At 51.7% G+C, this 135001-nt stretch overlaps 11 protein-coding genes across 15 annotated transcripts in view; 6 read left to right on the top strand and 5 right to left on the bottom strand.

The window, feature by feature from the left end:
- The window catches only part of ACO2 (aconitase 2), a 20191-nt gene extending 9944 nt beyond the window's left edge, over window positions 1–10247 (top strand). The window contains exons 5-18 of the mRNA XM_084298389.1: window positions 648–806; window positions 1199–1349; window positions 2395–2499; window positions 2736–2827; window positions 3090–3195; window positions 4413–4570; window positions 5489–5562; window positions 6230–6341; window positions 6480–6602; window positions 6774–6929; window positions 7827–8018; window positions 8777–8909; window positions 9220–9341; window positions 9747–10247. Of these exons, the coding sequence (XP_084154515.1) occupies window positions 648–806; window positions 1199–1349; window positions 2395–2499; window positions 2736–2827; window positions 3090–3195; window positions 4413–4570; window positions 5489–5562; window positions 6230–6341; window positions 6480–6602; window positions 6774–6929; window positions 7827–8018; window positions 8777–8909; window positions 9220–9341; window positions 9747–9890 (1827 nt within the window). The 3' untranslated portion in view covers window positions 9891–10247. The remainder of the gene's footprint in view (window positions 1–647; window positions 807–1198; window positions 1350–2394; window positions 2500–2735; window positions 2828–3089; window positions 3196–4412; window positions 4571–5488; window positions 5563–6229; window positions 6342–6479; window positions 6603–6773; window positions 6930–7826; window positions 8019–8776; window positions 8910–9219; window positions 9342–9746) is intronic.
- An 827-nt stretch (window positions 10248–11074) lies between these two features.
- POLR3H (RNA polymerase III subunit H) lies at window positions 11075–17565 on the bottom strand. The gene is made up of 6 exons (XM_084305705.1): window positions 17313–17565; window positions 16013–16109; window positions 14364–14450; window positions 13321–13384; window positions 12529–12736; window positions 11075–11894 (listed from the first exon to the last, which is right to left on the bottom strand). The coding sequence occupies exons 1-6, from the start codon at window positions 17421–17423 to the stop codon at window positions 11841–11843; spliced, it is 621 nt and encodes a 206-aa protein (XP_084161831.1). The 5' UTR covers window positions 17424–17565; the 3' UTR covers window positions 11075–11840.
- A 3934-nt stretch (window positions 17566–21499) lies between these two features.
- CSDC2 (cold shock domain containing C2) lies at window positions 21500–26472 on the top strand. Of its 3 annotated transcripts, none has more exons than XM_084288887.1 (4): window positions 21500–21692; window positions 24403–24645; window positions 24753–24875; window positions 25034–26472. In XM_084288887.1, the coding sequence occupies exons 2-4, from the start codon at window positions 24470–24472 to the stop codon at window positions 25194–25196; spliced, it is 462 nt and encodes a 153-aa protein (XP_084145013.1). In that variant the 5' UTR covers window positions 21500–21692; window positions 24403–24469; the 3' UTR covers window positions 25197–26472. The 3 variants fall into 3 exon arrangements, with proteins under 3 accessions (XP_084145013.1, XP_084145011.1, XP_084145012.1); XM_084288885.1 differs by lacking the exon at window positions 21500–21692 and adding an exon at window positions 22970–23159; XM_084288886.1 differs by lacking the exon at window positions 21500–21692 and adding an exon at window positions 23332–23403.
- A 192-nt stretch (window positions 26473–26664) lies between these two features.
- PMM1 (phosphomannomutase 1) lies at window positions 26665–35416 on the bottom strand. Its single transcript, XM_084288873.1, has 8 exons — window positions 35230–35416; window positions 35011–35128; window positions 34116–34192; window positions 33528–33619; window positions 31063–31162; window positions 30483–30558; window positions 28559–28674; window positions 26665–28307 (listed from the first exon to the last, which is right to left on the bottom strand). Exons 1-8 carry the CDS (start codon window positions 35371–35373, stop codon window positions 28185–28187), a joined length of 846 nt encoding a protein of 281 aa, XP_084144999.1. The 5' UTR covers window positions 35374–35416; the 3' UTR covers window positions 26665–28184.
- Window positions 35417–39198: 3782 nt separating this feature from the next.
- DESI1 (desumoylating isopeptidase 1) lies at window positions 39199–50158 on the bottom strand. Its single transcript, XM_084306576.1, has 6 exons — window positions 49980–50158; window positions 44765–44786; window positions 43826–43895; window positions 43254–43363; window positions 42296–42418; window positions 39199–41137 (listed from the first exon to the last, which is right to left on the bottom strand). Exons 1-6 carry the CDS (start codon window positions 50068–50070, stop codon window positions 41044–41046), a joined length of 510 nt encoding a protein of 169 aa, XP_084162702.1. The 5' UTR covers window positions 50071–50158; the 3' UTR covers window positions 39199–41043.
- Window positions 50159–50276: 118 nt separating this feature from the next.
- On the top strand, window positions 50277–63485 carry XRCC6 (X-ray repair cross complementing 6). The gene is made up of 12 exons (XM_084287275.1): window positions 50277–50422; window positions 50515–50630; window positions 50947–51085; window positions 52981–53235; window positions 54085–54268; window positions 55634–55820; window positions 57054–57222; window positions 58336–58497; window positions 59370–59499; window positions 60586–60686; window positions 61569–61682; window positions 62315–63485. The coding sequence occupies exons 1-12, from the start codon at window positions 50323–50325 to the stop codon at window positions 62509–62511; spliced, it is 1854 nt and encodes a 617-aa protein (XP_084143401.1). The 5' UTR covers window positions 50277–50322; the 3' UTR covers window positions 62512–63485.
- A 695-nt stretch (window positions 63486–64180) lies between these two features.
- SNU13 (small nuclear ribonucleoprotein 13) lies at window positions 64181–67348 on the bottom strand. The gene is made up of 3 exons (XM_084306413.1): window positions 67234–67348; window positions 66822–66942; window positions 64181–66201 (listed from the first exon to the last, which is right to left on the bottom strand). Exons 1-3 carry the CDS (start codon window positions 67234–67236, stop codon window positions 65939–65941), a joined length of 387 nt encoding a protein of 128 aa, XP_084162539.1. The 5' UTR covers window positions 67237–67348; the 3' UTR covers window positions 64181–65938.
- A 125-nt stretch (window positions 67349–67473) lies between these two features.
- On the top strand, window positions 67474–103537 carry MEI1 (meiotic double-stranded break formation protein 1; the record flags this gene model as incomplete). Its single annotated transcript, XM_084305997.1, is given in 35 exon segments — window positions 67474–67605; window positions 67900–68023; window positions 69992–70042; window positions 71672–71745; window positions 72434–72539; window positions 73220–73423; window positions 74162–74292; window positions 74878–74992; window positions 75771–75887; window positions 76436–76535; window positions 77539–77598; window positions 77600–77671; window positions 78983–79117; window positions 79637–79751; window positions 81310–81410; window positions 82379–82520; window positions 83560–83671; window positions 84032–84092; window positions 85333–85430; window positions 86240–86414; window positions 86525–86672; window positions 87239–87511; window positions 90564–90729; window positions 91948–92052; window positions 93744–93854; window positions 94435–94616; window positions 96539–96620; window positions 96822–97027; window positions 97763–97844; window positions 99849–99955; window positions 100794–100925; window positions 101259–101405; window positions 102037–102146; window positions 102996–103238; window positions 103471–103537. Coding segments are annotated over 35 exon segments (4386 nt in total).
- On the top strand, window positions 103105–106759 carry CCDC134 (coiled-coil domain containing 134). Its single transcript, XM_084292482.1, has 7 exons — window positions 103105–103238; window positions 104116–104233; window positions 104510–104631; window positions 104837–104921; window positions 105334–105515; window positions 105734–105805; window positions 106125–106759. Exons 2-7 carry the CDS (start codon window positions 104131–104133, stop codon window positions 106248–106250), a joined length of 690 nt encoding a protein of 229 aa, XP_084148608.1. The 5' UTR covers window positions 103105–103238; window positions 104116–104130; the 3' UTR covers window positions 106251–106759.
- Window positions 106760–107183: 424 nt separating this feature from the next.
- SREBF2 (sterol regulatory element binding transcription factor 2) lies at window positions 107184–124206 on the top strand. 3 transcript variants are annotated; one of them, XM_084289594.1, is made up of 19 exons: window positions 107184–107285; window positions 108131–108523; window positions 109095–109276; window positions 109943–110083; window positions 111773–111994; window positions 113305–113419; window positions 113670–113803; window positions 114582–114774; window positions 115400–115581; window positions 116109–116382; window positions 117249–117418; window positions 117576–117744; window positions 118024–118144; window positions 119800–119909; window positions 120348–120480; window positions 121177–121345; window positions 122105–122290; window positions 122368–122479; window positions 122569–124206. In XM_084289594.1, the coding sequence occupies exons 1-19, from the start codon at window positions 107201–107203 to the stop codon at window positions 122787–122789; spliced, it is 3312 nt and encodes a 1103-aa protein (XP_084145720.1). In that variant the 5' UTR covers window positions 107184–107200; the 3' UTR covers window positions 122790–124206. The 3 variants fall into 3 exon arrangements, with proteins under 3 accessions (XP_084145720.1, XP_084145719.1, XP_084145721.1); XM_084289593.1 differs by having other exon boundaries at window positions 113622–113803; XM_084289595.1 differs by lacking the exons at window positions 122105–122290; window positions 122368–122479; window positions 122569–124206 and adding an exon at window positions 121776–121884 and having other exon boundaries at window positions 113622–113803.
- Window positions 124207–124437: 231 nt separating this feature from the next.
- Window positions 124438–130277, bottom strand: SHISA8 (shisa family member 8; the record flags this gene model as incomplete). The annotated part of the gene is given in 7 exon segments (XM_084306107.1): window positions 124438–124706; window positions 124842–124970; window positions 125122–125197; window positions 125200–125254; window positions 129387–129546; window positions 129549–129861; window positions 129863–130277. Coding segments are annotated over 7 exon segments (1074 nt in total). The 5' UTR covers window positions 129935–130277.
- Window positions 130278–135001: the final 4724 nt, after the last annotated feature.

The following is a 135001-nucleotide window of genomic DNA, read 5'->3' as shown; positions in this document are numbered from 1 at the left end:
AGGAATTGACTTTTCTTGCATACATATGTAAAGGTGGAAGTACTGCAGGCAAAAATTAAGATTTTTCCATAAAGGGCTGCTGTAATTCTGCCCAGGCTGTTCTGTACGATGTGCTGTGAGTTCTGTGCTTCCCAGAAGGGCTGTACATGATGTTGGTATGGCATATACCAACAGTAAGAATTTCATTAGCTTGAATTCTTAACTGGCTTACCACTATAGGAAAGTCATCATTTTTCAGTAAAAGACTCTGGTTTTGCTAATAATGAAAGTCTGCAAAAGGCCTTGTTAGCGCTGGACAGGTGAACTTGCTGGCTCAGCAGCTGATCAAGGGTTTGGAGACTAAGGAACAGCTTCCTGAGCCCTAACAAAGGTTCCTGAAAGGAAGAGGTGTTCCAGTGAAAAAGGGAAGATTGTTGTTTAAGTTTTCGTACTGTCCTGGGATGAGCCAAGACTTGGTACCTCGTTCAGTCATTGCATCCCCCAAAAGGGGGTTGAAATACAGCTGAACTTACAGTCCAAAAGAAATTAAATTTCTTGCTACTGAAACCTGCACATAAAAACTAGTCTATATTCTTGTTGGCTTTCTTACTGTCTTCCCCCTCCTTTCCAAGCAAACGAGCAAGCAAACAATCAATTTTTCTTTTCAGATCATTCTGGAGAACTACTCCTATCCCGGGGTTATGCTGATCGGCACAGATTCACACACCCCCAACGGAGGTGGCTTGGGAGGAATCTGCATCGGCGTGGGTGGAGCTGATGCCGTGGATGTCATGGCAGGAATCCCTTGGGAGCTTAAGTGCCCAAAGGTAGGAGCAAAAGGAACACTAATCCTCTATGTGGGGCGTGAGATGTAAAATGGGGAAGAAACATATGTAAGGCACTATCTGCCATTAACAGTCTGGTTTGTAATCACGCTGGCTCAAACAGCTCGTCTGTGGTTTGTTGGCATCTTGGAAATTTGTTTCCAGCCTTTTTAATTTGGGGATTGAGAGAGGTAGGCAAATGGTGATCTGTCTTCAGTTGGCCTTGACCGGAGGTTTAGCCCCTGTGCGCGTGCTGTGGTATTTCAGGATTTCCTCCTTTGTGTTTTGGTGACCACCCAGATTCTGAGAAAGAAGCCTGAGGAATTGTCTTGATTGCTGGAGGGAAATAGTACCAGTACACATTTTTTATTGTTGTTTTAATTCATTTTGTTAAGGTTATTGGTGTAAAACTGACTGGCAAGCTTTCTGGCTGGAGTTCTCCTAAAGATGTGATCCTGAAGGTGGCTGGCATCCTCACGGTCAAGGGTGGAACGGGCGCCATCATTGAATACCACGGGCCTGGTGTGGATTCAATCTCCTGCACTGGTAAGGCACCAGGAATCTTATCTGGAGTGGGTTGTTGTTGGAGGTAGGTGTGAGGGGAAGGGAATCGGGCAAGAAGTGTTAAATGTTCCCTCAGCCTGGCTGGGTGACCAGTACACAGCGAACTGGGAGCCTGTTTCTCTGCAAGCTGGTGGGGTGAGAGCGGCGTAACAGGTGAAAAGCCTCTCTGGACTGCTGTTAAATCTTCTTGTGACTGTGAGAACGCTGAGTGGTTAATTGTGAGGAATCCTGGAAGAGGGTGCTGTCAGGATGAGAGTAGGGATGGAGGTATTTCGCCATATGCTTAGAGGATGGAGATGTTAGGGGGGTAGTAAAGGATGACATTTTCATTTCAGCCTAAAATAGGGTGTGAGTAGAGGAGAGAAATAGGTTGGGGCAGGGGAGAAATGTGTGACAGCTGCTAAAGAAAAAGCTTCAGAAAAGCAGAGCAGAGGGGGACTAGAAAGCAGCAGTTTAACTTGGAGACTTGTGGTAAGAAATTGTGGGTCTCAGGTGCTGAATTTGAACCAGCAGATATTGCAGTTGTCTCTAACGATACAAGTCAGGACCAAACTGAGAGAGGTGTCCCTTCCTTTGGCTTGAAAAGTAGCTTTAAACTGGGCTTCTCTCCATTCATAATGCTTGGCTACTTGGAATACTTGGCTTTTACCATCTGAGAGCAATTTAGGATTTGTATTCTCTTGAATCAGAGAGCATTGACCTATGATACCTGCTTCTAACTCCTTAAACATAAAACAGCAACTCATACAGCTTCATTGCTGTGTCCTTGAAAGGCGTGGGTGATCCCAGTGCCACAAGTGATTTTTTTTAATCTTTTTTTTTTTTTTTTTTTTTTTTTTTTTTTTTTTTTACTGTTTTCTATCATTGGAATCTTTGTCTGGAATCCTGTCTGCCATGGAGTTAGGCTTGTGCCTAATGCACTTGATCTCTCTTGGCTTCGCCGTCTTTTCCATAAGCTGACTTCTGAGGAATTGGGTGGCCTCGGACTTTGTTGACCCTGTGGTCTTTCCTCCCACTCCTTCACTAGGGATGGCAACGATCTGTAACATGGGGGCTGAAATTGGAGCTACCACATCCATCTTCCCTTACAACGAACGGATGAAGAAATACCTGGGCAAGACTGGGCGAGCTGGTAAGAGGGTTTTTGGGTTGAAGCGGGTAGAAGGGTGGGTTTGAATGAAGGTGTTCTCTGGGAGCAGCATCCTCCTGCAGCAGTGTCTGATGTGGCTTCTGTCCTTGCGTGTACAAGCAGGGAGTCTGTAGCTGAAGTGCCTGGGGAAGTAGCTGAGGGACCCTGTGTTCAGTTGTTCTGGACTTTTCCATCATATTGGCTGCAGTTTTTCAGGTCTCCCTTCTTTCTTATTCCAGACATAGCTGCGCTGGCGGATGAATTCAAGCAACACCTGGTGCCGGATTCTGGTTGTCAATACGACCAGGTGATAGAAATCAACCTCAGTGAGGTAAGGCTTCCCTGCTGCTTGCCATCTCGGCTGTCGTGATGAGACTGCCTCGTGTGAATGAGGACTGAGCTGGGAGTTGGATGCAGCTCCCCTGGTTGTGCTAAAACGTGTAACAAACACTGAGATCTGTTCCACTAACAGCTTCTGCTCAGGCAGCCGAGTCCTATTTAAACAGCTTCCAGATAGCAAATCAATTCCTTTCATAACTGTTTTTTTTTTTCCTGGCTACTGTAATTTCTGACTCTGTCGTTGTTTCTTAAAGCTGAAACCACATATCAATGGACCTTTCACTCCAGACCTGGCACACCCTGTGTCAGATATTGGTGCTGTGGCAGAAAAGGAGGGCTGGCCTGTTGATATCAGAGTTGGTGGGTAGCATTTGCTCTTTCCTCTGCCTTCATCTTTGTGCCGTAAATGTTGCTGTCTTGGGATAAGCAGCTGGTCATACAGCTTGGGATCTAAGCCTTTAATTACTGCTCTGTGCCCTTTGACTTTGTTGTGGTGTTGTTTCTACACAGGCATATGAATTTGCTGGGAAGAGTACTCTCTTTGTTTTTTTCTCAGGTGTGAGTAGCCTCTCACATGTGGCCTAGATCTGGGATAGCTGGAGGGATTTTGATCTCAGGAGCTAGGCAAATTGTTCCCGTTGTGGGAAATTTTTAAAAGATTGGGTTGCCAGGAATGTTACCTGTTACACATTTGGTCAAATCCACAAACAGGCTTTCAGCAGAGATCTGTGAGGTGCTCAGCTGTGTATTCCCCAAGCAGGCTGTTGAGCTCTCAGGCTGTAGTAAAGTTGATGCTGGCTGTCCTAAAGGGAAGGTGTGGATGCTGCTACACTCCCTGGCTTCTCTGGAATTGCTCGGGGTGGGAATGAAAAGAATGGAAGTGCATTGTAAAGGCCACTATAGAAACAAGTTATTCAGTAGTGTTACCAATAGGATCAAGAGCAGCAGTAGCTGAAAGCTGAGTTTTATTCTTTGCTGGTTAGCATCAGAGTGCTGTCTGCATCGCTATGTCCTTGTGTCATCTTCGTGCTGTAACAAAGGATGTTTTACCCAAGGACTACAGAATGCCTACACCAAAACTAAACGGTGCATTGGGTCTAGCCCAAGATAAGTGAGGTGAAGAAAGACCAGTGGGCTCTGAGGTGGAAGTTGAAAGGGCTGGGAAATTTAAAATTCAATATGCGTGGCGAGGCACCCACCTCTTCTTTTAATCATTTCCTCAATTTCTTCTCATCTTGATTTGTAGCCTTTTCTCTCTCCCTAAAAGAATATCTCTTTGTGGTAATTTGCCTAACCAAAGTGCACGTAGGTGGCACTCTGACCTTGTGAAACAATAACCAGCTTAGTGAGCAGGTAACGTGTTCTGGCTTACAGCCTCCAGAGCCTGAGGGACTGCCTGCCTGTGACCTCAGCATCTTGCTGGGAGGCTTGGCAGTGCTTGCACCTGAAACTGTTTCAGGCTCCGTGTCAGTGGAAAAGGAGCTTATCTCTTGTTTTTGCTGCTGAGAGATGGTCTCCGCAGGGAGAGGCAAGCAGGGCTGCACTAACCACCTCCCTGTCTCTGTCAAACACCACAGGCCTGATTGGCAGCTGCACCAACTCCAGCTACGAGGACATGGGGCGCTCTGCAGCAGTGGCAAAGCAGGCGCTAGCGCATGGGCTGAAGTGCAAATCCAAGTTCACAATCACTCCAGGCTCGGAGCAGATCCGAGCCACCATTGAAAGAGACGGTTACGTGAGTATGGCTGCTCTTCACAGGTCCTAACAGTAAAGGTTAAACTTTTCCAGAGGGTGCTCGGGAGTCTGGGAGTGACTAATGGAAACCTCTTAAATTTGTCCTCACGTATTGCTCGAGGTGCAGTGACTGATATAGCAACCAGCCTTGTGTTACTGTGCCCCTGGCTCCTGCAGCTACCCAGGCAATGTTCTGACCTGTGATGTTTATCCACTCGTCTCCTTATAGAACAGTTTGGGATGTGAGCAAACCTGTGTATGTGGGAAGTAGGTCCCAGTTTAGACTAAATATAAGGTAAAACTTCAGTGTTTCCCTAGAGGAACCACCATGCTTCTCCCCTTTTCTGTGGGGAGCAGCATATAACGATGTGTTAATTGGTTCTACTATTTATTAAGTGTTGGATGCTGTCACAGCTTGGGGATCAACTACATGAGCCTTTATGTGCAGGTGTGTCCACAAGTCAGCTTTTTATTTCTGTCTGCAGTTGTACTTTTCACCAGCAGTTGCCCTCTTGATTGGATCCTTTGCTGAATGGGCTGAGCAGGCGCATGTTTGCCTGCACTTTTACCAAATCATTCCTTACACTGCCAGGAAATGTGTTGAAAATTAATTAGACCAGCTTCAGTGAAATGTCTCTGAGGAGCTGTTTTTTTGCTCAATTCAAAGTAGGCAGAGAACAGGAACTTTATGGTAAATCTTCCTGTGCTGTTCCCCAGCGTTAACTTACAGCTCTCCTGGCATCAACCCCCTGTATTTATGAAAATTACTCAAAACGTGCGAGTGAAACAAGAAGAGGAATTTTCTCAGGCTTGGTGCTTTCTGTTAGAAGATGAGCGTCCTCTTTCTCTGAAAGAACAACATCAGAGATGTATTCCAGGCTTCCCTTCTACTAGTAATGAAATTGTTGTCTGTTCCCAGGCACAAATCCTGCGAGATGTTGGAGGGCTGGTTCTTGCCAACGCCTGTGGGCCCTGCATTGGCCAGTGGGACAGGTAAAGTGAAAGACAGACCTGTGGCTAGCTTTGTGTCTCAGCTCCTAAAGCGCTCTGCGAAGCCAAATCTGGTAGTAAATACCACACACGGGGAATTAAACATGCCAGCCATTGGTTGTAGCTGCCTGATACGCACTGGAAGAGGAGAAATACACTGCAAATTTATGCTGAGCCTTTGGATGAGTGAAGTTGAAGAATGGCCACATCGATAGGTTTTTGATGGGGAAAAATTGGGAAAGAGATCGGCTTTCTCTGAGAGGATGGGCTGGAGTTTGTGTGGGCCTTCTAAAATAGGAAGAGTGATGGGTCTGCCTTCAGTCACTGGAGTGGCTGTGAGGAAAATCCTGATAAAAGAGATGGGAGAGACATGCTCGTTTGGCTCTGTCGTTACTGATGGTGGCGTGTTCAAGGGCAGGTACTTGATTGTTGTTCAGACAGTTCGGCAGTGCACAGCATGGGCTACGAACTACTCCAGGAATCAGAGTCTGACTTGGCATTGCACTGTCCTTGGTTTTGAGGCTGTGCTTAGGGGAGGAAAACATGTGTGCGCTGATTCATGTTTCCAAAGATAGTGCTTGCTGCCACAACCAAGCCTGGAGATTTTGGCAGCCAGTTATCTAGAAGCAATATTCCCTCTGGATTTGACGAGCGTTTCCTTCTTTCACAGGAAGGACATAAAGAAAGGAGAGAAGAACACAATAGTTACGTCGTACAACCGGAATTTCACAGGTCGCAATGATGCCAACCCAGAGACTCATGCGTTTGTGACCTCCCCAGAGGTAAGAGACAGCCAGAGGGGGCGTGGGGAGAAGTTCAGGTGTGTAACTTCGAGAGCCTTCTGGCTGCTTTGTTAGGCACAGGACTTTCAAATGAAGAGATGGGAGGAAGACTAAGCCTTTAAATTGTTTTTCTTTCAGATTGTCACAGCCCTGTCCATTGCTGGCACTCTGAAATTTAACCCCGAGACAGATTACCTGACAGGAACAGATGGGAAGAAGTTTAAACTTGAAGCACCTGATGCAGATGAGCTGCCCAAGCTGGTAACTGCTCGCCCTGGAGATGGAGGGAGGGGAGGCCTGTCGCTGTCAGTGTTTCACATGTTGCAGGGGAACTCCCATGCACTGCCTTTAATGTTAAAATTGGCTTGTTCTCTTCACGTGCTGTTGGGGATGGCTGAGACTGATGATTTTCCTTTCCTTATCCTTTTGAAGGAATTTGACCCAGGCCAGGACACCTATCAGTACCCTCCCAAGGATGGCAGCGGGCAGCACGTGGATGTGAGCCCCACCAGCCAGCGCCTCCAGCTCCTCGAGCCCTTCGATAAGTGGGATGGCAAGGATCTCGAAGACATGCTGATCCTCATCAAGGTCAGCAGCAAGGCGGGGGAGCACCAACCGTGACAGGGCTGGGCAAACAGGGATTTGCACGTGGACTGAAGCTTTGATAGAAGCTTTGGGTGTGCCTTGAGCTGACAGATTCCTTCCCCTACAGCTGCCTTGCTGTGGGAAGTGAAGCAAGGGTCTTGCTTCCCTTGTGGTGGTGTTTCCTTCTGATACTTTACATATTATGACTAAGAGACTTTTGTATTTGGGGCTAGTTGTTAGCTAATACCATGGAAAACTAACAGAGTGATAGGTGCTGAGATGCAGTCCCTTAGGAATTATCCTTCAGGAGAACTGTTGATTCTCAGCAGCAGAGAGCCGCAGGTATTCCCAAGGGCTGCGCTTCCATACTGAGCTGTGCTTGTTTGACACGCACAACTCCTTTGGAAACACTGTGGGAGCCAGCTGGAAGGCTGCTTGTTCTCTCTGGCTGGGAATTCTGCTCCTACAGGTTGAGGGGGCTTCCGTGCAGACTGGGAACTCTGAGGGAACACTTTTGGTGTCTTGCTGAGCTCCTCCAGCAGAGAGCTTGAGCTGTACCAGGAAGAACTTAATGGCTGTTGGTACCTGCAAAACCTGCTGCTGAGGGCAGTGCGGACATGGCAGGAGGTGTCATAGCTTGCCTTGCTTCTGTACCTCTGCCCTTTGGAACAGGGATCTTCTTTCTGCCCAGAGCATGCAGAAAGACCATTCTTTTTGCCTTTACTTTCTGCCTTAGACCATTGTGTTCTGCCTTAGTGTCTTGATTCTATGACAGACGCAGCTGTCCTGGGTTTGTGCTTTTAAAAAAGAGATGTGAAGGTCCTTCAGAATAAAAAGTGCTGAGGAATGGTCAAATCATTGATTCATCCTAAGAGACTGATCTCTTCTACTACCCCTTAGGTAAAAGGGAAGTGCACCACTGACCATATTTCTGCTGCTGGGCCGTGGCTGAAATTCCGTGGCCACCTGGACAACATCTCCAACAACCTGCTCATTGGCGCCATCAACGTTGAAAATGGCAAAGCCAACTCCGTGCGGAACGCCTTAACCCAGGAGTTTGGGCCGGTCCCGGACACAGCCCGTTACTACAAGGTGAGGCTGTCTCCTGGAGCATCTATTTTGGGAGGGTGTTTGCACTTGGTGCTCTGTGCCAAGACCGAGGATCTCACCCTCCTGCTCAAGTAACAGCAGCTGTGAATTCATTCAGCACTGAGCCTTTTCCTTGGGATGTACTTTGTGGCAGTTTATAGGGGATTCTGTCCCTGCCTGCTGCGGGGCAGAGGATCTTGTGACCAAAGGGGACCAGAAACCCTAGGTGAAGGGAGCAGAACACCTCTAGACACTGCACAACTTGCAAGGCACTGGTGTCACCAGGCTGTGTCTAAATCTCACTTCCTTTTCTGAGCAGATGGACCTCAGTTACTGTGTGAAGCTAAAGAATTCACCTACGGCTAGTCTAGATTCTATTCTTGTCCCCTTTGTTCTTTAAAGCTTGGGCTGGAACACCAAGAAATGTCCTTTCACTCTCAGAACAGCTTGGCAGCGGTCTCAGATTGGTTCTTCTGGTAGACAGAAGTTAAAGCTTCCTCTCTGACTTCCAGAAGTAGAGCAGGGATCGTGGCGGTGTGAATGCTGACCCGGCACAAGACCACAGAAGGAAAGGTGGCAACAAGGATTTGCTCTGGAGCCCAAGAGCGATCCTCTTCAGCCCGTGTTAGCCAGAACAGCACTACCAAGCTGCTCTGAAGCACTTAGTTCCTCCAGTTCTGTCCTTCGATGTGTCGGGGTTGTGTTTATTAATTCCTCACCTGAGTGGCTGCAGAAGTCTCAATCTTCTTCTTTTGTCACAGAAAATGGGTGTCAAATGGGCGGTTATTGGAGATGAAAACTATGGTGAGGGATCAAGCCGGGAGCACGCAGCGTTGGAGCCTCGTCACTTGGGGGGCAGGGTCATCATCACCAAGAGCTTTGCCAGGATCCACGGTGAGCTGCGCTTCCCCCGCGGTGTGCATAAACAGGACGTGTTTGGCGGGGCGGCAGGGATGTTCACCTTGCCCCGGGGCTCAACGCCTACGGGAAGGAACTACCTGCTGACAGATCGCGTGGTCGCTCTTGTCAGGAATCCTGTTAGATACCCACTTAGATATGCCACAAACAGCGGAAACGCTGCTTTTGTTACAAAGGTTGTAATTACTGTTGGAATACTGCTCGGAGGAGCACTGAGCAGCTGGGAGGTAATCCTCATCCCTGCAGTGAGCTGTTACGAGTACACCTGATGGTTTGTTCTCTGCAGAAACCAACCTGAAGAAGCAAGGCCTGCTGCCTCTCACTTTTGCGGATCCGGCAGACTACAACAAGATTCATCCTGTGGACAAGCTGAGCATCGTGGGGCTGGCAGACTTTGCTCCTGGAAAGGTCAGTGCCTGCACCTCTTGTCACGGCTCTCGGGGTCGGGGATGTGCCCGTGGCTGGGAGCAGCGTGGTTGTGTGCGAGGGCCTGGAGCAGCACCAGCACTGATGGGTCGCATGGCCTGGAAGCCAGAGGAGATGCTCCATACAGTGGCCTGGGGTCAGAACCAGATCATGTCGTTCTGTTTGGGGAAGTCCTCGTACAATATTCTGAATCCTTGGGCTTGCTACCTAAGGCAGGAGCGCTCCCTAGAAGGAACTGCAAGCACACTTCTCTCTTAAGACCACCCCTGAGCTACCAGTTTGTTTTCAGCCCTTTAAAAACATGCGGGGATTTTCCTGTGAGAAGTTTCGGTTAACTTGCTCCCTTGAAAAAGAAGGGGGAAAATAAAAGCTGTCTTCTTCCCTTAGCCTCTGAAATGCATCATCAAGCACCCCAACGGGAGCCAAGAAACAATCATGTTGAACCACACCTTCAACGAGTCACAGATCGAGTGGTTTCAAGCTGGCAGTGCCCTGAACAGAATGAAGGAGCTGCAGCAGAAATCAAGCTAAGTGCGCACAATGCCCCCAGTGCACTGGACTCGATTCAGCTTTGGCATTTTTCATGAAAGTGCAATTCCATGCCTACTGTTGGAATAAATGTCTGATCAAATGTAACCATAGCTTCCTTTTTGTTATGGTACTTCCTCTTCACTGACACTATGAAAAGGGAGGGCAACCAGGCTTACTTTTGTCTTTTAAATTCCCCAGCTCCCTTTTTCTATTTTGGCTCAATTTCAGTTGTCCCACAGTTATTTATACTTGGAAATAACCAGCTAAAGTGGGCTTGTCTGCTCGGTTGGTTGTTTTCTGCCCATTCACTTTACTGATGGCTAAAGATTTAAAATGGAAATAAAGACTGTGACCATCTCTTCTGCCTCGTGTGATTGTCTTCATAATCCGGTTCTTCAGCTCCTGCTTTCCCCCTCGCTGTGGCTGAGAGGGTGGGAAAGAACTTGAAGGTTCAACGCTACCTGCCCACTTTGTATTGTTATGCAAAGACCGCATGGTTAAAGGGAAAAAAAACATCTGCATGGGAGCCTCTGGCTGTTGAGGTGCTAACCTGCTTCACCCAAATTTCTGCCTACAAATAGGTGGGGATTTTTTGCCAAGTTTGTTTCTAGCATGTCTAGCTGACTGCGTGTCTGAGCACTGCTGCGCAGCCAGCACTCAGTAAGCTCATTGTCCCCGCAGCTGGACCTCAGTTACTATGTGAACCTAAAGAATCCTAGGCTCCCTTTTAATTAGAGCAGTGCACCAGGAATAACAGTTCCGAATTAAGGGGTTATAACTGCGCTGCTGGGAGGGCGCTGGTGACTCAGGCTTTGTTTTCGCAGTTGGAGGTTAGCATAGCCGCTATCCCAGGGAATTACAGCCCCTTCCTGCCAAACGTGGCTGGCTTTGTAATTATGTGCACCATCACCCGCTTGGCACCGGGCCCTGCATAGATTTTACTCCCTGTTTTGTTCCCCTCTTTCCTTTCATTGCTGTCAGAGAGGCTGATGGCAATTGTTTGTTACTGGCTGTTAGAGCGGAGCAAAGCATTAGTCCTGACACTCAACGCGGTCTGCCTTGAAATCCAAGTAGCTGGACTGCAGGAGGCAGCTTCTTTCCCTTCCTGCTAGGCAGGAAGCGAACAGTTTCTCCAGGAATTGTAGAGGAAGGCAGGCTGTGTGGTTTTTACTATTTATTCCATTTCTGGTATTAACCCACTCCCACAAACACATTTAACTTGCTTCAAGTAACACTGGTCCATTTCAGTTCATAATTACGCATTTTCAAACTCCAGCACGGTTGAGCCCCTCCTACACAAGTACAGCCCGCCTGGTACAGTATTTCCCTTCACCACAAGCAGCCTGCAGCTTTCCGCAGTGGTCCTCTTCATAAAGCCCGAGTTGCTTTGGGGTAAACTGATGTCGTTCCGGTTCTCTTTGGCGGACTTCACCCATGCATTGAGTTCCCACTCAGCAGAACTTTACCGCAGCTTCCCCTCTAACCCAGCAGCAGCACTTTCCAGCCTCCACAGCAGCACACCTCTCAGCGCCAGTCTTTTGGGGTTTCTCCTCCAGCTCCTGTGAAAAGGGCAGGATTCTGCCCCTCTGGGATCAAGCTGTCAGCCCGAGGAAGCGATGCTTCTAGACAAGCATTCTCTCCCGCTTTCACTCACTGACGTCCCACTCCCTTCGTAGCTCAGGCGAGTAAAGACCTCTCCAGTTTTCCCTCCAGGGCAGGAGACCAAAGCCCCAGCTGGGCTCAGGCCTTTTTGTCCCTGCAAATTCACTTCTCCCCATCAGTGAAGGCGTTTCTTGAAAGCGACTGTCTTGTTCTGGCAGGCTGGAAGCTGACGGGGAAGCAGAGGATGGCAGCTCTGGTTTCTCGTTCAGCTTCCCAGGCGCAGCAGCAGGATCCCGTAACCCCCAAATCCCCAGCGGGAAGCCTCGCTGCGGAGCAGGCTGGCTGCAGCTAGCTGTTCGTCCACCACGACAGGAGGCCCAGGCCTGGCTCGCTGATGGACCCCTGGTCACACAGAGCAGAAGAGAGTGAGCGATTGTAAACAGCACGGAAAATACAGGAGAAATGCATAAAAATACAAAATGTCTCCCCTGTGAGCTACAGAACAGGTATTCCCCTTCTCGCTGTCAGAGCCCAGCCCTGCAAATGCCCAAATTTCTTTAATCCTCATCAATGCTACACCAAACCTGCAGCACCTGCAGAATCAAGCACTTCCCGACATACCCCAACCGTGAGCAAACACAGCTCGCACTGGTCCCCACCCACCTCTCCACTGACACCAGAGCACGGCCTGGGAAAGGCCGCTCAGCTGCGGTGCAAACCTTGGTGTGGTTTTCCCAGCCCTGGGTCCCTGCGTGCTCAGCCCTACCTGCAGGGCTGGCACCTACGCTCCGTCCTAACTCAGCCTCCCCGACGGGAGCTCCACCACCAAGCACAGTGGATCAGTGAAAGCTCGCTGCAAGCACGGAGCGACCGCAAGAACGATCTCCTTCCTCCCCTTTCCCACTCCTTTGATTTTGTGACTTTCTTGGCTTCGTGGTCAGCTTAACACCATCAGTTCCTTGGGAAAGGGATGCTATTTTAGCCCCAGAACAAACCACACTGTTTCCACGGCTCTACGAATTATGCACATGGTTACCACAAGAGTGTAGGGTGCCTCCTTCTTCTGCACTTCTTCTGTGGCGCTTGAGGTGGAAGCCTCTGCAGAGCTCGGGCCCGTGGGAGATGTATCGACGAACGTCTCATCCACAACTCGGAAGCGGATCTCCTCCCCGATGTCCATGTAAAGGTCGTGGGCCCCTTCTTCTGTCTCATATTCCCACACCCACACCTGCTCTGCCTCGTCGCTGGCCACGCCAAGGGCTAAGGATGGGAACGATTTCCCCTGGCAGAACACCTCCTTACAGTTCTGAGAATCCCCTCGATTCAAAGCCTTTCCACAATCCCTTCTCGAGCTGCAGCGCGCTGTCCTAGGTCACCCCCTGCACATTTTAGGGCCTCACCTCCGATTTTCCTGCACACAGCTGGGGTTTTTCTCCCCGCCCCCAAAACAAACAAACAAACCCCAGGAAGACACTGCCTACCACGGGCAAGGCCATCAGACACGCCACGTAGCTAGACACTGCACCACGTGGGAAAACCTGCGCCCTGTCTTCAGCAGCAGCCAAGAGCCGAGGCAGGGATTACAGCGCGGCTGTTTGTGGGACGCTGCTGTTCGTTCCTATCAGCTGGCAGAGTGATCCCACAGACCCTAATAGGCGTGAGTGGGGCCTGTCTGGCTGTGATAACAGCCTGCGGGACTTGCCCGACACAGCAGCCCAGCCTCTGCCACCGAGCACCTGCATTGTTGCGGCAGTGAATGGCTGCTGGGCCAGCGCTGCACAATCTTTGCAGACGAAGCAGTGAAGTTAGCCGGGTGATCAAAGGATACAACTTAGCTGGCTGCTGCAGGGATTCCGGGGGGATGACAATATCATCAAAGAACCCAATAGAAACTGTGGGGAAAAGAATCTGATTAAGACTGAAATGACTCTTCGCAACGATGCAGTACCGCAGCAATTCCTACAATGCATTTCTAGACTTATTCTCTCCTGGGAAGGACAGCTGAGATTATGCAGGAATTACTCTTCGAGTCACAACGCTCCATTTCAGTTGGCAGCGAAGCACCCGCCCAGCTGAAGCACATGCAGCAACAGAGGGCACGGTCTTCTGCCCGCTGGGAAAGAAAAAGGCTGCCTGGAGCAGGGCTGGAAGTGTCAGGGTTCCAAGAAATGAGTCAGATGCTACAGAGGTCCCTGAAAGAAAAGAGCTCAAAAATCAGAGAAGTAACACGTCAGATGAAGACCAAAGGAAAGTCAGATCAATTCCACCTCCCCTGTTAGATTCATGATATTGAGGCTTATTAGAGACCGGATCTGCCTAAATTCAGCAATAAACATACCCACGATAATCTCTTTGTCCTGACTTAACAAATGAGCACAGAGAGGAGCTTGCATGGAAAACTCCTACAATAACAGAAGGCAACTCATCAACTGAGCACTTCATACAGTACCCAGCTGATCATCTGTCTTAGAAAGATGTTTCCCTGCTGTGTTTCCAGATACAGGAAATACTCATCAGTTTTCACGGAACTATATGGAAGGCATTTCAGACCAACACGATCTGATACTACCACCTTAAAAAAAAAAGTTGTGTTAATTGAAGCGAGAAAATAAATCCAGTCTAGCTCCAGATGGGCCTGCCTATTCTTGGGCACGCACACGAGTGACAAAAGGGAAGGGGAGCTGCAGGCAGAACCATCAGGCGCAGGGGAAGCTGCCAGGCTCAGCCTACCAAGCACCCTCCGACGGGAGCAGCACCAGAGGCTGCTCATGTCTCCAGCCAGCCTCCACAGAGCGCTACGCTGCCTGACATCGTCGCAGCTCCAGGTGCTCTGCAGCCCTTCCGTCCCTAACGTTCTGAGTTGCAGCTCACCGTGAACGCCATCCTGACTGCAGCTTTTAATCTCCCCGATCAGGATCTCATCCAGGAAGGGATGGAAGACCACGTAGCGGAAATGCACTTGAAAGAAAACAGATCGGTAACGTTACGACCACGCGAGCGAACCGTTCTCCTTCCACAGGGTGGCAGCCATTAGAGCAAAATCCCACATCCTACGTGCCCTCTAAAACGCTGCATCGAGCGTCTTTTACACCTTCCTTACAGGTACTGGTTTGTTCAGGAAAACAGGAATCAGAGCTCTGATTTGTACAAATTATGACAGCAGCTGATCATCAGTATCCTGTTCTCCGCTTTTCAAGCTTGCAAGAATTCAATTTCACAGAATAAAACCAAAAAATTATGGATGTGGAGCAGGCCTCTGCTTTAGTTATGATGTTAGCGTTCTTTGGAGGCCAAGAATATCAGCTGAAATGATACTTCTTGTACTACATCTGCTCCATTTATCTTTGTCAGCAAAGATACATCTTCTTCCAATTAAATTATGTGGTACACAATATTATCAAAGCCAATCAGATCCTCTAACAATCTTATTTAACCTCAGTGAAAAATCCAGTTATGGTTCTAACCAAGTATTTATAATTATAAGGAAGCTATACTAAGACAAAGAAGAAAACTTAAGAGCTATTTAACATCATTTTAGCTGTCCATGCTCAGTGCTGCTCTTCTACATAAAAGTAGAAAAAGGGTAATAAATCCTGCTGCCTGGGAATAATAAATGCTATCTCAGCTTCTGAAAGCAGGAGACTTCTTTGCAAACTTGCAGGGAACATATTATCCTGTTTCAGTTCAAGGAGTATTTCAAAGTTAAGAAAGTGAATGGAGATTAAAGCAAGCAGGAGAGTCTGCCATCCTCCTCAGTGTTCGAGAAGCTTTTATTTGCAGGGAGTGAGTTCTGCTGGCATTAAATTTACATGAGGGGAGCCACACACAATCAGTCCGGTTCCCTTCTAAAAGGAAACACTTCATTTACTCAAGCAATACTTCCACACCGAAAATTAGATCTAGAAAGATGCATCTTTCTATTTTATTTAAAGAAACAAACTTTAAAAACTTTAATATTTTTTTTTATGCATTTGCTTCCATTTTCCATTCAGATTTGCCAAAAGACAAAAGTAAAAAGATGAATCATTTATTATTGCCAAAAAAAAAGTCACCTAAAATGTATGCTGAACCAGATCTGTCTAAGTCTCAAACAAAAAAGCAGCAAAACTTCCAGCTAGAAAAACAGCATCAACTGTTGTGTGAATGCTAAAATTAGAAACACGTTTCAAAATTCCGGACTGGCAAAATAAGCTTCAAAAAGACAAAATATTTGACAAAAGTAGAGCAGTTAATATAAATTATTTTCTATTTGGAGATCTCCAATCATTTAAAATTAAATTAACCCCTTCCTTATCCAACACCTATGGCTCTAATTGCAGAGCTGACATGGACTGCAGGAGAAGGCAGGCAGGACTGGCTCTTGAAATTTGTATTTGTAACCAAAGAAAGGCAAAGAGACTTCTGCCATATTCCTCTTGCCCTCCTAGTAGGAACAGAGTTAAGACTGAACTTCAGCAAGCTCCTTTAAACTAAATTTATCTAACAAGGGAATTTAGTTTACACTTGGGACAAGAGCATACCTTTGGTGTGTGATGCCCCATCTCCAGGGAATATGTATGAATCTTCCAGTTTTGTAATATCGTACAAACAGATGCAAAGACCAACATTGTATACAACCTGTTCAAAGAAAAAAAATATATTAAAAAAGCAATAAATCAGTTACCAGGTTAACTCCCTTCAAGCTTATACACTGCATTCATCTCTTCAAAAGAAGGCAGCAAAGGGTGGCAAGGTGGGAGGGAGGCTGGTTTAGTACAATCCTTCAAAAGCCCCAGCCCAAACCACACTGCATTTCGGAGGATCCCCTATCTCCTTTGAGTGTTATAAGAGCGTGTGTTTTTATTGGCACTGGAAAAAGCACTGCTACAAACAGAAATCCTTGGCATTTTTCAGTGTTTTTTTTCAGTGGTTAAAAAATTTGACCTGCCATGAGAGTAAACAATTGCCCACAGGAAAGAAAAGACATCATTCAGCAGCCCCAGTGCTTATCCAAAGGCCAAACATGCTTCTCTCTAGGGTTGTGTTCTCAAAGGCCTCTAGACTTCCCTTTGTCTTAAATTATAATGGCTCTGGGGAGAAATGAGAGCTCCTGGTTTCTCTGCCACTTCTAACACGGCTTCATAGCCTACAACATCTGGGGCACCTACTAGTCATCAGCAGATGAAAGAGTTATTTCATAACCTGTCCCTCTGATCTGCCACCCTCAACCTTAGAGCGCTTGGGGCTGCTCTTTGGCGCTCCCTGCACACTGACGAACTGCATTTTGACATCTGCACCTGCCTCGTGCTGAAAGCTGCACGCTAACCACAGTCCCACAGGCCGCACGGGGAAAGGGCGAGCTCCTGGCCCATGACACAACGCTTCTTACAGCCTGTGCCAAAGGCCAAGATCCTGCCTCCACTCCGTGCTCAGCACCAAGCAAGTCACATACCAGCACTATCACTTCTCTTCCAGTATTAATGTTCTGCATTTATTTACACTGGCTTTCTTAATTGCCCCAAGATGGGTTTGTGTTTGTTTTTCAGGCTGTGTTTCATATTGTTACCCTACACACGACAGCGGTGACTTCTCTGTGATGCTCTGGCCCATCTGCTACCTCGGTATCTTCCCCTTCCAGCACGAGGCCTTAGAGCAGCAGCCCCCTTTGAGGTGATACCTGGCTGTCTCTGGTCCCAGTCTCTTTTATTTCAGTCTGTGGGGATGGCCTTCATCCCGAAGCTTTTATGATAGTGCATATGTAGAAATAAAAATGCAGAAAAAAAGAAAAAAAGCTCAGTTGTTAGAGGGCTGCCACGAAGCCTACACCAGGCTGCAGATTACCTTGTTGGCCAATTTCTTGTTTAGCTCTTCAGCAATGGACTCGTTCAGCTGCCTTTCAAACTGCCAGGGGGGGATCCTCACCGTGTCAGTCATCTCCACCAGCACAAACATGGTGGCCGGCCACCATGCAGCGCCCCTGAGGGGACACGGGGCGAGAGCCCGGCCTCGCCGGGACCACGCGGGGAACAGGGGCGGCACCTCAGGAGCTCGGGGGGGGAGAAGGAAGGGAAGGAGGGGACGAAGGAGGGGACGGAGGCGGCCACACAGCGACCACGGGGAGCAGCCCCGCTCCGCCTCACAGCCGCCCGGCGCAGCGCCTCTGAGGCGATTCCCCTGCCGGAGCCAATCAACGCTCACCGAGCTCTGATTGACGCGGGGAAGAGCCAATCGCGCGGCGAGGAGCGGGGAGCCCCGCCCCCGGCCCGCCTGGAGCGGCGGCCATTTTGTGCCCCCCTGAGGGCGGCCGTTAGCGGCCGTTGGGCGCCGTTAACGGGCGTCGCGGCGGTGGCCCCCGGCGGGCACCACACGGAGCCCTCCGCCTCTGGGCAACCGCACGCCCTGCAGCCGGGGGGGGGGGGGGGGGGGGGCGGCTGTGGAACATGAGGGGCAGTGCCCGCGTCTGAGACGTGAAAGGAGGCTGCTCGAAGCTTTATTTATTTATTTATGTATTTATTTGCGCTTGACAAGGGAAAAGTGCCCTGTCAGCACAGCGGCTTTGATGGCGCCACGACGCGTGTCAGCCCCCGCGCCCCCCAGCAGCGCGGAGCGGGGCAGTAATGAGCGCTGGGGAGAAGATCCTCGTGAAATAATACGAGCGAGAAGGGGAAAATGAGGGTGCGATGTTGCATATAGGCCTTATTAATGAGACGCCTGTCTCGGCTGAGGAGTTTCTGATCTCTCTGCAGTTATTCCTGCCTCACAAGGACGTTAAAGGTTTTATTGTTAAATGGCCGGTCTGCGTACAGGGTGTCAGCACACCTCAAGCCAGATCTGTGGCACCTCGCTTTGCTCGGCCTCCTTCAGGAGCTGCACAAAGGCTCCTTTCTCCTGTGCTGTGGTGGCAGCTGAGCACGGCACAGTTTCTCTGGCACACGTGCCGCATCCCTTGCTGTTCCGTGCTGGCCCCACGCAGGGCAGTCGGTGCTAGGTTTGACCTTTGGCCAAAGTGCAGTTTTTGCAAGTGTCTGCAGCTACTTTTTCAGAACAGAGATCAGGTCCTGAGCGTGCCCCTCAACTGACAGCAGGGTAAGAAATAGCCTTGGGATCACAGCGGGAGGCAGAAGTTAGATAATGTGTTGGTATTGGCAAGGTGATCCCTCTGGATGATTTTCTATGTAAGAGCTATAAGGTTAAATAGGGGCAAGGCTTCAGGGGAATAGCAGGGTAAATTCCTGGGAGAACATGGGAGACTGAATGGGGTGGATTAGGACAAAGCCATATCCTACCTGCATTTCTAACCCACCCTTCAGCTAACGTTTTTCATGTCTCCATCAGCCATGCCCTGTCAGGGTCTGATGAGTGCCCGATACGAAGCAAATGCATTTCCCTTCTGCCTGATCCACAGCCCCAAATCCAAGCTGTGAGAGCTGTAGGTCCGTGAGGCCTCCCTTCCTGCTGGTGCGTGTCTCGTGCTTAGCTCCTTGGCGTCTCCTCAAGTGAGACACCCCTTCTAGGGCCGGGATGAGCACAATCCCTCCTGTATCAGCTCTCTGATTGCAAACAAGGGCTGGGCTCTGCAGGCTGTTCCTCCGCAAGGACAACAGGATCCCTCTCTACACCATTACGTATTTTGGTGATTAGGTGTTATTTTCGATACTGCAGGTATTATTTTTGATAATGCCCTGGGGAAACAAACGTGTGGAGAGAAAGCTGGCGGAGGCAGTCAGAGGAGCTGCATTGCCTTAGGACACCAGGCTACAACACCACCAGAGCTGAGCCTTTTTGGCGATTTCTCGGCCTCCACCAGCAAAGTCAAACACCGCAGGAAATGCCTTCGGGTCCGCAGGTAACCTCTCTGACCCCACGCCGGTGCACGCCCGGGGCTTCGCTGACGTGACAGATGCTAGGCTGCTAGCAGCTAGGTTTTCTCCTCAGAGGAATTCTGTATTTCCAGCAGCCCTTGTCATAAGCCCTGTCTCTGATGCCAAAATACGAACCAAGGCCAAATTTTCCCCATAAAACATCGGTGTTGTCTCAACTCCGTGCAGGTAGCGCTCAGCAGCACGCTGTGTCTCACGCTGCAGCTGAGGTGCCCTGGTGTTGGAGGTGGTGTGAACAGCCCCGTCCTGCTGAGGGGTTTCTTTCTGTCCGAGTAGCACTGACACGAGAAATGGCCACGACCCCACAGGGCCCGCTCACACGTTTCTGTACAGAGCTGTGAAGTCTCCAGAGGCTTCTCAGCAGGGCCGAGCCCCTGTGCTGGGGCTTTTCCAACATCTGGGAGCATGGATCCCAGTGGCTGTTTCTTGAAGCCTCAGCTGCTTGAATCGAGAGATCACAGAAGGATCTTTCTGCTGCTTAGGGAAAACCCTAGGCATTTCTTATCCTCACCACTGTAGAGGAAGACTTGAAAACACAATCTGAAGTTACCTGAAGGCTCAGAAACCGGGAGGAAAGCGCAAGGAACCCCCAGATTATTTTGCTTACGCTCTCCTCTGCCTCCACATTCCCAGGGTTTTGGGGGAAAACTGGCTCGGGGACGCTGGAGGGGGTGAGCAGCAATTTGCATCGAGGCTGTTTCGGCCCGGCTTTGATTGACTCCAAAGGAATTACGCATCCTCTCACGTACAAAGACCTCAGCACTCCTGCCTTTGCTTCTGTCTCCGCAGGCGTCTCCAGCACCCCCACTCCGTGATCAAAGCTTCCCCTCGTCTCCTTTTATCACTGTGACATGCTCGAGACTTCCTGCCTCCGCCGCCGCGGCGCATGCCCAGAGCCACCTGCCAGCCCAGCGCACCTCCAGCTCCTGCAGGAGCCCCTGGGGACTCCCCGGGGGGGGCAGGCTGACGCACGCAGCTGGGCACACAGCTAGCCCTGGTGTACAAAGAGGGCGGGGAAGACGAGGCATTTATGATACTCGCTGTGCAAATACGAAAGAAACACCAGGGGAAGAAGAGGGCAAGCCCATGTGCACATCCCCAGCAGTCCTCCAGCTGCTTCCAGCTCCACGCCCTGTGGGGCTGGTTGCGTCTGGGAGGTAGAGCTGCCCCAGGAGAGGAGCTCAGGAGGAACCCAGAGCGGAGGCTGAAGCAGGTGGCTGTGTTTCTCCTCCGCTTCTTTTGCAGGGTTTTGAGGGCAGGCGAGCCTTGTGGCATCCGCAGGTGGTGAATGGGACTCATGTTTTGTCATGGAAAGCTGCCTGAAAAGCCCCAGCCAGAGTGTGATGGGCAGTGGTGGAACCCACAGACGCCACCTTCCTGCTTCAAAACGAGGCCGATAGCACCCCAAATCCCCGACGGACGCCTGCCCAACCTGGTTTGAAAAATCTCTAGCGATGGAGACTCCAGTGCTTCCCCAGGCAATCTATCTGAGTAATTAACTGTCTGCTCCGTTAGCAAGCGTTTCCTAATGCCTAGCATCAATCTTGCTCCTTGCGATTTAAGCCCCGTTACCCCCTGCCCTATCCCCAGCGGACACGGCGAACAATTGATTCCCGTCCCCGCTGCAGCCAGCGGCCTCACCGCGCCGTGCCCCCAGGGGAGAAAGTCTCGGGCCGATTCGTTTCGCTTCCTCTGCCTGCAGAGAGAACCCTCTGAGGCACAGCCCTGTGGGTACAGGGCAGAAGGGAAGGAAAGGATCTTTCGGGCCGGGGGGCTCACTGTCTGGTGGCACTAGGGATGCGATGCTTTAAAGGCAGAAACGCCCGCAGCACGACTCGGGGAGATGTGGGGTGAGGCTCGACCCCTCTCTGGGGCCTCCTGTCCCCCATCGCCTTGTCCCTGCAGCCTGTGGGGCTGCCCCGTGGCCGTGTGGGGCCGTGCCACCGCCGTGGGCACGTGTCGGGTGGCACGGGTGGCGTGCTGCTGGCCCTCCACGCTGACCCCCGGCCCCTCCGGCCCCCCTGCGGCCTCTCCGCCGAGCCTGGCGCGGGGCTGCCCGGCCTGATCCCTCCCACCTGCCCGCTCCCCCTGGCCTGGCCCTGACGTCAGGGAAGGCGTGCGGATGCGTGTGTGCGGGCTGCACATCATCCGCACATCAGGCACCGCGGAGACGTCGGGAGGCGGCCGGCAGGCAGCCAGCCGGCGAGAGAAAAGCCCCCGGAGCCGGGCTACATGCGAGAGCGCTGCTCATCGCCGGGCAGCCGAGGAGCGCTCGCTCGTCCCCGCCGAGCGCTGATGCGCTGCACGCCCCGGCTGCAGGGAGCCCCGCATTGCTGAGGAGGTAAGGGCAGGCACGACGGCCGCCCGGCTCGCCCAGGCTGTTGGAGCCGGAGGTTGAACTTCCCGCACGGCGTTTGCTTTGCGGGCTGCTTTGTTTCGTTTCGTGTCGCTCTCTGCTTTCTCTCCTTAGGTGGCGGATAAAGGTGCGAGGGTGAAGTGCCGCTTCCCTCCCTGCTCCGCGTTGTTTATTCCCCACCAGCCTCCGAGACAATAACTCCGCCGGGGGTGGCAGCGCTGCGTGGCCGCTGCTGCCGGGGGCAGAGAGCCGGGGCTTTGCCACGCAGGGCTGGGGGCAGCTGGGGGCAGCTCTCCCTTTGGGAGAGTGCGGGGGGAAGCGGCGGGCGAAAAGCTGTCTTATTAAAGCGGGCTGCTGCCGGTGGGGGCTTGAATGGGTGCTTCTGTGGGGCTGGCTGCACTATTCATTCCTGCAGACAGCAAGTTAGAGCCACAAAGGAGGGAGGAAGGACGCGGATGAGGACATTTGCATGAGGTCTTTGAACAGACCCTGCTCTCATCTGAAAATCGGCCAAGCCCCAAACGTCCAAATCCCCCAAACGTGGTCTTTGGGAGCGATGATTATGCATGTATGCCTCAAAGGTAACTCAAGCCTCCATGATGGCTTCTCCTCTGGCTTCCCCTTGGCTTCCAGCAGCCGCCTTGCTCTCCCCGTGGCCTCCCCAAGAACCCGGCTGCAGAGCACTGACTGAGGGAGCTTTTTATAAGCAATCCGGAAAGGTGACATTCATATTTTAGCGCTAACCAGGCTGTATCGTAGGCGAGACTTATCTCAGCAAAGATCCCGGGAGTTGGGAGTGTGATTGGCTTAGATGGGGAGGGGAAGCTTTCCATGTGTATCCCCAGAAAATGCCTGGGCTCTTTTTCCTGTAGCAAACCATCTCGGCGGAGGGGATTTCAGCGTGCAGGGGACGTGGAGGAGATGGCTTGCCTTGTAATGTCGCTCCTAATGGCACGATCCGGTAACCAAAAAAGAAGGGAGGGGGCAGCGAGGCTTTCATTAGCATCGGGCAGAGACGGCGTTTATAAAAACCTGCGAGACGCCGGGGCTGCCATCCTGCTCTGAGGACGGGAGGATGGCTAACCGGAGCGCTCACCTCTGTCCGTAGGCAGCCTGCTGGCTCCCGCCCCTCACTGCAGCCCCCGGGAGAAGCCCTTGCCGGGTCCTTGATGTTCTCCAGCGCGTGAATTAAGCCCCAAAGCGAAAACCTGGCATTTTGTGTTGGGGGAGCACCTGGGAGGCAGCTCCCCCGGGGTGGTGGCGGGCCGGAAAATCGCGTCGGCCACCGGGTGCCCTGGCAGGAGCGGGGAGGTGGCTGCCAGCGGCCAGCTGCGGGGCCGGGCTTTCTTTCAGAAATGCGGGTTTTTTGCTCTTGACGGGGGAGATGGACCTACAAACTCAGCGGGTGCTGAACCAGAGGCATCAGCAGTCCCCGGGGATGGGGAAAATGTGGTAGGGAGAGGCAGGGAAGAGCCCGCGTGAGGTGTCGCTGGGGCATACGGGGGAGAAAATGACCCACATGGGCGGGGAGTGGGGATGGCAGGGGGACAGGGGCCAGGCGATGGCAGAGGGACACGCAGCGGCCCAGCTGGGGGGCAGAGGCATCACGGCCCGGAGCCCGTCCGTCTGTCCCGCGGGTCCCGGTGAGGAGAAGGAGCACAAAGAGGAGCCGTGTGGGAGGGCCGACGGGCTGAGGGTGATTAAAGCAATTAAATCTGTATCGGGGGTGAGGCGGGGAGGGGGGTTCTTCGCTGCTGCTAATGAACGGGGAGTGGCGAGGCCGGGGCCTCTTCAAAGGGCTCCTGCCTGGCTGCGGGGAGGGTGCGGAGTTAAACGGGGTCACGGGAGGGAGGGAGACGGTGAGAAGGGGGCCCTTGGGTCTGCAGATAAAAGCCGGTGCATCTCCTGCCTGGCTGCCCTAAGTGGCCTGGGGTCTGGCCTCCTCGGATGCCCCCATTTCCTCCCTGTGTGGGGCAGGCGTGGGGAGGCCGTGCCCGTGTCCCCACTGCGCTTTTTGCCGTGCATTTGGTTTCCTCCATCCCTTTGTTTGCTGCAGGGATTCGGATGGGGTGGGAGGCAGCCCCCGCGCGTGCTGCCAGCTGGCTCAGGGCACGGGGTGCGGGTTAAGGACCCGCCATTGTCCCTCAGCTGCCGGGGAAGCCGCGAGGCCCCGCCAGCGATAACGCACAGCAGGAGGCGGCCCCGCTGCCACGGGGGCTCCTGCCTCCGAGTGGGACCATGGCGTGAAGGCCGCCCCACAGTGGGGCTCTGCAGGGCTCCCAGGGCCAGCAGAGCCGAGGCCGGCCAGGGAAAGCAAACAGGGTGAGGGGAACGGGGGCCGCCCGCTCCCTCCCCAGCACGGCAGCTGCTCCACAAACCTTCTCCCGTGTCCTTGCCACCTGCTTATTTTGGAGCGGAGGTGACCCCCTTCCGCACGGCCCCCCGAGGCTGCTGCGTCTCAGAAAGCAGAGCGAAACCTCACCGGCTTCCCCGGCGCGTGAAGTGCCCGCAGGCGTAGTCCCAAATACACCCCGGTGGGGCTGGAGGGGTGGCGGGGACGGGGGTCACCCGTGGGTGCCGGGGTGCCCGGCTCGGGGCGAGGGACACGGGTGAGCCCCAGGGCAGAGGCACCCGGCTTTGGGTCCCCTTCTCCCTTTCAGCAGCCGCCTGTAACCGCTCCCCCCTCGCCCCCCAGGCCGCAGGCAGCAGCCCCGTCCCCGCCGCCGCCCGCCCCCAGGACGGAGGAGCCCCCCGCTCCCACCATGTCCTCGGAGCCCGGCGCCCCGCCGGCGGTGCCGCCCCTGCACTCGCCCAAGTCCCCGGTGTGGCCCACCTTCCCCTTCCAGCGCGAGGGCAGCCGCGTCTGGGAGCGGGGCAACCTCCTGCTGCGGGACCTGCCCAGCCCGCTGCCCACCAAGAGGACCAGGACCTACTCCGCGTAAGTACCGGGCGCGCGGCCGCCTGCTCCCCCCGGGGAAGCCGTTCCCGCGCCGACCCACGGCCGGGAGCCAGCACCGAGGCGCCTCCGTCCCTTCCCTCCCGCAGCACGGCGCGAGCCTCCGCTGGGCCCGTCTTCAAGGGCGTCTGCAAGCAGTTCTCGCGCTCCCAGGGCCACGGGTTCATCACGCCGGAGAACGGCACAGAGGACATCTTCGTCCACGTGTCTGAGTGAGTCCGCGCGGTGCCGGGTCACCCTGGGGGTGCCTGGGGGTTTTTCCCCCACGGTGCAGCTCGCGGGTTGGGTGCCCTCCTCGGTGCTGTGGGGTCCGGGGACGGGGTCTGGCTCGCAGCCCCCGTCCCACCGCCTCCCCTCTCCTCTCCCGCAGCATCGAGGGGGAGTACGTCCCGGTGGAGGGCGACGAGGTGACGTACAAGGTGTGCCCCATCCCTCCCAAGAACCAGAAGTTCCAGGCGGTGGAGGTGGTGCTCACCAACCTGGCGCCCCACACGAAGCACGAGACGTGGTCCGGCCAGATCATCGGCTCCTAGGCGCCCGGGGGGCCCCACGGCCGCTTGCAGGGGGCGCAGGGGGAGCCGAGCTGGCGGCGGGGCCGGGGCCGCCCCCCAGCACGCAGGCGTCTGCGTTCGGTGTCTTTTCTAAGGTTAGGGTTTCCTTTCTCTTTGTGTGTTTGTAGCTGTCTTTCGAGGGGGACGGGGAAAGCGGAGCCCTCCCTGCAGCCCCCCCCAGCTCCGGGGGCAGCCCCGAGCCCCACGTCCCCGTCCTTACAGCGTGTCACTGTGCCGGGAAGGGGCGGCCGAGCCCCTTCTTGACCCCGTTCCCCTCACCGGGCTTCAGCCATGCGGCTCCTTCGGGAGAAGGGCCACCCGATCCCACCTCAGTTTTCCGGTGTGTGTTTCTGTCACTGCCAGCTCGGGCCGTGGAGAAGGGGGCGTCGGGAGAAGCGGGCTCTGCCCCAACACGGGGCCTGGGGGCGAGCACTGGTTTGGTTTCCTTTCCTTTCCCCTCCCTGGTACCTCGGGGTTTGGGGGCCGGGTGTGCAGGGCCAGCGGGATGCAGCCAAGGAGAGCATCACAGGGCAGCACCGTGCTGCCCCGAAACGGTGGGTCCCGGCTGAGCCCCCCCTCCCCAGAGTTAAACCTTTGTTCAGTCAAGCCACGTCAATACTATAGTTTAAAAGAAAAAAGGGTGGCTTAAAGGAAGAAAAAAGGAGTTTTAAGGGACAAACCCCCGCTGGCAGGGCCCTGTGGTGCTCAGCGCTGTCTTTTCTGTGTGCCACGGAGGGGCCGGCGACGCACTGCCCTCGGGCCGGAGCTGGCTCTGGGGAGACGGCTTCCTCCTCCTCCCCGTCCCCGTGTCACCCCAGCCCCGCGGGGACCCCCGTTGTGTGCCTGTGTGTGTGTGCGTGCGCGTCGGTAGCTTGCCGTGGGGCTGAAGGGTTTTTAGGTGGCCACGGGGCGAACACGGGCGCGCCTTCCTCCGGGCACGCCCTGCGCCAGCGCCTCGGTGTAGACAGGGTCTGGTACATAAAGCACAAACCCCTTGCGGTCCCTGGCCAGGTGGGCTGCTGCGGCCCGGGGGGAACAGGCACCGGGGGCTGCAGGACCCGGCTGCGCTGGCCACGACAAACTCTTTGATTATTTTTATTATTATTCTTTCTTTTTTTTTTTTTTTTTTCCCTCCAAAATAAACGACAACCCTAGACTCGTTGGTGTTTTTACAACTCTGGTGTGGTTCCCGCCTGTCTGACCTTGTGTCAACCTTTGTAACATTGGCAATAAACCATTAAAAGTGACTTTCCCTTGAGCCCTGCTGGTCCTGCCTCTTGGTGTGTGTGTGTGCGGGGCGGGGCGGGGGACCTGGGGCGCTCGGGGCTTTCCCCAGCAGGCTCACCGCACCCCCACCCCGCGTCTCACCCCAAATCCCCTTCCTGCACCTCACCTGCACCCGCACACAGTGCCTGAGGGCACAGCAGAGTCCATGCAAAGCACACGCTCCGACAGCTGCACGTTGTGGCTTTAATAGGATTGATTTATATATATATATCTCTATGTATTTAATTAAATTACTCCTCATTTAACAGTTGGTACCAGTCAGACAGGAGCCACCCTCCTCACGCAGACACAGAACCGTACGGCAGCACAGCCCCCGCCACAGGACCCACCACATCCACTCGCTCACACACAGGTGGGAGAAACCCCACGGGGTCACGCTATGGGACAGGCGTGTGGCGTATTGCAAGTCAGCAGAGACCTGCTGCCTTGGAATAGATTTACAAGGAAAACAAACCAAACCCAAACAACCAAAACCAAACACCCAAACATAACCTGGTCCTCAGCGAAAGCGAAAGTGGAACCACAGAAGATGATTCCTCCACGAAGGTTGCAGGGGAAGGGCCAAGAGAGCGGCCTGTGAAGAGGGTCCCCTACATTCAGGCTTCTCCAACAAGGTCCCCTTCTCCCACACAGATTTCGTCTGTGCAGAGAGAGGAATTTGTGCATTTGTTGGGGATTTCTGGACGCCAGACAGACCGCTGCACTCCTGCAAATCTGGTGCACCACAGACCCGACGTGCTGAATGTAAGAGGGCACCCCGGCTGTGCAGGGCTCACGGCGCCCTGCTCGTACCACTACAGCACCAAATCCACTCGGGGCTGTGCCCGGGGCGACGTGGGAGCACCAGGTGCCTCTCCTGAGCAGCTTGGTCCCGTGGTTGGGTGGCAGCAGCTGGGAAACTTCCCTCTGCGCTCCAGACCCCGGGGTGGGAGGCAAAGAGCAACGGGGCTGCGTGGATGGGTGCGGGGTGCAAGGAAAGGGGGTGAAAAAACGAGAAAACAGGAGCATGGGGCAGCCACAGGCTGGCGTCAGTGGCCGTGACACACCGGCAGGGAGTGGCGAGGGGCTCCTAAGGGCCGGGAACAAAGGCTGAGGTTTGGGTTTGCGTTGGTGTCGATCTCCATTCGATTTGGTGTGTCCCAGTCCACACGGACACGCGGATGGGAAGGCAGCACCACGGGTGGCCCAGAGAGGTTGCGGAGCATCCTCGCCGGAGGCCTTCAAAAGGGGGAGCTCCCCGCCCCTCGCCAGGCTGCGCAAGGGGGGAGGCACGGGAGATTCACCTTCCCTCGTGCAGGAGCGTGGAGAGAAACAGCGAAAAAGAGAAGGACGGAAGGGGACGGACGGACGGACGGACAGACACACACACGGCTATGAATGGCCCCTTGCCACGCGCCCCGGTCCCGCAGGCAGGTGCTGCTGCCCCCCGGGGCCCAAGCTGGCCGGAGAGCAGCGTTGCTGGCGGACGGACTGCCCGGTCCCACAAACCTCAGCCAGGAGCGGGGCGCGCCGCAGGGCTGACCAGCAGTGGCCCCCTTCCGCGCGCCCACCCGCTGGCCAACTCCCGACCAGCTCTGTGAAGTGTTTTTCAGTCCAACCCTGAGCAGATTCCTCAAATGAAGGTGCTTTTCCTCGGGGGGGAAGGGGGAGGAAGAGGGGGATTGGGCGGCCGTGCCCTGGCAGTCAGTACTCGTTAGCTCGCTCTGGGAAGAAGATCTCGCGGCACCGCTGCACCGTGTCCTGGGGGGACTGGACGCTGTGCCCCACCGTCCGGGGGTCGTCGTAGATCTCGTAATCGTTCCCTCCCTGCAGGGGGACAGAGAGCAGGGGCAGCGTTAGCACCTCTTCCGTGCCACGGGAGGAGCGAGCAGGGAAAGGATGGGGAAGGTGCTGGACCCGCTCGCGGCGCAGTGCAGCAGAGATGGATTTCTGCACGACCCACGTGAGAGCATCTCCCCCTCCTGCACCGCTAGAGGTCTGTGTCGGCCTCCGTGCTGTGGGCAGCCAGGCCCGGGGAGGGGAAGCAGCCGTCCATGGGGTGTGTGGGGTGCACTCACCGGGGTGGTCTCGTTCCCGAAGAAGTGGATGGTGTCGAACCTCTCGTCGTCCAGCACGTTGAGGCAGTAGCGCTTGTCCCAGCCTTCCGGGAAGACGTCAAAGCTGATCATGCCGCCTGCCAGAGGGAGGGGGGGCGTCGGTGACGTGGTGGGGACATGGTGGGGGGTCCCCCGCCCCGGGACAGGTCTGGGTGCGAGCGGGGAGCCCTCCCTACCAGCCCTCCCCACCAGCTGTGCCCTGGGCTCTGGCACGGAGCTGGGAGGGTGGCGGGTGCTGTTCCCCTGACAGCAGCCCGAGGGACACCAGCACGGTGACACGCAGGCACCGGGGGGCTGCAGGGGCTGTAAGAGAGGCACCGGCTGGAGGAGATTTGGGGTTGCACCCCACAGAGAGCATCGGCGTGTCCTGCGTCCCCACGGGGGGCAAAGCACCTTATCGGAAACTCTCCCACTCTCTTTCTTCACCAATAATAATCCTGCCTCAAATGGGAGGGGGGTGAGCTGGCAGCTACCCACGGGGGAAGATCCCTGCTGGAGGAGAGGTGCCGATCCCCCAGGCTGCTCAGGAGCACACGTACGATGCCGTGCTCCTCTCCTCCCCGGCAGGCTGAGATGTCCCTGCTGCTTTGGGGCCCTTCCCCGATGCTGGCCCCGCAGGCAGAAGGAGCCTCTGCAGGACAGGGTGCCCCGGACAAGGCTCTGCAGTACTCAAGGGAGCAAGAGCCCTGTGAGACCAAGTGCCCTCCTACAAAAGAGCAGGAACTGAACTTGGATGCCCATTTCCCAGAGCAGAACAGTGTCCTCATTAAAAGTCTTCCCTTTTTTGTTTTTTTTTGTATCCAAAGCCATTTACCTACGAAGAATGCTGCATTTCGTTGTGTGCTCTCCTTTCTAAAGGAGCTGGGCAGCACGGAGGGCTCCTGATGCCAGCTGGAATGGGTAAGGAAATTGGAGAGGGGAGAGAGGGCTGGTGTGGGGACACCAAGCACCTCGTCTAGGCAGAGCATGGGCCTGGGGAGCTGCAGCAGGATCTGCCGTCACCTTGGGCTGTGGCAATGCTGCAGGCAGCACAGGGTGCAGGAGCGGAGTGCCACATGCCATGTCCCGGCCCTGTCACCCCCCTGCCCTCTGGCTGGATTTCCACGTGGCACCTCCTTACATTACACCCACCTACCTGTTCTGTGGAGGGTCTCCTTCTGGCCTCAGCCCCACCCCTCAGCTACCCTCATTTCATTTTCCAACCCCTCCTGAGCAGATTCCCAGGGCTGCTCAAGCCCCAAGCTCCTTCAGCTCCTTGCCTTTGGTAAGCTGGCTGTAAAAGCGCGCCTCCAACCCGAGGCACGGCCCTGCAAAAGGCACAGGGTGGCAAACTCCCTGCCTTTTGGCAGCTCTTCTGCCAAGGAGAAAGACGTTTCCCTAGTAGCCAGCCTCCCAAACAAAACCCCAGCGCTGAGAAACACGAGATCCCTTCCTCTCTTACACCCCTGCATTCCTCGAGGAGCCTGTGCGGAGGACTGAATGTGCCTGGAGCTCTGCTGGCAGCCCGGCTGCTGCTGCTTGAGCCAGAACAGACCTCCTGCCTGCGCAGGGCTGGGCTCAGCACGGCTAACTGCAGTCAGGCACAGATAGCGTCACGGGACAGAACCCAGTTGGTCTGGATGGTTCCCGGAGAGGAAAATCTACAGCACGGTTTATCCTCTGCCATCGACCTGCTGCAAATGCGAATGTGACGCCCTCGCAGCGCCTCTCCAGGAATAGAAGCTTGCTGAGCTCTCACCGGGGGCTCCCTGGGGAGCACGGCTCCAGCCCTCACCCAGCCGGGCCCCTGAAGGGAACAGCCTGGATTCCTGCTCCCCTTTCCATGATTTTAAGGGAAGCACGATAAAGAGGCCAAAGCACAGCCAGGGAAGCCGCCCCTACTCACCTCGGGAGAAACGCAGGCCCTTGCCAGCAAACTCCCTCTGCAAGGCTGCCACAAACTTCTCCCGGATCCGCTCCTTCTGCACAGGAGAAGAAGAAGGAGAAGGTTTGAGTAATCAGATGCTGACACTACCGAAATACACCGTAAGCTGTCTCCCGGGCAACTCTGCTTCATCGCTCTGCTCTGCTCACTCTCCCAGCTTTTCCGAGCCCCTGGAACAAGGGAACTCCCCGTGCTCTTCGGGGTCCTGAATGGGCGCTGTGATCTGACTGCCATCAGTTCCCTCCTGCCTGACCCTCTCCTCCTGGCCGCTTCAACACCCTTTAACCAGCTTTCACCAGTCCTGCGTGATGCCTGCCTACAGACACCAGCTCAGGGCAGCTCCAGCAGGCTACGGGGAGCAGCAGATCTGCCCAGCATATTTGCCATGGCTCTGCCGGTCTAAAAAGCCCCTTAGTTCCAGCTCTCCTATGCAGGGGAGAGAGGGAAAAAGACGACAGCCGCTGGGCCACCCAGGAGACCTGAGATCTGTGAACAGCACAAAACCACCAAAAGGGAGGGTGAGCCCGAACGCAGCCCGTACCTTGTCCAGCTCGGAGAACTCGATTCGCTCCTCCGGCGTGCAGCTCCGTCCGATGGGGGAGATGTTCAGCATCCCGTTGCGAAACTCAATGAAGGTTCCTCTGTGTGTGGGCAAGAGCATGAGGTTACTGGTGGGATTTACAGGGGCTGGGAGAGAAATAAAAAGGTTTTTCCAGGGAAACGGCTGCTCAGTGAGGCATGCAGTGTCCGCAGGGACATGCAGGAGGAGAGGAGCCATGCCCACTCATGGGTGCTCGCGCTTCAGCTGTGCACGAGCTTCTAAGGTTGCCCAAGAGCCCCGTTTCAGCAGGCAGAGACCAGGCTTCAACAGCTACTGAAGGTCTCCAAGGGATAGTTTAATAAAAAGACTGCAAGAGAAGGGGAACAAACAGTTATTGTGCTCTGGAAACGGGCTGGAAGCAATGGGCTTAGGTGAGATAACAGGAGACATTTTGTGATGTTGCAATAGCTGCAAGGACAGCTGCCGCCTGGGCTGGATCAACCGCCTGGCCAGACTGTGGCATCTCCACCCCTGGAGGCCTTTCAGAGAAGTTCCCTGCGTTGGTCTGTGTGAAGCTGGCAGGAGCCTGGGGCCATGGGAAGGAGCAGGTCAGTGTAACGTGTTGCTGATGCTGGGCAGCAGGATCAGGCAGGGCCCTGCAGGGCCTTCACATCCCCCCTCTGCCACCCGCACCTTGGGCTGTGATCGCTATCACAGCTTGCACAAACAGGGCCCAGCTCCCCGCCTGACACCCTCGCCTCGCACTGACACTACTGCTCTGCCAGTTCCTTGGTGGGCTGGTCCAAAGCACTAAGCTGGCAAAAAATCATCGATTCCCATTCTCTTCTCCTTTTTTGCTGGCTTATCACCTCAGAAGAGCGCACCGAGGGTTCAGACAAGTACCAGCACCGGTGCACGGGAGGGGCAGGAACAACGCAGAGCAAAACAGAAGCCAATCGGCAGCACTGCTGATTTGAAAATAGATCAAAACTCTTGAGGGAACCTACCCGGAGCAGGAAGATCCCCTTCCTTGTCCGGCCGAGGAGCCCTGAGCTCCCTAAGCCTCTAACGTCCCTCCCAGCCGTCTGCTGTTCCTCTGTGATAAAGCGCTTACCCCGGGGAGAAACTCTCCCCCTCCTGTCTCGTAGCACAGAGCAGAAGTGCCTGTGGAAAGGGCACGTAGGCAGCCGTGCCTGAAGCCTGCGGACAGCATCCCTGCAGCACCGAGGGTTTATGGCTCCATGCCCAGGGCCAGGACTCGGGAGACGTGGGTTAAAGTCCTTGCTTTGTTAGAAATCCCACAAGCCTAAATCCACAGAGTCACTTGGGAGCTGAAACCTCACTGGGTTGAGCAACCAGGCAGCCGTGAAGCAACCAAACAGCCCTGAGGGATCTGGGTCCCAGCCCACGGTTTCGGGGGCATGTTTAGCCAGCGCTCCTGTCGCAAGGAGCCACGCTGGCCCCTCTCACCAGGGCTCACGCTGCCACGCGGTGACTCACATCAGGAAACCCATCTGGATCACAGTTTAGCAACTTGTCTTTCAGCAACTTAATTTCAAGCAGATCGCTCGCCTCGGGTTCACCACACAAACACTGGTGCTGACACGAGGGGGAGAGCAGGAACAAAACAGCCAGAGGCGAGGGGAGAGCAGAGCTGCTGGGCAGTGCTGGCTTCAAGTGTTTGTGAAACTGTGCTCTGAGGGGTGGTTTGACATTACACCCAGACTGGTTCAGCTGCAGGCTGTCTCTGAAAGACGTCCTTCTGCTCTCCCCTTCCATGTCATTTTTTTTTCTCTCTTTTTTTTATTCTGCTGGATCCAGCAATGACATGATAACGAGCTGATCCAATGGAAAACTACCCTTTTCTTTCCTCGCAGTAGACTGGTTTTCCTACAGACCAGATGTACCAACCCAACTCACCCTGTAACAGTGGGATCTCATGATGAGGAAGCAAGCAGAAACACGTGGTTGACTGCAGAGCATGGCCAGCCCTGTTACTAGAGGCTTCCAGTGACTTTAGGTTAGACAGAGCACGAGACTGTGTGCTTAGACTCTGCACCTCCCATCTTAAGACCCGTTGTTTGTCTGCTTGGAACCTCATAGGACCAGTGATAATGCCTGATGCCCTGACCAGCATCTAGCTGTTACCACTGCCTTAAATCAGGTGCATGCAGTAGCTGTACCCTGCTTCTGAGGGAAGAGAACCTGTGAGGGAAAGCACAGGCATTAAGCTAAAAACCAGTTCAGACTCTCCAGAAGAAAGGCCCTCCTAGATTATTTGCCTACAGTGCCCAGCTCAAGGGGGCAGCGATCCTATACAGGGTCCCTAAATACTACAGTAAAACCTGTTAGACCTGGAGCAAAGACAAGCTCAGTAGCTCAGCTGTTCTTACAACAGCTTTGGGGTCCACAGCTCCCTAGAAATCAGTGATACAACAGACATGTGCACAGGGCCAGTCCTTTACCGTTTCTTGGGCAGTTTCAGCAGCGCCATGTAGTTGAGACAGAAGTTGATGAGATCCTGCAGCAGCTCCTCTCCCAGGTGGTCCTGGATGGCCTGTGGGAGGAGAAGGGGAGTGAGGGAGAAGCAAGAGCACACACAGAGCTGAGGTTCCTGCTATTCTGTCAGGAAGAAAGGACCACAGGAAAATGGCAAGGCTTTTTTAGACTAGGCCTTTCTACCAAACGTGGATGGCATGCAGTGAGGGGACCCTCAGACAGCAGGAGTGGGTCAGTTTTTCCTGTGTGTCGCTTGGCTCTTCTGCCCCACAGGAGCACAAACCACTGAACCTCTCCTGGCGCTAAGCAGCTGCCATGGCTGCGGTGGCCCTTGGACAACCATTAACCCAGCGGCCACGTGACAGCTGGGGGAGCGCAGGCTCTGGCCCTTGTTCCAACCCAAAAACATGAACAGGAGGAGTGGGACATCCAAATCTGGCTGCTGGGGAGAGAAGACGGGGCTGCCCACCCGCATGCAGACACCCTGCTCTCCGTGGCGCTCAGCAACGCGGGCTGAGGAGGCAGAGCTGTGTTTGCACGAGGAGCCGGCCTACCTGCTTGGAGACCAGCTGCCCGTTCTTGTACTGCACGGTGCCATTCTCTGCGAAGACGTAGTCAAACTTACTGATGACTGAAAGGGAGGAGAAGAAAGAGAAAAAACGGATGCTGCTTCAGCCCTCAGCTAGGAAAAGGGGCCAGACAGAGAGAGAAGTGCTGGCTGGATCCAGGACTCAGCATGTTTTCTGCCAGGAGCCTTCACAGCACACGTCTCCCAGCACATAGGCAGCGACCCTCAGAGCTCCCAGGATGCAGGAGCAGCCGCTATCTGCAGCGGGCAGGGGGGCAGCTGACGCAGGCGGGGGGAAGCGACCTGACTGGGGTCACAGACTGAATCAGTGGCAGACGGAAGATAAGAGCTCCGAGATGTCAGGCTTCCAGCCACGTGCGCTGCCGGGGCGCTCCGGTGATGCAGTTGTTGGTTATCTAACGCCGGGCCCTCCTGGCAGCAGTAAACAGATTGCTGCTGACTCAGCCACCGGCGCCACGCTCCCCCGAGCCACGCAGCCCATCGCTGCTAATGAGGCAGAAGAGAGACCTTAGGACCGGGCTGCGTGCTCGCCATCGAGCTCGGCGATGGCAAACAAGGCGGAGGGCGGACAAACAAGGCTGCCTGCCCTGCCTGCCCTGCCTGCTGCTCCATCCTCTGCCTCGCGCCCTGCCCGGGCTGGCGATGCTGCGGGTGCGCTGCCAAGCGGCTCAGGCAGCCTCTGCTCCCATCCCATGGCACTGGGAGCCAGCCTTCGAGCGGCGGCTCCTAGGGCACGTCCAGCGACCCTAAGGGCAGGTGCGGGGTCCCACTGCTCATTTGGGGCACGCGTGAGCCCCCGAACCCGAGCGGCACCCCCGGCTTCAGGGCCAGCGGAGCGGGTGGGCTCGCGGGCTTCTCACCTTCGTCGCCCTCGCCCAGCTGCTCGGCGATCTTGGAGTAGTCGGAGCCGCCCACCACGCCGATCTGCACCCTGCCGCGCAGCTCCTGCAGGAACCGGTCCACCTCGGGCTCGATCTTCTGCGGGAGCAGGATGCCCGGGGTCAGCCCGCGGGGCCGAAATGGCGGCGGGGCAGCGCCCGCCCCCCCCCCTCACCTCCCTCCCGGCGGCTCCCCCTCACCTGCCGGGCCGGTGTCAGGGTCCCGTCCACGTCGAAGAGGCAGAGCACCCGGCCCCGAGCCGCCGCCATCCCCGCTGCCGCCCGCTGCCAGCCCGCCCGGCGGCCCGGGGGCGGCCCGGGGGCGGGACCGCGCCGCGGCGCCATCTTGTGGCGGCTGAGGGGGGCTGAGGAGGGCTGGCAGGCCGCGGGCAGCTGGTCCAAGGGGGTTTTGGGGTTGGTTTTAGGATTATGGTCCTTTGTAGGGCTTGTCTACGTGCAATCACACATATCTCTCTCTTCTGTGCGGCGCAGCCATGCACTGTCTGCCTCAAGAGACAGCCGTGCAGTCAGACGCACAGCGAACTCCTGGTGCCCATAAACACAAGCCATTTCTTGTTTGTAAGGCACAGCACGGTACAAAGACAATACGTCCCCTGTCTGACTGGAGGAGACATGGTGCTGGGAACAACTGCCAGCTCGCTCCCCTCACGGCCCCAGAGATGTGGCAGCACTTTAGTTCTCTCCATAGCCCACACTACCCCTCTGGTCTGTCCTCCCAGCTGCTCCCTTAGGGCATCCCAAACGTTGTGCCCAGCCTCGCAGTTATTTCAGGCCAACCTGCCTCCCGTGAGGACTCCAGGACACCACCATCGTGATTAAGGAGGTATTGGGGAGGCATTGGGGAGGCAAGGACAATCCCCAGACATGGACTGTATATCTCGAAACAAGACACTGAAACTCATGATAAGGAAGCGGCAGACGGACAGAGAAACAAACGTAAGGACTATAAATCTCAAAACTGGACATTGGAATTCATTATAAAGATACAACAAACGGAAGAATTGGCAACAACCAGCTCTCGCAATTAAGAAACATGCCAATTCAGCAGATTCCTGACCAAAGGTGAAAAGTACACTGTGAGGAAGACTCGGGGTCTTCCTCCCAAAGACCCCTGCCCACAGTTCTTGGAAGGCTCTACGCAGGCGCAAGGTGCCAAAAGGCTAATTAGCATGAGAAGCGAGGGAAGGCGGGGATAGGTAATGCATATGTATAGGTGCTTGTAGAATATTGATAGATTGATTGTATAAATTCAAGACTGCTTTTTGCTTTGGGTATGCACGATAGGTGGAGAGATCCCCCGTGCATCCAGCGCTGCAATAAAGAATATACCACTTAAAGGAATTTTGGCTTCGATCTTTGAATCAATCGCTCTGCAGTCTCTTGGCTGACCTTGTGCTTGCAAAAGCTGGGTGTTCAGCCCTTCACCCAGTTGGACTAAAACCATAACCCTGCACATCCACATCTACACTTCATAGCACAGCAGGAGGAAGAGGGCAGGCTCTCGACCACATCTGGGTCTGGATTTAATAAAAAGGACGTGGTCTCCACTGGGATCTTTGTGTTACTCAGTGCCTGAGGCCAGCGCAGGCTTCTGCTGCAGAGGCCGCATGTATGGGCAGCTTTCCCCTCGGGCACCCAGCTGGGGCTCATCTTTCCACACGGGGCAGGAGACAGCCACCAAAAAGGCCCCTCCGTGGGACCTGACCCCCTTAACTCCCGGGGAGCAGGAGCAGCTCCGTGCTGCACAACGCCCCAGCACTGCCACCCGGTGGCACTTGCCGGCATCAGGAGGGCCACCAAGGCACTGCTCCGCTTCGTTTTCTGCACGCCTACAGAAAACGCTGGCTTTAAGCCAGCGGTAGAGCTTTCCAAAATCTGACCTACCTGCTGTGCTTTCTCCAGCTTATTATTTCCGTCGTGCTGCTTTACGAAGTCTTTTCAAGTCTACAGCACGCCAAACCACCTCCCTCAGCACCTTTATGGCCATTCACCATCAGCTGGGGAGGGCCAGTGCCACTGTGATTTCCCTGAGAGCACAAAAACCACCTGGGTTAGCTCTGAGAACAAGCCACTGCGGCTGTTCCAGTTATTTGGTACTTCAGAGAGCTGCTTAGCTTCTCCCTTGATGCATTCCCTTACTTGCGACTTGGACAGCAGCAGTTGTGGATGAAAGCAGGTATTTTGGTCCAAGTTTTGACGGTGTCTGTGAGCACTGTACATTACGACTAGGGCTGCTATTATGGTCAACATCTCCCCATTGTACTCACTCCCAGGTATTTTACCTGGGGCTAATACTTGAAAGTAAACCAGCACCCCATCTGAAGAACAGACCAAAATAACCACAACCATGAACCTTAGTTAAAGCCCCTTACCCTACTATATCCATACAGATTGCTGTACAAACAGCAAGCTGTGTGGCCCAGCACATGGATGCCATCAGCAAGTGTCCAGAAGCCCATACTGAAATAATTTATCACCCAAAGCCGCATCTTTCCTCTAATTTTTAGCAGCCTACCAGCAGAGGTACGATGGACGCTGCTACATAACCCTCACCCGTATGCCCTCTGCAGCTCCAGAGGAACCCAGGGATGAAGCCCACTTCTTACAGCTTCTTCCTTCCTTTTTAAAGTAGTAGCACTGAGACAAGCGGGAGAGAAAAAAAAATAGAGCCTTTTGTTATGTTTAAGCTCTTTTGGGCCTCTTCTTCAAGAGCACACATCGGGTATTTCATTCTTGAACACTTAAATGAGCAATGGCTGTACACGATCTGTGCTGACAAACCGCCTACTGTCTGACCTTTATTCAGCTCATCCAAGCTGTGCCAGCCCTCAGAAGAGGGATTTTAACATACCACAGTGATTGCAGAAGTAAAATGTCCCCAAATTTAAATAAAAATATTGCCCATGACCAGTTCTAGCAAAGAGCAGTAGCCACTGTCACTTCTACCAGCGGTACACAGCACAAACTGCTGGGATGGTTGGGATGGTTTCTTAACCTGCAATTTCCAGCTGGGAACAGCACGAAGCAGATTTCTGGTGAGCTACCTTTGCTGGGTAGCTGCGTGGACACATACAACCAAACAGGAAATTGCTGTACTTTTTTATTGTAATAGAAAAAAAAAAATCAAAACATCACTTTCTGTCTAAAGATGTTATTAACATTTTAAAAATGGCATGGTGGAACCCCAGCAACACTTGACAGAACAGTAAGTGTGGGAAAAAGGGTCCTGCTCCCCTCCAGGAGTTCAGCTTCCCTGCTCCCCTTTGTCAATCAGCTGGCTGAAGTTTGCCACCTCTGTACACTTACATACACTGCTCATTCTAGTTTGTGCACCTATGAGTAGGTATGGCTGGGAGGAATGTTGGCTGCACAGACCTGCAATTTACACGCAACCATCTTTGGAGAAAATGGGTTTCCTAAGAGGCCTACGGGGTGCAAGGGTCTCATTACCCAGTAAGATCAAACAAACAGGATCTCCTCCTGTAGTTCCTTCGCCACAATACACAGAGTAGGTCCAGAGACATGGAGACCCTCTGGAGCTCCTTTTGAGAGTACCAAAATTACCACAACCAGAATTTGTCTGAGTGAAATTTTACCCACCAATACTCAAGTAGCAGCATTCTCTCCGCAACAGGGCTGCTCAGGAGGGGAAAAGGCTGATTGCAAAATGCCTGGGGTGAACCTCTTACATCCTGCCAGGAGGCAGGAAAGGAAAAGGCCCTGAAGCAGAAACCAGGCTCAGGACCTCTGAAGTGGACACATTTGTCATGCAATGAAGCATGGGGCAGAGACCGTGGTACTAGAGACTGTGGTGCCTGTGCTTGCCTTGCAGAACAGCTGTACCAGCAGATGGCTGTACCTGAAGTGATAGTTTGCCGAAAGAAACAACCACAGCTGTGCTCCTTGTGGGTACCAAACTAGCATACCCAGATGTTGTGCTGCGTTGTATCAGCTTCTGTATACCTGTTCGACGGAGGAAGCGCCAAGATCTCTAACGTGCTGTTGTGTTTTGTGGTATAGTCATGTCTGTACTCAGATGAGAGACCGTTATTCTTCACAAAATAGGCATGGAAAGAGTCTGGAGGGGATTACACAGACAACAGGAAAACTACGCTGTGGCTTACCAGAAAACAAACACTTACCAATTCCTTCTCCAGAAGCACCAAGAGGTGCTGTATGGTAAATAATTTACTACAGAATGCTTTCTGCAAACAGTACGTTTTGATGGTGAAAGACTGAAAACTTTTGCATTAAGCTTTTGCATCTGTACTAACTGCTGGAGTTGCCTCCTAGTCCAGTCTGTCAAATGAACACTTAAAATGTTGATGGCACGAGCAGAGAATGACAGAAGGAAAAATTCACCACTGACAACAAAAAAACATTCTGGGCTACAAGGGCCACCTGCACTCAGAGCAGCTACACACAACTGCAAAGGGACTGACAGTCCCCGACTTCCACTCGTGTAGTGACTCCACAAGGCGCAGGGCAACAGAGTAACTGACAGAGTGACTGAACTGTGGGTTTCTTCCACTTCATCCCCACAAAAATAACAGCGTGAGAAACATATTAATCTGTATTACTCTGGGAGAAAGATAGCCCAGCAGAGGAAAGACATCTCCTTTAGGTATACGGAGAGATGCAGGACTGAGCTTGCAGCAATTGTTTGCACAACAAAGCACTGGAACCAAGGGCTATACTTTGCATAGATGCTTTCTTCAGCGGCATCTGGGATATGCAATCCCCATTTATGAAACACCAGCAATGTTTTGGGGGTTTGCCCGATATCTTTCTCGTGTTCCTTCTGAAGTGTACTTGCTACAGAATTGTTCAGCAAATCAGTGTATATACATGCATGAAAAGAAATCAGTGTGCCTCATCTTTCCTTCCCCTGATTTTTTTTCCCCACTGCAAATAATTGCAAAGCTGTAAGAACCTTAAATTAGAAGATGTAGTATTGATACAATCTAACATCCATCTAAGGATAGGACTGCTTCTCCATGCATCCCAATCAACTCAACCGTTCCACAGAAAAGCTTAACTTCACTATTCCTTATTTTCTGTAAATTTGGGGAGACCTAGCACTTATTTCTCTCACTTAAGCAGAGCGCTCTCATTATTGTGCAGCTGCCATGTTTTTCCTGCCTCACTGTACTGTAACTCTGGCTTAGTGAGAAAAAATAGCTCCTGAGCAAAGGTAAAAGTTAACAGGATTCTACCCATCTGCTGACAAACCTGCTTGGAGAAAAGGAAGCTTACTTTCACCTAACATTTGCTCATGAGGTTCTGTTCTTTCAGCTGGTTCTCTCCCTTAACACTTGGATCTCGCCTTACAAGGCTCCTGGTAATTTTCAGTTGCAGCCTCCCACCCACACACAGCTGATCCCACTGAAAGTTTCAGCTTTGAAAGTGATGCTGACTAGCTCAGCGAGGCCACCCTTTCCACTCAGCTGTGACATTGCAAATACTCGGATCAGATGAGTTGAGCTTGTCCCCTGAGCAAATAACACAACGTTAATGAAATATGTGTAAGACTAGTACAGGGACACCTTCACTTCCTAGGCTACAAACACTTCCTCTGTCTTCTTGCTACAGACGTCAGTAAATACCCCCAGAATACACGCAGTGACAAGAGAAAGATGTGAGCCTGCCAGGGATGGCTAGGACATCCCCTTTACACCAAAATGTGTAACGGGTGCTTGAATGTTCACGGAATGAATTCCCACTTACCAGCACGGGAGTTACTTAGAAAGTGTCAGCCTAACTCAGGCAGGACAGCCTTTATAAATTAGTACAATACTATTAGAAATTATGGCAATCTTTTTGGTAGCATTGTCTTACATGCACCCTGATAACCCTCTCCCTAGGAAATTTTAAAACTGGTCCTGTAATTTCCATAGAGTTAATTCTGATGGGAAATTATAAAATAGAAATCTGGTAGATTCGTGTTTAAAAAGGAAGAGGCATGGTGAGGCCGGGCACAATGGGTCACTCCTGTTAGCTCTGTCCATTATGTCTGCTGAAGGCATTTCCTCCAGGTGTCTGGATCTGGATGGTGTCCAGGAGGGGCCTTAAAGCTTGTCCAAAAGGTCTGAGAAGGCAAAGAAATAAACATATCAAATAACTTACTTGAACAATTTTTCCCATTTACTACAGAAATGGGCTCACTTCCTAGACTGGAATCAAATCACCATAACAGAAGTAAAGTTGATGAAGAGACTTTCACTTTTCACTACAAGCAAACTAGATTTAACTTATCATGCAGAATTTACTGTTCAATAGCTAAGGATCTTAAAGCAGATTTTATATAAAGTTAATTCCAAGTCCTAACACACCCACGCCGCTAATGTGGTATTAGTGTGCCTGAAACTGTCTTTCAGTAATTCATTCTACTTAAGCATGCGAATGAAATCCCTGTTATGCAACTGCAGTTCTTCATTAAGCACCGCATCAATATTAAAGACTAGAATAGCCCCTAGTCCCCTTATAAGACAATGATTCAACACAGAGAATCACGTCTGTTGCAATCTGTAGCACCAAGTTTGTCTTTTGGTGTGACTCACTCTGTTACAGCCTGGCTGAGGGATCTGAGGAAATAAGAGCCCAAGGCAGAAGATGTGTCTCTCAGATGACGTGGTACACCACTGCTATGAGAAATAAGACCTAAACAATGGAGCTAAATCACCCTGCTGGGATCCTCACCAGTTCAGAGTACAACAGAAGAGGTCAAGCTGACCTGCCTTCATTTCCTCTTTCATATTCTTTTTCCACTCAGTTCTAGCTTTAAAGCTGCAGCAGTAATTTTAAAATTACATCTCCCCTGCCTCTTCACAAGCAAAACTGACTTCTTCACTGGTGCTTTGAGTATGAGACGTGACCTTTGAGATATACTGGTTTCCCAAGACAAAAAAAAGACAAAACCAAACAGCTACCAAAGAAAAGACACACTTGCATCACTTCCAGAAAGTCCCTTTATGTGTCTGGTCACAAAAGAGAGGCCCTCACAAAATAGCTAATTTAAGTTAAAGACAGAAGAACGACCTTCTTTCACACCTTCTCAGTAATGCCAGTGCCAGTTAGCACCTGTCGGACAGTGTTGTAAGCATTAAGGAGAGGATGCTATTTGCTTTCCTTTAATCTCATGTTGGTTCTCACAGAGCCAGCAGAAACTGGTACTGCTGCCTCTGTCAAATGTTTAAGCATTAGCATGAAGCAATAGACTACAGGGAGAAGCAGAATGCATACTCACGTGGCAAGAACTTCAGATGGAAGGTCAGTGATGTAGGAAGGGATTTTTCTTCCTGTCAGGAACTGTGCCACTTCATTACTGAAGGTGTTGCAGTTATGTTCAAAGATGTTATAAGACTCACTTCTGCGCCACAGGAAAGGAATTGAAACATGAAAAGCGAGACCCAGCAATAAATCTAACAAGAAAAACTTAGACCACTAATGAGGAACATCTCCTTACATCAGCACTTTTCTCCCCTTCCCAACAAAGGGTGCTAAGTCAAGTACGTAAAATACAGACATCAATTCACCTTCAAATTCAATTGAATCAGGGTGGAAAACGACATCTCTCTGCATCACTGACTCTATACAATGTTTTTTGAAGGATAAGTGAGGTCAGGTTTCTTTGAGTAAAACCACAGAAGGAGTAAGGAAAAAAAAAATCACAGGAATTATTGACATTGAAATTTAGCCAGAACACTAATGCCACCATTTCCTATCCTCTTGAGAAGCTGACAAGATTCTTCAGCAACCAAGACCTTGCTTTTACTTACCTGAAAGTTGGCAGCTTTACTACAAAGCTTCACCCATAACTCATGGGGCAAAGCACTATTTACTGAAATATTTCATACAGTGCCTTCGTTTTCCCTGGTGATCCTCTCAAAAGTGTTTTAGGTGTGATTTTAGGTTTCAAAATTTCCATTTTGAAAACAACAACAACAACAAAATCCAACAACAAAACAAACATGTGAAAGATTTCCTGGTAGAATGTCTTCCCAGCCTAGCTCAGGGCTGGCACACAAGAGGGTTGCCTAGTTGTACATATCAGTTCCAGTCTCTTATCTGGAGAGTACTAACTAATACACTAGGCAAAGTTCTGTGAATGGGATGGGTTTCGTAAGACCTTTCTCCCTCTTTCCCTAAAAGCCTTTTTTTTTTTTTTTTGGCGCACAGATTTTATAGCAAAAGCTGCTACTTACCGGAACATAGATTCCCCCAAAGACGACAAATATTCCAGAAAAAGTTCTTCTGTGACTTCAGTGTTTCCCAGGTCAACAACCAAGTCTGGGGGGCCAAGCAGCGTTCCTCCCTGTAACAATTAACATCCAGAAATATTAAAATCAACAGACTGAATTATTTTGGGGTTCACTGAATTGAGCTGTGGTTTCTCCAGACACAGGAGGAGGAACTTTTAGTTTATCAAGCAAGGAGCCCTACTGGCCTTCCCCATTCTCCACCCAGAGAATGAGAGGTTATGTGCCAAAAATATCTAAAATACAGAAAAATTCTGCTTTAGAAGAATTGCCCATCAGTTTCACCACTCCAGTGGTAGAAAGGTCTGTCAAAGCATCGTGTTTTTTTTTTTTTTTTTTTTTTTTTTAAACTTCCCTCCATGTTCTTTTCCTCGGATGCCCAGAGCAACCATGGCAAGCAGCCACATCTGGCTGAATTCAGAGTTCTCTTCACTTGCTGCTTTTCTAAAGGACACAAGCAAATCTGATCTGTAAGCCTATGACAAAATTATCTCCTCAGAAAACTAAGGTTAACTTACAGGTGCACAGCTGGAGATTCCCCCACTGTCAAAGAAGAACTCATCCTTATGGACTATTATGGAGGTGTGCCTGCCAGAGAATAAAAACAGGTGAAACAAAGGAAATATTTAACCTAGCACATTAATCACCAGTAAAGATATGTGGTCAAGGTCATCACCAAGTTAACAGCTGAAGGAAAAAGTCAATGCGTTTCTGTGACTAGGAACAGTATCTGCTGGGACAAAAAAACAAATGGAAATGGTTATCAACCCTACTGTAACACTGTGGGAGGTTGGGAAGAAGGGCTCAGCTAGGTGCCTAAGCATGAACGAAGGAAGATTGGGACTTCCACAGCAGCACGAGAACTCCAGCAGCCTCCTTCCGCTAACGGGTTGAGGGTGAAGTTGCAGAGATAGTCGCAGAGCTAGCTCTGTCTCTCTCTGCTGGCAGAAGGGTCTGACTGATAGCAACCCACTGAGGATACGGTTGGGCAATCGCTAGAGAGGGCTTGAGAGAGACGCAGAAGGTGGGTTATTTATTTAGTTATTTATTTTTAAACTTTCTGAGCATGACCTACAGCAAACTAGGAAATGATTTGTAACTGAACGTAGCCATGGTTCTTACATACCAGGAGGCTAGATTCTCTAATACCCCACCTACTCTTTTACTCTCATGTTTAGTCCTGCAATTAGATGACACTGTCTGGGACAGGGACAACATCCTGAACCCTGGAAAATGGGTACAAGAGAGCACTAAACCAAAACAATGACTAAAACCATAAGATCCTAGCACCTGACTGTATGTGATTTTACTGTCAGTCTGTATTCAGGAACAGAAAGTGCCTTGGTCTCTTCTCCGTGCTAAAGTGTTCTTAAGACCTGCAGCAGATATGATCTATGGATAATACTTCCTACGCCACAGGAGTTAACACATTATGCAAGTTAAATGCAGTCACTTACCAGATGCCTTCCAGCTGTTTCCCTGTATGCAGAAAAAAGAAGATCATTATTAGCAATGTATTCTCCAGATTTCAGCCTACCTTCTGTCAATCACACAGGAACCTTGCCTGTTATTTCACCACGACAGCATCCCCAAAGACGCAGCTTTCATCCCAGAGGCAGTTCTAAAGAAGCAGCATGCCTTTTTTCCCCACCTGAACTACTCTGTCCACACCAGTGCCTCCCATTTTTCCTCCTGCATGCAGAGCTGGCAATGCCACCCTACCCTGCCAGTGCTTACCTTCCTTGGGCTTTTGCCTACAGACAAAGGAAAGAAACCCTATCCTACAGTTACAGAGTCCTCAGTCACGACCAGAACAGTTGAGTTTTGCACTGCTTTCACAATCCCAAGCGGTCTGCCAGCACGGAGCACTCACTTTCCTTTTTCAGCGACTGATCTGACTTGAGCCAACTATCTGTGGTGATGGTCTCTACAATCAGCTGTCCCCTGGCTTCCCCGCCTCTTACAAACTAAGAGCCTAAATGAATGTGTGGGAATTAGTGTTGTAATTTATACAAGTCATAAAATCAAACATTGTGTTTTGTAGAACGCAGCAGCAGCAACGATATGCTTCAGGCGCAGCTAAACTGATAGCATGATTGTGTCTTAGAGAGAGCCCCTTTTGAAATTCTTTTCCAGTTCCCAGGTGCATCTTTTTCAAGTGTCCTCAGCACACCACATCGCACACCCCTGTCCTCTACATCCAGGCAGCACCTCTCCCGAGAACTTCTGTTGTCACAGCCTCGCTTTTAGGTGCCAGAATGTGATTTGAGCACCTGCAGGTTTCCTAGAACTAGACCAAGAGCACCGTAGACAGATGACAAAAAAAAGCCAGCTGAACACGAGAGGCATTGTGCCAGGAAGAATTTGTTAAGGAAGTGCTGCTGGGCTACCTTCGGGCCAACAGCCTTTGCTCTGGTTTGGACACCATCTGTTTGCGTCAGATGGGCATCAGGCCTCCCAAAGCCTGCTGCAGACCTTAATTCCTGAATTCTAGGCCATCGCGTCCAGATATTGTTCTCTTCCTTTCCATTTTTCTCCTCTCAGTGAAGCTTCAGAGCTCTGCTCTTTTTAAAATAAAGAAATAATAATTAAAAACAGCTCTATTCAAATGCTTGCGACAATAAAAACTTTTCTTGGCTATCTTAAGAGCCACTGCCTTGCCAATCCTCCGAGGAGGATAATCCCTCAGGCCTTCCCAGAAAGGGATGCCTACGTGCCCAGGTAAGGAACGCACAGCCACCACTGCAATTTCCTCACTTCAGTTTGACGCAAAATAGGCACAGAAATGGGAACCTGCTTCAGATGAGGGTCCCACACGTGTGGAGGCAAGGAGAAGTCTGTCTGATGCCTGCAGTGTCCCGACCAAGTGAGCATACACAGTTTTATTGTAGGTGGACTCATCTGTCACTGCCGTGGCCCGCAGCCAGGCAGCAAACATATTCTCTGCCATCCTGTTGCACAGAAACGTGGGCACGGAGCAGGAGGGAGGCCAAAAGATAGCAGCAGCGATGAGGGGAGTGGAGCAGCGTGTCGCAACATCTCAGCAGGATCTGCTGCCTCTTGAGCACGTCCCACCCCACCGAGCTGGATCCTCTGTCCCTTGTCCCACACCTTGCCCGTCGGAGCTCTCGCCCCGCATCCCGGAGCTGCCAAAAAGCAGTGATAGCACAGCCCATCAGCACCAGCAGCTGGGGAGGGCACAGGGCACGGCCTGCAGCAGCTGGCCTACCTCCTTGGCGTTGCGCAGTTCACGTTCTCTTTATCTTCATAAATTAACGCACGTTTCTATTCACAATAAATCACCGTTTTCCAGGAGGAAACTGTTGCAAAAGCAGCACAAGGAATCTGTTCTCACCGGATCTACCTTGAACAGGACCTCCAGGGATCCCTTTCCACCAGTGTGGTTCCCTGATCGCACGAAGGCAAAACAGCAAAGAGAATTCAGGAAAGGAACTTCACGTTACCCTGTACTCCTGCCGGGGGGGCTCCTCCCTGGCTGCTACGCCCCAAGCCCACAGGCAACAACAGCAGGGCAGCTCCGGGCTAGCACAGCCCCACAAGGCAGGGCTGTCTGAGGCCAGCTGCTGCCAGGCGCTGCTCTGAACGGAGCCGCTGTTTCTTTTTAACCCCTCAAGGACAGTGTCCAGCAGCAGGCACAAAACACACTGCTCACAGCCTCTGAAGATGCAACACACACGCCAGCCCTGCCCGTACGGCCAAGCAAGGGTCTGCACTGCTGTTCCCACAGCCCAAGGCAAGTTGCATCCAGGCCTGGCAGCGACACTTCCAATAAAGCTGCTGCTGGCAGCACTGCCCAGCTTCGTAAGTAAAAGGTCAGGCTTGTTGGGGAGCTGCCCCAAATAATCCTAGAACAGGAACATCCACATGGGATGGTATTTGTTGGGCATCCGCTGCTCATCCAGGTAAATAAGGTAACAACAAGGTACACAGGGAGTTTAAATATTCCAGTGGGGCTTCCTGTTGAGGAGGAAAAGGTATTGCAAATTTAGCTGAAGGCACTTAATCAAACAACAATTAGTGCAGATAGCCAAGTTACCAGGCATCAGCTATCCCGCTGTAATTACCTGTGAGGAAGCTCAGCCTGCAGTAAACGTGGGGTAACTCAGTTTAATTTCAGCTGCTGCCATTGCGAGCTGATGCAAGGCAGATTGCTGTTTGTCACGGATGAAGAACGTGGGCATGGAAGTCACCCTGTCAGAGCCGTGAGATTCTAGGATGGCAGCTCCTTAAGCTTTGGAAACCCGATCAATGCCCAACCTCTTAAGCCTTCTTTTCTACTTGCTGAGGTGCTCATATGGATATTTCCTGAAGATACTCAGAAGAACTCAGGAAGGGATGTCAATTATGCATAGATCCGTGCACTTCAGCCTCTCAGAGATTTAAATTGCTGAATGAGGCCAAGTTTCATCTGCTTTTTGTGGCTGTTGGCTATTATCTTTGTTTATAACGTTCATAGCGCAAATAGCTTTCTTGCTCAAGTACGTACCAGAAAAATATGAGAAAAACACAACAGTCAAACGTGTTAAAAAATCGCAGGAGCCTCAGCTTAGCTACAGGAACAGGGAGAACAGAATGGATTTGTTTGTTGTGCTGATTCAGGAGACTGCCATCACGAGCATGAGGGCATTTTGAAAGAAAACAAACCTGAATAATTTGAGAATAACAATCAAATCAGATTACTTCCATGCTGAGGTTTATCTGGAAGGCCAAGCCAAAGGCAGATTAGATGCTCGCCAGTCTATCTTACGGGCAGAGTCGATTTGTTAATCTCATGGCGCACGTGATGTCGTTTATTCCTGTGCGTTTTAAGTACCAAGTGAAAATAGAGTTTGCACATTAATCCAAACTATTAGGCTGAAGGGCAGAAGAGCTGAGACTTGAAGGAATTGTGTAAGGAGACAGATGTTTAGCCCATTTAGAGCTTGTTGTTCATCAAGAGCTCAAGAGCAACTTTTAAAAATGGAAAATTATCCTAATTAGTCAAACACTTTCTCCTACGTGATATCCAGGGTATTCAACTGAAGGAAAAGACTAAGAGAGGGATGAGGGTGCTTCATTTCCCTTCTTGTGGTGCCTGGAGAGACCAAGCAGGGAAGACTGGGGGAGGGAATTGTACTTGATTTTTACGAAATCCCTAGCGTTTTGGAGCAAAGCTGCTGGGATCTTACAGCAGAGCAGTTTAATGTTTTTTGGAAAGCGTGGAGGTGAGGCAGCGTAGTGTGCTGGGGCTAGGAACAAGGAACAAAGCAGAAGGTACTTTCTTTGGACAGTTAGCTTTTGCTCCAACTCTTTCTGGGCTGCTAGGTGCTTACAGCTGAACGCCCTGCTCAAGCGTTCCACCTGACACACGCTGCCGGCCGACTCGACCGCAGTGAGCCAAGGCTGCTGCAGCAAACCGAGGTCCTGCCCATTCTGCGAGTCACGTGGGCAACAACCTCACTTACAGGACAGGGGAACTTAAAGAGCTGCAAGACGTTTTTCTTCAAGCCCACGATGCAATGGGATTTTAATCTTCCTTAAAGATTTCTCTCAGTATCATCTTCCAAATCAGAATAATTCAGCTCGTAATGCTGTTATCCTCCCTGTTACCCTCCCTACACAGAATCAGGTGCAAACTGAGATCTCATTTCCTTCTGGTTAGCATTTATTATTATTAGATCACGTAGCTGGACAGACAAACGTAGTCTGAACAGACTGAATGAGGGAGAGCAGACAGTACCTGCAGAGAAGGTAGAGCAACAGCACACAGATGTTAAACACGCCACACCTGATATCAAAGCCAACTGAACTTCACTGTCTGGTCGCTTATACTTTAGAACAGAAATATTCACTGAAAAGTTACAGGAAACTCACAGAAAGTAACAAGAACAAAAACACCTGGGGAAAAATGAAGAGACTTGCCAAGAGAGGTGAAGATGTGCCCAAGGGGCATGACTAAGTCACCCCAACACCTGGAAGGAAGGAACAACGCTGCGTGGCTCTGCTGTTCAGGTTCATCACTCAGCCACAACGGAGAGCCCTGATCTCGAACCAGGCAGGCTAAACTGATCCTTGAACGCTGCACGGACATAATACATAATGCCTCTGGATCCTCTTAGCACGGCTAAAGGCATGGTGCGGTGATGCTCTCACAGCAGCCAGCCCCGTGAGGAGGAGCTCACCCCTGTGTGACAGAGGGCTGGGTTATCAGAGGGTCATAAACTGGTTTGGGCTGGGAGGGACCTCACAGATCACTGGTGCCATGTGCAGGGACAGCTCCCCCCAGCCCAGGCTGCCCAAAGCCCCATCCAGCCTGGCCTCGAGCACCCCCAGGGATGGGGCACCCCCAGCCTCTCCGGGCAGCCCGTGCCAGCGCCTCCCCGCCCTTATAACGAAGGATTTCCTCCTCACCCCTACCCCAAACCCACTCTCCTCCAGTTTAACCCCATTCCCCGTGCCCTGCCCCTGCTCCCCCTGCCAGTCCCTCCCCAGCTGTCCCGCTGTGCGGTCTCCCCGCTCCCCACATCGCAGCGGTTTCTCCCCACCAGGCCCCGTTACCGTTACCGTTACCGTTACCGTCACCGTTACCGTTACCGTTACGCGCTGCCCCGTCACGCTGACCGGGCCGGCCTCACCCCCCCCCCCCTCCTCCCCGCGGTCCCGGAGCCTCACCGAGCATGACGGGGCTGAGGCGGCGGGCCATGCCCTTGGACAGGTCGTAGACGTAGAGCTGCACCGGGTGCAGCGCCGCCGGCTCCGCCATGGGGCCGGGACCGGGGCCGGGACCGGGGCCGGGACCGGGGGGAGGCCGGGCGCGAACCGGCGGCGGCGGCGGCGGCGGGGTCTCGTCAGGCGGCGGGGAGCTGCGCGGTGCGCATGCGCGGCCGGCGGGCGGGTGGGCGGGGCGTAGAGGGGCATCCTCTCTCCTCATTGGGCGGAGGCGCGGTGAGTGGCAGCTGGGGCCGGCGGAGCGGGCGCCGCCTCCATCTTGCCCCCTCCTCAGGGCGCGGCCGCCATGTCGCAGTGGGGGGCCTACTACCGCGCACAGCCGCACGGCGACGACGACGAGGAGCGGGAGGAAGGCGACGGCCATGAGGAGGGCCCGGAGCCGCCCGGTGAGGCTCCCCGCCGGCCGGGGTCTCGCTCTGCCCCCGGGGGGGCGGCGGGGAGCCCTTCTGCCACGCGTTTCCCTCCCCTTTTCCCGCAGGGGGCTCCGGGTTCTCGGGCCGGGACAGCCTCATCTTCCTGGTCGATGCCTCCCGGGCCATGTTCCAGCCCTGCCACGACCAGGAGGCCGCGACGCCCTTCGACATGACCATGCAGGTGAGGCCGGGCAGCTGCCCCGCGCTTGGAGGGCTCCGAGTGATATTGGCATAAAAAAAGATGTATTTCCTTCATATCCCTGTTAAAAGAGAACGGTAATGAAAAATAATAACGCTTTCCCCCCCAGAAAAACACAAAACATCCCGAAAAGCAACGCCTTGAACGCGTTTCTCCTGGCAAAACGTAGCTTAAAGCATTCATTGTGGTTCTTCTGTCCTCCACAACTCATAGGAACTGCTAACCACCAAAGACAAAAAGCATTTCCACCAACACTGCGACAAATGTTCACGTTTTGACCCCTGTGCATTCTTTCCAGTGCATCCGGAACGTGTACACCAGCAAAATTATTAGCAGCGACAGGGACCTGCTGAGCGTCGTGTTCTACGGCACCCAGACGAACAAGAACTCCGCCGACTTCAAGCACGTCTACGTGCTCCAGGATCTGGACAATCCAGGTAAAGGCAACAGAGAGATAGGAACGTTCATGTAGAGGGCAGAGATTAAAAAAAATAAATTTGTGTAGTACTGTCAGTAACTGGCCTCTCTGAACACAGAGCTGACGGGTGAACAGAAAGGTTCTTGGTAGTGAGATGCGTTTTGGGAGGGTGGATTTAGAAATTTAGTGGAAGCTTAGAAACTTAACGGGAGCTTAGCCTTTTCTGTTATAGTTTGTTCAGATCTCCTTCCTGTGTCTTTTTTTTTCTGTTTTACTGTGGTCATTCATTTGCATCTGTTAAAGCTAAGAGGATCTCAAAAGAACTCCTGAGAGCCTGTCATGTGCTGGCCACACTTCAGAATAATATGTGGACATTATAAGGAGCTGCAAGTTACAGCTGGTGGAGAATATCACAGAATGGCTGAGGTTGGAAGGGACTTCTGGAGGTAATCTTGCCCAGCCTGCCTGCTCAGATAGGGTCAGCTAGAACAGGTTGTCCGATTTGTTACCTGCTTAGGGTGCGTTGTCTCTAATTTTCATAGGAAGTTTTGCAGTTCTCGATTTTAGCGCTTCCGTTTTGTTCGGATTACCTTGCATGCACTTGTTAACAAGAGTGCCAGTTGTTGAATTGGAAAACCTAGAAGCAGTGCGATGAATGCATGCTTGGGGCTACAGGTTATCAGACAGCTGAGAGTGTTGTAGGGGAACTCTGTCTACTAGCTTTTAATAACCGTCATTATCTCCGGGGAGGTTTTTCATTTTCTTAACTGGGAGGTGCAGTTTAGTGCTTTTGCTGTCGTGCTTTAATAACGCATGGGTTTTCCTGTAAGAACTGTGCCTTGTCCTACTTTCAGAATTAATTGCAAGTGGGACCTGACAGGACTGCCCAAGGTTCTTCTCCTTTCTTTGGAAGAAAGTGCCTTACAATTCAAGCTCATCATTTTTCCTTCTCCTTCCCTGCTTGCCCTTTTTGCCTTCGTTAGGGGCAGTATCTTCATCATGCCGATAAAGAGTGCGGATGAAAGGTGGATGTTGCTAAAAAAGGGAGAAAACCGTACATTTACTGCCACTGGAGAGCCACATGGAAAAGACATGCTATTATTAGTTATTATGTAGTTGTTATGAAAACTTATGGTATCAATTAAATGAAAGCTGAGGATGAAAATGGGGGAAAAAAAAGGATGTTTTCAGATGAGATTTCAAGAGTGCTATGGAATTTGAGTGAAGGACAAAGGAAGAAGCTCTGCAGAATGCAGTAGGTAGAAAATGGAAGCTTGTCTCCCTTTGTAGAGTTGTGGGAGAAGACAGAGGAACTTCTTTTAGATGACTGGAGAAAGGAGTCGTACTTGGGCCGGAGTAATCCCCAGGTCTTTAAAAAGCCCATCGGTACCTGACTGGAATGGTGCTCTGCTCCATGTGGTGATCTGCGGGCTGAATCTCACCTCTAGGCTGATGCTATCGGGCATGTGGGGCAAAGGAGCAGGAGGCGTTCTTATCCTTCCCAAAGTGCTGTGGGGACAGGATGCATTTCAGTCTCTTCTCCGTTCGCTGGTGGCATTGAAGTCTGCCGTTCCTCTGAAGTGGGTACAATTGGTGCATTTTCTGCTGAGAACTTGTCCTTTCAGTTCAGGGTGTGTGATGCTTTGATTGCTGCATGTTTCTCCCAACAGAAGGTGCCCCACGTTGGTGCCAGGGCACTTTGCCTCCTCTTGCGGGTTCTTTCAGCTGATAACCAGCTTACATTATTGAAGAAGTTGAGCTATCTCAAACAGTTTTCTCGGGTAGGGGTTGGAAGGGCATCACTACAGAGCTGTTGGGGGCGTTACTCACGTGTCAGCTGCAGGGAACCGTCAGCACTTATTTGGAAGAGTTTGTGGTACTTGTTTCAGTATTTCTAATACTCATTTCCCTTAGGGGCGAAGCGTGTCCTAGAGCTGGACCAGTACAGGGGAGAAGAAGGACAGGCGCTTTTCCGCAAGACCTTTGGCCACAACGCTGACTACTCACTGGGCGAAGCGCTCTGGGCCTGCTCCAATCTGTTCAGCGATGTCCGAGTCCGGCTGAGCCACAAACGGATCATGCTTTTCACCAATGAGGATAACCCTCATGCCAACGACAGTGCCAAAGCCAAGCTGGCCAGGACCAGAGCTGGTGATCTGAGAGACACGGGTCAGTGTGCTCCCCTTCGGCGTAGGCCTGGAATTTGAGGCGATAAAAGTGACGTGATGGCTCCTTGCAGCAGATGTTAAATGCATTGCAGGTTCCTGATGGAAAAAGGAATCTTTCTGGTGCTTTCTAAATTAGAAAGTTTGATTTCCAATCTAAATTAGAAAATCCATTATCCAACCTGGTATCCAACAACAAACACTTTTTCCTAGGGTCTCTATCTACCCTCATACCATAAATCAGAATTAGAAAGGGCCGTGGAAATCAAACTGTTTTACTTCATTGTTCTGCCTCTTTTTCCAGGAAGGGAACAGTAACACTAGCAAGGGAGAAATAGCACTAAGCCAACACAAAAGGAAGATTAATGATTGCATTCTTAATTAGCAGAAGATCAGCAACCTGGGCCCAGAGACTGGAGAGCAGGTGCTTCGTTAGTTCAACTATGCAGCTCAGATAAGCATTGTTTTTGGAGTTCAGCATACGTGCTAGATCTAGAAGCTCTGAGGCAACCTTAATCCATCAGCTCTTATAACTGGGAAGGGGGAATTTCTGAGCTGATTGCTTCCCTCTATGCCTGAAGGAAGATTAGGTTTTAAAGGAGCTTAGCAGAGCTGTTCCATGCACCATGTTGATGCAATTCTCAATTAAGGAAGGAACCTTTTGCGTGCGACATTGCTTTGACTGAAGATGAAGAAGGTGTTTTGCCTTTTTCTCTAGCAACTTGCACATCTGGTGCAGATGGGGCAATTCGGATCTTTCTCTGTCAATGACAGAAATCTGAGAGTTGTGGAACAGGCCAGTGTAAGAGCAAAGCAGTTTCAGTGATCCTCCTGTCTTTTACTTTCCTTCTAGGTATTATCCTGGACTTGCTGCACTTGAAGAAGCCAGGAGGGTTCGATATCTCTTTGTTCTACAGGGACATTATAAACGTAGCAGACGATGAGGACCTTGGGATCCAGCCTGACGAGTCAGGGAAATTGGAAGATCTCATGAAGAAAGTACGAGCAAAGGAGACAAGGAAAAGGGCTTTAGTCAGGTGTGTGTCTTGTTAGGGTGTGTCATTCAGTGGAAGCAACTGGATTTTATTTTCAGACTGCATCTCACCTACCTCTTCTGGAAAGATTGGTCTCTAAAAGCATCGCTACTTTGATTCCTCAATCTTAATTCCTAAGCCTGAGATTGGTGTTTCTTCCTTGGCTTCCAAGGGTATTTGTCCTTGGTGGATAAGAGTGAAGAGTGAATCTAGGCCTCCTCTTTTCCACCAAGTGATGTCTCCTGTGTTCAGGTTGGCCAGAAAGTATCATGCTGAAAAAATGACATCATTGCCTAAGTAAAATATCTACCCAAAAATCGTCAACTTGTGGTCTAAAATGTTCAGTTTATAGTGCAATCTGATAGAAATGAGGCTTTGCTTATCCGTGTTAACTTAGAAAAAATTAATCTCAATGTGACTGATAGGTATTTTGGTCAGTAATTAAATAGTTACGTGTGGCCAGTGTGTCTAGGCACTTGGTATGGATTCACACAGCCTTGATATTCCTGATCTACTGAAAGGTTAGAGATGCTTACAGAGAGACTAAAGGGAACTTGACAAAGCAGATGGAAAGTATTTTTGGAACCACCTCCTTCATAACAGTTGATTTTATTGAGTAAATTGATGGCAGAATGATGTGGGGTGGGTGCACAGTAAGTGAATGAACTCTACAGCCTCATGTTTTTTTTAAATATATTAAAAAAAGTCCCCACTTGAGCTGTTGTTACCAGCATTCTTGCTCCTGCATGCAACTTTGTTTTTCTCTTCTGGGAATGTGACTCAAGTTTTCTAATACCCAAAAAGGAAGAATCCTGTACCAATGATATTTTTGAGAGGAGAGCAAGTAATGTTCACAGTAATTCACTGTCCTGCGCTCAGAACTTTAAGATTACCTTCAATTTTAAACTTTTCCTTCTGAGTTTTTCTCTTAGCTTTATATATATTTTAAATCATGGTATTGGTTGTCTTGATGGATTTCTTTGGGGGAGTTTTGCTTTCTGCTTGAACGGTTGTGTGAATTCAGAGGTCATATTGCATTAAGCGCAAGTGAATTTGCCCAACCATGAACTTGTCCTGTGCTCTACCTGAGGGTAGCTGCCCTTCCGAGTGATAAAAGGTGGAAGAAATTTGGTAGTTGAACTGTGTTTAAATAATTTTTATGACCAGAAGTGACAGCGTTGCAAGAATGTTTTTACACAAGTGAAATTAGGGAGAAAGTGATAATATGCTTCCAGTTACACGTGTGATTTAGGGTGGGGAGAGGAGGCCGGGGAAAATTATCTGGGAAATTACTGGTGTTTGTTTATTTGTTTGTTTTAAAAATTGATGGTTCAGAAGTCTCAAGCCTGTATCTGCTTTTTTACACAGGTTAAATCTCTATTTGAACAAAGATCTGTCTCTTTCTGTTGGTGTTTACAATCTTATTCAAAAAGCTTACAAGCCATACCCAGTGAAGCTGTATCGGGAAACTAACGAACCCGTTAAAACAAAAACGAGGGTGTTTAATGGAAAAACAGGCAGCTTGCTTCTGCCTAGTGATACAAAAAGGGCTCAGGTAATGTATTATGTGTCTGCTTCTTCCTGTCACTGTGATTGCTGGATGGAGAGGTGGGGGAAAATGTTAAGCCTTTGCTGCTTTTGTTTTGTATTTCACTTTCAAGATGAGATGCAGAAATATTTACATCTGTATGCCCCTGGGGATGGTGCGGTCACTTTGTAAGTTATGCAGAGAGAGAGTGGGCTGTTTCTCTGGCACGACTCTCGAGGGAGAGCATAGCTGCTGCTAGCAGTGCGCCCGGGAACACAGCTCATTTCCTTCTGTAAGGCAGAGCTGGGTTGGCAGCATCTGACCTTGCATGGCCTTGTGCTGTCACTGCTGGTGATAGCGTTTGATTCATTAGGAACTTATTTTGACTACTTCATTAAACATATGAGTGTGGATCACAGAGGGTTTTTAGAACTCTCCTCCAAAGAGAAAAAAAAAAAAAGCATATTAGCTTAGTTTATCTATCTATTTATTAATTTGTTCTTTGCTTTGTCTTCCTGCTTGATAGCTTGGCTGATGTGGACTGAATGATTGTCACGTTCTGCTCAGGCACAGCCTTACTTCAAAGTGGGGTAGCCAGTTGCTAGGGGAATTGTCACAAGTGCACTTTGTGTTTCCTTCCATTCCAAAAGCTCATGAAGTTGTTTAATTATTAGTTTTATTTATATTGGACACAAATGTCTTGATGCTTGGCTTTTTGCTTATCTTCTGTATTTTATTTCAAGCCTTTACATGTCTACCTTCTGCAGGTGCACTACAATGCATTTTAATTTTCGTGGAATACGAATGATGCTTCAAAAACGTTGGTTCTGCCAGGGGTAGCTGACATGCATCTGCTGAAGCAAGTTTAGAGCCAGGGATCTGAGAGGACCTCTGGAAGTGTCTGGTCCATCCCAGAACAAAACTTGGGAAACTGCATCAGGTCATTCTGGGCTTGTTTGGGCCTGCTCTGAGTAACTGCAGGGCTGAGATGTGACAGCCTTTCTGTTCCAGGTTTTAGCCAGTGGCTTGGGAAAGTGCGTTTTGCTAATGACCAGTCTGAATTTCCATTGGGACAATGGTTGTGGACTGTGACATGCCATTTCAGTGTGCACTAATCAGGAGAATTTGCTCTGTATTGTCTAAAACCCCCTTTTCAGTAGTGGAAGACAGCAATTGCATCTTCTTCTTCACCTCTCTCCTTCAAGTTTTCTTCTGCTGTCATCATTTCTACATGTTCCTCTCTGTCTCTCTCTAATTTAGGTGTATGGAAACCGCCAGATTGTGCTGGAGAAAGAGGAAACAGAAGAACTAAAACGATTCGGTTCTCCAGGCTTGTTTCTCATTGGCTTCAAACCACTTTCAATGCTAAAACAGCACCACCATATCAAGCCTGCCCAGTTCATCTATCCTGAGGAGTCCCTAATAAGTGGTAAGCAAGGAAGGCAAGAGAAGATCCATCACCTTGCATTAGGGTAATCAGCTGATTCATAGCCTGTTTGGGTGGTGATCACTGAGTGTGAAATCTTCATCGAACTTAAATTGTTAATGTTGAACCATATAGAAATAACTGTTACTGCCTCTCTCAGTTGCAGTTAATTTTCTTCTTCAATAGCAGAAGAGCTGATTGGGCTTTGTGTTTCATTCATGCAAAGCAGCTGATCATACTAAGCACATGTAGCCCCAAAATACTTGGTTTTATCATTCATGGAAGTGAAGGATTCTAGGACATGACAAGAAGGCAAATGTGGTAAAAAAGCAAAACAAGAAAAGTGAGGATAACTGCAGTTTTCAAGTCCATATCAGCTACAAGTGTAAACACAAGACTTGGGAAGTGTGGTTGAATTAACACATTATTGGCTTGGGAAGAGAGAAGGAGAGGATGCTTAAGATTGTGTTTTCTCCTTTTTTATCTATCTTTGGAAGTTAATTCATGTAGAAATACAAAATTAATCCATCCCAAGCTGCATTTGTGAAGGAAAAGGTCCAGCTCCTCCATGTGCCAGTGGGTAATGAGGGCTGAGTTACCACCTTGCATTGTCTGACTGAGGAAGAACCTTTATGGTAGCTTCTCCAGCTTAGCAGTTTCCCGAATGAAACACGTTACTTGTATGCCAGTTTTTTTGTAACCACTCTTATCTGGTGAAATACAAAGCGAACATATGTGGTTAGGTCTCAAGGGGGAATATTGCAGTGTGAATTCTTAATTCGTTACTTCTGAAAACGTCCTGTGATGTGCTGCTGTTCCTGTATCCCACCCGACCAGAGGTAGGCTTTGTAGACATCTTCCAGTTTTCAACCTTACTTCATTTCTTGGGTGTTAGTGTTTTCAGTTCTTTGCTCAGAACTCTCTCAGCTCTGCTCATGAGGGACAATATGAAGGTCATTTTAGAGGTTTCTCCTTTCCAAAAGTTGCTTTTTACCTCTGGAAATACTGCAGGCGTTTTAAAGAAGTCACAGATGATCAATCTGTAATATCTAGGGTTACGTTCCTGAACAAAGGAGCAAATCTGTCAATCTGACCTATGCAGTCTTTGCTTTCCAGGGAGTACAACTCTGTTTAATGCCTTATTGATAAAGTGCTTGGAGAGAGAGGTGATGGCGCTGTGCAGGTACACCATCCGCCAGAACACTCCCCCTCGCTTTGTGGCCCTGCTTCCCCAGGAGGAAGAGCTGGATGAACAGAAAGTGCAGATATCTCCTCCAGGTACGGGAAGAGATGCTTTCTTTCCCTACTCTGTGGGATGGGCTCAGTACAATAGCTTCCTGCGTTGTGTGAAAATATTCTGACATCATTTTTCTTCAGTTTTGTCATTGTAAGCAAGCATCTGATGGTGCATCTGATATTAAAGCTTAAGTCGCACCTCTGCTTGCTCGGGTGTAACATGGCTACAGTATTTTCCCTGCCTCCTACCCCTTTTTAGCAGATTTAAGTAACTGAGCTAAAAGATAAAAGCCCTTTTGTCTGTTTGTTAGCTAGATGAACATGTCTTTCCCTGAATTTTATTGCATCCTTGGTTATGTTGTAAAATGTTAATATATTTCACATATAGAACCTTGCACCTTATCAGCTGAGTGGGGAATGATTAGGGACCGCAGGCAGATTCTTGCTCTTTTGCATTTTCTCCCTTCTTTAACTGGAAAATCCTCTACTGGCAGAATGTAAAGTAGGGGAATAACATTGCTTTTGTACAATGTAAAGCGTTTCAGAAATAACATCTAGTCATTAACCAAATTTGCAAGCAAGCCTTTTTCAAGCTCATATTTAGTGAAAGATGGGGAAGGTGAACAAGTTACTGTGATCTTCCACTTAAACAGGTCACGAGTTTTTCAGCTTTTAGCTATCCGTTTAGTGACATTCTTTCTCAAAAAGCCAATAGTGGTGATAGGTATTTACATTGAGATTGGGATTGATTGTCATATTAGGTATGAAGAATTGCTGCTACTTAAAACAAAATAGCTAGCAAGTCTGGGGAGTCATCAGACCTACCTATTTACTACCTTGGTCTTTCCCATAAAGCATGTTTTTGAGGACGTTGTTCTGCGTAATTGTTCTCTCACTGTCCTTGTTCTGTGTAGGTTTCCACGTCATTTTCCTACCGTATGCAGATGATAAGAGGAATGTTGATTATACAGAAAAGGTGCCAGCCAGTCAAGAACAGGTGAACAAAATGAAAGAAATCATTCAAAAACTCCGGTTCAAATACAGGTACGTGCAGATAAATAGTGTGTGGGGTACACATAGGGAAGAACGCACAACACTATTGCTTGCTCTGTTGTACGTATTTTTCAGCTGCGGTTTCCACACAATGAGATTTTGGTGCATGTGTTCACTAAATAGATATAATTGGGATGTTTCTTCATACCTACTAATTTAATCATAGAATTGCCAAGGTTAAAAGGGACCTCTGAAGATCATCGACTCCAACCCCCCCCTGCTTAGCAGGATCACCTAGAGCACATTGCGCAGGATGGCATCCAGGCGGGTTTTGAGTATCTCCAGAGAAGGAGACTCCACAACCTCTCTGGGCAGCCTGTTCCAGCGCTTTCTGGCATTCTTTAACAGGTCTACAGTAAATGTTTTAGAAAGACGTAGTTACAAATAGTTTAGAAAAGTTTAGAAAGACGTAGTTACAAATACATTGGCTGTAAAACATTCCACACTCTGTACCTTGGGGTTGGGGAGCACCTTGCTTCCCAAATGTAAAATGTTTGCTTGTGTACATCAAAAAAAAGTGAGATGATGACTTGCCTAAACAAATTGCTTCCCTTTGCAAAAGCCTTGTACAAACTTTATTCTTAATCGTTCTGAAATGCCCAGGCATTATGTGCTGCATGTAGCATGTTTGGGAATTCTTTATAGTATTGCTCTGGTTCTCTGGGCTGTTGTAATTGGTTGCAGAGGTTCCACATTTTGTTCTGGTTGTGCCAATCTATCACAAATCAGATCTGGATGAGCTTATGTCAGAGAATAGGCCGTTTTCATCATAGCTAGGACAAAATTCATGAAGTGCTCTTAGGGGACAATTTTTTATTTGTAGAAAGTAGCATAGGTGGAGTCAATGCAAGATGCTTCTGCCTGTTCCTCTCACACAGCTTTTAACATTGTGGATACGTGACAGGGATGGTCACTCAGCAGATAAATTGAAGAGGAAGAACAGTTTTTCCAGTGAGATGGATTGATGTGCAGGAAGGAGGGAGGTTTTACTTTGAAATAATAGGTTGGTTGGAGATCTTACATATCTTATCTGGCTTCTCAGCAGCATGAACTGAAATTTTGGGGGATTCTTGACAGGACCGACAGCTTTGAGAACCCGGTTTTGCAGCAGCACTTCAGGAATCTGGAGGCTTTGGCGTTGGATATGGTGGAACCAGAACAAGCTGAGGATTTGACAAGTGAGAATTACTGATGGATGTGATGGGCAGTCGGATAAAGGGCTCTTGATGTCGTCTCTTTGAAGTCAGAGATCTGGTGCTACAAAACCAAAAAAAAAGTCTGGTGCTACAAAAAACAAAAAAAAAAGTCTTCTAGAAGAATGTTTTAGACATGTGCTGTTCCAAGATGTAGAGTTTTGGACGTGTCTTCAAGAATTCTTCTTTAAAAATTCTTTCTGTCTTCAAGAATCTAATTAATATCTTGGCCTGATAAATTGGCAGCATTTCTTACCAAATTATTCTGCTAGGAGGCAGTGATGCCACCTTGTGGCTGTGACGATTTATATATAAGAATATCTCGAAGGGTAGAAACCTACTTTTGAAGGGGATGTTTTTTTGTTTGTTTCTTTTGTTGTTTTAAATCTTGTTGTATACTAGGAATAGTGTTAGAGCAGCTATTTGTTTCTTCTGAAGTGGTACCTAGCAAATAATCTAGGTCCCTGTGCTAGGTACTGTACAAATATATGACAGAAACAACCTGTTCTGCAACCAACTGCTTGTAACCTTAGGTAGTAAACTGCAGTTATTGTCCAAGGTTAGACCTAGGTAAAGGTGGCACCAGCTAGGAGATCTGTATCACTTCTACCATGTAAACTTTGTTCTGTGTCTATATTTACTGTTCAGGGATATGTCTGACACTACTGCACATGTATAATACAAATCTTTGATATTAGCAAGAGCTGTGAATTTCCCACTTGTGATTTTCATAACATAGCTCTTTGCATGCTTGCAAGATGTTTCCATGCTAGTTTTTACAGAAGCAAGATGGTGTCTTGTGTTGTGCTTGTTTAGACTCCTGTATTTGCTCTGTTTTTAAAAGGGCAAATCTTTTTCTTTTCCTAGTGCCAAAGTCTGAAGAGATGAGCCGCAGGCTGGGCAACCTGGTGGAGGAATTCAAGCAGCTGGTTTATCCTCCTGACTACAACCCTGATGGGAAGGCTGCAAAGCGGAAACAAGGCAAGTAATGACAGTGCAGACACACAGCATGGTGTCTGTTTTCTTTTCTTTAGTTGAGGCTTCTGTGTTTTCAGTGATTCTTAGCACAGGATACTTTGGTATCCAGCTAGATAGCTGCTGTAATGAGAAACTGCATAGTGAAAACCAAGTGGTGTAAGAAGGAATGTGGGTAAATTGTTATAATATATCCATATTTTTTTATAACTTTGGGTTTTACAACAGAGAAGTAAAATTGTTAATGCTTTTAGTCTGTGTTTTGGGTGAGGAAACAGACTTTTACTCATGGAAGAGTTTTGCAAGCCCAAGATGGGCGTCTTTAGGACTTCGTGTCTAAGTAATGCCCAAGTACATACATAGTATGGGAACCTGTGAAACTGCATAAAGAAGGAGTGCCAGCTGAATTCCCTGTGTGAACACAAAGTTTTGTTCTTGCGTTTGAGCTCCTATCAATGAAATGCTGCATCGTTTATGTAGTGAGTGGCACCTTTTAGAAAGAAATGTAGAATGAGTGTGTAGATAGCCATTAAAGTGTCATGCTAATGGCCGCTAACTGTGGTGTGTCTAAAAAATGCTGATGTCTTTCTATTTAATATTCTTTTTTAATCTTGGTGGTATAAAATTTGTCTTTCTAGCCTATGATGATCAAGCTGACAAGAAGCCCAAGATAGAAGTCTCGGAAGATTCGCTGAGGAGTTATGTGCAGGCTGGCACTCTAGGCAAGCTCACTGTACCTGCTCTGAAGGACGCCTGCAGGTTTTATGGGCTGAGGAGTGGGGGGAAGAAGCAGGAGCTCATAGATGCGTTAACTGAATATTTTAACAAGCACTAAGCAGGAACAGAAAGCCCTGGTTGACTTCCATCTGCTTAAAGATGTGACTGTCTTAAGTGTATGCTGAGTCTATTTAGTCCTGCTCTGGAAGAGAAGGCAACTGTTGCTGAATCCAGCAGTGGAGAAACTTCTAGTCGTTACAAAAAATCTCTGCAAACTCAGATTCTGTTCACAGTAGCCAAAGGAAGAATTAAATTTCCTGCTAATTCAGGTTGTCCACTGAAAGCAAACACAGTTGTGCCTTCCTGGTTTCTTAATAAAAGTTATTTTGGACTTCTTTGTAACACCAGCTATACCATCTTTTCATCAAAAAGACAGCAAAACTCACTTCAGCGTGAGTAAGAAAGCAGAATGATCCATGTTAGTGGCACCACATGCATTCATCTGCCTGTGTGCTAACACAGGATGTAAATGTAGTGGGTTACTCTGCTACTCTCCAAAACTGCCAGTGTTAGTACCAGTAATCAAAATTGGGTTCTTTTCTACCATCGGCATTATAGAGATTACCAGCAGATCACAAAGGAGAAAATCATTGCTGGTGATCAGTGCCCAGTCGTTGGGGCAAAATGCCAACGTTTGGTAAAGCTGCTCAGCCAGGTTTTCCATTTTTAAATGGCAATTGCAAAAACAGGTTTAAAAAAAGGAAAGAAAAAGTCGTGTTCCCTGGAGGGCTGCAAGCATTGATGACAATTAAATTACTAAGATGGCACAGAGCTTTTCCACCTCTGTAGTGAGTATGAGTCAGAGTATTGAACAGGCTTCGGTGCTAAAATCCGTGCTTTAAAAATAGCTCGCTGTGGCGGGTAGCCCTTGTTTGTTACTTCCACTATTTTTTTAATTATACTCCTGGAGGCTGCATCTGGGGATGTGTAAATTTTGGTTTTCAGACTCACCCCAGGATGTCCCACCTGTCTTGCAGTGCAAGGTGAGTTAAATTTTCATTGCTGTAGGGAACAACGCTAATTGTTCCTAAACTGTAACTTGATGCAAACATGGAATACGTGAGATGCTCATTTTGGTCTGTGTTGGTTTTTTTTTTTTTTTTTTTTTTTTTTTTTTTTTTTTGCGTTCAGCCAAGATTCTTGTGTGGCACGCTCAGTTAGGCAACATGCTGAAGAATTAAGTCATACATTAAAGTCATACCCATACTGCAGCGACTGTGGCACACTTATTAGGAGCCAGCTGCAAACACTGGTGATGCTGCGAGCACCCTAGCTGTACCAGCACGCTGCCCACTTGCACAGTGCTGCTCAAAAGAGGAGCTAACATGTATCGAGCTCTGCCATATTAGAACTAGATGGTCTCTCAATCAGCCTGCATTACAGTAGATATTTTAAATAAGGATTTGTCTAAGCAATAAATTCCTTTTGCGCTTAGGTGAAGAAGTTACTGTAAATACTTGTCTTAGCAAGACTTGAATTGAGTGCAGTGGAATAGTGAGACTGCCCTGTCCTTAATTCTGTGAATTTTCCTTTCCTGGCTGCCCTTATTAACTTTGTCTTGGCTTGCTAACCCCCAAGCGCAATATGTTCCAGGCCTTAGATGATTATGGCACATTTTGTCTAGGTTATTACATTTTTTTCCTTAAAGCAGGCTATTACATTAGGCAGAAGTTTAACAAGGATGGTGGTAGAAGGCTTCAGAGCAGAAAATTAGACAGTTTGGCTTGCTCAAGAATCCTTTATTTATGCTCCTTATGTGCTTTGTTTTACATCAGCTGTTTTGGCATGGTACAGAGAGGGCAAGTCCTTTGCAGAGTTGTGCTTTTAAACACAACTAGCTCAACAATCAGCATCAGGGAACAGCAGCCTTTCTGAAATTCATACAAATGGTAGGACTCCAAAATCTTTGTATTGACTCAACAGTAATGTCCTTGCTGAGATGAATTTACCAGCCATTTATAAAAATACACAAACGCGATTTAAGTCTTTTTGTGAGATAGTTTCATGTATGGGGGATGTACCAGATAGAGGTATGCAGTTGGTGCCTCTGTGGAAACGTTACAGAACTTATTTTCCCTTCTGTTGTACCTCTCAGTCTTTCCACTCTAGCTTTCCTTTCCACTTTGGAAAGGTGAGAAGCACAACTGAGCTGGGTAGCCACATGAGGAGCCAAAAGCCTGGGGATAAACTTCCCACTGTTAGAAGTCCAGGCATGCTGCAAACATGTTTGGTACGATCTGCCCTGACACGGAGGTTTATTCTTCTGCTCAGACCACAAATTGGTTTTATTACACAACATGTATTTAACTACAGCTAACTCTCTAAAACCACTGCTAATCCAAAACTCTGATGGTGCTTCACACTTTTCCAGATCATGAGGTTACCCATCATTCTCTTCTTGAGCCACAAGTTGTTTGATCTGAAAAACTACTTGCTCTCTTGTTCTGGCCATGACTTCAAAGCATTGATCTTTAGCTACATGACCATAATGTAGTAGCATCCCTCAAAGCACGGGATCCTCTTTATAATTTGCTAGAGGTACGGTATTTGTCAGTCACAGCAAGTTGCTGTCTACTACATTTTGTACTTAAAAGTCCTAGGAAGCCCAAGCTTTGCAGGTCATTGATACAATCCATGCAAAGAAAACTGAAGGAGGATGAACTACCACACTGCAGTAGCCTTTAGGCAGTCTCTGAGCAATTTAGCTTTACAAGTAGGAACACTTCAGTTGGTGGCAAACGCTTCCCCAAGGGAACGACAATTATGGACATTCCTGTGTTTAGCTTTGTCAGCAATTTTATTTTCTTAGAAAGACAGTATTTAAAAATAAGTGAAATTAAGAAATTTCCCCTTGTGCACTGCTGGAAGATTTCCGCTCCCCATACAGCTTTTCCAGGAGCCTTTTGTCTGGTCTCGAGAAGAGGGTTGTGCTATGTGTCCTGACCTGGGCTCCGCCTGCTGCTACACAGTAGCCACCACCTTACACAGGGTCTGTGCTGCTTCACTTCCAACAGCTCCAGCAGCCTCAACACCTGCATTGTACTGGGGAACCAGTCCTTGTCCTCTGTAGCCTAAACCCTTCTGAAGCACAAAGATACTCACACCTGTTAGAGGCTGAAGCTTAGCAGAAATACTCAAACACAAAGGAAACTAACAGGTAGGTTAAAAAAGCCCTGAGCAGGCAGACATGGAGATACAGGGAGGGTTTTTTTCTTCTCTTTTGAACATCCAACAGTAAATACAATTGTACAACCACTTTTCAGTAAGTATTACAACGAGAAGGACCATGTTGGAGTGGAATAAGAGAAAAGAGGGGGAAGAGGAGGCAGAGACACTTTAAGAATTAAGCCGCTATTAAACAAAAATGTGGTGTTTTGAAATGGAACACTGGTATAAAAACTCTATCATCACCAACTAAAGCTAGACATTAATTCCCCCTGACTTCATCTTTTACCCATTCCACACACACTTGAAATCATAGGCATTTAGACCAACAGTCTCTCTATAGCTTGCTGGACAGACTGGATCTGAGGCTTCAGCTGTGATCCCTCCTTGATGGTGATTGAACAGGCGATGACGGGCCGGGAAACACCGCAAGCTCTGCCCAGGGCCTGCTTGGAGCGCACAAACACATAAGGCACGTTCTTGTCCTCGCAGAGAAGAGGGAGGTGCAGGATGATCTCCAAGGGCTCAGCATCGGCAGCCATCACAATGAACTCCGCTATTCCTCGGTTCAGTGTTTTCGTGGCTATAAAAGAAACTGAAGAGTAAGCCTAGGTCCTTCCGTAATGCACATCTAATGAAAAATAACATTAGGAGGTGGAATTAGCGTGAGCAAGAAGGAAATCTAGCAAGAGGACAGGCCAAAGAAAGCCAGCAGCTACAGGACCATGTAATAGAACCAAGGCAGCTTTGAGTGCAGGTTGAAGAGAAGTGTGCTCAGCAGTGCACTCATGCAAGGACGAAGGCTGGCCTTTGGAGTGCAAATAGCAGATCCTAGGGAAGGGATTATTCACAGGGTCACACCTGGGGTACTGTGCCCAGCTCTGCCCTCAAGCATAGGAGAGATTCACAACCCAGTGAGGCCAGCACGGGGCTGCTCATGTATGATCACAGTACAGGCACCAGTGCTACAGTCTGAGCTTCTACCAGAACTGTGTGTAAGTACTGGAAAGCTTTGTTCTGAGCCTGAATATTGCTTGAGCAGGCTCTAAGGAGGAGAGAGGAGAAAGATACTCCTAATAACCAGATCTATATAACATTATTCGCTCACAACTGGCAAGCAAGCAGTCCCTATCCATAGCTTCTCAGCAAACCTTCGCTATAAACACAGCATTGCTAGCACGCTGTGCACCAGGGCGGTCTCACCTTCGTTGGCTCCCTTGCGTAGCTGCTTGTAGTTGCAGGACTGCTGCACGAGGTCCAGCAGCGTTTTGGTGAGCTGGGCATCGGCCAGCGGGTAGGCTTTGGGATTCACCTCTGCCTCGCTCTGGGGAGAGGAGAAAGAGCAGCGCGTTACGCCAGGAGCCGGTGCGGGGTCCGCCACATCCACCGGCTGCCGGGCTCACCTCACATTCCTGCACTGAATTTATAATTAAATACATAGATATTTATTTTTTTTCCCCCTCCAGAGCCCCCCGGGCCCGGCCCGCCCCGCAGCCCGGCCTCCACGTGCTCCCCGCCCGCCGCCTCCCGGCCGGGCCCGGGGCAGGGAAGCGGGGCCAGGTCCCCCCCAGCCCCCGGCCTCAGCCCCGCATGGCGCCCACCCCGTCCCGCTCACCATGGCGGCGGCGGCCCCGGTGCGTGAGGGAGCGAGGAGGAGGAGGAGGAGGAGGAGGAGGAGGCGCAGAGCCCCGGCGCAGCGGCCCGGCCCGCCTCGCCTCGCCGGAACTGAGGGGGCGGCAGCGGGAAGGGGCGGGCAGCGCGGGGCCGCCTCTCGCTGCTGCTTCCTCGCCCTCAGCGCCGCCTCAGCCTCGGCTGCCCCGGTGGTGGCTGCTCCGCCGAGCCCGTCCCGGCCGCCATGGCGGCGCCGCCATCTCGTGTGCTGGCGGCGGGGCCGTGCGGCCGCCACGCTGCGGGCTGGGCGCTGCCTCTCCGCCCGCCGGTCTGCATCGCCTGCGCCCTGGGCACCCTGCGCGATGGGGGCGCCTCGGTGGGCAGCGCACACCCCACTGCCTCCCCATGTGTCCCCCTTATTCCCCCTCATTTCCCCCTCACAGCCTGGGCTTTGAGGTCCTGGGCTGAGGGGGCTCGGGGCAGGCAGCCCCGGCGTGGTGAAGAGCATTAGCCCAGGGCAAAGCATCAACGGGTTGCCCTCACACTAAAGGGTTTGTCCTCACACTAACGGGTTGCCCTCACGCTAACGGGTTGCCCTCACACTAACGGGTTGTCCTCACACTAAAGGGTTTGTCCTCACACTAAAGGGTTTGTCTTCTCCCACCTGCAGCTGGTGCGGAAGAAGCATGCGCTGTCCCGGCTGCGCGATGCCCTGGCCTGGCAGGCGCAGCCCGTCATCCAGCTGTTGGCCCTGGACGAGAGGGTCTGTGCCTCTTTGGTGGGAACCCTCTTCGGTAAGAGCGCCCTTGTGCCACGCCAGGGAGGAGGCAGGTGCCTTTTGGGGGGGTAGGTGCGAAAATGCGAGGTTTCTTCTCATTTCAAACACCTTCAAAAAAAGTGAGACGAGACTTGAGTTACCCCACTCCATGCCTCCACCACCACCACTGTTAGGTGTAGCTGCTCCCCATGGACAACTGCTTGGAAGAGGTTAATTAATTTCCCCGCTCCCCAAGGAGCTGAACCGGCACATTACTAAAGCTCCCGCAATTTTCCTGACATTTCTTTGAAGTCTTCCTGGAGAACAGAGAGTGCTCTGGCTTATGGCTCTTCTCAGGCTGCCCTCATCCTGCTTTCATGCCTCACTGCTTCCTCGTCTTGCTGAACTTGGCAATATGCGAAGGTTCACACAGAAATGAAAGCGTGAGCTTAAAAGGGTGCTGCAGGATCTAGTATCAAATATGCAAAGTAGTAATCTATATAGTGCTTTTTTTTTTTTTTTTTTTTTTTTTTTTTTTTTTTTCCACACCATCCCATTAGATTGGTAGAAATTCTAGTAGCTGTAGGTCTGATACCTGCTGCTTTCTGAGGGGTTGGCCTCGCAGCAGAATGCAGATGTCAGAAAGGGCCTTTCCAATAGCAGCCTCGCAGATCTTGAACGTCTCTGACAGGTTTCTCTTTGCATAGCAGTGCTGTTGGTCTTTGAAATGTGTTAAATCTTGACAGAGAAAAAATAATGGTGTAAATGAGGGAACAGGAAGAGAAAGGTGGAAGGTATGAATGCAAGTAGCTTTAAAGAGCAAACATAGTGGATTTCTTTAAGTCCACAATCTCAGTTGCACATCACAGCTACTTCTTGTTTTGCCCTTTCCCTCCCATGACACACTGAATAATTCAAGCAGTGTTTTCCCAGTTGGTTTCCCAGCACAAGCTCTGCTGTGCGCATGTTGGAAACAGCTTCATTACAAACAGAACTTTGTGCAGGTTTAGTTTTCCGAGTTGCACACATTTTTATTGTCTGCACACACAGCCCTGTGCAGATGTGGAGGGAGCAGTGCTTATGCCAATTCAGTCCTACACTGCACAATCCTAACACTAAATACACCAGGAGACAGGGAGCTGTACTTGAATTTCAGTGTTCTCTGATTTTAAATAATCAGTCTCTCTGATAATACAATTAAATTTCGGGGGGGGGGACAGCTGTGGGATTTTGCTGTACTTGGTGTATCTCCTGGAACAGTTGGAATCCCAGTCTAGGCTTGGGGTACAAAGAATAATATGTACATGTACATTATGGATTGAACTTAAATGAACCAAGGATACATTTGGTGCAGGAGTATAAGAGGGACCCCAAAGGTTTAAGCAATGCTGTGGAGGAAGCAGGAGAGAGAATACTCATTTGTTGCCTAATTGTGCAAATAACTTGGAAAACAGTGTCTAGTAACAGCTTCAATTTAGTGTTGGAATCGTTTTCACATGCCTTAAACTTAGTGTTTAAATGTAGTCTCAGCATTTTCAGTACCGTGGAGCGAGAATACTGCTCTCAGTGATGGGTGTGAATGGAAGAAGGAAGGGACATCTCACAGCTGGGCTCTAACTTGTGTCGTTCCAAAGTGTTGTAATTCAGATGTGTACTGCCGGATACGTGCAGGGAGATGTGGTAATGTTTGCAGTTTCATATTTACCTACATAGGTGGAGCCACTGACTTCAACTATAAAGTGCAAGAGCAAAAACAATCTTGTAAAAAATTACAGGAGAACTGAGTGCCTCACAGTCCCTTTGTCCTGGTTAAGGGAGCCCTTTTACAAAGAATTCCTTGAGAGTATCCACCCTCCTCTGACAAAGTCAGCTTGGTCTCATGTGAAACAGGGGGAAAACAAAACAGTACTGAAAGAATTTACAGCTCTTTTTACAAAAAGCATTTACAGCATTGTTTATCACAAGCAGGAACGAGTTCCACGGTTGATTGTGGTTTATCTTTTAGGGATGTGCCATTCTGTGGAAGACAACGATGCCCAGGACCAATTCATAGAAGGTGAGAGGCAGGTGTCATGTCTCAGCCACTGGCAGTTTGTGAAGAAGGATCTGTCTTGTCTGACAGTGTGAGTGAGATGTTCAGCCTCTGCACAGCTGGAATTGGGAAGAGCATCTGTTTTCTTTCAGCTGCAAGAGGGACAAGCAGGCTGTGCCAATATTTGGGGGGGGGGGCGGAGGGGGAGGGTAGGGAAGAGGTGTGTGCAGATTTAAATATTAGCATTTCTCTGACAGGCTCTGTATGCACCTTGAATTTAGCATCAGTTTGGTAACAGTGGTAAACAAAGCTCCATCTCTGGGCCTGACTGAAGTCTCATTAAAGCAAATGGAAATCTTCCCGTTGGCTTCAGTGAGCTTTTGGATCTACTGCTTTTTCCTCAGGACAAAGAGTATTTGGGATTTAGCTGTGTAGGCTCCAGATTCCTCTTTGTGAGGAGTCCTTCATTTCTGATCCAAAGGGAGAGCCTGCAGGTCTGAGAAGGGATCTCTGCAGCCCAGTTAACCTTGGGTATCTCTGCTGAGTCTGGTGATATTTGCAGAGCAACACTTTCCTACTGTCCAGCCACGAGAGATGAAAGGAGATGTGACCAGCTTCCTTCAGAGGGGTATAACTTTTCAGGCATGTGGTTGAAAGGGTGTTACGAAGGTGAGAGGTCACTCTGCCATGATATGGTTTTGCTGAAAGATAGATGCCCTCAAACAGAGGAATTTTAACTTAATGACACCTAATTCTTGAAAATTCTTAGAAATTATGAGAGTTCTGGGCAAGAAAGGACCATTAAACCATCTATATATCACCTGCCTCAAGATATGCCTCTGCTGAGAGGCGTAGCTCTTAAGCTAAAGTAGGTCTCCTAGATAACCCTGCAGTGTTGCCCTGGATATACCCAGAGACAGTGAACCTAGAAGTCTCTGGTATTTTTTGTACGATGCTTTCTTAGAATACAAATGAAAAGAATGTGTTACTGTAGAGTGTGCTCTGCTTCAAATGAGTCATGCCATGACAAGAAGATACGTACAAACCAGCTTGATCAAGTCATATGGAGAGACGTTGGGCACAGTGTCTCAGTTAAGGGGAACAAAGATGAGCCGGGCCTTGCTTTCTGGAGAGGTGCATGGGATACCTGCAGTCGGTACAAATGGCTGGTAGGCCTCAGGGGCAGGAGAAGCTGGAGGAGGAGCTCTCAGACTGCTTCCAAGGACACTCACAGCTCCGATGCCTTCTCTGGAAGGATGTTTTCAAAGGCCGGTTTTCATACAGCAGGAAGCCTGTTCTATTCAATTACCTTTTTTTTTTTTTTAATAGTTTCTGACTAGGGCTTTGTTTCCTTCCCTTCCTGGTTCCTTATGTTTACTTGGTGTCCTGATGCTCTGTTTGTCGCTTGCAGCTCATTTCCACGCATGGTTTGTGGTGCTGCTAGAGCAGGATTGCTGTAATATTGCTGCGGAGAGCCCCGGCTGGGCTATCAGGAGTAATAGCGCTGGGACTGCTGGTGTTCCCCTGCTCTCTCAGCACCCCCGCGCCCATTTAATGTCTAAGCTCTTTGCTCACTGGCCTGCTAAAGCCCTGTGGAAGATGGATTGTGAGCGCTCTTCCATGTGAGTTACTGATCCTGTTTCTTCTGCCTAGTTCTGGTGCAGCTGGTAGCGGAGCTGAAGTCCGAGCAGTACTTGCACTGCATTTTGGATGAAAGCCAAAAAGAGGTCAGTGAAGGTGAATTCCCTGCCCTTCCCTTCAGTCTTTCAGGGGTTGAAGAGATGGGGGAATGAGAGGCCCCCCAGGACTCAGGTACTGCACTCAGACACAGCTTCTGCTGTAGCATGACATCCTACTGCCAGCTCCCCTGCTGTGATTTTGGCATTGTTGGTGTCTACTCTGGAGTTTTCTATTGTCCCCATGGCACACTGCAGCTGTACGGCTTCATGCTGTTCTCATGAAGCTGTGTGCCTTCCTCTGATTCTTCTTTTTCCGCCCTTACCATGACAGTGGTATGAAGAGCTTTCCTAGCCTGTGCTTTTGCTGTCTTTATTCCTAAATTTGTGGTAGCTCTGTGGGATACAAAAAATTGGGAAATAGCAAAAGTGGGGAGAAGTTCAGCTGGTTCGTCTGCTCGTAAAGAAGCTGGAGAGGAAAGGGAGGAAAAGGGACAATAAGCAAGAGATTTCTTGGGTTAATTAAAAGACCACTGCTGCATTTTGAAGACTTAATAGGTGTGTTCAGAGTTTTCCTCTGATCTATCCTAAATGGTGAAGAGGACCCACTTTAGGAATGATCCTGTTCTGGAGCACGATACATCAAAGAAAGCTCACTGTTCTGTGTGCATTTCTACCTTTGGGCTGTGTTCTTAGCCATGAAACATTTTCTTTTTCCTTCTTTCTGTCTCCTCTACAGCTGAGCAAAGCAACTACCATGAGAGGCAGCCTACCCATATTCACTCTCTTGGGCAAGCTGGCAGATACCATCCCAGTCTTTGCTGATATACTGGTGGTAAAGCACAGTGAGTAACCTGTCATGCTCCACTGAAGGGTTGTAGTCACAGCCCTAATACACATAAATGTGCATGCACTGCCCCATCCCCGATGTGTGAGTTTATGAAGGCTGCACAAGAATCTTGTCCCAGAAGTTAGGGTGGCATTCAGACCTCTTGGGTTGCTGGTCAATACCTTAATAGCAGGCTTGATGTCGTGCTCTTAGCCAGCCTGGCAAAACCAGCCTCTCTGAACTGGGCTTTGTATGTATGCCCTGCAGGAATATGCATTTAGTTTTTCTTTCCTACGTCCAGCCCTTGGGGGTCTGGTAAGCATACTTAGCTGTGTGTGGAAGTAGCTGGGGGTGGTGGGCCTTCCTGTGTTGAACAGTGAGCTCCTCTGGCTATTTTTAATTGTATCTCTGCTCAGAGACTCTTAGAAGCATTCCCTGATTTCCTAAATGTTTGACTGGGTCAGAGGGAGGGATAGTGGTGAGGCAGTGCATCATCTAATCGTGGCGTTCAGTAATCTGCACACACCAGTCTGTCTGGTGGGCTTCTGCAAGTCGTTTTGACTGGGAGGGGACAGTGAGCAGCTGTGCGGTGCTTGGCTGCCTGCTGGGTTTAAACCACAACACCAGGTTTCAAGGGTGCTGTAACAAAGTCAGTTCATTAGTGTGAATGCTTGCAATTTCTGTTCCTCACACTAGGTAATTTAGTGGATCATCTGCCGTTGGGCTTGATGTACCCAAACGAAGGTGTAAAGGCTGCTGTCTGCTACTTGTATGGCAAGCTGTACTCCTCTCCTGTTGGCACAGAAAGGCTCTCAGCACACTTCGAAGAAAAGCTGTGTGGTCTCTTCTTGAATACTTTGGGCCATGCTCAGACAAAGGAGCTTCAGGTTAATTGTTTGGGTAAGGCATTGCTGAGAGAAACTGCAAGGTGCAAGGGAAGGCTTACAACTAAGGAGAAATCCCTTGGTTGGTTTAGATGCCCTGGTGTGGGTTGGTCCTTAGAAGAGCTGTTTTTCTGTTTGTTTGAAGCAGTTGATCCTTGCTATTAGCACACAGCAATCAAATGACCCAGACCTGCTGCTGAGAAGTGCATATGTGCACTGTGTATAAGTGAATGCCCAGAAGTGTCTGAATGCAAATGCTATGCACGGACAGGTGGGTTTTGTAGAGCAGTGGGATGGAGTCTGACAAATATCATCTTCAGGTATGGAGCATCATGTTCTTCAGGTTAAAAAGGTAACTTGGAGGTGGTGTTTTCATGCATTTATGCTTCCAACTGCATTTACGTGCTGGAGAGCACAATTTCAGCCTTCCTGGCACTTCTTGTTTGCAAACCATCCAGGGAATTCCTTTTTCTTGTAGGAGGTGAGTAAGAATTGAATTGCTCCTTAGATCATCTGCTCAGCCACTAGAAAAGGATGATGATTCTTTTGAAAGCTGAGTTCAGGCATTACCCTTGTGAATTTGTACTGATGTGTACTGATGATTTGCATCAATACCTGTAACAGTGCTCCATAATTTTATACTGGGGGTGCTTTTTTTATATGTGTGCGGATGTTCTTTAACTAAATGCAGATATTTCTGTAAGAGCCTGTCCCATGTGCAGTATGATGCTCACTCTTGCTCCCACTTTTTCAGGTTTGCTAAAGGAGCTGCTGAAGTCTGACCATTTTGTATCCATTCTTATGAATAATTCAAGGACAGAGGAGGAATCTGAAAACTCTGACTTCTTAGAAGGGGAAAATCCACTTCCACTTGTTCTCAAAAAGGTGATTGCTGAAGTAGTCTTACAGCATGCAGCCTATGACTTTCTAACAGATTATCCCTTGTTCTGAGATGAATTGTTGGTTGAAGTAAAAATATATTAGCTTTTTTCGAATCTTTAGTTGATTAACTTGAATGGCATTGCCAACGCTGACTAGCAGTAGAGACCACAGTGGAAAATGGGGACACCCCCATGGATCTCCTCATTGTTCATTCGTGAATCATGCAGGGGAGAAGTTTTCCTTGTGGCCTCAGCTGGCTTTACTCACCATCACTTGAAACTCTTGTAGTGCCAGTAAGACTAAGCACCAGGGCAGAACTATTCTTACTTCTCTAAGTGTATATATATATATATATAAAAATATATATATATATTCTTGTATTCTCTATTGTGGTTCTTGTGTTGCATTTTTTAGTGCATTTAGCCTAGTATTTTGTCTTACCATACCAAGTTTAATCAGCAGAATACATGCCAAAAGAGAGAGATTTTATTTAGTTATTTTAAATTTTAAAATTTAGAGGGAACTGTTCACTACTCATATCTGCGCAGTTGACTTCCTATTTTCTTTCTGGCTTTTGCTTCCCATCAGCTCTTGTTGACCAGAGATGAGATGTTACAGGCAGCGAGTTCTCACTGTGTGGCTGCAGTGCTGGTTCACTCTCCCAGCAGATATGCTTCTGCCTTTATCCATGCAGATGTCCCAGGTAAAGAAGTGCGATAACATTGCATTGTTTGTCTCTCTGTCTGTTTGTTTTAGGAATCAGCCTGCCTCCATGATGGCATAATCTATGCAGTGACCTTTTTGTATCAGAAAAAATGTCTAACGTGATTTTAGAAACAGAAGTGAAGAAGGAGTTTTCAGTTGAAAGTATAGCAGCAGCTGTCAACAGGCAGAATGGAGTTTCCCCTGCAAGAATTTGGACATTCCTTGAGGTCAAGGTCCATCATGCAGTATAGATACAAAGCCTAAATAGGCTGGGTTCCCATCTTATCCCACTAAGTATTGTTAGTGTGCACAGAATTTGGTCCAGGAGGTCTAGCTTTAGAATCCAGCTGTGGGGGAGATGGTTCATTGGTTCACTCTACTCCCAAAACACAGAAATACTCTGTTTTTGCAAATTCTTTGTGAAATACAAAAGTTCTGAGGAAAAAAGATCACTTCATCTGTTATAGCTTGCTTTGTGGCTCTTCATTTGTGCCAAGGGTTAGAGCCACAATTCAGCTCCTGCTGGATAAGTTTGTGCTGGGAAGAAGCCTGCCAGTGTGTCTCTGCTCTCTATTGAAGACTAGCAAGAATTATAAGAATACCTCCAAGAATTCACTCCATCCTCCGTTCCTGCCATTTCATTATACAACAGTTCTCCCTGTGGCTGTTGCTATGCCTCCTGCTTTCCTCCTCCTTCCTCTGCTCCATTCTAGGAGCAGCTGTGCACACTGTGAACAGACTGCCTTTTACCAGGGTGCCCTTATTTGTGCTCACAGAATTCCTGTTCGAGTGTCTCTTGTGCAACAGCGAGATTCTCATCTGGTCAGTGTACTGCTGTCTGCTTCTGCTAACTGAAGAGCGCCTTTTCTTCTCCAAGTGTCACACAGTCTATGGTGAGTCATCAGCCTTTCTGACAGAGCGACCGCGAGTGATGCTGCCAGCATTGCTTGTGCCTCGAGCTGCATTTCAGCACTTCACACACAATCACAGCTTCCAGTCAGGATTTATAAAGCACTGAAAATGAGTACTCACCAGATATATTTGTGATGTCTGCCGCAGCTTCAATTTACAGTGCCACTGTCCTAACGAGTTTCTGATGAGCATGCATACGTTATAATAACCAGTTATGATGACTGTTAGTATAACCTGACTGTTACTAGTAACCAGTTATCCGGAGCTACTACTAGGTGTTGCTGTGGAGATGCCAAGGGTGGATTTAGGAAGGCCAAATTCCTCCCATTCTTCTGAACTTTCCTCCAGCAGTGGAGATTAAGGCCTGTTATCAGTGAGCTGAATGAATACAGCGTTTTAGACAGTTGTTTCTGCCAGGGCTCAGAAAAATGATTGTTTAAATCTCCCTTTCTTTCAAAAGTTCATTTTGCTTCCATCCTGGAATTCGGGGTATTAAAAACCCTCCTCTGCCTTCTCTTGAACATTGCAGGTATTGAATCTCTGGTGAGGAGTCTCCAAGATGTCCTGCAGCTGAACAACGTGGAGTTACAAAAGCAAGGACTGCTGCTCCTCACTGAAATACTGAAACGGTGAGGAAGTGCCCTCTACCTGGCTTGCACAGACAGCATTTGGTGCTCCAAAATGGAAGCTGTTGTGCTTTTGCTTTTTAAGGTTTTTGTCCAAGGACAGATACCTACACTGCTAGAGCTTTTGTGTTTGAAGCATGTTGTCCTCTTTGTGCATACACCAGTGTATCTGCATCTCCCTGCTTCCTTGGCAACCTGGGAGGTGAATTCTCCTTTCAGCTGTAGGCAGAACAGGAGGGGAAGACTAGGAAGGTCCAGGTGTATTTGAGCAGGCTGGCTCCTGCTAAGAGTGACAAAACAGAGCATGTAAATTCCATGGCTTCTAGTCCTCTGTCATCAGCTGAGCTAAATTCAAATAGCAAAAACAAATTCCAGGCTGAAATATTAATGTGTTCTGTCAGTTTTTCCCTTGTTTTCTGCTAAGGAATAACGTACCCTGGCTTGTTTATCTTCTGTGTTTCCTGTTCCTGCCTGTGTGATCTTGTTCCTGTTCTGTCATGGTAGTGACAGAGTCTTGTTTTTGCCACTTAGTTCCCCCAGGAGAGCCCTGGAGCTGAATTTTGGAAATGTCAGTCAATTTTATAGCAAGTGGTAGGTTAAAAAGGAGAAGAAAAAGCAGCTGCACTAGAACAGCGTGAGGATGCCAGTGTGGGATCTGTCAGAAAGAGAAACCAGAATGTGGGAAACACTAATTACAGCATTTATGCTTGTAAAACAAAGGGAACGCTCTGTGCAATTACTCCAATTTTCTAGCGCACACATTCTGTTTCTCTGAGGTTTACATTTGAAATGTCACTTTATTTAAAACTGTATCGTACGGAGAGAAGGGTCTCATCCTGGAACCTCTCTTCTTGTTTTGCCTTGCAGCTGGATTCTCTTGCTCTGTAAGTGACCACCACTCTCTGGTGTTGCCCAGACAGGATGTGCTGCCTCTGTTGGCGCTGTTAGAAGTGTCAGGAATGGGGTGCAGCTCTCCCTGGAGTGCTCCTTGCCTCTCCCAGCACAGAGTGACAGGCACTGTTAGGGGCCTGGAGACAAGAGGCTGCAGGATGGTGCAGGAGTGCTGTCCTTAATGCATTTTTCCCAGGCCCTGCAGACATCCTAGTGCACCATATTGCAAGTGGGTTTGTGCCTCTTGAGTGAGTCAGCAGCACTCCTCCATCCCTTCCTCCCTGCCTGAGTCAGCGAGGACTTTTTTCCCGATGTGTTTTACTTCAGAGGGTCAGTGATCAAAGGAAGGAAATAGAAGGGATTAATAGAATTACAGTGTAAGTAGAAACAACTTCAAGTTCAGCACATTACTAATGGCTCGGGCCAGAGGCTGATCCTGGCGCCTGAGCTCCCCAGCCTTTTCCCTGCCTTGCCCACCTCAGCCTTTTCTCACAGCAGAACGTGAGGTGACTGTCAAACTGGATTTGATCCCGTTGAGTAACTAAAGAGTGGTTCTGCCTCTGCTCACTTTTTGCCCTGAAGCTGAGCTGCAAATTTAATTTCTACTGAAGTTTACTTTTCTCGTACATTTCTGCATGGGAGCTTGTGCTCCTGGCTTGCCTTAGTCTCGCATGTCTGTGAAAACTGAGTATCAGGGAATACTCTGGCTTCCAAGGCTGGATGCTGTCATGCTGTCCTTCTTTTCTTGCCTTGCTTTGGAGAGGCCCCCTGGCAGGCCATTAGTGCCTCTCTTCCACATGTAGCTGTCTTCTCCCTTCTTTCATGATTGTACCTGACTTGCCAGGAGCCACATGAGCACAGTCTGCCCTTTGCACATCTCTGCCCAGTAATGGGATTAATGACTTGCCATCCCTCCCTGCTCTTGTGTTGAATGCTCAAAGGTGTTGGGCCACAAGGTGATCAGATGACCAAAATGATCACTATCAAGAAAAAAAACCAAAACTGTTGGATTATGTTTTTCTTTTATCCTGTTTACTTTTTATGTTCTTGAAAGTTCCAGCCCTGCTGGCAGCATCTGCCATTAGAATTGCTGTAGGACTGTTAGGGAAGCTATTCTCATGGCCTTGTCCTTGTTCTAGGACCATAGGACGGTAGTGTTTACTTGTTTACTCAGAAATATGCATTGCCAGATTAACCTGCAAATGCCAGAGCAGATGGTCTCAGAATTAAGTCCTAGGTAGAGAGATCTCTGTGTTTTGCAGAGCCTGTTTTTCATGTGCTTTTCATGTCACTATTTGCTGCCACACTCACAGAGTTATCCAGGCTGCAGGTTTTTTTCATCATAGTAGGGCTCCAGACCTGCTGAAGTTCACTCTTTGTAGCAAACCCTCCACCTGCTCAGATTTGAGGCTACATCCGTGGGAGCAGCTGGGTCTGAATACTGAAAAGCATGGTTGGAACCACACGGCTCAGCTGTCCATTTGGTCAAATAAGGAGAGGGTGATACTGTTGCTTACTCCGACAATATTCTTCTTGCTTACTCTGTTTCCTCTTCGCAGGCAACCAGTGGAAATCACGTTATTCACAAACCGAGGTGTATGTCTAGATGCCATTGATGTTTTGATGAAGACAGTGGACTGCCCAGTGCTGGAGGTGGTAGTGGAGGCTGTGAAAGCTGTGGCAGCTTTTCTGAGGTAGGCAGGAAAGCGTTTACAGGCTTTTCTTCAGATAGCTCTGAAGAAGTGTTGGTCTCTGTGGCTCCCTTGTGTCTGTGTGGGTGAGCGTGTGCTGCAGGGGGAATTCTGGCTGAGGCAGGATGGGTGTAGCAGAGCTAGCTTCCCACCCACCTGCTGGGGCACTGGAGCTGTGGTAGGCAGCAGGATGCTGCAGCAAGGACCTGGCATCCCAGGCAGGCCTGTAACTGCAGCTGCTGTGGCTTTGTCATGCTCTGGCCTATCCAAACAGATCAGACCGCGTACAGGTATGCTTCCTGGTTGTAGTGGGAGCAGACACTAAATGCAGTGAGGGTGTGTTTGGGCTCACATCTTCACGAAGGCACTATTCAGACCTTGTGACCTTAATATGCTGGGCTGGAGAGAAATGGCAGCAGCACACTGTTGTCTGGAGGGGTGTTATTTCTGTTGGTGTCACCTTCCCACGTGGAGTGTCCCCAGCAGGGAACGTGCATCCTGTCTGTCTTTCTTCTTGTTCAGGAAGGACCACCTGAGCTCTCCTCCAGTCCCGTATGAAAAGCTGCAGCAACTGCTGGAGGTGGTGCTGAAGAGATGTGCTGAGCTTTCTCCACCACAGAGCAGCAAGAAGCATGCAGTAAGTCAAGAGTTGTGCTTGTTGCTAGGACCAGGCAGGGTAGGGATGATCATCCTAGCGCAGCATGGGGATGTTGTTTATATATTCCATACCCTTACCTGTGGTTTTTGGGGTCTCTGGTGTTTTTTTGATCCTCATGCCTTGACAAGCTAACAATCTTTGTCTCCGAAGGAGCTGAAGATGAATGCTGGTGAATGCTCTTTTTAAACCACTGAAAATTGGTGGGGCACCAAGTGAGCGTGCTGCTCTCGTTATATATTCAGTGCTGCTAGGTTCATTTGAACCTCCCCTTCTTTGGGCCCCCGCCTGTAGGCTGCATCACGCAATCTATTTTTTTGGCAATGAATGTCTCTCGCTGTGCCTTCAGACCAAGAGAGTCACGTTGTATGCACAGTGATCCCTTAGCAAGGGAGCTGTTAGCCGCTGTTTGAACTGCCAATCCCTTCCTGTTCCTGGAATATGTTCCTGGAATATGTTCCTGGAATATGCAGTTAATGTGGTGTGCTGCTGGGACCTGTGCACCTGTGAGGGGAGCTCCCATCACTGATGACTAGTGACAAGGCAAGGGATGAGCCTTCTTGCTCTAGGCTCAGGGTCATGTAGGTTTAGATTGCATTTTTGTGGCAAGAGCATCTTGTGGGGGTGCCAGAACCCCAAATGGCTGCTGAGCTATCTTTAGGCCCAAGTTGTTTGGTACCAAATGTCTGCCTTATCTGCCTGGAGAAAACAGAAAAGCTTTCTGCCCCATAGGTAGGTGTTGGTTGGTCTGTTTGCACACACAGCTTTGTGTCAGGATAAAAAGCTTTACAGGAAGGAAATCAGGCAGATAGTAAAGACATCCAGGCTGTCTTTAATGGGGGAAAAGGAGAAATGATTGTAGCTGTAATAAGGTGTTGCAGTATCAACTGAGGAAAGATAAGGAGTTCTGAACTGCCAGGCCCAATGCGTTGCCAAGTCATCCTCTGGCAGTATTCAGAGCAGACCACCGCAACAGGTTATGGTGTAAAGGTAAATTTTGAGCTCCAAATGGTTCCCAGTTTGGGCAGATGATAAACTTTGACCCTGCAGGTGGCTTCTGGCTAAACTCAGTCGGATGCTGTGTGGAAATAAGGGCCAATACATGCATAGTTGCTTACAAATCTGAGCCAGAGTGGAGAACTTACAAGACTTCTGAAGAGGGAGAGAAACTGCTCAGCACTGAGTCAATAGTAATTGGAAGAAATGCAATAAAAAAAACAACCACCCAAGTATTCCCAGAAGAATTTGAAGCTGAGCTGTTTAAAACTCAGATTAAACCAAACCATGGCAATACAGGCTATACTGCCCAAGGGACGAGGTAGTGCAGAATTAGTAGCCCTGTAATTCTGCCTTCCCTTGGAAGAGCACAGTAAATCTCTTAACTCTGCCCTCCCTAGGGAAATCACAATAGTAAAGAAACATCTATGTAAAAGAAGTGATTGAAATGAAAAATGTTCTTCTCCTCCTGCTGGTACCAGGGAAGAAAGCCATTTTGTCTGACAGTGAACACAAGATTTTGAAGAATTCTGTCCTTTAACAGGGTGATCTCCTGTTCCCAGTGTCTCAGAGCCTTAGCAGAGTTTCTCAGAGACAGGGCCAGCTCTTGCTCAACACCCTGGAAAGTTTCAGAAGTGCTTGCAGGTGAGGACAAGGGAGGAATGCGGGTGGGTAGTATGTGTGTCTGTCCATCTGTCCGTGTGACCGAGTTCTTTTACCAAACCTACCACTGAAATACCACAGGTGGGTTCAATTCATGGCACTTGTCAGTGAAACAACAGAAGGAGGGATATGTAGTAACAGTGAACATTTTGTGACACCTGTATGTGTCTGCTAAGAAATTTCACTCAGACCTAGCAGCTTCATATTTTGGCCAGCGAAGAACTGCTTGGAAATTAGCCCAAACTGGTGGTGATGTAAGAACTGTGGGAAGGTATGTGTGCAGCTTAATCCTGTGCCATCATCTGCCCCAGATGATGACCTTGTTATTTGCTCACGTCTGTAACCTGTTCCTGCAAGTGGGTTTACAGTCACCGACTTTTCCCGTTTTGCTGTGTGAGAGCTCTCTCTCAACCCCTACCTGCACAGGAAAAGGTGATAGATGAGTTTGGGTATGAAACCAGATCTGCTGTTAGGCGAGTCTGGTCACCATGGTTATTTTGCCTTGCATCACTAATGTTTGGCTTGGCTGAGAGAATTCAGTCAGAAGATGTCCCTGTCTGTGCTGACCCAGTCTCTTGGGATGGTGCTGAAGGTTGTCATGGTTTTTGGATGAGCTGAGTTGCCCTCAGTCTGATTTTCACAAGGTTTGCTGCATTGTGCTCTAGGCACTGTGGCCTGGCTGCATAACTTCACTGTTGTGGTAATAGTGCCTCCCACGGCAGATATTTTATTCAGAGAAACTAAGTCTTCCTTTCCCAAAGTGTGGTCATCTTGTGCAACACTGCTGACTTTTAATAGCTTCACTCAAGAGGTAGCTCTGTGTTATTGCCCATCAAGTGTCTGTGGGGTCCTTCGTGGTGAAAGTTTTGGTGGAAATGCAGTGTCTCCTGGCTTCCTTTACAGAGTGAGGAGGATTTCTCTCTCCTCTGGTACCCGCTGTGTGTTTGTAGGTTAGCAGTGGAATTCCAGACTGACCCCATGGCCCAGGAGAACGCTTTCACTGCCCCTGGCTCGGAGAGCAAAGAGACGCTGAGCAACTTCTCTGAGTTCCTGCTGAGGATCTGTGACAGTCTCTGCATCCCAATGGTCATGGTAAGGCCTCTTTTGGACTTGATCTATTCCTTTAAACTTGGTCTATTCCTTATGAAAGGTGCCCTCAAGCACCACCAGTAGGTGGTACAGGTCTTACGGGGAAGAGATCATGTAGAGTAAACCCAGAATAGCTGTGACGTTTGCCACCTCTCCAGAGCAAAATGTGGTATTACATAGTTCGTGCCAAATGGGAGTATTTAGTCTCAGGGGGTGGAGAAATTCTTAAAGTTTCCATGTAGATGGCAGTGTCTTTCCTCAGACCGTGCAATCCCCATAGCATGCCTGCCATGTTATCTAATCCATGGCAGCCCTGTTGCAAACATGGAGTAAATTTTACTAGTGCTTTGCCACAGGTTCAGGTATGGATCCTTGCAGTTGCTGTGGGGGCTTGGAGATGTTTTGGTTTTATAACCAGTCTGCTGGTAGGCAGCTGCAGGGGCACTGCTGTTGTCAGCCCTAAAGGGAAGGTGCAGTGCGTGTCCAGTTTGGCAAAGCTGGAGACAGAGTGCTGCTTCTTGCTCATTGGATTCGGGTAAAAATTAATGAACTGTGGTAAAATTGTCCAGTGACCTTCTGCAGGAGTGAGCTGAGTCGTTCTATTCCAAATGTTTTAGTGCTGGACTCTGTGGAGAACTCAAATGCCTGTTCGCCACTGCTCAATAAAACTCTACATTAAGTGTTGCTGAAGTCAGCTGCACTTAAGTATATGTCCCGTGGTGTATGCCGTGCTGCAGAACTGGCCATCGGACCTGCAAGAGCAGGGTAATGTGGGCAGTAATGGGGCCTGACTGGTTGCCAGCTGGAACCAGGAAAACGTTTCATGTTTGCTGTAATGCCTTGCAGTGTTAGCAGCGTAGCTCATAACATCAGCTGAGGGGAATGTTAGTTGCTTTCAAAGTGCTACCAGGCGTTTTGGTAGAAATATTAAGCTATCTGTTTGGATTTAGGAAACTTCCTGAGAGGGCAGGAGGCAGGAAGAAAGCTGCTGCTTTCAGTGTGTATTGGATATCGTGCCTCTGAACCTTTATTTCTTCCACAGAACTACCTGGAAAGGGCTGTCAGCTCGTCAGTGATGGAGGTTTTCATCTCAGCACTGAATACCCTCTTTACCGTGGTGCCAAACATGCGGATTAAGTTCTCCAAAAAGCTGGGTATGGTGGTAGCGTGGGATCACGTTCTCTGTGCTGATTCTACCTCCTATGTACTCTGTATTCCTTGCTCTTTGCACACCAGTGACACACAGAATTCAGTTCCTCTCTTCTAAACACGTAGAGCTGTCAAATCTTCCCTTTTCCTTCTGAGCAGACAAAAAAACCCCTTAGATACTTTCCTACAAACCAAACTTGGAATAGTTTATTGTGGGGGAGACAGCCTAACACGTGTATTCTTACTGGTATGGCCTGCCTTGTTCACCAGGCTTGCATGGAGATAATTATGGCACCAGGCTACTATTTTTTTTTATCGTACATATTCTGTGCTCCTTTGACATTTCTGCCTTGCTTTCTGTCTAGCATCCTCCTCCTTCATCCGCCTGACGCTGGAGCTGAAGGCCAGATTTTGCTCTGTGCAAAGGTATTGTGCTATGTGAATTGTGAGTGAGGCAAAAATTTCCAGAGGGCAAAGCAGATCAGGCCTTATCTAATGCACCCGATTTAAGCAAGAAGGGAGGTTAAGAGACTCAGGAGTGGTTGTATCCTACAGCAAATTGTAAACACTGCCTTTGGAAAAGCTGGGTCTGTGAGAAGGGAGAAGCAGTTAGCTAGGGGGAGGGTGAATTTTCACAGCTCTGCGAGAAGTCTGTGCTCCACTGTGAGCTGTGCAGAGATGAAGCAGTCTGAGTTTTGAAGAGTGGAGTTGGTGGGTGCTTTGTAAAGGAGTAACAGTAGCATCAGCTCCATCTGAGCTCTGGCTTCCAAGGCACATATCACCACTACCTTTGTTCCCTGGGGTGTGAATGCGTAAGATGTGGGAGGGAGGAGGAAGACTTCAACAGGAGGCCTTGCAAAGGGTCTTCTGTAGCAGAGATTACAATTTCTAGGTTGAGTAACACTGGGGGAGTCTCCCTTCTGCTCTGCAGAGATGTTTTACCTCCTCTTCCCTGTGACTGTATCTCATTAAAAGAGTAAACAAAATACACTGCACCCTCATCCAGCTTAACACCATGGAAATTAAAGTGGGGATGTCTGTGCCTGTGGGTGGTGTGTGGGGAGTGACCTAGGTCTCTAAATACAGTAGTGTGAGGCATCAAGGATGCTATGGTACAGCGCGAAGATGTTTATGTCCTATTCTGCAACAAAATAATTGGAGAGAGTAGTTAGAAATAGAGCTGTTCTCACCCTTTTAGGCGATATTCTATTGACATTCTTCATGGTTCATCCCTGGAAACACCATGGTGCCAAAATCTTTCACACCGGCAAACTCCTTACCAGTGTTTGTCAGTGAAATTAGATATTGGGAGCCACCCTCATACAGCATTTTCTGCAAAGTTAAGGGTCCTGCCCTTGCAGGACTTCATGCGAATACATGATATGATGACTGTGAGAGTACCCCACTGTATTCATATCATCCCAAGGCGTCTGGAATTGCTCACTGTTGTCACCACTGCTGCATCTGCCACATCTGTGAGCTGACTGTTCTTTGGGAGCTCTTGATTCTCTTGGAAGCCTGGGTTGGTTCCTGGAGTCCTGCTATGACGGCAGGTGCTTGAATATGACCAGCCAGTAAACTGAAGTTTTGGCAGGCAGTGTGTGATAGTGGAAGTGTGAAGAGGATGTTTCTAGCCTTCTTTGCTGTATCTTTCTGCTCTTCACAGTAATCCTGCCTTGAATCAGGCCTGTTCCAGATTCCTCTGCAACTTGTGCCTGAGCCTTTACTCTGCCACAGAGAAGGAGAGAATTTCTGCTCAGGAAGGCAAGTGCAGGGAAGGAGACACGTTGCTTCATTTAGGTTGAGGCCCTGCCAGCCTCTATTTAGGCAAAGGGGAAAAAAAAGGGGGGGCAAAGAAAGGAGGAGGAAAGGGGGAGGCCACATGTAAGCTCTATTTAAAGATATTTTTCTAGCTTTTTTTAAAGCTGATCTACTGAGGAGATAACTGGCAAGAGAATGCCTTTTGAAGAGTTTGACTCTAGTTGAATGAGCGTTTCATGTGCCTTTGGTTTACATGGTGACATTTATTAGCACAACTATGCATGGCTTAATTACAATGATATTAGTTGCCAGGGTCACCCTTATCTGGTGATAAGGGTCCTTTTTTTTCCTCTGTTGTACTCTATTTTCCTGCCTATACTGCAACTCTCCATGTTAGGTAAGTCACAAATAAATAAGATGAAAGTTTCCACATCACAAAAGCCACTTTTTCCCCTAGCAGTGGTTGGTCACTGTAGTGGCAGCATCAGCAAAGAGCTGGGAACCTCAAACAGAAGTCTCTTTTTATCCTCAAAGCCAGCTCTGTTAGATCAGGTCTCACACCTCCATTCATTCCAAATCATGGACGTGCTCTTGCTGCTTCATGCACTGTATGCAGACTGGGGTAGTAAGCTGCCTTTGATATTTCTTACATCAGGAGCTTCACCAGTTTAATATGATTGAGTTAAAGGCAGACAGGTGCTTCGATTGTCCCTCCTTTCCCCCCCCCTCCCGCCCCATTCCTCTCTGCTTATGCCTCTCTGCTATTACATTCCCCATCATTGCCTGCCTGCTCATATTAGTTTTATGTTTAGAGCAAGAGATGTCTGAGCTCCTGCAGAAGGCTTTGCCTCAATTAAACTACACAGTTGCTGAAAGCCTTCTCCTCCTGGCTGAAAACCCAGAGGCTTTCTCCTTGGATCAGTCCCTTTGCAGCCACCAACACTGCTTCATACTCCTCTCGTACTTTGCCTACACCCTCGGGGACAGGTGAGCCACGAGCATGCAAGGCAAGTAGTTATGTGGCCATTACAGACCATGTATCAGTAGGTAAAACATGTCTGATTTAATTGTTTCCACTCCAATCTCCTTGCCTGCAGGTTTGTCCCAGAAGCAGAACTGTTTCTAGCCATAAGAAATTTCCTCCTGTCAGCACAGGACCGTGGAGACTGTCCCCCTCCATACATACTCAGAGCTGTGCTTTACCTCCTTGCCGTTTGTCAGGACAAAGGCAAAGGCCTGGACTCGGTAAAAGATTTCATTCCTACCTGTTGGACCCATTTTACTGAAACTGAGGTTCCCCCCTGCTCCTGTCAGTCCTCCTGCAGAAAGTATTTTGGTATGTGTGGTGAGTAATGAATGAGTGGAGAGTGTGCAACGCATATACACTCTGGAAAGTTAACTGTGAAAAGCCACTAGGGGATAGGGATTTGATTGAATAAACTCGTGGCTGTGTGGGAAGTGTAAATGTGTTGGATAGGCTGTAAATTCACATACAGAATATTACAAATTTCATAGCTCGGCTCTCCTGAACACATCCACAGCCTCTGCAGCAGCCTTTCTAGTGTTCCCATATGGCTCTTTGCTGCTGCGCAGCTTTGAGCACTGTATAAAGCCTACAAGTTTCTTAGCCTTTGTGATGCAAATGGGCTTCACAAAATGATGTTTAACTGATATATTTGATTGTCTACTAAAAGGGCTGTGTGACTGCTTTGAACAATAAACTCTCGTCGCTTCAGCTTTTGGATATTCACTACCCAGTGGTTATTTTGTTCTCTCTCCCCCTCTCCCTTTCCCTCCCACATGCTTAACAGAGGTCCTTGTGTACCATAAGGAGGATCCTGGATAATCTCCCAGATCTGGGCTTGGTCTACGTTCACTGTCCTCTCCTGCTTGAATTCTTCCTGCGCTACCCTGAACTTATGGGGAGATTTGGACACCAGGTTCTACAGCTCTGGTTTTTCTGGGAAGACTGCAATCAAACCAAGACTGAAGGAGCTGGTTTTGGCACGTCTGATCAGCTGAACAGTGCTAACCCTTTACTTCCCATTCTGAAGAGCAATTCCAGCATTTTGCTCATTTTACTGGTATGCGACTTTCACAAGGACAGGCTGTCATCCTGGCTTTAATTCTGGGGGAGAATGTAGGACTTTTTGGTTAATAAAGCACTTAGTGCTGCTCTGAGGCCAATGTCTGCATACACAGGCCTCCAACTCACAGACAAGCCTGATATGGAAAATGGGATCGTGAACATGTGTTAGCTCTTTTGGTTATCCATCTACTGTGAAGGAAAGGGAACTTTTGGGAGCTGGCTAGGAAGGAGCCTGAAGGGTGCTGCTGACGTATTCCATGAAATAAAATCATGGGCTTTTTCCTTTCTCTATCCCGATACACAGATGGAGAGTCTAGAGCCTTCTGTGGTAGCCTTTCAAGAAACTGCTTTGCTAATTTGGGAGCAACGGTGTACTACTAGTAGATGAGAAGGATATGAGGAACAGAGAGCTTTCAAAAAGAAGCAGGAAGAGAGCAGGTCTCAAGGGCATGGGTTTCTGTTTGCTTTTTTTATTTTGTTTTTAACTGGAGAGTCTTGCCAGATTGTTTTGCAGTACTCTGAGTTTTTAGGACTGCAAATAGCACATTGTATTGCTCTTAAAAGATAAAATACAAAACCTAGAATGTGGAGAATTAATGAGTATAGGGGAGAAAGAGGCCTTGCAGTGGTAGAACAGGTGTTTTGCCATTAGCTGGTGTAATGAGCTCTGTCGATCTATACAGTCATGAGAGAATTTGGGTGCCGATGGCTGCTCAAGGTCTTCTCTCACTTCCCCCTCTCCCACCTGCCCTGTCACCCTTCCCCATCGGTGGCCACTTGTCCCACGATTTTTTAGCCAGTCTGATAAGCAAATACTTGTTACTATTTCCACACAAGAACATTATATTTACCTTTAAGGGAAAAGCTAACAGCTGTGATGTTTCTTCTGCAGCCTGTTACAGTAGGACCTTGGTAGTTTCTGTACACGTTTCTGCATATCATGGAGAACAGAAACCTGTATCAGCAAACAGTGAAGAAGCCAGGTTTGATGCTGAGTGGGCACCTGTGAGGCATTTCAGACTGGCAGGTGTTTGTTCTGATCTAAGACGCTCTGAAGTACATTTTCATATCCTGGGTTATGGAACTGATTGCCAGGAGGGCCGTTGTGTAGGACAGTTCTTGAACAGTCAGGGCGATATTGCAGAGCAGCTGCCAGTATCCAAGTGTTTGATGCCATTGCCAGAGCAGTAGTAAAGGTGATCGATGCGTTGACAGAGTGCAAACGAATTCAGAAGTGCCCCAGGAAATGCCTCTGCCCTATTACCTTTGGCAATAGTTCTGGAGCTATCACTCCACAACCTAAAGCAAGTGTACAGGTCGCAGGTCTGTCACTGCACAAAAGGGAAACGGTGACTCCTCCTCTCAATGGTACAGCATTCCTACTGTCCCCTTTTCTGTCCTGCCACCTACTCTTGCAGAAATAAATTAATTTAGCTCTGTCCTACTCTTTAAAGTGAGTCGTAATAAATCACAGGCTTTGACAGTTTACCTCTCAGCTGGGGAAGGGCATAATCAATCTGAATTTAGATGGCCTAATAAACCAGTGCAATATCCTGAAATAAATATACTGTCAGATATAAACAAAACTTACGAGGTGAACAACCTCAGCCTGAGAATCCACTAGTAAAATGGAAAAGCCTCTGCATGGTGGAGTGAAACAAAAATGAATGTCCTTCCAAGGATGATATATTTGCTTATCTGCTTTTAATAAATGCCTGGATTAGATGGAACAGATGGTTGGTGGCTTCATCTCAGACCTTGAGCTCCTGAGTAGGAAGGAAAATGTCAGCACAGTGATGCGTATAGCAGGACTGGGAAGGCTGTGGGCCTTGGTTAGCACTGTTTGGTGCTGTGTATGTTTACCTGGGAATGAATGTGGTAGTGATCACACATTGGCCCACTTGTCTTCATGCTCCATATCTGAGCTGATCTCTCGGGGAATGGAGGCAGGCTGAATGACATGAGATTACGCGTGAATTAGGCAGGAATTAAGTTCAGAGCTGGAGAGGTGTAGGTTTTTTGTTTGCTTTTCTTTTTTTCTGGCACAGAGCCTGTTCTTACCTTAACTGCTTTCCTTAGGCAGAGGGTCCCAAAGCCCTTTCCTCTCCATCATCCTGGCCTGGATGCATGACTACCGTGTGACAGGGGAAGGGAGCTGGAAGAGGCTCCGGGCAGGCTGTGGGCTTGGTAGCATTGCTCAGATCAGTTTTCTTTCCTGTTTACCTCTTTCTGCTGTGCTGTTTGCAATGCAGTAGTCAGGACTACGGGGAGAAGAGAGGAATGGTAGTGCTGATGTAATTTATGTTGAGGCTATCACAGTATGTCAGCACTGCAGGCCGTTTCATGCTTTGCCTTTATGGAGCTGCATCTATACATGCTGTGCAGGTGAATTTAATGTTAAACACCTTAGCAACAAAGTATGCCCAAATTTAGGCTACTGGCTGTGGGATTTAGCTCAGAGACTCCAGACAGAGCTCTGTATTCCAGAGGAAGGCTTGTGGGCTGGATGCTCTTCCATTTTCAGGGACTGAGTGATTGCTTGTCTGGTTTATGTACGTTTCATACAGTTTAGCTGTTATGTTGCTACTGCAGATAGTAGGCTGCCAGCCTGAGACTCCTGAAAATGAGTAATTATGGACTGACTCAAAGCTTGATTTTAAGTAAGCATGTTAATATGCAGCCTGATTTTTCAAAACAACAAGGACAGTGGCAGTGCCAGAGGCTCCACATTCTTGGAAACAGGGCCCTGGCTTTATGCACTCGTTTTTGTAAAGCCTTGACCTTAAACATACCTTTCCCCCATCCCTGTGTGCTGGATGGGGGTTACAGAGCCAACTGCATTCTTTAACAGGGTATTATTCAGAGATGCCTATCAGAAGAGTGTCTGTCTGCTTTATCAGTGCTCCATTTAATCAGGACGTACTTAGTCTGCACAACGCTTTATTCGGATGTTTCCCATGACTCCAGATGAGCATAGTGGTATTAAATAGCAGTGACTTCTGCCTAATCAGGGCAGAATGGTAACCTGTGTGTTGCTTCCCTCCCAGGACCTGGTCTGCTCAAGCCCCGTGGAGGTGGCTCAGAAGGTGTTGGTGACTCTGAGGACCTTCCTGGAAAGAAGTGAGGACGCCCTTGTCTGTGACCTCCTCCGGAGCCGGTTCCTGCAGATTCTGCAGCAGCTACTGGTAGAGAGTAGCTCAGCTTCCTTACAAGGTGGCTCCCCTCTTGGATTTGGCTCTTTTTGTACAATCAACTAGCAGGGTAGATGGCTGAAGCTATGTAGTCTGGGATGAAGTATCCCTTTTGCCTCTCTCTGTGCTGGACAGCTGGGTGAGCCTGAGTGCAGATGGTTCCCAGGGCACAGAGGCTGGGAGCAGACATCATCTGAATCATTCATGACATAGATCCTCACACGGGATCTCTGATATTACCAGATTTCATAATTCTGTTAAATCACAAACATATAGCAGGGTTGTGACTGGGGGAAATCTCTCTTTTCCTTCCTGACCCTGGCTGTAGAGTGGGGACTGTTACCCAGTCGCAAAAGGTGCTGTGCAAAGCAGCCCGTGAGGCTGAACTGAAAGGGGGAAGCAGTGCTAGGATGTCCTTGGCTCCCTTGGGATAGGGGTCCGCCACAGCTTTTGCTAGCTCTTGAGGGGGACGCTGACGCTTCTTGCTCTGCCTTGCTCTGTTTGGAAGTTTGTCTGGCCAGCAGCTGGGATGGAAGCATGAGAGGGACAGTGGTTTTGCCTTCTCTCCAGCAAAGTCATGTAGGCTGGAGAAGAGGGGGTGTTGAAGGCAGGAGTGTGATACAGCATGAGATAGACAAGATTATGGATAAAGAAAGCAATGTTGGCTTGTGCTAGATCTGTCGTGTTGGGAATTGTGCACATCTGGAGTTGTGGTGTCCCTTTGTTGCTAATCTAGGAGTGCCAGGTCTGAGGGAAGGCAGGTTATCCATTTCCTGCTGCAGGAATCAGACCTTTTCCTCCAAACCACTTGTGATGGAGACAGGACACTGGGCTAGAGGGTTTTTTTTTTTGCAAGATTAGAGCCCTTCTGCTGCATCTGATATTCACAGCTCCACTTGATACTGCATCTTGAACTCATTAGTGAGGGTATTGGCAGCGTCCTCCAGAGAGCCAAACACCAGATGCACCCTGGCAACAAGACTTATTCCTAGCACACGGGCAGTTCTCTGCGAGGTCTGGGGCAAAGAACTCCAGGAGGTTTCTTGCATACAGACCTGCCTGGTCCAAAGGGGCTGTAGAGATGGGAATGAGGTCAGGAGGGTATAGGTGTGTGTCTGTGGAAAGGGGGAATGCTTCCTCTCCTAACTCACCCTCATTCCTAAGCTGCAATTGTTGGCACACTGTAAGGTAGAACAGTTTAGAGTTCACTGACAAGCTAACCTGCCAGTACCCTTCTTAGCTAACAGGAACCTGCCCATTTTGCTGAGCCTGCTATTCCTGGTGCAGCTGCGGAGCAAGGGCATGAGGGAGCTGGACAGCACAGACTTCAAGCTGCTTCACCAAGGTGAGTCTGTGCATCCCTCTTCTTCCAGGAGGATTTGACCTTGGTTGGTTGTTCTGTAAGATGATTAGGGGCTGGCTTTTCATCTTTTGAAAGAAGCTGTGCCTTGCATCACACTTACCATTGTTTTAAGATACGTTCATAGCCAGAGCGTTGCAAAGAGCCCTGGCTACCAGTTTAGGCAATAAAGCACTTTTTCTGCCTCTTGCTTTTGCAGCATATTTGTTGTTTGAAAACCCCACAAGGTGGCCAAAGCGTTCTCATGGCCATGACATGATGTCAGAGTCTGTGAGTGGTTCTGGCTCGGCATACGATGGCATTGCTGATGTGCTTCCTGAATCACCCTTCCCTGCCCTCACCTGCTAACGCAGGACTGAGGGGTTCAGCCCCCAGAGGTGTCCTGTGAACCAGCCAGCAGGGACCGGCAGCCCAGGGAACCCAGACTTTCCCTGCAGCATGAATCCAGACTGTATTGGTCCCAACCAGCTGCAGGACTTGCCCACTCCACCCCAGAGACAGAGGAGAGGGGTATGTTTGTTTACTGCACATGCTCTGGCCTGCTCATCTGCTGATCCTTAGCTGATGACTTCTCCCTTCTTACTTGGCGACTGGAGATTAAGGCAGGCCATGAATGAAGAATAGATACTAGAGGGGTACTCAGCTGATCCGTCCTCTCATCTCTTTCCTCTCATCTCTTTCTGCTCTGTCAAATTGATTTGTACAGCAGACTTTGAAGGACTATCCCTTTCAATTTGAAATGTTCCATGTTGCAGGGCTGTCTGTGCTGCCCTTGTAAAGAAGCAGCGTTTCTCAGACACTCATTAGCAGAGGGAACTGGGGGCGTGGAAGAAGCATGTCATCTTTATAGCAGCCCTTCTTAGCACAGCTTAGCTGCTCCCAGAAGTCACAAGCTCCCTTTTCTCTTGCTTTCTGCTCTTTTTTTTTTTTTTCCCAACAGAACTCTGTCTCTTCCCCAGCACCCCCTTCATTCCCTGCTTTCCTCCCCAGGCTATGTTCGTGAGGGGAGGGCACTCTTCTCTGATGCAGCCTGCAAACCAGCTCGTAGATGGAAGGTTGTAGGGAGACACACTGATGTGTGTTTTTTGAGAATTGCTTATTCAGAGTGTGAGCTCTTCAAAAGATCTCCTATGACAGTTCTGCTGAGCCCTGCAGTCCTGGATTTCCCTCCCAGACTCTTGCTAAACACTGTGCCTAAATGCCTGCTGCTTACAACAACCGTGGCACGTTCATTACTTGTGTGAGCAGTGGCTGTGAGCGTGGAGGAGCACAGCTCTCCCTGCCATCCCCTGCTCGGGCTGTCTGTCTCCATGTGAAATGGGCACATGGCTGCTTATGGTCCACCCAGTATTAGGATCAAACTGGTTCTGTGGAAACAGGTAACATATCTAAGAGTCTGTAGTGCTTGGATTCATTACTGCCCAATGTATAAGCCTTTTAATATACTCCTTTCTGTTGTCTTTTGTTGTTGTTATTTTCTCCCCTCCCCATTATCACCCTCCACTGCATCGTCTTGGTCTGAAGCAGACACTCTGCTTTGTCTGTACCCTGCTCTGTTAAATTTTGCTTCACGTTGTGTTGCTCTTGTATGAATTCCCTCCCCACTGGCAGCTCCTTTCTTGTGCTGAGGTGCTGTGTCGTGTTGGTGTCCGTGTTACACGTTCTTTTGTTTCCAGTCAGCAACCTCTGCGGGAAATGCAGGCCGAGAGACACCGACCTCCTGCAGCCATCCTTGAATTTTCTGTACTGGAGCCTTCATCAGACAACACCTTGTAGTCAACAGAGAGGTGAGGCAAGACTGTATTGATTGCCAAGTTAATCTCTGCGAGGCTGTAGCTTGGGCATGAGAGATTGTACACTAACTGCCTCAGCAGGTGAGGTGGATTTTTCCACTTTAGCATCGCAGTTAACAAACAACACTTTGTGTTTGGGACCATTTATTTATTTATTTTCAGGGCGAGGGCTTTGTTTTGTTTTTGCTGCCTTCTGATAATTCAGGAATCGGCTGCTGGGAGACAGAACCGCCGTATTTTTCTGATTCAGAAAACTCAGCGGTGGGGCTTCGGTGCCTGGCTGACGTATCCTGGTATTGCCGTGGTTCAAAAAATTAAACAATAATAGAGACAGCTATAACCAACCTCCTAGCTGTGTCAGCTGAAGGCTGGTCGTTTTATTAGCTGGCCAAGCGGTCGCTCATGCTGCGGGAGATGAATACGGGTGTAGCAGGACAGCCTTAGGTTGATGAGCCGTGGCAGCTGAGGCTGCCTGACCGCAGCAGGGGAGTGCTCTGCACTTCTCTTCTGCTTGTCAGGCTGGCTTAACCTGTGCCATCCCACCAACCTCTCTGATGATGTCTCTCCTACACAGCAGTGGCTGTGCTGCTCTCCAACGTGTCCTTGCTAGAGCTCCTCCAGAAGGTGTTGGAGTGCACCTGGACGAGGTCCTTTCCCTCTGAACCTGCCTACCTGTCACCTGAGGATGCCTTGCTGTGCTCCGGATGGCTCTTGGCTGCTTCCCTCCTAATTTATCAGCATCGTTACAACGCTGAGGTTAGATCCATTCTAGTGTTCAGATCCAGGGACTGGCTAAACCTTAAAAAAAAAAAAAAAAAACACCACACAAATACTTAATTAGCAGGGAAAGTGGTTTGCTTTGGCCTGGAATCTGTTTGTCTTGGCTGCTTTACTGCTACACATTATTCCTTTCTGCACCTCTCCAGCAGGACTGGAAGCTAGCATGTTGCTGGAGGATGAGACGCAAATCATTTCAGAGTTATAGATGGGCAGAAATCTTGAGGGGAAAAATGCATACCCAACTCTCCTGGTCCAAATCACTTTACTCTTCCAGACAGCGCAAAATAAACTTTACAGCTTTTCTTCAGGGAAACCTGGGGGTGTGATGCACAGCTCCCATGTTATAAACTGCTTATTTGGTACTAAAACAATCAATAGTAGAACAGTCACTATCCAAACCTATTACTGGCAAATAAATTCTTAATATTAGCAAGCTTGTATGGATGTGGGCAGCTGTCATTGTATTTGATGCTTTGCAGTCCAGTGACAGAGCTGAGCTGGAGCTGGCAGCTGCTATTAGAATGACAGGTTAGAGGGAATGGAGCACTTCCTAAAGCCAACCCAAGGGAAAACGTTGCCTTTTGGAGTAACTACCCAGGCCTGTCTCCCCTTTCTTAACATGGAGGTAAACAGCATGCCATGAGTTTTGAGCTCTGCTTCTGCAGTTACGCCCAGCAGAGTGTGTTCTTTGGTGCACCTACTCGTGGATGATAAAGCCACTTCAAGCACATGGGTGCACCTGCACAGATAGGCAAAAATTGGTTTTCTATACTGAGGGAAGATTTCTTCCAAGAGACCAAACCAGAACAAGTCTGTACCTGTTACTTCATGGATGTGCTGCCTCTGGTTAAGTCTTGCAGCATTGGACTTGCATGGGTTGTCAGCTGTGTGAATGCATGGGAAAACCTGCCTGCCCCTGCTCTGTTAACTGCTGTGCACAATTTTTCTTCTTAGTTTTCAACTCAGGGCTGTGTCTGAGTGGTCAGTGTTGTGCCAGTCCCAAAAGGGACTTGCTTCAAGTGGCTGATGTCGAGTTTCATCTTTTGGAAGCCATTCTCTCAGCTCATATGGATCCTTGAAGTGCAATCATTTAGTGGCTTATAAACCTGTTATTTGGCCTCATCAGTACCTTACTGACTTGATGTGCTATGGTGTCCAATCCAAAATCCTTCTTGCACCAGAGATGTGGAAAGAAATTGCAGATACAGATGGCAAATGGAAGTGGTTGAAGGATGCTTCAGTCCTTCTAATCTCCAACATTTCTAAGCTGCAGTATTTCTAATCTTTGGCTGAAGGGCAGGAGAGAAGATAGGAGGAAGAGTCACTTCTGCTGTTTTCTGCTGCTCAGTACTGCTAAAGCTGCACAAAGCATCCTGGAGGCCCTAGCAGGGAGCCTTTGGCCTCTGTGACTGTGGGGTGATGCCAGGCTGTCTCCCTGAGCTTGCAGTTTTATACAGGGCAACAATGGCTCTGGAAAATGTGAATCACCCACATTCAGCTCAGGTGGGTGTTAATAATGAGGGCTTGACTGGCCCACCCAGCCTTGTGGCATAGCTGTTAGCGTTCCTGCTGGTGGCTTTAGCAGAAGCCATTGGATAAACACAGCTCATAGGTGGAAGGCTATTGAAGCCTTTGGCTTGCCGGTACTTAGACAAGTAACCAGTGCCACCCCGTTACAGGAGGTGCTCCTAGCATTCCTATTGAACGTTCCTCTCTTCAGAAAGGCAGTTTGGATGTCACAATGATATGACTTTCCTTTCTGGATCAGACTCCTGAAACCCTGTTGCTGTTCCCCTTTTTTCAATGGTTATCATGGAGTAATGTCTAAGGACTGAAAATACAAAAGGAAGCTTTTTACCTGGTAGAACCATTTTTTCTTGTATTTTATTCTCCTCCAGGTTCACCAGACACTCACTCTAGACCTAACAGAAGTCCTGAATGCAATCATCTTCAGGAAGAAGAAGCCAGTCCTGCTGCTAGGTATTTTGTGGGGATTTGAGTGGAAGTGGTGGCTAATACCATGTTAAGGGCAGCAAGGGAGAACTGGTGACTATGGGATGGGGCGGTGCAGGTGCTGCTGGTAACCTGGAAGCTTTGGGAGTGCATTTTGTTTGCACAGGCACCAACACGCAGGGCAGGGGAGAGAAAAACACTGATACTAACGAGAGGCTCCCTGTCTAGTGAGCATCATGCAGTTCCTGAGAGCTGTCCTGCGGCAAAACTTCTCCTCCTCCCTGCTGGTGATTGTCATCAAGAACACAGCCCAGGGTGCTACACAACCGCAGCCATCACCGCTGGAGGATGCTGCCCTGCACCCCCTTGCCATGCAGCAGGTCTTCTTGCTTCTCGTCAGCCTGCAGAACCTTTTGGTGCATGTCTACCTGCAGGTATATAAAACACCAGCTTTGGGACAACGCCCATAAACTAACCTGAAGAGAAATCACTCTGGTGCAGAAGGAAACGGGTCTGCCTTTTCTTTGCTTCTGCCTGCATTTTCCACCCCTTGCAGACCTGTGATGAGGAGGAGGGAAAATGCTCTTGCTGCAGTTTGTGCAGCATGGTGCAGTGCGAAAGAAGGTAAATCAAGCTACGTGGTGCTTCCTGCTGCTGAACTAGACAGCTTAAACTCTATGTGCTGATGACAGTCTCTGTACCCTATCTCCTGCTCTGCAGGGACCCTGCAGTCATTGGGACTGTGAGGTGGGAAAAATGTATCAAATCCCAGCCCATTTCATACAGAGCTGGTGAGGTGCTTTGGGGGTAAAGTACCTTAGTTTGCATTTACTCACACAAGTGATGTTGGGCTCCAGGGGACAGTACATCGGTTTACATTTAACACCCTTGAGCAATGTTGCGCTCCTGCCTTTATTCTTTGGAGATTGTTACTTAATTTTTTTCATCTCTGAGTAAGTACTTCTGCCTTTGTCTGGCTCCTTGACATGACAGCTAATTTTCAGCGCGTTGCATCCTGTGAAGGAGATGAAAGCTGTTATTTTCCAGTGCTGCATGTTCTTCAGAGCCTGCCACTTCATGAATTTTCCTCTTGCAATAGCTTTTGACTGTTTGTATTTTCTTCTTTGTTGTTCCTCCTCTCCTCCCCCCCCCCATCCTTGGGATTCCAGAAAGACTTGCTGCTTTCTCAAGCTGTGGTTGCCTGCCTGGAAACCTTACTGGAATACCTGTATGTGAAGAACCAGGATGTTGGTAAAGTCTTCCTGCCCTTCCTTCTCCTGGGTTTCCCTCCTGCAGTGATTTTGGGCTCTTTGATCTCCATCCAATAATGCCCTGGAGCAGATGTTTAATGAGCTTATGCCCAATAAGAAAATTTATTCGTATGCTCAAGGGTAATCTTACGTGCTTTGTGGGATGAAATCATGGTGCTTTGCTCCCCTTTAGGAGTGAGCCTTCACTTTGGCTCTGAGCATCAAGATGTTTTCCAAAAGAAAAAAAGGTCACAACCACCCCACACCCTAATGTGGTAAAAACGAAGGATTTAGGGACCGATGTAATATAGGAATAGTCTTTCAATTCCACCCCAATTTAGCAAACCTTTGGATCATAAAGATAGAAGGGGTAGGAAGGGAGGGAGGAAAGCTATGAATATGATTTGTCTTCCACACAGAGACATTTGGCCCTTAGGGATAGGAAGGGAGAAGAGGGTAGTAAACAGCCTTAGGAAATGGAAGCTGGAAATTCTAGATTTCCAGGGGCAAATGCAGACCTTGCTTTCAGGAGTCCGTGTCAGACTGAATGCATACCACGCTAGCTGTATAACAAAATATGACAGCATCGTACAGTCAGGGGAAGTGTAGACCCTTCTGCTCATTGTCAGCCTACAAAGTAGAGATGTTGTCTCTGATCTTAGAACAGAAAATTAGTTTTCTGTACCCTGACCTGTTCAAATCAGTCACGTAAACACTGAGCGAGAAGGGAACGGAGTGAATGAACACCAGACAAAAAGGACATTGTTGGGAGAGGGGAAGCTGTTGAATAAAAATGTAATACTGCCGATGAATGACAGCCAGTAGCTGAAGGGAGTCTGTTAAAAGGCGTGTTATGGGGACCTTCCACTGATCTGGGATTATGGTAACAAAATGTTTCAGTAGCAGCTGAACCCTTCACTTTGGCTGTCCAAATTCTTGCAGTGGTGCAGAAGCTCACAGCAGTGCTAACAAGTCTCCCAGGTGGAATGAGGGTTTTTAGTATGTTTGGCTGAAAGAAGCAAGAACATTGCAAAGGCTGTGGCCTGGTCTCTGCCTGTAGAAGTTTCCTCCTTTGAGGCTTTCTAAAACCCTCTTTTGGTCCAGAGATTCTTGCAGATGAGCAGAGCACACTCAGTGCACAGCACTGGTACTTTCTCATTTCCTCCAGGGAAAAGATCCCATCCCCCCCCCCTTCCAACACTTTACGTGATTTTTTTGGTGTTGCTTTACCACAGAAAAGATTGTTGTAGAGGCAATAGGGAGGTGCCAGTGGAAAAGGGACCTTTCTGAAAGGGTTCAAACCTGGTGGCCAAGCTGTAACAGGTTGTATCTGCTGACCTGTTGTAGTTGTCCATCCCCTGTTCTCAAACAGCAGTAAATACAAGGTAGTGCAAGTTAACTTTCGTGAGAGATTTCACACTGTCACAGCCAGTGACCTTGAGCCTTACCTCTGCTTATCTTACACGCTTTTAATTAAGAACATTTTCTCTTCTGGTTGTTTGCACTGCTGCCATCAGCCTGGCTGGTCCCTGTAGTACGCTCTCTGATGCAGACCCAGGCTCAGTTCGTGCAGCTTATGTTATAGGGCTTTCTTCATTCCCTGAAGAGTATTCGGCAGCTAAATAAAACCTCTGGTCAGGAAACTTGTCCTCATATTGAAACCAGAGGGTATATTTTTAAATCCTTGGGCTAAAGATATCCCCTCAGTATTTTATGACATGCACCCCAGGAGAATGTTTCTCATCCCACACAAGCACAATGTTGGACAAAATGTATTCTGTTTAAAAAAAAACTATTAAGCTTTTGTCCTCATGACTAAACTCTTGCCCAAAGAGTGACAGATTTAAAAGCGAGTAAGAACAGAGCAAAATGCCCCCTTGGTGTTTCACAGCTTGGGGTCTAGAAGAGAAAACATGGGTTCAGAACTGGAAGACTCCTTTTGCAGGCCCAGCCTGTCACTTGGCAGATTTTTTAAAGCAGTCTGTGGCTTCTCCTTCTCTCCCAGCACTGCACGTTGCTTCACAGCCCTGGCACCGATTCCTACTCTTGACACTGCTCAACGGGGGCCAGCAATCCGTTCTGCAGCCAGAAATTCTCAGACTCGTGACTTTGGTGAGCAGGGGAGGGGTGGGCTGTGTTTTGTTTTGTTCCTCTATGTTGGTACAATGCATCTGGGTTGTTTACTGCAACTTGCCTCCTGTACATACACGGTCTCAGATACTACTGTGGTTTTGTCTGTCACTATATTTGTGTCCTGTAATAATTGTACTTTCAAGTGAACTTCCCTTCCACGCTGTGCAGAAACCGACTGCTCTAACTGAGCGCATCCTGTGCTTTTGGTGTTTTTGTAGCATTGGTTTAGATCACCTAGAGCCCCTGGGGAGGAGAGGGAAAGCCTACAGAGAACGTGTGGCTGCCGTTGGCAGTCTGGGAGCATGCTGTGGCTGGTTGGAGAGCAGAGCTCTGCTTGGCATCACAGCTTCTCTCCCAGTCTTTGTCCTTACAAACCTGAATTTTCAGGTCAGGGAATTACCACAGTCTGTGACCCTGCTGTATGTAGGGCCTAAGAGCAAGAGAGAAAGTGTGCTCCTACCCAGCAGAAACACTGAGGATACTGAAGTCCTCATGGCAGCAGATGAGAGGAAGGGGTTATTAATGTGAACCTTCCACCCCCAAATACATGATGGGTTTGTGGATCTTCGTTATTCTTATTTCACTTTTAAAAGGTTACCTGGATTATTTCAATTTCTTCTTGACCTAAACTAAGTCTAGCTAGACCACCACCAACGTGGATATTTGCACTGGTTCTGTCAGAAGTGGTATAAAAAATCAGGCCTGTGGTTAGGGTGCTGCAACATCCCTTTGCATGGAAGAGGTCTTCCCAGGTGACGTGTCATTGTTGGAGCCTATGGGTTGCTCACTAATGCCTCTCTCGTTCATTTTGTTCAAGTTTGTGAGGTACCAGAGCAGCAATGTTATTTCTCAAAAAGAAGTTAGCCTGATTCTTCGGGAAGCAGCAGAAGCCAACTTGCCAGAGCTGCCGGAGGCCACATCACGGGCACTTCACCTCTTCCTTCATCAGGTAAGAAAGCAATGACTGCTTAGGAAAATGAGAAGGGAGTTCCCTAAGGGATTGCTTCAGCCTTTGATGGGGAGCCATAAGCTTCCTTTGAGGAGGTGATAGTAAGATGATGAGGAAACCTGCAGCTGCTAGCTTGGCCTGCTGCCTTGAGAGATGAGTAGTGAGATGGGGAAGTGAACGATGCCAGCAGCTGCCTAAGCTGTGTCATCAGCGTTGTCGTGGGCCACATGATCAAAGTTTGAAGTTTGAAGGTTGCTCTGTCGGGAGGGATGAAAGAACAAGGACAATAATTTGCTGTTGGTCTGGAAATCATTCCTACTTCTGACTGCACAGGTTCAGAGCAGTCACTGTCAGATGGAGGCAGTGGAGGCAGGGACCATTCGGACCTTGCTGGAGCACCTTTCAGGACAGAGGAGCACCTGTGCAAAACATCAGGACATCGTGTATCCTTTTGCTGGGCTAAAGCCTTTGATAGGAGATGTGAGGGTGGTAGATGTGATGGAGATAGAAAGGGCACTTAGTCTGCTGTTCCTGAATGATTTTCAGCCAAAGGCAAACAAGAGTGCAAAAACTGGTGGTGGTTACTACAGCTGGCTAATTTTGGGATGAAATACCTCATCATCCCCAAATTTGAGAAGACATTTGGGAAACAAGGAGTCATTTGGGATGAAAGACAGGTCTCTGTACAGGGATTGCATTCATCTGTAAGGCAGAGATGACACAATGAAAGGGGAGCAGGCCGGGGCAGCCGTGACTTCAAAGCAGCAGCAATTCCTGTGTTGATTTCCCTGGAGGATGAGCAGCCACTTAACCTCCGTGTGCTAACTCACACCGATACGCCTGTAGAGTCACGGCAACCCAAAGATAACTCGTGCACTTTCAAAGTACAGCAAGTGTCCAGAAGCTGCCTGGTGGAGTTACCCTTAGCAGCAGAGTCCCCTGCTGAGCACTGACTCCTCCTTTTCTCCGTGGACGGGAGGGAGGGGTCACTCCCAGGTTACTTTTGGAGAAAGGGAGGGCCTGATGTACGTGCCAAATTCGGCATTTGTTTATTTCTGAAAATGTCCGCTTTTGCCTTCCTGTTTTCATCACGCTGCGTTGCCTCAGACAGGTAGCAGACACGGAGCTGGCCCCAGCAAGGGTTTCCTACAGGGTGGGGGACTTCCTCCATCGTGTCGGTGGGATGGCACCGTCATCAGCCGTGGGCAGGCCGTATGGAGGGTGAGGTGGCTGTTACTGCTGGGAAACAGCTTGGCTTCATGCTCAACCCCCACGTCACGCCACAGGTCTGTGGTGGGGAGCACAGGGCTGTCCCAGAGCTCAGGTTCTCCTGGTGAAGGCTACACCAGCCCCGAGAAGTTCCTCCCTGCTGTGTGGCTGGTCTGTGCGGCAGTGAGGGAAGGCGGATGCTGTTACATTGCCCGCGTGGTCTGGTTGTGCTCACAGTGGTGGCTACCTCAGAGGGATAGTCGTGAACATTGGAAGACAAAATCCTCTGGTCAACAGCGAGCTTTGGTGTCAGCTTTATCAGGAAAAAACGTTCTTTGGGCTCACCCACATGAATGTTTCCCAATGTTGGTGGGGTTTCCGTGGTCTGGGAGGGGGGTGTTGAGTGATGAACTCCTGTCTGCAGTGTGCCAAATGCGGGGACTGCGGTGTCTCACTGGAGTTTCAGCCGGGCTTTCCCTTTGGTTTCCACTCATGCCGTCCACGACAGATGCCTGGGAGGTGTGGCGGTGTCCCTGGCACACATCGGAGACTGAACCCCGAGGAGTACGCGCAATGGGGTGACGGGGCAAGAATGGGACAGGAGACCCCACATACCTCCAGCGGCTGGTGGAGAAGAAGACGGACGAAGGCAGTCATTTGCAGCTCACTTTAAAAAAAAAAAAAAAAACATGTTGAAAATTGTTCATAAAGCCCTGTTTCTGAAACGGGGCCTCTCTGTGGTGTCTGTGGGGCTGCGGCGGGGCCGGTGCCCGTCAGGAGCCCCGAGCAAACACCTCGGGGCACGGCTGGCACAGGCTGGGGGGCGCCCCGCGGGCGGCAGCCGCGCCGCTCGCCCCGCAGCCGGGCGGAGCGGGACCGGGAGCGGGACCGGGACCGGGACCGGGACCGGGGCCCCCCCCCGGCGGTCCCGGAGCGGCGATGCCGGGGCCCGGGGTGCCCGGGGCGGGGCGGGAGCTCAGGAAGTGACACGGCGGGGCGGGGAAGCGGCGGCAGCGGGCATGGCAGCGCGGCGGGCGTGAGCGAGCGGCACCGGCACCGGCACCGGGCACGGCACCGGGCACCGGGCAGCGGCACGGCCCGCAGGTGGGGGGAGAGGGGCCGGGGGGAGGCTGCGGGGCGGCGGCTGCGGGTCTGGGAGAGCCGGGCTGGGGCTGAGCACGGCTCGGCTCGGCTCGGCTCGGCTCGGCCTGCTCCGGGCTCGCAGCCCGCTGGGGTCGCCCCCCTCGTGGCGGTGGGATGTCCCCACCGGGGCACCGGGCGCACCGGAGGTGCAGGGGGCGAGGTGTCCCGGCTGCCCCCCGCGGTGCTGCCGCAGGAGAATTCGTGAAGTGGTTAGAAATGGCTTAACGGGGGCTGCTAACCCGCATCCGTCACGCCGTTAGGGAAAGGGGGCCAAATTCGGGGACCGGGAGGGGGGCTGGGGGCTCCCGGCTGCAGCCGGGCACGGGGGGGCTCGGGGGAGCCTCGTCGCGTCCCTCGCGGGGTGCGAGGACACGGGGAGAGCTCTCGGAGCCGGGAGGGACATCTGCAGGGGGTTACTGCAGCCCCGATCCCAGGCTGGCCGGCCCAGGGCTGGATCCTGCTGTTACAGTGGGGTGCGGTGGGCAGGGGGCTGGGAGAGGGGCTGGGGGGGTTAGGGTGGGGTGGGGTGGGCCAGGAGGGGAGACTTGGTGAGGGTGAGCGCGGAGAGACAATAAAAGTTGTCTGGGTCTCCTCACAACCTCGTGGTGGGGCCCCAGCTGGTGTTAAGGTTACCTAAATTGGGGAGGATTCAGCTGATTTCAGTTCTGTGGCGTGGTTTGGGTTGGGGTATGTGTGGGGTGAGCGGCTCGGCTGTCACAGAAACACAAGGGGCTGCCAGGGAGGTGGAGCCCCCGGCCGTGGGGTGGGTAAGGGACAGGGTTGGTGTCCCTGGGGCTCGTCTCCTCGCTCACCACGGGGTTTGTCCGTGTGGTTCCAGGCTGCGGTGTCCCACATGGGTCTCCTCGTGTTCTGCCCCTTTCTGCTGGTGCTGGTGCTGCCCGGGGGCAGCCGGGCAGACCTGGAGAAGCAGAGGGTGGACTCCGGCTTGGAAATCTGTATCCTTCCCCTCAGGCCCTCGCCTCCGTCCTGCTCGGATCTGGCGGGGCCGGAGAGCGCTCGCACGCGTGAGGAGGGTCAGAGACGGCACAAAGGGGAAGGTGGGGACGGAGGGGAGAGGAGGGAAGGGTCTTCAGGCTGTGATCAGTGCTAAAAGAGCTCTGAGGGCTCGGTCTCTGGGTGGGGAGACGCGGTGGGGCCAGGCTGGCGCTGTGTGCCCTGAGGAGTGGGAGCGCTGTGGCGCTGGCAGCGTGGGGCCCTTGACTGCGCTGCAGACAAGAAGCTGTTCGAGGTGAAGCGCAAGGACCAGATGAACGCCCTGAAGAACCTGATCGAGCTCAACGACGTGAACCAGCAGTACAAAATCATCGACATCATGCTCAAGGGACTCTTCAAAGTGAGCGTGGCGCAGGGGACGCGCTTGGGCTGCCCGTGGTGGCGCTGGGGAGGGCAGGCAGGGTGTGAGGTGACAGCAGGGGGCAGATAGTCGGGCTGGGAGCAGAAAGGGGGACGCAGTGGGGCACCCCCGGGGTTCAAGGGCTGGGGGGAGGATGGCAGGGTAGGGAGGAGTGGGATGGGGCAGTGACCGGGGGCTCTTGCAGGTGCTGGAGGACTCGCGAGCAGTGCTCATAGCTGCGGATGTGCCCCCAGATGGGCCTTTCCCTCAGGACGAGAAGCTGAAGGATGGTAGGTAGGGATGAAATCCCCCTGTGCAGACACCAGGCATCCCCTGGTCCCCCTGTTTCTGTCAGGGACCCTGTTGCTGTCTCCCTGACCCGTTTGCACTGGGGGTGCCACCCCTTCAGCCCCGACCTCCCCATCTCACCACAGACATACTCAGGACCCTGTCCTGTGTGGGTGGGTCAGCCCACAAAGCCCCGCCATGCAGCTCTTCCTCTCGATCCCCTCTTCTCTTTTCTGGGTGACACCACACAGATCTAGGATCTCACAGCCTGCATCACCTCTCCCTTACCCTGTCTCCATCCTCAGCATCTCATGGCTGGCATCTGCTGGCAATGCCCAGGGCTGGGCCTGGCGTTTTGGGGTGCGGTGATGTGCAGGACGGGCTGCTGACAGGGCCGGTGCCTCTCGTCCCCAGCCTACTCCCACGTGGTGGAGAACACGGCCTTCTTCGGGGACGTCGTCCTGCGCTTCCCCAAGATCGTGCACCACTACTTCGACCGCAACTCCAACTGGAACAACCTCATCCGCTGGGGCATCGGCTTCTGCAACCTGACGGGCGTCTTCGAGCGGGGGCCCCACTCCCAGCTCCTGGGGCTGGTATGGCCCTGAGCCCCCCACCACTGCCACGTCCCTTCCCCGCTGTCTGGGGGGCTGCGGGGAGAAAGGGAGGAAAAAGAAAAAAGAGGGAAAGAGGAGCTGCTGGGGGGCTGCTGAGCACACCCCGTGTCTGAGGGGGTCCCATGTCTTGGGTTGGGGGCAGAGCAGAGGAGAGGGGGGCAGGAGCTGGTGGCAGCGGTCTGTGCTTTGCCCTGCAGATGGCTCAGGAGCTGGGCATCAGCGAGAAGTCCCCTGATTACCGCAATCCCTTCAAAGCCGACCACTCTGAGGTAAGGCAGCCGAGCTGCGTGGGTCCCCCTCGTCCCCTCATGGATGGTGGCAACTCCAGTGGGATTTTGGTGGGCTGTGCTCCACGGGGGGATGCGTTGGGGGATGCCAAGCTCCAACTCCACTCTGCAACAAAATGATGAGTTTTCAGTACTTTTTACAACGCCATAGCCTGTCCGCATCCCTTCCTTTACTGAGCAGGCAAAACACTCTCCGCATCCGTGCTGAGTTGTCCTGGCACCTCCCTGGAGCCAAATTGTCCCGGTGTAGGAGCGGTGGGTTCGTTAGCAGCCCCCCGGCTGACCGTGCTGTCCCCCCCAGTTCTTCCCCAGCGCCGACACCTTCCAGAAGGCGCTGCGCGAGGAGGAGAAGCGGCGGAAGAAGGAGGAGAAGCGCAAGGAGATCCGCAAGGGCCCGCGCATCTCGCGCTCGCAGTCGGAGCTGTAAGCACCGGGCTGCACCTCCACGGGGCCGGCTGTGGGGCGAGGGCCGGGTCCTGTGCCCGCAGGGCTGCTCCCACCCGTGGGGCCGTGCCGCCTCCGCCCGCGGGTGGGCCGGGGAGCCCGCAGTGCTGCTGCTTGTGAGTTTTGGGGTGGTTTTTTGTGTTTTGTTTGCCCCGGTTATTCCCGGCCGCTGCCTGGTCGCTACCTCTGCCCGACCCCATGTCCCGGGGGCTGTTTTCCCATACAGCCGGCGTTCCCGCTGCGGCCCCACAGTTGGGAGGCCGGCTCCCAGCCCCGCCGGTGGTGCCTGGCGGGGACATTGGGGTGCGCGGCTCCCCACCGAGCCTCTCTTGGGGACCCCAAGCAGCAGCGGGCCCACCGGCGGGATGGTGCTGGGGCACGGGCTGCGCCGCGCTGCCTTCAGGGACGGGGAGACGGCCTTCAGCGCCTCGAGCAGGGGCAGCTGGAGCGGGGCGCGCCTCGTTTCTCCCGAATAAACCCCAATTATTGTTATTGGTTTTTTTTTTTAACAAAGACGAGCCCGTGGCTGGGTGCCGTGTCCGTGGGCAGCGGGGCTGGGGGGGGGGGGGGGCAGGAGCCGGGCCCGTGGGCGCCGCGTGCGCCCCACGCGCGTCCCGCCCGGCGCGAGGCGGCGCGCCTTTCCCGCGCGCGGCCACGCCCCCTCCCTCATGAATATTCAAACGAGGGGGGCGTGGCGCCGCATGCTAATCGCAGCTGCTGATCGGTGACGCGCCCTCACGCCACGCGGCGCCGCGCGCGCCCATTGGCCGGCAGCGCCCTGGTCTCACTGACAACGCGTGGGGGGCGGCCGGGGGCGCGCCAAGATGGCGGCGGGACGGCGGCGAGAGCCGGCAGCCTCCGCCTGACGGGACGGGACGGGACCGGGACGGGACGGGACGGGAACGGGGACGGGGACGGGGGGGGACCGGGGCCATGGAGGGCGGCGGCGAGCTGGGCACCGACGGCATGGACACGCTGACCGAGCTGGGCGACGAGCTGACGCTGGGAGACATCGACGGTGGGTGCCGTGCCACGGGGCACCGGGGGGACACCGGGGGGACGGGGTGCGGGCGGGCGGGCGGGTGGGTGGGTGGCGGGGGGATCCCGTTAAACCGGGTCTAACGGGGAAGGGGAAGCCTCGGTGCGGGGGGTGAGCCCCTGCTGTGGGGCAGGGTATGGAGGGGGCTGGGAGCCGCTCGGAGCCCCCCCGGAGCTGCTGGGGAAGGGGGGCCGGGGGGGAGCTGCTGGGCGGCTGCCCCAGCCCAGCGGTGAGCGGGCAGTGTGTTCAGAGAGAAAATAAAAATGATAAACAGGGGGTTTCTGGTCAGACACACGCAGGCGTTGCTCTGCTGAAGTTCTGTAAAGCCTTGTTTCCTTGGGGTGTTTCCCCTGTTTTCTCCTAAACTTGGAAGCGAGGCCAGGTTGAGGTGAGCCTTTACCCACGCCTCTTTGTGCCCCAGCTGTGCTCAGCGGGGAGGGAGGGACGGTGACGTGCAGCCATCGCAGGGAGGCTGCGTGGGGGAACGGCTCCTGCGTGGAGCTGCCCCTCTTCTTCCTTCCACAAGCGTTGGGCTGGAGCAGGGCTTGAGCTACGTGGTGGCACTTCCAATATACTGGAGGTGGGTTTGTGTCCTGGTCTCTGCCTGGATCCTGAAGCCCTGCAACACGTTGTCAGAGCTTTCTGCCTTTTGTTCCGAGGCGCTGGCCACCTCTTGGCTCCTGCCCGGAGGTGTGAGGCTGGCGTCGTGCTACCCCTGGGGCTTCGGGAGCACCCACGGCTGCCTCGTGTGTGTGTGCGCTTCTGTGAGTCCTGCCCCGGTGATTCATGCAATAAAAACGCCCCGAACGTTTCCCTCCTTGCAGAGATGCTGCAGTTTGTCAGCAACCAGGCGGGGGACTTCCCGGACCTGTTTTCGGATCCCTTGTGCGGCACCTTCCAGGGCGGCGGCAGCAGCAGCACCACCACCAGCAGTAGCAGCAGTAGCAGCAGCAGCAGCGGGACCCTGGACCCCCCGCGCCCATATGGCCAGGCGCCCCTGCAGCCCTTCCCACCGCCCGCCGCCTCCCCGCAGCTGCAGAGCGTCCCGGTGAAGGCCCCCCCGCAGCGCCCGGCGCCGCTGCTCCAGCCCCGGCCCCAGCTGCAGCCGCAGCTCCAGCAGCAGACGGTGATGATCGCCCCCACCTTCAGCTCCGCGCCCCAGACCAGGATCATCCAGCAGCCCGTCATATACCAGAACACCGCCACCAGTTTCCAAGGTAGGGCTTGGGGTGGGGCAGCGCTCGCAGCACGTGCACGGTTCTGGTACCTGTAGATGGTCCCACAGGTGGCCTTGGCCGTGGTGAGCCTGAAGATCTTGCTTCTGTGGGATCTGTGGGGTGTTTCTTCTCCTGTGCATGTGGCTTTGACTGAGCGAGCATGAGCAGCTTTCATAAAGGAGATCATAAATTGTCCTGTGCCACCTCTTGGTGTCCTCCATTGTGGCATCTCCTGTGGCTGGGTTGGACCCGCCAAGACCCAGGCAGGGAGGTGCTGGTTAGGCGTGCTGTGTAACCTAACAGAGGTGATGGGCACTGAGCTGCCAGACCCGCAGGGTTTTGGCTTCATTTTCTCTCAGCTGATGCTCTGTGTGTCCTGGCAAGCTGCTGTTTGAGGTGCAGCATCCTCACACAGGAGCTGGGTTCTGAGCAGCCTGTGGGAAGTGTTAGGTGCGCTCTGCCTGGGGAGAAACTTTGGGAAGAGGAGGAGTGAATCGGGGAGCATTTACACTCTCCAAAATAAGGACCTGGGCGTTTGCGGGCTGTTCCTGACCTCTCCCCTGCTTTGCAGTCCTCCAGCCTCAGGTGCAGAGCCTGGTGACGTCCTCGCAGGTGCAGCCGGTGGCCATCCAGCAGCAGGTGCAGGCGGTGCAGGCGCAGCGCGTGCTGACGCAGGCTGCCGGTGGCACCATCCAGACGCTGGCGCCGGCCACGGTGCAGACGGTGGCTGCGCCGCAGGTCCAGCAGGTCCCAGTAAGTGCAGGGGGCGTGGGGTGCTCCTGTGGGTACGGCCGGGAGGGCCCTGGGGGGAGAAACCTCATTTAAATGAGTTTCCTTTGAGTTTTCCCTGCTTCTTTTTGTCCTGCTCCTTCTTTTCCAAGTCCGCTGCCACTTACTGAGAGACTGACAATAAGGGGATGCTTTATTTTGGTTCTTCCACCATGGTTTATTTCACTTTTTTGTTGCTACACTGTCATATGATCTTGTTTTAAAACCCACGTGTGAGGGCAGCAGCCTTGTGTTTCTGTGTTGGATAAAAGTGGTTTTGGCACTCACCATGGAAAAGTTACTCTGGTTTAACCGTATTAAGTCATCCGTATTGTTCTTTACGTGTGAGCACCAACAAGGTACTCGAAAAAGGAAGCACAAATTGTGTTATGGCAAAATAACTGTTGGTTTGATCTGCTTGACATCCTGTTCAGACCCTCTCATTTTGAGGGCTTGCACCAGGTTCTGGCATGTCCAAAAACCGTCCCAGTGATACAAGGTGTGAGGTGGAGGAAATTTGTAGTGGTCCTGCTGGTAGTTCACCCACTGAGATGTGGCATTACACTTCTGCCATCGCCTGCCTCTGGCTACCAAGATCAGCAGAGGAATGTGTGCCTACTCGTCCCTTCATCCGTGGCTGTTTCCACGCAGGTTCTGGTCCAGCCCCAGATCATAAAGACGGACTCCCTCGTCTTGACCACCCTGAAGGCGGATGGCAATCCCGTTATGGCTGCGGTGCAGAATCCGGCGCTCACAGCGCTCACCACTCCTATTCAGACCACAGCTCTGCAGGTACCACCCTGAATGTTTTTTTTTTTCTTCTTCCTCTTTCTGGCGTTATTTCCCCTGGTAGGAGAAGGAGGGTTGGAGTTTAGTGTTCATCGGTGATGCGGATGGGAGGGTTTCCAAGTGCTGCTCTGGTCGTGTCCAAAGTGAGTAATACCCTGCTTTTGCCAAGGCTAAATACACAGATTGTACATTTTTGGCAGCCTCCCATGGCCAGTAAGCGAAGACCAAGGGCACATTTCTGTTTACCTTTTTCTGGTATTACAAGGAGAAGAGCGTGACCTAAGAATTCCATGCAGTTTTTAACCTCTGTGGAAGACACTGAAAGGTAGCTGACTTGGAATAGCTGTGGACCTTCTTTTCTCCCTCAGTAGCAACTAATAGCAGTGTGTTGAACATAAAAACTAATTAAACTACTCCTCAAAGGGCGTTTGCAGCGAGGATTCAGTATCATTCGAGATGGCTCCTGTGCTTCAGGGTCATAACTTGTTACTCACTCGGAGAGGCTTGTGCCCCCAAAGATGCTTTTATCATGGTCCTCTGCGTTCTGCACAGATCCTTCTGTTCAAATATTTACTGCTGGAGACAAATAATCTTGCAAGTCTGGACTGAAGTTCTGACTTCTACATAATGTAGTAGGCGTGCTGTGTACTTGTTAGCAGCCAGCCTAAAATTGCCGATTTGCTCGCTTTTAGGCGGCACTTTCACACGGAGGTGAGGTTCATGTGAGTGTGTCTGTCAGACACACAATCCACAAAATGTTCTGAACACATTGAAATTTCCTGGAGATTATCCAAAGAGAGATGGAAGACTTTAAGCTGAAACTTGACAAATAAGTGAAATGAAACAAAATTAATTTCTACTATCACAGTTGGAAGACCATTTCAGAGTCAAAATTGTTCCTAAATTTCTTTGTGGCTAGTCTATTCTCATTTATGTCAGTCTGACTTTTAGTGTAAATAACTCTACCTCTCCCTAACAGCTTCTCTGATCCTGGTTGTACTTTAGAGGCCAGTTGTACCTTATTTTACCAGTTTAAGTCATCTAAATTCTTTTCTTTACACTGATGATCCTAGAAGCACATCTGTGCAACCGTTCTGGTGGGATTCATCTTTTATTGTGGAGCACATACTGCTTTGGTTTGGTGGAGATGCTCTGTCTACACTTAGGTGACCAAGTCTGAACTTTTCACACCAGCATGTAATGCTCGTTGCCTTGATTTCTCATCTTAAGGCATTTTTGTAGCTTAAAGTCGTCAGGGATCTACTTTTTCCTCATATAATCTAACTCAAATTAACTGCTTTGCTCAAGCCAGAGTTTGTCTTTCTGTAGTCAGAACCTTTCTAACATGATTGGTTCAGAGGTAGCGTTGCTTGTTGATGGTCTAACGACTTCTTTTGTCCACGGAAGAGGTGGACTTGGAGAGGTGGGGCAGAAGGATTTGAGGAGCAAGAAAGGACCTTGGTCCATTTCTCTGTTTAGTTAGTGGATGAAAAGAGCATGGTATTGGTAAAAGTGTTGGGGTGATGGTATCCTTGGAGAGGAAGAGGTCCTTGGGGAGACACTGGCCTGCCCCTTTGTTTTTGAGCTCTGTAAACTTTGCTGAATTCTTTTTACTCGTTTTGCTCTTACCATGGTACATCTCATGTATATCAGCTGATTGCTGTTGACACTTCTTATGCCTTGTCCCTGTAGACCCTCGTTGGGAGCAATGGGACCATTCTGACCACGATGCCAGTGATGATGGGGCAAGAAAAGGTGCCTATCAAACAAGTTCCCGGGGGTGTCAAGCAACCAGAACCGCCTAAAGAAGGCGAGAGGAGAACAACTCACAACATCATCGAGAAGCGTTACCGGTCATCTATAAACGATAAGATCATCGAGCTGAAGGACCTCATTATGGGGACAGATGCCAAGGTAAAGATGTGGAACCTGGTGTCATGAATACTTGTGTCCTCGGGTGCTTGTTGCTCTACCAAATGGAGCAGCTGGGTACGTACTGCTGTTAGTGGTGTGCATGCATGTGTTGGGATAAGACTTGTGGAATACTTGTGCAATGGAAAGCTTAATGATTGCACTCAGGAAAGGTCACCTGTAAAATGTTGTTAGCAATACTGTTTCTTGGAAATCAGAACAAACACATAAGGTATAGCTTGCATTAGGCCTAGCTTAAATAGGTGCTCTATGAAGAATGTCAAAGTGAATGTCTTGATAACTCTGCCAAACCAGAGAACTTGCATCGTCTATGTTTCCTTTTCCTTGTAACTGCACTAGGGAAGTAGGGTTGAGGATTTTTTGCTTCTGCTGCAGTTATGGTTTTTCAAAAAAAAAAATAAAAGAAAGGTTAAATGCTGCTATAAAATCTAAACCAGTGTCTTGCACAGAGCTTTCCAACTGGATTCCAGTAGATATTGAGTTGGAAAAGCTCCTGTTCACTCAAATGTTAGAAACTTTCTTGCACCACCTGTGGCCTGTGTTCAGGGCTGTGCTGTTGACTTTTCCCATATTGGCGGAAAGAACGGTGATGTTCTTGATACCCGTGTGCTTGCATGGCCTCTGCACAAGCACGTGCATTACTGAAGTCACCTTCTGTTGCTGGGTCGAAGCTTTAGGTTTTAAAATATTGGTTATGTAAAGTGGCTTCAATTCAAAATGTTAGGGCTGTTTCCGAGGTAGACTTGTCAGCCTCTTCTGGAAGGGTGTTTTTTCATGGGAATGGACAAAGGACTGAGGCAGAGATAGAACTGGTTATCTCAGTTAAACCACGTTATCTCAGTTGACCGTAGTTAACTGGCAGCAGCTTGCTCCATCCCAGAAGAGAGCCACTTCTTCACTTCAAAACTATGGTATTTCTAAGGACTATTTCTGTTTGAGACATGAACTCTTGTAATTTGAATATTTATCTGTTTCCACTCTACTGTCTTTAAAAAACAAATCAACAACAGCACCTTAAATCTGAAGTTGAGATCTCTCTTCTCATAGAGAGAACTTAAGTAAAAACTTAGAGATCCCAGGTACAGTGACTTAAGTCTTGTTGTCCAGTCCTTGTGTGCCTTTCAAAGTAGGATACCTTGCCATTATTATTTTTTTTTTCTGCTGCCAAGAGGTTCTCAACACCTTTTTGTTTGTATTCATGATATGAAGGGTTGTGGTACCCTTATGAGCACGAGTGGGCCTTTGGGAGCTCGGAGGATAAACTGCGTTCTGCTTGTCTGAATTCCTTGCAGATGCACAAGTCTGGTGTCCTGCGCAAAGCCATCGATTACATTAAATACCTGCAACAGGCCAACCATAAACTGAGACAGGAGAACATGGTTCTGAAGCTGGCTAACCAGAAAAACAGTAAGTTGTGGAGGCTGCGCAGGAGGGAGGCGGTCAGCAGGGACGTAGGCTGCCTCTTACAGTTTCTTGTCGTTGGCAAAAGTAGATGGGTGCGGACTGTGGTGAGGGTGGCAGTATTCCTGCAGGGGCAGAGCCAATCTGAGCGAGACTGGCAGCATGCAGGATGGAGAACCATGTGCATAATGCGCTCTGATTCTTGCAGAGCTGTTGAAGGGCATTGACCTAAGCAGTCTGGTTGATAATGATGCAGACCTGAAGATAGACGACTTCAACCAGAACGTTCTGCTGATGTCTCCTCCGGCCTCTGACTCGGGATCCCAGGCTGGCTTCTCTCCCTATTCCATCGATTCGGAGCCGGGAAGCCCGCTCCTTGACGATGCAAAGGTACTTGTGACTGGATTCATCAAATTCAAGGCGTCTGCTTCAGGGATGTGTAGGGGCCAGAGTTTGAATTCTCCTAACTCTCAAGAGTGGAGCTGGCAGATGTCTGCCTAGCAGAGCTGTAGGTGTCAGAGAAACATTGGAAGGATGAGGAAGGTGCATGGGTGTGTTTTTTGTTTTTATTTTTTTTGAATGATTGAGATTGTTGCCTGAGCTGTATTGTCTGAACCATACTGTAGCTGCTAGAAGAACTTAGATTGGACTTTAGCTCCTGTAGCTTCTCTGTGGACTCATGGTGAATAAGTCCCAAACTCCTGACCTGAAACGGTCCATGGCTCTCAAGAGATGTCCCATGATTACAGCAGGAGAACTTGGAGAAGAGAATGCCGGCTCAGCTGTGGGTAGTGGGACTGTGAATAACCACAGTTACAGGGATCTATTAGCTACCTTCAGCTGATGGGCTCATTTTGTGGGTATCACAGAACTGGGTCCTGAGGGAGACCCTCAGAAGAGGAAAAATTAGTCCTGGCCTAAAGCAGGGATCCAGTTAATGGTAACTGGAATGATTGGGAGCAGAAGGAAGGCGAAGGCATTCCGGTACTTCAGTCTTTTCTTACTAGGGCAAACTCCACCAGAGTTCTTACCGATCTTGGTCTTAAACAAATTTTAAAACTTGTTCTCTTTCCTTCTCCTCTACCCCTCCTTTTGCATAAGTGTTTTTTGTTTTAAAGAATATTAAGTGTTTTTTCTTCCTTTTTTCTCTACTACAAATTCTTTGAAGGTTAAAGATGAGCCTGACTCTCCTCCTGTGGCTCTTGGTATGGTGGACCGCTCTCGGATCCTCCTCTGTGCCCTCACATTCCTGTGCCTCTCCTTCAATCCTCTAACGTCCCTTCTGGATGCCCGAGGAAGCCCAGAGTCTGACAGCCTCGTGCGCCACGGCTCTGGCAGGAGCGTGCTGACCATTGAGTCAGGTAACGAGTTAGGGTGCTACGAGTTGGGATCTCTCTGAGGGATCTTCACCTTTAGTTTGTTTTTAAGGCAGCTGACTGATTTTTGTAACTTATTGAGTATTGCCTGAAGAATTACTTCAGGAACATGCTGCTGTAAGGTGTTGAAGCTGGCCTGTTTCTTGTCCTTATTCCATGCCATTTGCAGTTGAGAGGACAGCAGCTTAGGTGAGCGTGGGAGGTTCTGCAGGCATCTTGTCACTTCCCCAGCTGGTCAGCGTGCTTCAGTGTTGCTTTGTAAACTTAATTAAGTCTGGAAAACAACACTGAGATATTGAATACCCATGGGTGGATCTGGTAGCTTGCCTAGAATGTCTTGCGTTAAGGTAATTTTAGAAGTGCTGACTCAGTTTTTGTAAAACAGTCTTGTAAAAATAACAGTTGTGATTTGGTTAGGAGTGCTGGGGCTTGGAGTTGCTGAGGAGGTGTCGATGCAGGTGTTTTCTGATTGAAATACCGCTTGTAGTATCAGGTTTTGCAAACAGAGCAATACATCCTTGTTGGTCTGGGTGAGCCCACGCTCATCCTGTTGCGAGCCTTTCAGTGTGCGGATCAGCTTCTCACTCTCCTTTTGGGATGCCCGTTGCAGACGCCGGTGGGTGGTTTGGCTGGATGATGCCCACGCTGATCCTGTGGCTCGTGAACGGAGTGATTGTCCTGAGCGTGTTCGTGAAGCTCCTCGTGCACGGAGAGCCGGTGACCCGCTTGCACTCGAGGTCGTCGGTCACCTTCTGGAGGCACCGCAAGCAGGCAGACCTGGATTTGGCACGGGTAGAGCTGGGCGCGGGCAAATGTGACCTAACAAGGCAGTGCCTGACACTTGCAAGAACGTGGTATTTCTGGGTGGTAGCCAGTCTGATTTTCTGAGAAGTCGGTGGAACTTGTTTGTCTTGAGCAGGTTGCTCTTCTCCCTCGGCCTGAATTAGTGAGGCGCAGGCATTGGGGTTGTTAGAGCGGCCTGGGTTCTGTCCTGGTGCCTTGCTCCTGGGTCTTGTGGCAGCTTTTGGAAGCAGGGTTTTGGTTCCTGTCCCGATTCTGGCAACCAGTCAGTGCTGGAGAGAGTCTTTTCTGTAGCACAGGCGTGTTTTGATGGTAGCTCAGCGGAAGCTACCAGCTGGGCCAGATCTGAAGCTGGTGTAAGCTGCCCTCATGTTTACTGGAATTACGGTGGCTTCCTCATCTGAAGACATTTCCCTAGCTTGCACATCAGTTTGCCTTGCTCCCGATGCCGAGGAGGTCCCAAAGCGTGCCCGTGGCTGTGCTTTTTGTGGCTTCACCTTTGGCTGTGATGTTCGCAGGGGGATTTTGCTGCAGCGGCCTCCAACCTGCAGACCTGCCTGTCGGTCCTGGGCCGAGCGCTGCCGGCTTCCCGCCTGGACCTGGCGTGCAGCCTGTCGTGGAACGTGATCCGCTACAGCCTGCAGAAGCTGGCGCTGGTGCGGTGGCTGCTGAAGAGGACCTCTCACCAGTGGCGGGCCCGGGAGGCCACGGCGGGCTCTGAGGACGAGGCCAAGACCAGCGCCCGGGATGCAGCTCTAGCCTATCACAAGCTCCACCAGCTCCACATAACAGGTAGGGGCTGAGGCACCAGAAACTGGCCTCAGTGAATTAAATGGAAAATCTCAGGGCTGCTCCTGCAAAGAAAGGGCTCTGCAGGAATGGCTGAAGCAACAGCAGTGTCCTGCTATGTCCTCACCAGCCTGCAGAGGTGGCGTAGGGTCCGTCCCAGGCAGCAGTTGATTGAATCCAGTCGTTTTCTGCTGCTTGGTTCAGTCCTGTCACTTGGGAATGTGATGTGAAAGCAGGGGCTAGGGTTAATTGTTTGGAAAAAAGTCAAGTTTCTGAAGCTGTGTGAAGCGCAGATGGCCAGTTGGTGTTGATGCGCTTCGAAAACCTGGGCATGTGCACATGTACTGAGGAAGTGCTTGAATGTTCCTTGTGAACAGTTGTTTTTGCTGCTTCCTTGGCAAACTAATTTGTAATTTTAATAGGCTACAAGCCCATCAGAAATCCAGGTTAAACTTCCTACTCTTGCTGTGTGAACTGTAGTTATGCCGCCATGGACAACAATAAAACGCTCTTGTATTTAAGAGCATCTGTGTAGATATCTATAGAGGTGTGGACTGCAAAGGAGTTCGGTTCTGTCATGGTGATAAATATAGTGAGATAAAACTTATGGATGTTTTGTTGGGGGAAGTTTTAGCTATGGAGGGGCATTCTTGCAGAGGCACAGCTGTAAATGTCACCCTTAATATCTGTGGAGGGAAGATTTGGTTATAGCTGCTCTGTTGTGGGAATGCAAACTAGGTGTGGGACTTGGGGTATCAGCTGGTTCTTATTTGTCTGCCTGGGACAGTGCCCCTACAAACTGTGTTGTTATCAAGTAGCTGGTGCTAGCGTGCCTCAGGTTAACCATTCTCCTGTCTCTTCTGGTGCAGGTAAACTTCCCTCCAGCTCCGCTTACTCTGGCTTGCACATGGCCCTGTGCGCCGTGAATCTGGCTGAGTGCGCGGAAGAAAAGATCCCCCCCAGCACCATGGCCGAAATCCACCTGACGGCTGCCGTCGGCTTGAAGACCCGCTGCGGGGGCAAGCTGGGCTTCCTGGCGGTGAGTGATGGAGTCCTCTGCACCTCCAGGCAGAGCTCTGGGAAGGGCTGCGAGCAGGCACAGCTCCTCTGTCAGCGCTGCTGTTCTGCAGCCCTGGTCCCTGGTGGTGTGTCTTTCCCTGGGTGCTGTTCTCAGCCCTCATCTCTCCCTTCTCCAGAGCTACTTCCTGAGCCAGGCTCAGAGCCTGTGCAGCTCGGAGCGCAGCGCCATCCCCGACTCGCTGCGCTGGCTGTGCCACCCCCTGGGACAGAAGTTTTTTGTGGAGCGGAGCTGGACGGTGAAGTCTGCCGCCAAGGAGAGCCTGTACTGCACCCAGAGGAACCCTGGTGAGAGCCGCTTGTGCTCTGGCTGCATGACCTCTCTGTGCTGTGTTTGCCCTGATAATTAGTAAATCTGATGGCTGATAGTTAGTAAAACCTGTTGTTAAAAAGGCCTTCAAAACTCAGTCTTCAGAAGTCTTTGCAGTAATTCCCTCAGGAATTTCCCTCTACCGCTCTTCCTCTTGCTCCTAAAATGGGATTCTTCGTTACAGCTGCCCTTGTCTCTATCAGGAGGCGTGGCTGCCACTGCAGATAAGAAAAACAGTTTGTTTTCTTTCTCCGTAGCGGATCCCATTGCACAAGTTCATCAGGCGTTCTGTGAGAACCTGCTGGAGAGAGCTGTGGATTCACTTGTGAAACCTCAGACTCGGAAAGAGGTGGTGGGACAAGAGGAGGAGGAACAGTGGTAAGTTCCTGTGCTGGGGACTGCTTGGGGCAGCTGTAGACTCTGAAAACTGAGCGGATGATCGTGAACTGAGTGCTCTGAGGCCAGCGGAGTGGTTAGTCTTTAACCAGGGCTTGACACGGCAAGCTGAACCTGACCACCACAGCTTATCAGCAGGGTGAGCTCTGCCTCTTTGTATGAAAACCCCTGCACTCACAGGTGCAGTTCTGACTCGTTACCAGCTGTAACGGGGATTTCTGCTGCTGTCCTGATCGATTCCTGAACTGGGTGGCACTTTCTCTGCCGAGAGCACAATGTTCAGAAACGCTAAAATTAGCGTGGCCCTATCGCTTCGGTTGACCAGAGCATGTGTCCAGGGCTGTAGGAGCATAAAGGCTTGGCATGTTAGAGAGTGACCCAGCTGGCTCCCCGCGTTACGCATGAGAAGTATTTTCGTAACTGAACAAAGTGCTGTGTTTACCAGCAGTGAAAAATCAGACTAACCTCCGGCAGGAGTGGGAGAGCAGATGCTGGCTGAAATTGTCGGTGGCTTCTGCCAAGTGATCTCGCCCGATGAAAAATGAAAATCTGTGGGGATCGGAGCAGCTTTTTGTGCTGCGCCACGTCTCCCAAAAGAGCCGGGGTAAACGCCTTAGGTGGGAAGGTGACTTATTTTCTCTGGATGTGTAAGAGAGAACTGTGTACATTTAGCTTTATTTTCCATCTTGCATCTGTTTTCTAGCGTAGTTGCAGACAGGGAGCAGCAGTTCAGTCTAATTGCTTGCACAGTACAATTGCTTGTGGTCACACGCTGCTGGTGGTGAGAAAAGGTAGGAGGACTCGTATGATTGACATGGGTTGTCAGTGTGCTTGTGGAAGTCCCGTCCTGTCCCTGGGAGGACTGTCTGCACCTAACACAGCCAGCCGTTTTTCTCCCTCTAGGGGCAGGAGCTCAGGATCCTCCTCTGTAGCATGTCCAAGGAAATCAGATCATCGCCACATACTCCACTTTCTCTGACCAGCACTGTGAATGCATTGTCACTTGCATTCAGATACATTTGCATATATGCAAATAGTCACTAGCAGGAGCGTCGTTCGGCCTCTTCTGGAGGCAGTGATTGAAAGGGAGCCTGTAATCAACTCCTAACATATGTCATGTCCGTCAGCAGATACAAGGCACTGGAGGGGATGCTGGCAGCTTCTGTTCAGTGCTTGTGGAACGTGGGGTGCTGACTAAGTGCTAATGTGGATCATCTTTCACTTGAAAAGTCTATTACGTGCTCTAATCCTCTTGGTGCACTCAGACTAGTCCCTCCCTTGATAGTGGTGCCCCCTTTTTCAAGGATTTAGGGACAGGGGAGCAGGCTGTGCCCTGACTAGGGAGGGTAAGTCCAGAGTGGCAGCAGCTCTGGAGCAGCGGTGGGATGCCTGCAGGCGCCTCACCAGGATGATCTGCTGGTGGTGCTCCTTGAACTGGTCTGTGCACTTCCACTCTGGGAGGTCTCTTCAGGTCCAACAGCGTTGTGTTACCTATAGAGCTTGAAATTTCTGCCTCCACCTGCTGGCTTGCTGGGCCAGGCTTGTTTAAAAGCTCATCGACTGCTCAGAAACAGCTTCAGGCTTTGGTGTGTCCTTCCTGATGTCACAGCGAAGCTCTGCCTTGCTTCTTGTTCCAGTGAGTTCTCCAGCGCGATGGAGTACCTGAAGTTGCTCAACTCTTTCCTGGACTCGATGGGAAGTGGAGCACCGCCCTTTGCCAGCAACTCTGTGCTCAAGTCAGCCCTGGGTAAGTCTGCCCAAACGGAAGCTCTGCCAGCTGCAGGAACTACTGCTGATACCCGTCCCCTCCACCCCATCACTTCCCAAGCTCCAGGCGTGGTAGAAACGCAGTCTGGGGCGGAGTAGGGTTTTTGGGGGGATGCTTAATGAGTGCAGGAAATGATGGTTGGGGATGATGAGTGCATATCCTTATCAGGAGGGAAGTTGGGGTTTTTCTAGACAAGTAGACAGGGTAAGTTCGTGCTGACCAGCTGCAGTCTCAGCGTCCCAGCCTCTTCCCCCAGTCAGATGTGGGGTGTTTGCCTGCTGTCTGGTGGCTCTGTGCTCCCCCAGCACAGTAGCTGCATCCCTGTGGGATGGGCTTGGCCTGCAGGCTCCCTCTGTCCCTGTGGTGGGGGCACAGGGTGCCACCCCCTTCCTCCAACCCGTGACTCTGCTCTCATAGGCCCGGACGTGGTGTGCAGGTGGTGGTCGGCAGCAGTTGCCATGTCCATCGGCTGGCTCAGAGGGGACGACGCAGCTGTGAGGTCACATTTCACAGAAGTGGAGCGTGTGCCGAAATCCCTGGAGATGTCTGAGTGCGTAGGCTTCGTACCACTCCCAAACTCCCCCCTCCTCCTTCCCTAGCCGTGGGCTGGCACTGGAGCTGTGCACTAGGGATGACTGGGAGGGGGCAGAATCACTTTGTTAGGGGCATCTTGGTTTTGCTCTAATTACACACCTCGCTGCCACCACCAGAATGCAGAGGTGTCCCAGCCCTCTGATCTCCAAGGAGAGCAAAACCACAGCTTGGTTTCTCACAAAAGGGCGGTGAGGCCCTGGCACAGGCTGCCCAGAGCAGCTGTGGATGCCCCATCCCTGGAGGTGCTCAAGGCCAGGCTGGATGGGGCTTTGAGCAACCTGGTCTGGTGGGAGGTGTCCCTGCCCTTGGCAGGGGGGTGGAACTGGGTTGTCTTTAAGGTCCCTTCCAACCCAAACCATTCTGTGATTCTGTGAAAATCAAAGCTTGCCCACTGATGGAAAAGACAGTTCCACCTTCTTGATTCACATTGCGTGAAAGCTGCTTAGACAGTTTCCGTCCCTTTCTTTGTGTAGCTCAAGTAGGTGAGGAACAACTTCCATCTTTTGTCTCCCTCTCTAAGAAGCTGTGATCTCTGCTCCTGGAGGGGGGAGGCTGGCAGCTGATGCCGGCTGCTGTGTGAGCTCAGCCCTTGGGGCTGCCCCGTAGCACCCCGACACGGCACCGCTCGGCAGCAGCGCCCTTTCTCTTCCAGGAACGCCCTGGTGAAAGCCACCTTCCACCTGTGCAAAGCCATGCAGGCCTCGCTGTCGGGGAAGGCGGACGGGCAGCAGAGCTCGCTGGGTCACTGCGAGAGGGCCAGCAGCCACCTGTGGAACAGCCTCAACATGAGCAGCGGTGCCTCCAGCACCACCCTCAGCAACGTAAGGGCCGTGAGCTGCGGGACCGCGTGCGCTCTGTCGTGGCTGCGAGGCTGGTCCATCGCTTCCCCGTGTGTGTCTGCGTCCTCTGCTCATCCTGTGTCTGATAGGAACAAGGGGGATGCTTTCTCCTTCTCTGTCCCAAGGGCATTTAATATTTTCCCTCCCTGCTGCATGGAGGAGCACTGCATCACTACCCTGCCAATACCCGTCCCCCCTTCTGTTTGTTTCTTCTTTGGCCACTTTGAAATTGGCCCACGGAGAACCTCCATCTCTGTCCTCCGAGGGGAAGATGCTGACACCTGTGCGACAAGGACCTCATTATGTCAAACCCGCTCTGTTTCAAGAGCGCTTGAACCCTCTCTCCCGCAGAAGTGGGACTGTGCTGTGCTATTCCTGAGCGCGCGTGTTGCTTGTTTCTTTTTCTCCCCAGGGTTACCTAAAGCTGGAGCCTTCCTGTGCGGCATACGGGGGACGGTTCTGGTCCCTTCTGTCGCTCCTGGGTGGCAGCTGTAGTGCATTGTAGTTGCATTGCATGTGACGCCAGTAACTGTGCAATGTTTCTGCAGTGCAGTACAGAGGCACTCTCCACCTCCCCGGCACAGGTAGAGTCTCCCAAGGGCACCTAAAATAGCGAGCGATGCTAGGGGGCAGCAACAGCTGGGGAAAAAGGGATCGGGGTGGGAAGGAGGCGCCGCTGCGGGTCGTGCGGGCAGCGGGTGGGCTGCCCTAAGCTGTGTGTCTGCCCCGTGGCTCTCGCAGGTGATCCAGCTGCTGGCCTGCGACCTGCTGCTGTCCCTCCGCACCAGCCTGTGGCAGAAGCAGGCGAGCAGCAGCCAGGCCCTGGGCGAGACCTACCACGCCTCGGCCTCCGAGCTCACCGGCTTCCAGCGGGACCTCGGCAGCCTGCGCAAGCTGGCCCACGGCTTCAGGCCCGCCTACCGCAAGGTGAGGCTCCGTCCCTCGCCCTTTCTTCACCCAGGGGGTTCACCATCGGCCTCTCACCGCCTTCCCTTTTCCTCCAGGTCTTCCTCCACGAGGCCACCGTGCGGCTGATGGCGGGGGCCAGCCCCACGCGCACCCACCAGCTGCTGGAGCACAGCCTGCGGCGCCGCACGCCCCAGAGCAGCAAGCAAGGTCAGCCCCACGGTCGGTCACTCGCGTCAGGCAGTGCCGGGTGTCGTGGCAGCAGCTCTGATAGCTTTGTGTCCCCTCTCTGTGTTTAGGTGAGCTGGACGCGCTGCCGGGGCAGAGGGAGCGAGCCACGGCCATCCTGCTGGCCTGCCGCCACCTCCCGCTCTCCTTCCTCTCGTCACCCAGCCAGCGCGCCGTCCTGCTGGCCGAGGCCGCGCGCACGCTGGAGAAGGTGGGGGACAAGCGCTCCTGCAACGACTGCCAGCAGATGATTGTCAAGCTCAGCGGGGGCACGGCCATCGCCGCCTCCTAACGCCTCGCCAGCCCCCAGCCCGGACTTCTCGGAGTTGAGAAAGGAATTGGGGGATAAAAGGGGAAAAAAAGAAAGGGGAGGGAGGGTTAAAAAAAAAAAAAAAAAAAAAGCAGTGCTGGGTTAGGGTTGTGCCAGTGGGATCACGCCGGGGTGGGAGCAGGAGGGCATTTTTGTTGTGTTTTATTTTTTTAATCTTGCCCCAGGTGCAGCTTTATTCGCACTTGTGCTTGCCTGGGGTGCTGCAGCGGGGCTGGGGCTGGCGGCAGATTGGTGGTGGGGCCGGGGCTGGGGCCGTGCCCCCCTCCTCGTGCTGTGTGCGTGGGGACCTGGCACCCCGCTGAGCCCCCCGGCCCCAACCCCAGCCCCGCTGGTGTGCTCCACCTGGGGCCAGCACTGCCTGTCGGGTTTCTGTACTGTTTTTATACCGCCTTTTTTTTTTTTTTTTTTTTTTTTTTTTTAAGGAGTGTTTGTGACTTTACCAAGTGTAGGGAACGATGCAGGCCTCCCCTTTTTGGCAGGGGCTGGGTCTGCAGCCAGCTGTGACAAGCAGCGTGCTGCTTGGGGTCCCCCTGGGGGGCCTGGAGCTGGGTGGGGGCCGATGAAATGAGCTCTGCTCACCCCCCGAGGAGTCCGTGTGCCTTTTTGTTGCGGATTGAACTTTTAGAAACAGTTTATTTTATTCCCTTCCCCATCCTATATGGCCCCCAAGCCCCTGCAGGCCTGGAAGGCAGGGCTGAGGCTGGGTGGCTGAAGCCCCTTCCCACCTGCAAGTAGGAAATCTACCCTCGGGAGGCGTGCAGCCCCCTTTTTCCCTGTGCACCTCCCTGCTGGAGGATTATTTTGCCCCAAGGCGTGCTGCCCTGTGCCCCCCGAGTGTAGGGAGCACGCGGCGCTGCCCTCCCTCCCCATCCCCCTGGGGCACCCCGCTTTGTCCCTCTCCGTGCTCCTGCCGGGGGTGGGTTGTGCCCTCCTCCTCCTCCTCTCGTTCTTCCTCGTCCTGTTATTTTTATTAAACCACAGCAGCTCTTCACCCCTAGCGCCCCCCTTATTTCCCAGTGCCCCGGCTCTGCCCGCAGGTGGGGTGGTTTTGTACTTCAGTAACTGGCGCAGAGAAGCCGAGGAGGAGAGACGTCCTCGGCCTTCCTCTTGTCCCTTACCCGTGAGTGGGGCCAGCACTTTTCCCCCTGCTCCGGGGGCCTTTTTGCCCTGTTTTGCTACTCTTTCCAACCTCTCTGCCCGTCTGTCCCTACGGTTTTTTATATGTGTGTACATACTGTAACTCAGGGTGGGCGGGAGGCCGTGAAGGAAGCCTGCTTCACCCCTGGAGCCCAGAGGGGTGAGAGGTGCGGCGGGGGGCTCCCAGCACCGGGCCCCCTGCGCATCCATCTACCCAATAAAGTCGAATGTCACCATGTCACCCTGTGTGCCTGCTCCTGTCTGCCGAGCCACGCGGGAGCCGTACACCTCAACGTGTTTATTACCAAGGGGGAGGCCGGGGCCGTGGGGAAGTGGAGGCTGCGAGGCCCCTCGGTGCCCGTGGGCAGCACTGGGTCCCGCTGCCTGAAGTCCATTGCCCGTCCTCGTGGTGGGCTGAGGCCGGTCCCAACTCCTCTCCTTGGCCACGGTGTCACCTCCTCGCTGGCTGGCATCAGACGGTGACCTCGGTCTTGCTGTTGGTGGCCAGGTGCCGCGAGCTCTGCCCGTACAGCGGGGTGGCGGGGCCTGGCCGGCGGGGGCCGCGCTGAGGGCCCCCCTCCCAGCCCCCCGATGGCTTGGGGGGGCCCTTGGTCTTGGTGGCCCCCAGCGGGGGGCAGCCCTTGGGTAGCCCCGGCCCCTCGGCGTGCGGGAAGGGCAGGGTGCTGGGGGGGGGCACCTCCGGCCCCCCAAAATGCCTGTAGAAGTCCTCGGGGATGCTCTCTGTGGGGACAGAGGACACTGGTGGCACCCACTCCGGTGGCACTGGGGGCACCGACAGGGGGGTGCAATGGGTCTGTGGGGGCTCCTGGGTGCTGCCCCCTTCCCTCCCTGTCCCCACACCCCATCCCCACTCACCTCCAGCCGTCAGCGTGGCGTAGGTGCTGTAGCTGGGAGCCGTCGGGGGCAGGCGCTTGCCATGGCTGTGGGGCCGCCCCAGCGGGGGGATGCCGGCACTGGCCACCGCGTTGTTCAGGGGCAGCTTGTCTGGGGGCAGAGCCAAGGTGGGGGGCTCAGGGGTGCTCGGAGCCCCTCACGCTCCCCCCACACCACACTTTCCCTGGGCACCCACCCGCCCAGCGGCGTCCCAACACCGGGGGGATGTTTGGGGAAGGGGCCGGGGGTGGCAGGGCCTTACCTGCGCTGCTGCGGGGGGACCCCCGGGCGAGCCCCTCGCCCAGCTGCACCTGCACGCTGCCCATGAGCCCGTGAGCCCGTCGATGTGCTCGGAGGGGCCGTGGCCTGGCTGCTTCAGCAGGTCGGTGAGCGTCCTGCAAGGGGCAGAGGGACGTCAGGCCGTGTCCCGCTGCCCGCGTCCCCCCTCCCGTCCCGCTGTCCCCCCCGCCTGCCCCACACCACGTGCAGCGGGGCCATTTCAAAGCGGGGAAGACCCCGAGGAGGGGATGGGAGAGGGGTGCTCGTGCTGCTGCGGGGAGGAGGCTGCACAGGTGGCTTCGGCGCAGGCGCTGCCGTTTGCGACTCCTTCCCGGTACGCGCCAGCATGAAACATTAAACGCCATTACATAAGGCACAGCGCTCCCCCGTTCAGCATTCGCACCCGGGGCCGCTGCAGTACCGCCGTGGCATGCCAGCCATCCCAGAGCAGGGCACACACAGCGGCGTGGCCTTCAGCAGAGAGGCTCAGGGGATTTGTCCGTGTCTACAGGTACCTGAAGGCATGGTGCAAAGAGGACAGAGCCAGGCTCTTGTCAGCACCAGGACAAGAGGCACAATCTGGGACACGGGAGGTTCCCTCTGAACACCTGGAAGCACATCACTGTGCGGGTGGGCAGCCCTGAGAGGCTGTGGGGTCTCCCTGCTTGGAGAGCTCCAAAACCCACTGGGATGTGGCCCTGGGCAGCCTGCTCTAGGCCCTGCTGGGGCAGGAGGCCTCCAGCCATGCCTGCCCACCTCAGCTGTGACCTGAGCCTACGCCAGTGCTGGTCTTTGCACAGAGACCTCCCTACCCCATAACTCTTCTCTTCCTAAAGCCCCAAATGCAATCTCCCTGCCCTCCGTATGCCCCCACAGCACAAGCAATGCTTTAACAGCCAACCCACCACGGCCCCACAGATCCCCCAGGGACCTGCCCCAGCCCTGCTCCCTGCCCACGGGGCCATCCCGCAGCAGCTCAGGGAGCCCAGGGCTCGTGCTGGGCAGGGTGCGGGGCCGGCAGCTCCCGTGGGGCCGGGGGCAGAGGCTGTCAGGGCAGGAGCTGCCGCGCCGTCAGCCGCTGCCTCCCCAGGGCCCCGCTCCCCCACGTGTCCCCAGAGGCTGCCGCTCGCCGGGCTCGTTTCACCAGGAGGTCCGATGCGATTTGACCTATTTCTTTTTTTTTTTTTTCCTCGGGTCTATTTACCAAGCTCGAGCAGTCCTTTAGCTGCGACTTTTCCTCTCCAGATAAATCCATCAGTGCTCTTTTCCACACGCCTGCCCCCGGCCGCACTCACCCGGACAGCAACGGCGAGAGCGGCTCTGTCCCTGTCCCCGAGCCCGGTGGCCAGGGGGGAGGGCATGTGCCAAGGCGCCGCTGGCTCACTGGATGTGTTTTTTGGGGGTGAAAGCACTAATTTGGGGGCTTGGGGAGGGCTCAGGAAGGTCAGGTTGCATTAAATCAGCTTATCCAAAGGTCTGTGGCTGTGAGATGGCTCCGGGGTGTGGAGCAAGGTGGGGGCACATCAGCAGATCAGCTTTAAACCTGCACTGCAGCAACATGTTAAAGAGCAGTGCCCCCCAAACCAGCCTGGTGTGAGCCCAGGAGCGAGCAATGAGGGAAGTCCTGGAGCTGTGGGGAAGATGAGAAGCCAGCGACAGCTCCCCGGCAGCACCCAGCACACTGCGCTCAGTGCCCCCGGGCAACGCGGGAAGCCACCAGAGCAAGAAAACGAGGTGACAGCGTGTCCCCAGCCCTCAGCACGGGCAGGTCACACGTGGGTGTGGACGGGATGGGGTCGCTTCGCTCCCGTCCCCCACAGCGCTGGGGCGGCAGGTGGCAGCTCGCCGGCTGCCTGCAAACACCTTTTCTGGGTCTTTGCCGTGCCTGCTGCCGTGGGCATCACCCACGGAGGAGCACCCATCGGGGTCAGGTGCAGAACAAGGATGGATTTCGGGACCCCAGAAAGCATGGGGAGACCCAGCTGCTTCCTCTCCTTTCCCTGCAGGGTCCCCCAGAGCTCTCGCCTGTAGGTGTAGGTCTTTTTGGGGGATACGAACAGATCCCCCTGGCCTGAAGGGACCTCACGTCCTTGGAGATCGGGGGCCTGTAGAAAAACACGGGCAGGTGTTCCTGACTCAGACAGGGCCTGGGCACGCTGCGCGAGTGTGGGGGACGGGTGCCAAGTGAGAGCCGAGCAGGAAGGAGCAGGCCTGGTGGGAGCCGCCATACGGACCTGCGGGAGGCGTGGGGACGGGAGGATGAAGTGGCCACAGCGTTTTGGGTGCCTGAACCTCCTGCTGGACCAGCCATGAAGGCAGGAGGCGACGCGGTGCTCAAGGCAGACCGTGCTGAGCCGGAGCCATCCTGGGGCACCGGGAGGTGCTCTTTGGGAGCAGAAAACCACGGGCGGGATGGCAGGCTGGATGGGAACGGAAAGCAGAGCGGCCGTGCAACGGGGAGCTGGCCCAAGGCCACGCTGCAGCTCCCGAGGAGCAAATGAGAAGCTCCAACCTGCGGCACCGGGCAGCACGCGAGGTTGCACTGCCCATGCGCCGGGGCTGAGGCACGGCACTGGGCACGGGCCGGCTGCGCGCACCGCGACGGAGGAGACGGTGCCACCACCGCACTGCCCTGCCCTGGGCCACCCGGCTGGGGATCTCCAGCATGGCAGGCTCCTGGTTTTGCCCCAAAAAAGGCACCCGAGGGCAGCTTGCATTCTCCTGCTCCATATGGGTGTGTCCCAAAAATCAGTGGCTTCGGGGGAAAAGGGAGGTGCTGGGCAGTGAGCTGCGCATTTGGAAGCGTGCTCGTGGGGAGCGGGGTGAATCGCTGCCCTGCTCCTTGGGAAGGGTCAGCCATGCAGGAGAGAAAGAGGAGAGGAACGTGGAGATGTGCGCCTTGGTAGCACGGTGCCAAGGCCACCAGCAAAAGACAAATCCCCTCGGTGGCCGGTGGGGTGAGAGGGGCAGCAGACAGAGGCTGGGGTCAGGTGTGGGCACCCCGGGGCTGCCCCTGCCCAAGCACAGCACCCCCTTCCCGGGGAGGGGAGGAGCAGGGAGGCTGGCGGGGCCGTATCGATCCTGTCAGGGTGCCAGCGCTGCCTCAGATGACGCGGGAGGGGGACATGGGCACACAGAGACACCAGGCTGGGCTCCCCGCCAAGTGCAGGGGGGGCACAACATGCATCCCCCCCAAAAAACTGCCATGCTGGGTTCAGGAAGGCGCTGGGGCCCCCATTCCCATTCTGTCCCATGCCCAGCCTCCTCCAAACGTGGGGTGCAAATATTGTGCTCAGTAGGGCCTGGGGACGGGGCGCAGGGGTGCAGGAGGGGGTGCGGGACCCAGCAGCCACCCCAGCCCCACGCGGGCACCCCATGGGAAGGTCCCTGAGAGGGGGGCTGCAACCAGAGCACCTCCCGCATCGTCCTGGTAGAATTATTTCCTCGGGCTCTGTCTGCCTGCTCTTATTATTATTAATTTTAAGCTGAAATCCCTGAAGAAAACGGCACAAAAAAACGGGTTCATTGCCAGGCTCGATGTCCTCGCTAGGAAGACCTTGCCGATCAGCAAGGGCTGCGGCTCGATGCCCAGGGCAGCCCCCGGCCCTCGCCCTGCTCCTGCAGCCCTCCTCCTGCCACCACGTCTATGTGTCCGTGTGTCCGTGTGTCCGTGTGTCCGTGTGCCAGGGGGGAGGACGAGGAGGGACAGCTCTGAGTCAGAGCCGCAGGGGCAGGGCTGCGCCTGGGAGGCTGGAGCTGCCGCCAGCCGCTGAGAAGTGTTAAACTCATTTAATGTGATCGTTCGGGGGAAAAGAAGTGAAAGGGAAAAAGAAAAATAAAAGAAAAGGAGGGAGAGAAATGGCTTGCTAAGAGAAGGAGCTGCAGGAACCTAACACCGAGGGGGAAGCAAGGCAGAGGAGCTGCAGCCACTGTCCCTGTCCCTGTCCCTCTCCACCAAGCCAGCCATGCTGCCCCACACCAAGATTTGGGGCAGAAACAGGACCAAAAGTGTTTGCCTGGAGCCACAGCTCTCAGGGGAGTCCGAAAGGAGACAAAAAGCAAGGGGCTGGAGCTGGGGGCGAGGGGCTGCTGCCCAGCATCCCAGCGGTGTCCCCTGGGTGTCCCCACGGGGGGTGACGTCCCAGCCTGGTGCACGGTGCCACACACACACACACCCCGAGGTGGTGCAGGGGCAATTTTTTTGGGGGGGAGGACAGACAGCGAGCGGGGGGGGCCGTGCCCCTTTACCTGGAGACGGTCATCTCGGTGGGGGGGCCCTGCGCCTTCTCCAGGCCCAGCTTGGTGAAGATGCCCACCAGCACCATGACGGCCACCACGCCGCAGATGATGTAGACGATCATGTTGGTCCTGTCCCGCGCGGGGTCCACGGGGGGCTCGTCCACCCGGCGGGGGGCTGCCCGGTGTTCACCCAGTTGGGGGTGTCGTAGTTGGAGCAGCCGCTCTGGTCCAGCCGCCCGGGCTTGAACTGGCAGCAGAAGCGGTACCCGCAGGTCCCGCAGCAGTACTGGTAGATGCCGGCGTTGCAGTTGAAGGGGGGGTCCCACTGCCCCATCACGTCGTAGTAGCCCCGGCAGCGGTCCCCCCCCGGGCTGGGCTCGGTGGGCGCGGGGGCCGCGTCCTCCAGCGCCGGTGCCTGGCTCCCGTTGCTGCTTTTTTCCCCGGGCCCCCCCGGGCTGGGCTCGGCGCCCCACGCCCGGGCCGGGCTCCAGCAGCACCAGGCAGCAGATGCCCACCACGTAGCTCCTCTGCAGCCGCCCGCGGCTCCTGGGGGCCATCTCCCACCCCCCTGCCCGAGCCCTTTTTCAGTGTCTGTGTGTCCGTCTGTCCCCTCCCCGGGGGGTTACAGCCGCTCGCCCGCCCCCGCGAGGGCCCCCCCGGAGCAGCCCCATGGCCGCGGAGATGCCCCCGAGGAGGAGACGAGAGGGGGGAGGCAAAAAGAGAGGGGAAAAAAAAAATAAAGAGAGAAAAAAGGGGGGAAAAAAACAAAGTGCGAGGGGACGGACCCCCGCTTCTCGCCCCCCCAAAAATAAAAATAGTAAAAAAAAAAAAAAAAGGGTCAAGGGGGTTCAGGGCAGGAGCCGAGGCTGGCGGCGGGGCAGAGCCCCCGGGTGCCCCCGGCCGGGGCGGGAATGCGCAGCGGGGCGGCCGGGAGGGCTGGGGGCTCCGGGCCACCCCATCCCCGCTTCTGCCCCTTGCTGCCGGCACCGAGCTCCGGCAAGGAGAGAGGGGAGGGCGAAGAAAAAGCAAAAAAAAAAAAAAAAAATTAAATTAAATTAAAAAAATCGGGAAAGCAGCAAAAGCCGCGGCACCGGGGAAGGAGGGGAGGAGGAGGAGGAGGGAAAAGGGGAGGGGGGGGGGAGGAGGGAAGGGGGGCGGCGGGGCGGGCAGGGCTCGGGCTGGGTGGCGGCTCGCCGAGGAAACCGGAGAAGCTCCTTCAGCAGTCCTCTGCCGCCCGCCCCGGGCCCTGGCCCGCCGCCCACCGGGCGCCAGGCACCGAGTGCCCGCCCCGTCGGGCGGGGACCGCGCCGGGCAGCCCCCGCGCCCCTCCCGCACCGGGCACTGCCGGCCGCGGGGGGTTGCATCCATCCCCCAAAATTGTACAGCCCCCCCGGGGGGAGCTGGGGGGGTCGTGGGGGTCGGGCTGGGTGCCGGGAAGGGGGCGTCGGGGGGAAGGGGAGAGCCCCGCAGCCTGGGGGTCCGGGGGGAGAGGTGTGGGGAAGGGGGAGTGGAGGTCGCCAGGTCTGGAGAGCATCAGGGCAGCGCCCCTATGGAGCTTAGACCCCTAAGTGTGGCCAGGGTGAGGGGCAGGCACAGGGCCCCGCATCCCCTCCTGGGGCTCCCCGTGCCCCCAGCATCGCCCTTGTCTCCTCGGGCAACATCGCTGGGAAGATGCAGCCGGAGCCGGGGCCGCCTCTGATGCGCCCCGAGTGCCGCAATGATGAGAGACCCATTTTGCAAGGTAGCTGTGAGCCCCCAGAGCCTCCCGAAGAGATCCAGAGGCAGCCAGGCGGCAGAAAGCCGCGCATCGCCGAACCCACCAGCCCTCGGGGGGCTCCGCTTGGAGGCACCAGCCCTGGGAGGTTGCAGGCCCGGGGGCTGTTAGTGCTCACGGCCCGTGCCAGCGCCTGCCCAGGGAGAAGCTGTGCAAGGGAAGTTTGCTGGTGCCCAGGTGATGGCAGGAATCGTTTCTGGGAGATTGCTCGCAAGCAGAGCCCCCCCCGGGGCCGGCAGGCTTATCAGGCTGGTAGCAGGCTGAGCGAGAAACTGGCCAAAATCGGGGATTTTGTAGGGAAATGGTTGCTTGGGATGACCTGGGAGAAAGGGAATATTTCTTTTTTGGGGGGAGGAACGCTCACAGAGCGTGAAACAGGCGCTTAAGGGGGATCTCAGTGCCTGTGCAGCCGGGCTTGGAGAGGGCAGCGCGCGGGCAGGAGCCGCAGGAAATTCAGGTCGGTGGGGACCCCAAGGGAGAACCCAAAGGACATGCTCGTGGTGTCCGCTGGCACCTGTGGGGATGCGGGTCTGGGAGGGGAGCTCCAGCAGGCTCTGGCCACAAGCCTCGGAGGCTGTGGTGGAAGCGGTCCCCCGGTGACAACGCCACCCGGAGCACAGAGCGGCGTCTGCGCGCCTGCAGAGATGCGATACGGCGGATAAACACCGAGCGGGGAGGGGGCGAGCGCCGGCACCATCAGCAGATTGTTTGTGGCAGGGCACGGCCATCCGGAGGAGACATCGCTCTCCGTCACGGCCCCAAATCCCCGCCGGCCACCGGGGTGCTGCTGAGGCAGTGCCTAGGCCGAGGAGGAAGAAGAGGAGGAGGAGGAGGAGGAGGAGGGAGCATGCTGTCTGCACCAGTGCTGTCAAAGCCTTGGGTGCCGGGGGGCTTGGCCACAGCCTGGGGGCTGCCCCCAATGGGGCACGGTGCCACTGCCAGAGGGATCCCACAGCACGCGCTGTAGGGCGGCCCCCAGCTGGGGACGGAGCTGGGGACACGTCAGGGGACATCAGATGCACCGGGGGGACATGGGGACGTGGTGGCAGAGCCCCTGGCCGCCCCGCTCCTGGCGCGGCACGCACAGGGGTTTTATTCCCCCGCCTGTGCTCGGTGCTGTGGCTGGGAAATGGCCTGCCGGAGAAGCCGTGCGCCGTAATGGCCTATATAAAACACAGGAGCATATGTGCGTTTACCATTAAGATTATAATTGCAAACATTCAAAAGTTGAGATTTGCGAGCTCCCAGCTTCCCAAAGGCGGCTGCAGCCGAACCCAAACGACATCCAGAGCAACGAGGGGAAAATGTGTTCAGAGCGAGAGCCTCGCTGCTGCTGCTGCTGCTGTTGAATGGATGCGGTGCTTGCTGCAGAGGGACTCTGCGTGTAGGACCAGCCCCGGCTGCCTTGCTGGTGATGCCCACCCTAGTGAACGGGGTGGGAGCAGCCCCGTCCCTCCGTGCCAGCACCAAGCCCCACAGCAATCCCAACACTTTCTCCCGTAATGCAACTTCCCCGCATTTTGGGGCCGGCAGCAGCAGAGCTCACGTTATCTGGGGGGTGTTTTTGAGGCTTAGCCTGCAGGAGGAGGCCATATGGCCGGGAACAGCGGCGTGCTGGCCCCGTGGCAGCCCGGCACAGCATCCAAGTGCCAAGCGGCCCCGGCCGGCAGCCAGCACCGCGGGACTCCCCCGCGCACAGCCCTGCCCCTCCTCGGCCCCGGGCACTGGGCACAGGGGCACAGGGGTGGGCTCGTCCCCCCCTTGTGCAGGGTGCCCTCCGAAATGGGGTGGGCTGCAGGCACCTGGCTTGGCTGCCTCGGTTTTGGGGTGGCCGTCGTGCTGTGTTATGCCTGCTCCATGGCCGTGCTGGCAGCAGATGCAAGCCTCATCCCCTCCCCAAAATGCCCCGCTGGGGGCACTCGGATAGACGTGGTTGTCCCACAGCCCCTCTTCCCCGTCCCTTCCCCCTGTGCTGTCCTGATGTGCGGCACCTCCGTAGCACCGCCGGGCTTTTAATGAGAAGTTAATTGGAGCTGACGCCGCCCGACCGGCGCACGGCTCTCCTGGGTCTGCGGGTCCGTGGCAGCGCCATGAGGTGTGAGGAGGGACGGAGCTGCGGGTAGATGTGCTCCGAGACAGGGGCTGCAGCGCCTTTATTCCCTCTTGACCCATTTAAAGCAAGCATCGGTGACTAAGGGAGCTGGCGGGAGGATAAAAATACCTCCCACACGCTCCCTGCGAGGCCGGGGATGGAAACAGGGGTGCCGTCACCTCTCCGGGGACTGCCCGGGGTCACTGCTTTGCAGTCCCACAGATCGAGGCTGTGCTGGTGGGCTCAGGACACCGACGCTTTGCTGGCGTCCTGCAACTGCTCCTGGCTCCCTCAGCAACAAACCCACGGCTTTGGGGTCTTCTGCCCCATCCCACCCAGCCAAGACCCATCTCCAGGGCTGGAGGAGGTTTACGAAGCAGTGAGGAAAGAAGTCTCCTTCCCACAGACCCAAATCTCTCAGCTTTCACTCGCTTTGGAGAAGAAAGGGGTGAAACCCGGGCAGGTGCCGGTAGGAGGCTGCATTTAGAGGCAGAGGTGTTTTTGGGAGCACGTCGGGTGCCTGCTGCTTGCAGGGCATGTGGGGAGCTCACCACCAGACATCCCAACACTGCTGTCCCCGAGGGACCCAAATATCCACCTGGACTCTGCGGGGCAATGCCTGGATGCCTGCCGGGGTGTAACTCAGCTGCCTGGGGCACCGGAGCTGTGGGGAGAGCAGCGTACGCCCAACCTGGCAGTCCTGCTTCCTAAATCTGCAATTCCAGCCCGGCTGTATTTTTGTCTTTCTAATAATAAGTGCGAATACAGTGGGGATGAATCACAGGCTGCAGGCTGCAGGTTTTGCCCCCCCCTCCCTTTGCTGCAAATCCGTCCTGGTTGGGAGCAGGGCTGCTGGGGCAGGGGCTGGGGCACAGAGGGGACTCAGAGGGGACTCAGAGGGGACACAGAGGGGACACAGAGGGGACTTAGAGGGGGCACGTAGGGGATGCTGTCCCAGGCCAGCTCCAACCTCCCCTTTCACCTCCCAGCTGTATCCATCATGTCCAGGAGGCGAGTCCCCTCACGCTCCCATTTCCACCAGTATTTCAGCATGCCACAGCAAAATTTCAATCCCGAGGGACTCCGGGGACATCCCCGCAGCACCCCTGCCCCGTGGCTGTTTGCACCCTGGGGTTTGGGTACCTCTGCCCCCCGACTGCTCCCGGCCCAAAGCACAGAGCAGCCCCCCTGGTCACTGCTGGCTCTGCCTGCTGGGAACCGCTGGCTTTGTTGCGAGGACCTTTTGCAAATGTTAATGCTTTCCTTTCGCTGGAGAGCTCTGCGGATGATCTGCCAGAACGGATTTCACACGCTTCTCCTAAAATTATGCCCTTTGCTTTCCCGGCGCTGGAGACGAAGCGCAGCCCGGCGTGCCGGCGGCATGCGAGGAGCGTGGCTCGCCGCTGCGCGGGCGGCAGAGCAGGGCTGAGCCCTGCCCGGGTGGGCTCTCCTGGAGCCCACCGCAGCTTGCACGCAGCCCCTGCAGCCCCTGCAGCCACCTCCTGCATTGCCAGCGCTGCCGGGGAGGTGCCCGGTGGGCACCGGCTGCCCCCGTGCCCTGTACCTCCCTGGGGACCCCGGGTGCCTGTCCCACATCCCCGGGGGCTGCCCTCGCTCTGTCTGGGCTGGGGGTGATTCCCGACCCTCGAGGCATGTGTGTGGTGTTATGGGGAGCTCTCATTTACCCCTGCAGCCACTCTAAGCTGTAAATGAGGACATTCAGGGTTTGCCCTCCCCCAGCAGGAGCCCCCCCACCTA

This window comes from Netta rufina (genome assembly GCF_964035555.1).
Source record: "Netta rufina genome assembly, chromosome: 1".
Taxonomy (NCBI): Eukaryota; Metazoa; Chordata; class Aves; order Anseriformes; family Anatidae; genus Netta; species Netta rufina.
This window is presented reverse-complemented; position numbering and strand designations above follow the sequence as displayed.

Bases quoted from the DNA above. Each gene is read 5' to 3' on its own strand.
- POLR3H (XM_084305705.1), bottom strand. From the start codon at position 17,423: ATGTTTGTGCTGGTGGAGATGACTGACACGGTGAGGATCCCCCCCTGG. The intron at 16,110-17,312 runs GTAATCTGCAGC...TTCTTTGAACAG, and splicing joins ACAAGAAATTGGCCAACAAG to GTTGTATACAATGTTGGTCT. The intron at 12,737-13,320 runs GTATCCTTTGAT...TGGCGTGGCCAG, and splicing joins CTGCAGCAGCCAGCTAAGTT to CGACGAGGCAGAGCAGGTGT.
- CSDC2 (XM_084288885.1), top strand. From the start codon at position 23,092: ATGGACCTACAAACTCAGCGGGTGCTGAACCAGAGGCATCAGCAGTCC. The intron at 23,160-24,402 runs GTAGGGAGAGGC...CTCGCCCCCCAG, and splicing joins CCGGGGATGGGGAAAATGTG to GCCGCAGGCAGCAGCCCCGT. The intron at 24,646-24,752 runs GTAAGTACCGGG...TCCCTCCCGCAG, and splicing joins AGGACCAGGACCTACTCCGC to CACGGCGCGAGCCTCCGCTG.
- PMM1 (XM_084288873.1), bottom strand. From the start codon at position 35,373: ATGGCGCCGCGGCGCGGTCCCGCCCCCGGGCCGCCCCCGGGCCGCCGG. The intron at 35,129-35,229 runs GTGAGGGGGAGC...CTGCTCCCGCAG, and splicing joins CCCTGACACCGGCCCGGCAG to AAGATCGAGCCCGAGGTGGA. The intron at 31,163-33,527 runs GTAAAGGACTGG...GCCCACACACAG, and splicing joins CTGAAACTGCCCAAGAAACG to AGGAACCTTCATTGAGTTTC.
- DESI1 (XM_084306576.1), bottom strand. From the start codon at position 50,070: ATGGCGGAGCCGGCGGCGCTGCACCCGGTGCAGCTCTACGTCTACGAC. The intron at 44,787-49,979 runs GTGAGGCTCCGG...TTCTGCATACAG, and splicing joins CCTCAGCCCCGTCATGCTCG to GGAAACAGCTGGAAGGCATC. The intron at 41,138-42,295 runs GTGAGTATGCAT...TTGCCTTCTCAG, and splicing joins CCATCTGAAGTTCTTGCCAC to ACCTTTTGGACAAGCTTTAA.
- XRCC6 (XM_084287275.1), top strand. From the start codon at position 50,323: ATGTCGCAGTGGGGGGCCTACTACCGCGCACAGCCGCACGGCGACGAC. The intron at 57,223-58,335 runs GTAAGCAAGGAA...TTTGCTTTCCAG, and splicing joins TGAGGAGTCCCTAATAAGTG to GGAGTACAACTCTGTTTAAT. The intron at 61,683-62,314 runs GCAAGTAATGAC...TTGTCTTTCTAG, and splicing joins GGCTGCAAAGCGGAAACAAG to CCTATGATGATCAAGCTGAC.
- SNU13 (XM_084306413.1), bottom strand. The intron at 66,202-66,821 runs GTGAGACCGCCC...TTTCTTTTATAG, and splicing joins ACGCAAGGGAGCCAACGAAG to CCACGAAAACACTGAACCGA.
- CCDC134 (XM_084292482.1), top strand. From the start codon at position 104,131: ATGGGTCTCCTCGTGTTCTGCCCCTTTCTGCTGGTGCTGGTGCTGCCC. The intron at 104,922-105,333 runs GTAGGTAGGGAT...TCTCGTCCCCAG, and splicing joins GGACGAGAAGCTGAAGGATG to CCTACTCCCACGTGGTGGAG. The intron at 105,806-106,124 runs GTAAGGCAGCCG...TGTCCCCCCCAG, and splicing joins TCAAAGCCGACCACTCTGAG to TTCTTCCCCAGCGCCGACAC.
- SREBF2 (XM_084289593.1), top strand. From the start codon at position 107,201: ATGGAGGGCGGCGGCGAGCTGGGCACCGACGGCATGGACACGCTGACC. The intron at 114,775-115,399 runs GTAACGAGTTAG...TGCCCGTTGCAG, and splicing joins CGTGCTGACCATTGAGTCAG to ACGCCGGTGGGTGGTTTGGC. The intron at 116,383-117,248 runs GTAGGGGCTGAG...CTTCTGGTGCAG, and splicing joins CCACCAGCTCCACATAACAG to GTAAACTTCCCTCCAGCTCC.